Here is a 144,179-nt window from a genome sequence, read left to right as displayed (position 1 = left end):
TTGAAACATTATAGGTCATTTTGTCTAAACCCTAATTTGAAAGTCAACTTCCCAAGACCATAACTTGCTCAATTTTTATGAGATGAAATATTTCCAAGTTGCACAATCAAATTCAAGATGTCTACTTAAACTTTGATGTTTGGAGTGAGAGCTAAATTAACATTTATGAGCATGTGATATGAGGATACATTATAGGTCATTTTTGCCCTATACCATTGAACAAGTGATTTTCCTCAACTTCAAAAATGCATAACTCTATCATTATAAATCCAAATGACATGAAATTGGTGACCATTTTGAAGGTCTTTGAAAGAGATACAACTTTGATGAAGACACGTTTCTCATTTGGAGCTCACCTAAAAAGTTAAGTAATATGGAATATTGAGATATATGACTTAACACTTAGAAAATGTTTCAACATGTTGAAATTTCCAAACTTCCACCTCTAAATTCACCATGATCCAAGTCCCAGATGGAAAAGTGTCCAACATCAAAGTTATTCCCCTTGATCTAAGCTTTTCAAAGAGTCCTGTTTCATGCATTTTGGATGAGGTTTTCTAGGGCTGTGCATGGTCTTAACAGGTCTGCATCAAGTGGAAAAATCAAATGTCCAAAACTCAATTTCACATTGCCTTGCCATTCAAGCATCATTTGAACTTCAGTTCAGTGGAAATTGGATCAAAATGGATTGCTTCATGGGCCAGTGCACGCCCATGCAAGCTTGTTCATCACATTGCCAAATTTAGCAAATTTTTAAGTGTGTAATTATCAATCCCAAATGCTATAAATACAAGGCCTCTGAGCTCATTTCAAACAGACTTTGCACGCCAGCTTTTCCCCCCAATTGAAACCCTCACAATTCATAGGAAAACCTGAGAATTTTCAACTTGAAAATTTATTTTGAATCTCACTATTTGAAGATTCAAAAACTCCAGGATCCAAAGCTTTGTTCCATTGCCAAACCACTTCTGCAAGCTCCTCGAGTGTGACCAAGTCAAGTTTGAAGCAAGCAAGATCCAGTTTTGCACAACATTGAAGGTAATTTTCAGAAAGCTTATTCTCTTTGATTCTCACTCAATTCTCATCAATTCTCTTGGATCTTTGGTTGTCTGAAGTCCTACCAATGTAGGCAAGAAAATTGAGTTGCTTTGAGGTCAAATCGAAGCAACTCAGTTGACACACCTCAAAATTCAACTCCTCATATATTTCTATATATTTGGAGTTAGTTGAAATTGAGGTCAGATTTGTGTTATACGCCATTTTTTTCCAGATCATGTCCTCCTTTTTCATTTTTTTGATGGTGATGACTGAACCAGTCCGGTGAGCCTGCCTGAGAAGGTGACCGGAGTTCAAGCGTCGGTGGTGTGCTGGACAGGTTCTGAGCCAATGATCTCATTTGAAATGTTTTAATCTCACACGTTTGTTCTGATTACCATTGGTGTGGCGCGCTGACTCAAGTGTACCATGGAGCGCGCATTTTCACCCACTTGACCTGTCACCTCAATTAATGAGGGAGATCAAGTGGTCCATATTTTTTCTGATTATTTGAATTTCATTTAATTTGTTTTATTTTCATTAATTCATATTAATTTTAATATTGATCCAAAAAAATGAGAGTTTCACCAAAAAGTTTTAAATAAAATCCTCTTTCATATTTTGAATTAAAATTATTTTTTAGATCATTATTAATATTTTTCATGAATTAATTAATTTTGTGAATATTTTTAATTGTTTAAAAATACTTTTAAGTTTTCAAAAATTCTGAAATTTTTTCTCCAAGGTCCTTTGACCTTGTTTGACCTATGATAAATCTCATGGCCATTTCTTTGGTGTTTTGATGAGATTTTAGGAATTTGACAAACCATATTTAATTTAATGCATTATTTTTAGTATTTTTAAATTGAATAAATGCCAAATAAATGTGTTGAGTCATTTTAATTGTTTGTATAAGTTTGACTTGTGTTGTTGGGTCTTGGTCAAGGTTGATTTGACTTTGCTAGGTTAAGATCATTGGATTTAGGGGACTGATGGAATGTATATTACGTCTCCCAAAATGAATGAATGATCTTAATTTTGTAAAAGTTCTCCTTTGTCCAATTTGAGTTTTGATCTATTCCCCTTCTTTATGCATCCATTTCATTTGGCCTATGATATCTCAAGGTCCTAAGGCTAGTTGATTGAAAAATCAACATAAGTATGGATGAGATTAGGCTACCTCTTTTGCATATTCTTTTTGTGTGTGGTATGTTTCATGAGCATAGTCCATTATACTATGTCTCTAACATGCATTAACACCAAAATTCTATTGCCCGACCTCAAATAGTTGTGACTTCTACATAAGTCCAATTACGATTGCTTAACATAGCGCTAAATTTTTAACACAAAAAGGCATAGCATTCTAGTTAGTGAGATTGTAAGTCTCCCCTCTTTCATGGTATTATGTGGAAACTTGGCCTTTTTTCCTTCCTTTGGAAGATGTCTTGGTTCAAGGATCCATGCTTGTGATAAGTGAGTTGAGTGTTCTCCAAAGAATGACTTAAAAAATAAAAAAGGCAAAAGCAATACTAACTTCTAATTCATTAACAACTAACATTTAATTTCAAGCCATTTACTTTTAATGCCCTTTAATTTTAATCTCTATTCATTTGCCATTTTTCATACCATTCTAATTGTTTATATTGAGACCATTTTCACTTTGTCCACTTGGACCATATTGTGTGATATATCTTGTTTGTGCATATTTTGTTTGCTTGTGTGGTCTTTGACCATTAATGTACATAATAAGAACAAAAACCCTAAAAAACTATCGTGTGGACTGTTGGTTTGATCTTGGACAACTGGACTTAGAATTTAGACAACATCCCTATGCAAAAGGACTTGGCCAATGCCAACTTTCATGTAACCAAGTGCCTGCAATTTGAAACTTCATCTGATACATCATTGAAGATCCATATGAGTTCATCTGCAACATGATCATTGTGATGCTGTTATTTTGAACCTGTGACTTGTGGAATTCATCTGCTACATAGGCCAATTTCAAGAAGATTATGGAGTGGCTAAAGCTTGGATGTGGCTATCTTTATTTGATGCCTTGCTCTTCAAGTTAATATGTTATGCATTGTTTGTTGCTTGATTCTAATGTCCAAGGGAATTTGGGTTTCTATATGGCATTCTTGCCTATTGGATTGCAGCCCATTGGTCAAATCTTTTCAACTCTTAACTTTTAAATTTATGCTTAGGATTAGTCTCTTCATCTCCTCCCCGTCTCTTTAATTTCAAAAATCTCTCCCTCCTTTTAAAATCCTCTTGCTTGTGCTTGTATTTTTTAACTAAGACTCTTTGCAAATTAGAAACTTTGGCCTTATGTCATTGCATTTCAAAACTTCTTTTCTTAAATCAAACTTGTAAATATACTTAACTATAATTGACTTAAAATTTTCAAAATCCAAAAATAATTAACTCATTCAAACCATTTTTAGGCCTTTGTGCCTTTTAAACCTAACTTTTGCTAAAAGCAATGCACCCACTTTGAAATTTATATCATGAACTACGAGGTTTTGATCCCCCATTCTTATGTTGGTACGTAGGCACAAGTCCGAAGGTCTTGTCAAACACAAAAATATAATTAATAAATTCTTTTCTCATCCCCCCATTCTATTTGTTTGTAAACATAACTTTGTACAACATACATATGCACACAAGAAAGGGCTCCCCAGGAGTACCTAGGACACTTTGGGTGCTAACACCTTCCCTCTGTGTAACCAACCCCCTTACCTGTAATCTCTGGCATTTTATTAGTTTTGATTTGAAAACTTCTTATTTTTGGGTTTTGTTCGTACTTTTCCCTTTTCCCTTGGAAATAATAAAAGCGCGGTGGCGACTCTTGTTATTTGATGTCTTGTTTATCCATAGCTTGATGATCATGAATTTACCGCTACAAATCCACACAAGATATCTTTTAGGTTTTTTGTTCTTATTATGTACATTAATGGTCAAAGACCACACAAACAAGCACAATACACACAAACAAAATATATCACAAAATATATCACAAAATATAGTCCAAATGGACAAAGTTAAAATGACATTAACATAAACAATTTGAGTAGTATGAATAATGGAAAATGAATAAAGATTTAAAAATTAAAGTGCATTAAAAGTAAATGACTTGAAATTAAATGTTAGTTGTTAATGAGTTAAAAGTTAGTGTTGGTTTTGCTTTTCTTTTGTTTGAAGTCATTCTTTGGAGAACACTCAACCCGCTTATCATAAGCATGGATCCTTGAACCAAAACATCTTCCAAAGGAAGGAAAAAAGGCCAAGTTTCCATACAATACCATGAAAGAGGGGAGACTTGAAATCTTACTAACTAGAATGTTATGCCTTTTGTGTCAAAATTTAGCGCTATGTTACGCAATCGTAATTGGACTTATGTAGAAGTCATAACTATTTGAGGTCGGGCAATAAAATTTTGATGTTAATGCATGTTAGAGACATAGTATGATGAACTATGCTCATGAAATATACCACACACAAAAATAATATGCAAAGTGGGGGGGGGGGGGGGGGCTAATCTTATCTATACTTATGTTGATTTTGCAATCACCTAGCCTTAGGATATTAAGATATCATAGGTCCATGATATGAATGCATAAAGAAGGGGAATGAGATGAAGAATGAGAGGGAATGAATCAAACACAAATTGGACAAAGGAGAACTTTTACCAAATTAAGATCATTCATTCATTTTGCGAGATGGAATGTACATTCCATCAATCTCCTAAATCTAATGATAACCTAGCAAAGTCAAATCAACCTTGACCAAGGTCTAACAACACAAGTCAAACTCACAAAGTCAATTAAAATGGCTCTACACAATTGATTTTGCAATTAATCAATTAAAAATAATAAAAATAATGCATTAAATTAAATATGGTTGGTCAATTTCCTAAAACCTCATCAAAACACCAAAGAAATGGCCATGAGATCTATCATAGGTCAAACAAGGTCAAAGGACCTTGGAGAAAAAATTTCAGAATTTTTGGAAACTTAAAAGTAATTTTAAACAATTAAAAATATTCACAAAATCAATTAAATCATAAAAAATATTAATAATGATCCAAAAAATAATTTTAATTCAGAAAATGAAAGAGGATTTTATTTAGAATTTTTTGGTCAAACTCTCATTTTTTTGGATCAATATTAAAATTAATATGAATTAATTAAAAACAAAGGAATAAAAATTAAAATCAGATAATCAAAAAAATGTGGACCACTTGATCTCTCTCATTAATTGAGGTGGCAGATCAAGTGGTGAAGAGCGTGCGTTCCATGGTGCGCGCTAGTCAATATTCCACATGCTTGGTAATCACAATGAGCGCTTCAGATTAAAATGTTTTAAATCAAATCAATGGCTATGAACGCTTCCAGCTCATCGCCGGAGCCAAAGGTCGGTCATCTTCTCCGATGACCCTGACCGGACTGGTTCATTCATCACCATATCATAAACGAAAAAGGAAGACATGATTTTAAAGAAAAAATGGCGTAGATCACGAATATCACCTCAATTTAACCTAACTCCAAATATATAGAGAGAGATACATGGAGTTGAATTTTGAGGTGTGTCAACTGAGTTGCTTCGATTTGACCTCAAAGCAACTCAATCTTCTTGCCTACATTGGTAGGACTTCAGACAACCAAGGATCCAAGAGAATTGATGAGAATTTAGAGAGAATTGAAGAGAAGAAAAGTTTGGAAAAATACCTTCAATGTTGTGCAGAAATGGATCTCTCTTGCTTCAATTCTTGCTTGATCTTACTTATGGAGCTCGTGGAAGTGGATTAAGAAGAATGCACAAAGCTTTGGATCCTGGAGTTTTTGCATCTCCAAACAGTGAGATTCAAACTCAAATTTCAATTGAAATTTATCAGGTTTTCCTTTGAATTGAGAGGGTTTGGAGCTAGGGATTCAAAGTTGGCACGCAAGGTCCTTGAAACTGAAGCATTGGACCTCTATTTATAGCAAAAGATGAATGTGATTTGCACACTTGAAAATACTTCCAAAATTGGAAATGCAATGTACATGCTTGCATGGGCGTGTGCAGACCCATGAAGAAACTCTAATAGGTCCACAATCAACTGAAATGAGGTCTGAATGAAGCTTGGATTGCAAGGCAAATACATTTGAATGTTTGAAGCATGATTCTTGCCAACTGATACAACCCTGTTTAAGCCATGCGCAAAACCCTCAAACTTTGTCCAAAATGAATGAATTAGGACTCTTTTGAAAGCTTAGACCAAGAGGAACAACTCTTATGTTGAACACTTTTCCATTTGGAACTTGTATCATGGTGAATTTTGATGTGTAAGTTTGGAAATTTCAACATGTCAAAATAGTTTCTAAGTGTCAAGCCATATGTTCAATTATTCCATCTTGCCTAACTTTTTATGTGAGCTCCAAATGAGACAAGTGTCTTCATGAAAGTTATAGCTCTTTCAAAGACATTCCAAATGTCACCAATCTGACATCATTTGGATTTGGTATGAGTGAGTTATGCATTTTTGAAGTTGAGGAAAATCACTTTTTCAATGGTATTGGTCCAAAATGACCTATAATGTATCCTCATATCACATGCTCATAAAAGTTGAATTATTTCTTACTCCAAATATAAAAGTCGTAGTAGACACCTTGAATTTGATTATGTAACTTATAAATATTTCATCTCATAAAAATCGAGCAAGTTATGGTCGTGGGAAGTTGACTTTCAAATTAGTGTTTAGACAAAATGACATATAATGTTTTAACATAGAAAATAACTTTACAAGCAAACTTAGCTCTATACTTAAACATGAAAGTTATTTGGACTGTCATTTAGAGTAACTTTTCTCTTGGAATAATTTTCATATGACAAAAATTGTAGGAGATAGGGTCTAGGAGGACCCAGTTTTGATCAGATGAATTTATCTGGCTAACCACCATCAACCAACTTGCTAACTTGCAATTCTATTGACTTTTTAGACTCATGGTAGATCATATATGAAAAATATGATGAAATTTGAAGTGCCCCCTGATAAATTTGATCAATTGATGAAGAAGCTTGTTGAAGAAGTTACTCAAGATACCCATATGAACTAGGGTTTCCAAGGTAAACCAACTCCAAACTCTTGAAGAAGTCTTGATCAAAATAACATGTAGAGATCACTGGGACTCATATATGATGCCTAGAACCACTGTGGATCATTCATTGGTTGTGCTCTTGGAAATGAGGGTCTTAAACCCTAGATGTGAACTTGATAGATCAGTAGTGATCATGCCCTACCTACAAAAGAGTTAGGCAAATACAAAGACATATTTTTGGTATTTTGGTTAGTGAGATGATAAAATACAAGTATTATACAATCACATGATGCTTGACGATCTCTCCCAAAACAAGCCCAATGAAAGATGGGTAAGGAATATGCCAAGGTATGATCCCAATACTAATGCATATGATGAGATTGCATGAGGGATCTTAGGGTCAAAATTGGGGTCTTACACCCGACCTCGGATAGTTGTGACTTCTACATAAGTCCAATTACGATTGCTTAACATAGAGCTAAATTTGACCCTCAAGGCATATCATTCTAGTAAGTGAGATTATAAGTCTCCCATTCTTCATGGCATTGTGTGGAGACTTGACCTTTTTTCCTTTCATGAGAGCTAGTGACATACTTTTTGAATTATCCAAGTTGGAGCCCTTCTCATGGAAGATGTCCTGGTTTAAGGATTCATACTTGTGAATGATGGTCGAGTGTTCTCCAAAGAATGACTTAATCAATTAAAAATCATCTCTAACTTTTGACTAACATTTAACTAACTTTTGTTAATATTGCTTTACTTTTAAGTCATTTATTATTATGAAATTTAAATTTCAGTCCTTTATCATTTATTGCCATTTACATTTCAAATAACTTGTTTATGTTTATGTCCTTTTCACTTTGCTCATTTGAGCCATATCTTGTTATTGTATATATTTGTTTGTGTGTTTTGATTTTGTTTGTGGTCCTAGTACCTTAAAATACCTAATAACAACAAAAACCCTAAAAAACATCTGGTGGACTGTTGAACTTGATATGAACTTTTGGACTTAGGTTTAGGTAACATTCCCTGTGCTAAAAGCACTTGGCCAATACTAATATCTTGAGACTGAGTAACTCTTAACTGTGCCTTCATCTGATACAAGACTTGAGAATTTCTTGGGTTCATCTGCTACTCCGTCTTTGTGCTTAATTGTTATTTTGATCTTGTGTCTGATGTTTTGTTCTAAGTTGATCAAGGAATATTTCATCTGATACATGAGAAGACAATGAAGACTGTTAGCTATTGAAATGCTTGCTTGGATGTGACCATCTTTATTTGATGCCTTGGTCTTCATGATGTCTGGATATTGATCATTGCTTGATTAAAGTCCAAAGAAAAATGGGTTTATATATGACATTCTTGTCTAATGGATTGCATCCCATTGGTCAGATCTTTTCAACTCTTAACTTTTAAATTTTTGCTTAGGATAGCCTCTTTATCTCCTCCCACTTCTTTAATTTCAAAGTCTCCCCCCCTTTTTCCAAAAATTCTTTGCTTGTGATTTCAAACTTAGACTTTGTTTCAATAATTAGAAACTATGTACTTATGCCATTGAATTTTCAAACTCTTTCTTAAATCAAATTTGTAAATAAACTTAATCATATTTTCTTAAAATTTCAAAAGATAAAAATAACTAACAACTCCATTCAAACTTTTGGCCCTTTGTGCCTTTTCTTATTAAACTTTTGTTAAAAGCAAGTCACCAACTTATTTGAAATTTTTACCACGAATTACGAGATTTTGATTCCTCATTTTTATGTTGGTACGTAGGCACAAGACCGAAGGTCTTGTCAAACACAAAAATATAATCAATGAATTCTTTTCTCATCCCCGCACTCTATTTTTTTATAAAACATCATTTATACCAAAAAACATATGCATACATAAAAAAGGGCTCCCTAGGAGTACCTAGGACACTTTGGATGCTAACACCTTCCCTCTGTGTAACCAATCCCCTTACTTGTAATCTCTGTCATTTTATTAATTTTTATTTGAAAACTTCCTATCTTTGGGTTTTGTTCATACTTTTCCCTTTTCCTTTGAAACAACCAAAGCGCGGTGGCGACTCTGATTTTATTGACATTAAGCTTGTCCATAGTTTGATGGTCATGAATTTATCGCTACAGATAGAACAGACAAAAATCTTCCAAAAAGGTCTCAGAAATCCTTAGGATCATCCACAAGAGATGCTACCTTTCACAACTCCTTAAGATCAGGACATCTGAAATTGTATTTCTGAGTATTCCTTCTTCCAATATCCATGGTCAAAATATTTGCGATGTTCGCAAAGTGAATCTCTAAGTTCCTTAAAAACTGAGAAAAGTGTTCATGAATGCAATGAATGCATGATGCAACAACCACAAACAAGATCACACAAGGCACACAAGCAAAGTCCAAAGGTTCAGAGTCACGAGCATGGAACCAAGGGTAAGAACCAACCCACAATGTATGTACTAAGGGTATAATCACCTGTAGAACATGGTTCTAAAAATTTCCCAAAGTCATAATTCCATCTTTTGGATATTATCGGCTTAAATGACTACTCGCCAACCAATAATATTCTCAAGAGAAACTCGTCTGAGTGTAGTATCGTGTAACAACTAATTCAAGTCTACACCTGAATAGCTACCACACTACGCCCTAAAAGGCCAAGATGGGTTAAAGGTTCTAAGGTCCTCAGCTTCTTGGGCTCCCAGGTCAGAAAAAGTAATGCAACTACGACTACTCGCATGACATCAGTAATCCTAAAGGTGCCTTCACTGAGTGGGGGATCTCAAGTCAGCTCATTGAGGATTAACTCTACGTAAGCCAAATAAGACTATACCACCCTCCTATTATAAGAGCACTCAAGTCTGAGTATAGGACTTATCTCACCACATAGAGATCACCAAGCATTAGACAGAACAAACAATAGCACAAAACAACAAGCATAATATACATAGATGAATAAAGATAGGATAAACCCACTAGGGACTACTCCCCAGCAGAGTCACCATTTTTCTGTATTGGTAAATTTTTTGAGATTAAGCTATTGATTAACTTAACTCACAAAGTAAGAGGTGCCACCGCGCTTTTATTATTTCCAAAGGAAAGGGAAAAAGTACGAACAGAACTCAAACAAGTTTTAAAATAAAACTAATAAAAAGAGATAAGGGTCTGGGGGTTGGTTATGCAAAGGGAATGTATTAGCATCCTAAACATCTATAGTACTCTATAGGAACCTCTTTAAAAATCTGTGTATTTTGGCTTTAAAAAGTTGTGTTGTTTGTAAAAGATTGGGAAGATGAGAAGAGAAATGTTGTTATAACTTTTGCATTTCCCAAGACTTCCTGAGTCTCATGCCTACGTACCAACAAAGTGTAATGGAGGATCAAAACCTCGTAGTTCATGGTAACAATAACAAATCTGTTTATTTTGATTCATTTTTAATGAAAAGAAATTTTATCATTATAAGGAGAACACTCAACTAGTCACCCACAAGTATGAGAACTTTGCATCATCACAAAGAAGGGCTCCAACTTGGATAAGGATCAACAAGTATGAAACTAACTCTCTTGGGTGGAAAGAATTATAATCAATACTATTGGGATAGGAGAATCACATCTCAACTATGAAAATGACTCAAGTCTAAACATTGAGAAAAAAGTTTTAAAAGGAAAAGTACACAAAGGGCACAAAATGATTTGAATGAGTTATGTATTTTTTTAAGTCTTTTAAAATTTATTTGAATATGCTTAAGATGTGTTAGCATTTATTAAGAAAATATTTGAAAATCACTTGACAAAAGTCAAGATTTATTGAGAAAATGGTTCAAGTTTAAAAATAAGAAGGTTTTTGAAAAAGAGAGAAGATTTTGAAAATTAAAGAAATGTAGGAGAAGAGACTATCCTAGAGCAACAAGTAAAAGCTAGGGAGGAAAAATGTAACCAAAATTTAACAAGCTTTGGGACATAAGTCAAGCAAGAATTCCCTCCTTGGATTTAAGCCTCAAGTAAGCCAAATAAGCAAGGAATAATCCATGTGCCAGATGGAACCAAAATAACCAAGCCGGGTATTCAAAAGAAACCCAAAGTCAAAGGTACCGAATGAATCACAAGGTCTCAAATCATAAATTCCAAAGCAAAGGACAAAGTCCTGATTCTAAGTCCACAACTCCACAACAATGCTAAGGCTAATAACCTCAAGTCCATGAATTAAGAGAACTAGGTTTTCAGGTTTTTTTCCCTTTATTTATGTCTTTAAAAAAAAGAAATCCAAATGAACAAAGGAAAAAGAGCATAAGCATAAACAAAGGTCCAAGTGGACAAAAAACAAATAACATAAGTATAAACAATATGACATGAGATGCTAAAATAAAAGCATATAGTAAATAGCAAGAAATAAATGACAAAAGATAAATAACATTAAAGTAAAAGAGGATATGAAACTTACAATCTCACTTATAAAAATAACTTGCTTTCGAAACAAATTTAACGCTATGTTAAACAATCGTAATTGAACTTATGTAGAAGTCACAACAATCTAAGGTCGGTCAATAATAATATTTGTGTTAATACATGCTAGATAAATGATATGTAAATCATTCTCCTAAAGCCATGTCACACAAAAAAGAAAGGAGGATTGATCAAGCACAAAGGCTAATGGAATGTTCCATTACATCAATCCATACTTCATGATACTTAGGACAAACTTATGCATCAATCCAAAGTACCTTAAAGGATCCATGATCAACTAAGAGGTAATTTTGAAATGATGAAAGTTCATCAGACACCAATCCATACATCATGAACAAGATGAACACAAATCATTCAATTGATCAAAAGAAAAAGGAAGAGAAGGGGATGAAGAAGAAGAGGATAACAGAAACTAAATCCGAATTAGATCAGAAGTTTGATCAAGTCATCATCAACGTCAATCATCCATTTTGGTGGATTAGGGTTTTCACCCCATCAACACCTAAGATCCATTGAGTTTGATGAGACCTATGATCAAAACAACTATGATCCAAGGCCAACAGAAGTCAACAAAGGTCAAACAAATATTAAAATGCAAGGAAATAAAATAAATGTATTAAAAACAAATTTTAAATGAATTTTAAAAGGAAAATAAAAGAGAAAATTTATAAATCCCTTCAAAACACCAAATAAATGGCCAAGAAAATTATGGAAGGTCGGAAATAAAATAAGAAGCATAAAGTAAAATTTTCAGAATTTAAAAATTCATAAAAGTATTTTTAAACCAATTGAAATAAAGGAGGAAAGAGAAAATTCAAGAAAAATAGAAAATCAAGAAAATAAAATATGAAAAAATAAAAGTCAGATAAAGAAAAATAAAATAAAATTTTAGAAATTATTTCGGAATTTTTTGGATGAAAAATGAAATTACTATGAATTTTTACAGAAAAATAATTTATAATGAAAAAAGAAAAAGAAATAAAATCAGAAAAAATACGGAGCATTGGATTAAGTCTCATTAATTGACACGAAAGATCCAATAATCACAAGGCTATGGTGCACGATGAAAATTAACAAAAATGAAACACGAAATCTAATTCAAACTAGACAATCAAAATATTTCAAATGTGCAACGTGTCTCCAAACTCAAATGACATGAGATAAACTTCGGTCATCTTCTCCGATGGTCCCTCATCGGAGTTTCATCGTTTGTAAATTTTGAACACGAGACCACCACCAACGTGATTGTCTCCTTATCACGAATTCAACCTCATGCTCTAAATTCATTTATCGAAACTGAGCATGGGGAATTTCAGAGAAGTTTCAGAAGCAAGCAAGCCACGAAAAATAAAATTAAATGATGAACACGATCAATCAACTCCAGATAAGTTAGGGAAAAACATCAGAGAGTGAATGACTACATTGTGGTAACTTATTTGAGTTCAAATGATGCTCGAAACTACCTTGTCCAAATGGTGATCAAAAGTTAATTAAACTCGATCTGTTCAGGGCACTTCAGAAAGTCCTAGAGCTTGAAAATTGTTACAAAAGCTTCAGAGAAGACCGAATATGCTAATGGAATCAAGAAATTGGATTGAAACAAGCTGGAATTCAAAACACGATAATAATAGTTCATAAAAGTGAAGGCAATAAATCTTAAATGGATCTGCGACATATTAAGTAGGGTTAATTTTCGGGCCAGATGAGTGTGGTGTAGAATAAAATGATGGTGATTCATCTGCAGGGGTTTCTGGGACAGGTTCAGTAAGCAGCATGAGTGTCTTCTTACTTCAATTGTTTTATATGCATCTGTTGTGATTGTTGTTTGTTGTGAATGGAACTGGAGCAGGTGGTTCTTCAGGCTTCTTCTCATCTTTTTGTTGCAACCCTTCGAAAATGGCTTCAAAATTACAGCAATTGTGAGTCCATTTATGAACCTTATAATTTCAAAAATATCAACAGAAACGGTGTGGTCTAATCCATATCCTCCACTTGCCACAACGACGGTGGTCTTTGAGCATGACTTCATAAATTCTGGAGCTTTGAGAATTCCTTTGTTGTAATTGCACATCCTACGAATCTTTTACAATGAAATTCCAAATCCCAAAGAAGATAACAGAACTCATAATGGAAATCAGTTCAATGATGTCAGATTTGGTCTCTCGGATTTCAACTCCTCCGTAACCGTTTGATAGCGGAAACTCCTCCGATCACATATCCTGATCTGAAATACCATCTTTGAATTGTGACACCAAAAGACATAATGGGGGTGACGAAGAGAAAGGGAGCAACAACACTTATTTGAGGTAAAGTGGAATAAATAAGAATTAGAAACAAGTTTTAAAGTTAGCTGTATTGAAATCTAATGAACATTACGTTGACAGTTAGGTTGAAACTCAATGAAGAAGTTTGCCACCTTGTCATTCAAAAATTCAGAAGTGAAACTGAAATCAACGGTCTTGATAGCCATAACTGTTTTTTTCTAAAGAATCGACAAGGAAGAAACTCAGAAAGTATGCAAGCTGCAGCCCAATCATCTAATTTTGGCACATACTGCTTTGTAACACATAGTTCAGGTGCTATATACCACCGCACAAACATCTGATGAAAATATTTCGGTTTCTTATGACAGCTTTTTTCCGAGGGCCATACATTGTGACCGTAAACATTGTGACTTTTAGTTGTCTGGTTTTGCAGTTTTAGTATAAATCTGATCATCATCAAGTGAAATGAATTTCTCCTCTGGTAACTGCAAGCATAATGGAGTTGATTAAACGAGAGATTGAAGTTCACGCAATTGAGAACTACTGGGTGGAGAACAATATTCATTTTCCATTAAGTTGTTGTTCTCTTTGTTCATGTTAAGACCTTCGTTAGTTAAGACCTTCGAGCTGAACCGGGGTATTACACAGGTTGACCACAAACCAAGACTGAGTTTTAAGTTGGCTATCCTCTGAAATGAATTGGAATTTATACTTGGATGATCTCAAACCTACTGAGATTTTAAACCAGCCTGAACTCATAAACCAAATGATATTTTTAACCATGTTGATCTCAAAATGGTAGTGCTTTTAACCAGGGTGAGCTTAAGAATCGTTGTCGAGATTTTCACTGGTTGATCTTCACGAACCAAAAGAGTTCCAATGACGGAGTTTACGGACCAAATAAAGACTTTGGTAAATCCCCAAATACAAATAAGAGGTAATCAATTAGACAGTTGCAAAAAGTCTCATAATCAATTGGCTAGGCCCCAAAAAAAAATTTGGTGATTTAATTTTTTGAAATAAAGAGAGGTTTCTCAATGTTTTTAGTGAGTGTATTATCTATCCATAATGTTTCATGATTTTCCCTTGTGTCTTTACAAGACACTAATCACTCATACGAACACGATCATGTGAGCTTCCACACTTTGTCTCTTTCACACTCTAAAACTTCAAGTCTTGACATCATTAACTTTGACTTTACAACCACACAAGAACCTTGAGTCTTCTTGATAAGGCTTGATATATTTTCATGTTGATTACCATCATCCTGGATCTTATTTTGATGAGGCTTGAGATAAGTTTTCATAATAAACTCCATCATTAGGAAACCTATTTTATCATAGATCTTTGCTGACTTCACTGAATGTCGTTTGACATAAGGTGTTGTCTTAACATATAGGCACGTATAACTTGATCTCCAAGAACTACAATGATACTCAGGCTTTATCTTGATTAAGCACCCCACTTGAGTAACATACCAAGCACCATCATCTGATAAACAATTTGTCAAGTACCATCGCTTGAGCAAACACATCAAACACCATCACTTGAGTAACATACCAAGCACCATCACTTGATAAAAAAATTGTCAAACACCATCAATTGACCAAACACGTCATGCATATCACTTGAGTAACATATCAATCACTGTGACTTAATAAATAACTTGTCAAGCACCATCACTTGAGGAAACACATCAAGCATTATCACTTAAGTAAAATACCCTTAAACAACAATGATGATAAATACTCTTCTTAAGAGCGTTGTAAATACCAAAATCATGTAAACATGTTGTTGCACTCTTCATACCAGCAAGCACATAGATCCATAATAACTACATTGAAATCACTTATTAGGCACCAAGGGTCGGGATTGGCATGTTTAAGATTGGTAAGTTCATTCAATAACTATCTTCGAATCACATGGGAGTAATTTGCATATACAGTTACAATAAAAAAATTTGTTTGATCCATGTTTATAGAAAAACTTTCAAGTTTTTCAGAAAACTCAACACATAGGGATCCATATCTATAACACAAAATTCCCATAGGTTTGAATCATGATTTTATCTAAAAGTTATTTCAAATTTCTCATGTCTTCTTTATTTAAGGCATTCAGCAAGGAAATTGGCATAAGGAATAATTTGTTTTGCAATCAAAACTATGTCAAACTTTTTTTTATCACGAAGACTTTTAATAGACATCCTAATATCAATGTTTCCTACTCCTCTATTATTTAGATAAATGACTTTCATTGCGTGGTGTTGTGTTTACCCAACATGGCCCGGGTGTTCATTTTCATTCCCGTCTGAGTAAGTTTATGCCTTCCCCTACCCTTTTTCTTGACCAACAAATCTTCCTGATGTGGCTCTGGAGGATTATCTTCATCACCTCAAAGTTTATTATCCTTCTACAAATACAAACCATCATAAGTATCTCTCACTGAATAATTACCACTATTTTCTATAACCATAAGATCAGGATCAACTTCACTCTATCATCAATCACCAAATTCTTATTCAAATCTTTAGCAATATCTACCACTATTTCTTCTTCATTCGGAGAGTTTGTTTCTGATAAATGCTCCACATTAGTATTATACTCATTATCTGGATGAATAGCCACATCAAAGGCGTCCTTCTCTATGTCATTATCATGAGTATGATTTCCTAGCTTATTCAATTATAGAGAGTAATCATTCACCATGTCACTCACCATGACATTTACAGATTCATCATTCTCTATGTCCTTCGTACTATGATTAACTGGTACAGCCTCTTTTGACTTTTTACGCGTGTATATTGTATATTTTTAATTAGAGGCTTATAAACATTATTGCATTTCAACTTCCAATATTTATCAATACTCTGACAAACACAGATACAATGATAACCAAAACAAAGGTGAACTCTCATATTCTAATTCAATAAAGAATGAATAACTTTCTCGTTCCACTAACATATGATCATGAAGAGTATCTGACAAGTTAAGGTACATCTATGCACATGTAAAATGCCCCCATGTTCTTTTTATTATAAGCTCAACAATTGATAAAGGAGTGTCAATATCATAAGAAATTGTAAATAAAATAGTTAGTTCTTAATATTCAAAGAGAAAACTATACAACCACAACCACAACCACACTTGAGCATGTGTAATCTTCAAATTTTTAGGTCTAACATTCAAAGTCCATACACTCCAAATTTTGTTGAGATCCTCTCTTGATTGGAATGAAAATTCAAAATAGTCACGTCAAAAAGGAGTTAAATCTCAATTAGAAACTGGACTATATAATTTTATGAGTTTGTCACGTAATTTCGATGCATTCAGTGGCACATTACCTTTACTAGTGATCAATCTCCCATGTAAATTATTCTTTCAACGTTTGATTCCTACTCTATAAACCTTGATCGAGAGACGCTTACCTTTGAGGTAAGACTTGACAAACTTAGAAACAAACATGTCACACACAATTTAAGAGCTTGTGAAAGGGATTTCTTTTATGCTTGGGATTGGGATGGAAAAATAGGAGTCATTTGAGAAAGAAGAGTCAGCCATGGAAGGTCTCCATGTTGGTGAATCACACCAAAGGAGCCCGTGCCAATTAGGTGTTCTTTCAAAGACTAGAAGAGCATCCTAAAAAATTATGGTGTCTTACAAACACGATATATATCTCCTCGGTCTTTTTTTCCAATGATCTGAATAATGAAAGAGCATCAATGTGTCTCACAAAGCTTGTAACAAAAAATCAACTCAATCTAACAGTAAACGAATTGGGAATCGATAACTTACTAAAACTTATTAGAGAAATTTAGGAATCTTTAACCCGCAAGTCGCTCTTTTCTTTCTCTAAAATCCTATTTTTTTATCTCTCCTACCGATTTCACTCATATTTTACTTTAATTTTCTCTCATATTAAAGTAATAAATAAATCCATTTCCCATCTTTTATCTTTCTTTTATTTCTTCTATATTTTATTCATTAATCAAATAAAATATAAATAAGGTAAGAACTAAGTTGTCCCTCCTTTGTTTTCACTAATTAAAAAAGCTTTTTTTTGTAGAGACTAAATTGGATTTTTCAACACACTAAAATCTAAGAACTAAACGATCCCGTTTGAGTTTTTTTTCTTGGAAAATAATATGTAGTGTGGTTTTTTTTCTTTCTATTATTGCTTTATGTCTTTCTTCTTACAAATTTCTCTGTTTCGAAAAAAACACATTTTATTAAATATTTTTGTTTTTTAATTAACAAAGTATCATTAAATCCTTGTAATATATTTTGAAATTGAGGGAAAATATTTTTTTTCTTTGACTAAATACAAAAATATATTTTTTATTGAATGATTGAAAGGAGATGTTGTGACGAATTTGTTTCTTTTATTTTATGTACCATGGGAATAGGTGGCACAAAAATGTAGAAGTAGAGGAAGTTATTGTCTTCATTTGCAAGGTTTGGAGAGCCAAGAAACCCCTGCTGCAACTTGAAATTTTTTCACACGTATTTGAATCCAATCACATTTTCTATAAATAGAGGAAGTTACTGTCTTCATTTGCAAGGTTTGGAGAGCCAAGAAACCCCTGTTGCAACTTGAAATTTTTCCAGAAAATTTAACTATCGTGTTTTGAGTTTTAGCCTGTTTCAATCCATTTTCTTGATTCTATTAGCTCCATCGGCATCCTCTGAAACTTTTGCAACAATTCCCAAGCTCTGAGACCTTTTGAATTACTCCCACCATATCGAACTTCATCAACTTCTGATCACCATTTGGACAAGGTAGTTCTGAGCATCATTTGAACTCAAACAAGTTACCACAATATAGTTCTTCCATCTCTAATACTTTCCCCTAACTTATCTGGTGTTTATTGATCGTGTTCATCATTTTATTTTATTTTTCGTGACTTGCTTGTTTCTGACACTTCTTTGAAATTCCCTTTGCTCAGTTCACATAAATGAAATTGAGGCATAAGGTTGAATTCAGGATGAGAAGAGGATCACAATGGTGGTGGTCTCGTGTCTTGAAGTTACCAAACAATGAAACTCCGGTGAGAGCTCACCGGAGAAGATGACCGGAGTATTTCTCAGGTGGTCTGAGTTTGGACCAGACACGTTGGCATTTTGAAATGTTTTGATTGGTTAAATTCAAACTGGATCATGTGTTCTGATTGTAGCGTGTTCCATCGTGTTTCTTATTATTTGGAGTGTTGGATTTGCCACGTCAATTAATGAGGTGTGATCCAACGCTCCTGATTTTTTCTGATTTTAATTCTTTTTCTTTTATTATTTTAAATTTCTTTTTATTTAAAAATTTGTAGTAATTTCATTTTTTATCCAAAAAATCCCAAAATAATTTCTAAAATTCTCTTTTCTTTTTCTTCATCTGATTTTTATTTTTTCACCATTTATTTCACTGATTTTTTATTTTTCACGAAATTTTCTTTTTTCTACTTTGTTTTAATTGGTTTAAAAATATTTTTCCGCATTTTAAAATTCTGAAAATTTTATTATATGTTTATCATTTTATTTCTAACCTCCCATAATTTTCTTGGCCATTTATTTGGTGTTTTGAAGGACTTTGTGGATTTTCCATTTTATTCCCATTTTAAAAATCATTTAAAAATACCTTTAATGCATTTTTATTTTATTTAATTGCATTTTAAATTTGTTTGACCTTGTGGACTTCTGTTGGCCTTGGATCATGTTGATTTTGACTTCAAGTCTCATCAAACTCAATGGATCTTGGGTATTGATGGAGTGAAAACCCTAATCCACTAAAATGGATGATTGATTTTGATGATGACTTGATCAAATTTGTGATTCAATTTGGTTGTGACCTCTCTTGTCCCCTTTCTTCTTCATTCCCTTCTTTTTCCTTTGATCAATTGGATGAATTTGTATCCATCTTGTTCAAGATGTGTGGATTGGTACTTGATGAACTTTCATCATTTCAAATCTATCTTCTAAGTGATCATGAATCATTTGAATTACTTTGGATGGATGCATGAGCTTTTCCTAAGTATCATGAAATGTGGATTGAAGTAATGGACCATTCCTATAGCCTTTGTGATTGATCTTGCCCTTTCTTTTTCTTTTCTTGTGTGGCATAGATTTAGGAGGATGATTTACATATCATTTCTCTAAAATGTATTAACACAAACATTATTATTGACCGGCCTCAGATAGTTGTGACTTCTACCTAAGTCCAATTATGATTGCTTAACATAACGCTAGATTTGCCCTAAAGGCAGTGACATTTTTATAAATGAGATTGTAAGTCTCCTAATCCTCATGGTATTGTGTGAAAATTTTGCTCCTTTTCCATTTGTGAGATCTAGTGGCATACTTGTTGATTTTATCCAAGTTGGAGCCCTTCTCATAAATGATGTATAGGTTCATATTTTCATGCTTGTGAGTGGATAGTTGAGTGTTCTCTAAAAATGACAAAAAAATCTTTTCTTATTTCACTAACATTTACTAATATCTTATTATATTAACTTTATTTTAGTGTCATTTACTTCATGCTTTTTATTTCTTGTTATTTATTTTATGCTTTTATTTTAGCATCTCATATCATATTTTCTCTTTGTCCATGTGGACCTTTGTTTATGTTTATGCTCTTTTTCCTTTGTCCATTTGGACTTTCATTTTCTTTTAAAATACATTAATAAAGGAAAACCCCTAAAAGGAACTTGGTTATCTTGATTCATGGACTTATGGTTACTATCCTTGGTATCTTTGTGGAGTTATGAACTTGGAATTAGGATCTTGACCTTTAATTTGGGACTTGTGACTTGAGACCTTGGAATCCATCTGATACCTTTGACTTTGGACTTCTTTGTGAAGACTTGACTTGGTTACTTTGGTTTCATATGACACGTAGATTACTATTTGCTTATTTTTCTTGCTTGAGGCTTAATCCAAAGGAGATAAATTCTTTCTTGGCTTATGTCATAAAGCTTGCTGTCTCTTTGTTAGATCTTTCTTCTTTAGCTTTTACTTTATGTTTTACGTTAGTCTCTCCTTCTCCTCCCCTTCTTTAATTTTCAAAATCTCCTCTCTTTTTCAAAACCTTCTTGTTTTCAAACTTGAACCATTTTCTCAATAAACCTTGACTTTTGTCAAGTGATTTTCAAAACCTTTTATTTTAATAAATGTCAATCCATCTTAAGCATAATTAGATCAATTTCAAAGGACTAAAAGAAATGCCTAACTCATCCAAACCATTTTGTGCCTTTTGTGCATTTTCCTTTTTTTAAAACTTTTTCTCAAGGAATTAGACATGAGTCATTTTCATAGTTGAGTTGTAATTCTCCTATCTCCATAGTATTGATGATAATAATTTTCCATCTGTGAGAGCTAGTGGCATACTTGTTAATCCTTATCCAAATTGGAGCCCTTCTCATGATGATGAAAAGTTCTCATACTTGTGGGTGACTAGGTGAGTATTCTCCTTAAAATGACAAAATGTCTTTTTCCATAAAAATGAATCAAAGCAAACTCCTTTTGTTATTTTTACCATGAACTATGAGGTTTTGATCCTCCGTTGCACTTTGTTGGTACGTAGGCATGAGACTTTAAAAATCTTGGCAAACACCAAATCATAATAAAAAAATGCTTCTTTTCACATCCCTCCAATCTTTTAACAAACAACGTCTTTCTCAAGCTAAAATGTGCGTATTTCCAAAGATGTTCTCATGGAGTACCATGGATGTTTAGGGTGCTAATACCTTCCCTTTGGATAACTAACCCCCGGACCCTTGCTCTCTTTTTGTCCATTTTGTTTTAAAACTTTCTTGGATTTTTTTCGTACTTTTTCCCTTTTCCTCTTAAAACAATAAAAGCGCGGTGACGACTCTTGCTTTGTGAGTTAAGTTAATCAATAGCTTAATCTCAAAACATTTATCTCTACAATACTCTTTCACTGTGGGGACCATTTATTAATCAGGTATAAAACTCAAAGTAAGTTCCTTATAAAAGATCATTATTGATACTCTTTTTGTTTAAATTAGGTCCCATTTGTGCACAACTATATAGAATAAATCTTCGAGTTTGAATAGACAGAAAATTTCTCTTCAAAAAATTTAACATTGTTGCATTCTCAAGAATGAATTTGAACCCAAGACATTTGATTAAGCTATAAGAGATCATATCATTTCATTAAATTTCTCTTAGACATCATTGGTGGTGTTCTAAGAACAATTTTTAAAGAAATCATAAAATAAAATATTATAACTAGATTTAGGGTAATTTAGTCTTTTTATATTTTAACACTATTTATATGTTTTCCTTCTCATTCACACATTCTTATTGGAACCCTAATCGCGCAGTTGCACATCATCTTCTTATTGAAACCCTAGTCGTCGTGCATCATCTCTCTTTCCTCTAAACCATTTGTATTTTGAGTTTGATCTTCAAGATGAGTCGTTCCAAAAACAATCTCACATTCGAAGATGCAGTACAGTTTGTAACGAAAGTAAAAGATACATTTAAATATAAGAGGGGAAAATTCACCGAATTCTTAAAGATCCTAAATGATTTCAAAGCCAGAAGAATTGATCTTGAAGATGTCAAAGAAGGAGTGATGGAGCTGTTTAAAGACCACAAAGATTTACTTTTGGGAATTAATGTCTTTTTGCCACCAGGACATGGAATCCCTCTTCCATCGGATGATGAACAGCAAAGTGATGATGAGGAATCAAGAAATTGATATGTTGTTCTATAGAAATATTTATGAATAATAATAAGTTTGATTACAATCATGTATATTGAAAATATTAGGTAGATCTATAAATGACAGGTGTAACACCCCGAATAAAATAAGAGAATTATTTAAATTAAGTTAATAATATAATTATTAATTTAATTAAATAAATTGAATTATTGGATTATTATTATTACTATTATTTGGAATAATAATTATTGGAAAATATATAAGTTGGAATAAGGAAAAAAGGGTTTCATTGTTGGTAAAGAGTTTTCACGTGAAACAGAGAAGCGGCTGAAAAGTGGAAAGTGGAGAAAGGGCAAAGAGGAAGAGCTAGAGAGCAAAGGTTGAAGAACGGAAAAACTTGAAGCTTAGAGATTTGCCGGATTATCTCAGGTAAGGGGGGTTTATCGTCGTTTAATGGGTATTATAGATTAACATGTCATGGGTAGTGATAAACCGTTGAAGTGACCCTAATTGGGATGTTGAATGCTGAAATATTGTGATGAATAAGTTGTATTAAAGCTGTAATTGAGTCCGTAATTGTGTGAGTCGTGTTCCCCCGATCGTATAGCTTTTTACGGAAATTGAATCGGAGGTCCGGAAGTCCTCCAACGGCGGAAAATGCGGAGAACTCTGCATTCTGCCTTGTGTTAGCGCAGGAACTACTGTTTTGTCTGCGTTAACCGGTTAACCCAGGGCGTTAACCGGTTAACACTGTTATATTTTGTGAAAATGTGCTGTTTTGCCTGCGTTAACCGGTTAACCCAGGGCATTAACCGGTTAACACTGTTGCGTTTTGCCAGAAAATGTGTTTTGTCCTGCGTTAACCGGTTAACCCAGGGCGTTAACCGGTTAACACTGTTGGAAAAGTGAAAAATTGATATTTTAATGTTGTGAACATAATTGGTGATTTGCCTAAGTTGGTATGTGACATAGTAGGGATTGAGTTATGTTATGAAGTAATATTGTAGTCAATTTTGATGAGTAAAATTTGTTGGGTTTGTGTTATAAAGTGTCGATGCAAGTATGACTGAGTTGTTAAGTTGTTCCGTGTACGGAAAGTTGTTAAAAATACTGAGTTGTAGGCTTGATGAGCCAAAGTTGATTATAAGTTGATTATGTTGAAAACCTTGTTGTGTTGCTATTATTATTATGTTGTCGGAATTGTAAAGTCGTGTATGCCATGTACATTCATATGCATTAAGTCGGAGCTTTGCTCACACCACGTTGGCCTGGATTGGAAAATTTTAAGTTGAAAGTTGAAGGCTTATGCCTTGATGCCCAATAAAATGGCAATGATTTTAAGTTGGGAGTTTTACTCCGATTGGTACCACATGCATGACGAGTCGAGTCTCATTTGAGTTGCATTTTATGTTGTTATTGAGTTGCATTTTACGTTGTTATTGAGTATGATATTTGAGTTGATGTGCCGTTACTGAATGCATGATATGATTAGGGTGATTAACGTGTAAATTTACTTAGCATTACATGATGATTTATAATGCTTATTATATCGATTGAGGAACTCACCCTTACAACTATTTTTCAGGTAACGAGCAGTGAGTGAGTAGAAGCTAGTGCTTGGAGTCTAGTGTGGTCTCCTTAGTGGGTCATGCTCTGATAGATGTAACATCGGGACGGGATGTTTTAACTTGTTGAATAATTTTATGTGTAATGTATTACATATGTTGAATGATCTCTATCCGCTGCGTATTTTGCAATAAGTGTTTATGTTGAATTAAATAATGAGCATGACTGATTTTATGGTGAAATGTGTGAAGTGTTGTGTGACACCCTTAACTGCAATAATTACTCTGATTTATATATTTGTTGTTGTAAATTAAATATTTGGGGTATTTTAGAAGGGTGTTACAACAGGTATTTTGATCCCTTTGATCTTTTCTTGAACGGTTGTTTCAAACAAAATAAAATAAAATATTTTACATTTCATCACATGTTAGGCTTTCCATATGTTGTTTTAATTTCAGAGTAGATATTTTTTCTAATACTAGAAGTAGAATCACACTAAATGTTTGTTAAAAATGGTTACAGGTTAGGAAATTTCAAGATCCCTACAATCATGGTGGATCTTAATTTCCATAGAAGAAAGTGTGCAAAGTTAACACTATATATACTCCATTTAACATTTTAATTGTCTAGATTATTAGTATATTGTTAATTAATCTTCATTGATGAACAATAATAAGTATGACCACAACTTTACAACCATGTAATGTTCAAGAGTTTTGTTTGGTATTTTTGTTTTAATAGAGTTATTTTATAAAACTAGGTAGAAAGGGTATATTCATGATTTTAAATTGCACTTGCATATGCAATATACAGTTGTAATTGTGGTTGTTGTAAGGCAAAATAATTATAAAATTTCATAAATTATATAAAGTGGAATCATTGTGCCAATATATTATTTATTTATCACAAAAGAGTTTGAGAGTACTCTGTAAATAGAGACAGAGATGGGCTTGAAATAAAGACTGAGATGTGCCTGATATATGTTGTTTAGTGATCTTAAAAATAAAGTTTTCTTTAGTTATAAACAAGATTATAATTTAAGGTTCCAAAATACTAAATTTTTGTGAGAAACATTTGAAGGAACTTTGCTAAAATCATCTGATAGGATTACAATGCGGCCAAACACGTGTAGAGACTAGTGCATCAGTAATATTGCAACTGTAGTCGCAAATTCAGACTACATTTTAAAACTATGGGTGTAGTAGTTCATTAAAGTGTGTGAATTTACTATGTATAAATAATAAACAATGCTTTGCGTATATTTTAAAGTCATCGAACTTGTGTTGTATTGTAGAAAATGTTGCAATAAGGAAAAAATGAATATCATATGATAATGGTTGTATAAATAAATTTGAAAATGTTCCAATAAAGAAAAAAAGGAATATGATATGATAATGGTTGTATAAATAAATTTGAAAATGTTCCAATAAAGAAAAAAAGGAATATGATATGATAATGGTTGTCGAATTCCTTTCAAAATATTTTAGAAATATTAATTGTGAAAATAAGTTCTCGATTATTAATATTTTACTTAATAAAGTTATTTAAATTACTTTGTATAATAAAATTGAAAAATATAATATTTAGATGATTTATCAAGAATTGTTTTCATAAACTTTGTGTGTATGTGTGTGTCTTGGCCTCAAATATCTTTATATCAATAAAAAATACCATTCCATGACCATTTAAATTTACGAATAATATTCAATTGGAGTATAAATTCTCGATAGCCTTTGAGTGTACCTCAGCCTTTGCCACAATAGTATTGGTCGTTGCATCAATCTCATGATAGATATATTATTAACAACTTTTTTTAAGAAAACATTATGCCTCCCCGTATAGAATGTAATTTGGATTTTTTACACCCAATCCAAAGCTTCTTTAAAAAATTATTGTATGTATAGTCATATAAGTTGGAATGGTAGGTAGAGGTAGACAAATTACAATCTCTTAGCTTATAATTTTGACGTCCACCGTAGAATTACCAAAAGGGAAATCCTATGTAGAGATGTTTCGACCATGAAGAGATATTTCGATTGGGTAGAGATGTTTCGACCGGTTATAATTTTAAAGAGACTCAGTCGAAAGTCCTTGGGTAATAAGGGTCAGCGTGCAGTTAGGACTTAGAAATATTTCTTCAAATGGTTGAAGACGGTTTTCGATTGGAGATTCAAAATTCAAATAAAGGAGAGAACTTTGCTCTTATCTGAAACTGCTGAAGGTACACGTGGAGCATTATGGATAGTTGCATCCATGCAAAGTTCCATGTGTCTCGGCGTGATTGAAGGGTCGTTAGAAATGGTTATTTCGATTGAGTATAAATAAAGGGTCTTATTGTTAGGATCAAGTGTGTGTCAAAATGTGTACAGAGTCTGTAAAATTTACCAAGTACCCATGTGAAGAGGAACCGTAAATTAAGAAATGTATGTTTGTTTATACCATTGTTAGTTATTTTGAAGCAATACAATTTACCTTTACTTTTCCAGAAATACATCTTTTTACTTTCAAACAGTCTTAATAGTTATTTGTTTCGAACATTTGCCTTTGCTACTTGGTTACCATCATGTTCTTTTACAATTTTTCTCTTTAATTTATATTAGCTTTTTACTGTCTAAGTTTTAATCATCAGTTCCACAGACATTGTCGAAGTGTTCATCGTTACTAGAATTCATTTTAAAAAGAGTTAGTACATGTCCTAGGATCAATCTGGTCGATCATGTGAGTAACCAAATTTAGAAATTTGGAAGATCCGCGGTTGTTTACCAATTTTTAAGGTAAACAAATTGGCACGCTGAGTGGGACCGTGCTAACGTTTTTGGAATTGTTTTTATTTCTGGTTGTTAATTCATTTTCTCCCTTTTTTCGGAAAGAAATTGTTGTATGTTATTAAGGAGTGGTAAAGTAGCCATAAACAACAAACAACGATCAAGGAGAGAATCCCATACGAGGATGGAGAATTTAAATGCGCCAGATAACCAAAACTCTCAAAACCCATCAACCAATAACATAACGCCCCCTTCTTCTTCGATAGGAGCGAACACGGCCACAGTGTACGTGTCTGAAATAGTTCCATCTATGGCGAGTTCGATGCCAATGCAATTGATCTCCCATACTGGACCGATTTTAACTTACATCGGGTCTAGGGGGCCTCCACATACTCCCCCACCAATTAGAAATATTCCAAACAGGCCTTTGGTACCCCATAGTTTCTCGATACCATTTGGTGGTCGAGAACAACCATATGGAATGCCAACTTCAGTGATGGCCAATTTACACAATGTTGGTTCGACTTTATCAAAACTAGTGGTTAACATAAACTCTCCAGTACAAGGGTCTGGGTTGAAATAATCAATCTTCCGGTTTGAGACACCAGACACAACTACCTAGTCTTACCAATAACTGCACAGCAGTGTGGAGACAACAGATGGACAAAAGTAACCATGAGATGGTCCAAATGTTGACCCAAACATTGACCACCGTATTAAATCCTCTGATTCAAAATACGGCTCAGTCAAATCAACAGATGACAACGCAGGTGGCGCGAATGTCTGAATTCCTGGGTGTACCACAGCCCCAGCGACACCCTCCTAGGGATTAGGTAAGAGAAAACCAGGGGGTCACCTTCAAAGAAGACCTTACTATCAACCAGATCCCACAAAATCAACTGCAACCAGAGATGCTGAATCAGGAAGTAGGAGTTGTACCCCCTAGGATCGAACCACAAATACCCATAGAAAGGGAACCAAGGGTAGTAATGGTAAATAGAAACCAAAACGTTGATGATATTATACAGAAAGTTTGACATGACGATTTGGCAGCAAATAATAATCTAGCAGCCATGGTCGAGAGGATTGTGGTTCAAAATGGGGTAAACTTTGGCCTTCGAAGGCCAAATTGTACATCACCTCTGTCAGAGTATATCTTATAGGCAAAAGCACCCCCTAGAACAAAAATCCTCAAATTCACTAAGTTTTCTAGGGATGCTACTGAATCCACTATCGAACACGTGGCTAGATATTTAATTGAGGTAGGAGACATGTCAAACAATGAGAACCTTAGGATAAAGTTTTTTCCAAGTTCTCTCACAAAGAATGCCTTCACATGGTTCACCCCCTTGCCACAAAGTTCGATCCACACTTGGAATCAACTAGAGAGAATGTTCCATGAGCAATTTTACATGGGACGGACAAAGATAAGTCTGAAGGAACTGGCTAGTATCAAACGAAAGTTTATTGAGCCAATTGATGACTATCTGAATAGGTTTAGATTACTCAAAGCTAAAGTACCTCCTTTAGAACAAAGAAAGAAATGAGGGTTTTGCAAATACCATGGTTTTCTGGGTCATAAAACATCTCAATGTTTTCTTTTCAAGGATCTTGTGCAAAATGTCATCCATGAAGGGAGACTCAAATTTGAAGACAAAACTCGGAGCCAGATGAAGATCGACTTCGATCCTCTGCAAGTAGTTGATGGCCATTATACGGAGCCATAGGAAGTGAACCTAGTCGAAGTCACTGATGATTTCGACATGACTGAAGTCACTGATGATTTCGACATGACTGAAGTCACTGAAGACTTTGTCAATGAACCTGTTATGGCTAAGGTTTCTGAATGCCTTGACCAAGAATCTCTTAATGACTTCATTCAAAAAGATGTGGGAGATTTCACCAACAAAAACGCTGATGTCTCTAACATTGGGGTCGCTAAAGGTTCCAAACTGATGATAATCACCAAGGAAATCATGGATGGTTTCGTGCAGATAAACAAGGCCATTGAGGGCCTTCAATTACAATTCCAAGAGTTGGACATCATTGAAGATGTCAACATGGAGGTTAATATGGTCGAGATATCCCAGGAGATCTCCATGGAAGTTGACGATGAATGCGACGGGAAGAATATAACAAAATCGCCTTCCCCAAAGAGGATGAAACACTATCTGACTTCCTCCGAAGGTGCCAGAAGAAGCAATCAGAAGTCATGTTATGCCCTCGGTGCAGCGCTGTGTTCGACAAGAAGGCGGCCCAAAATCTCGAAGGGGTAAGGAAAGCGAATCATCAAAGGGGTCACAAAGCTTTTCAAAGTCAACCGATTGTTCAGCCCATGAGTGTAACACCCCGATAAAATATGATAATTATTTAATTTAAGTTTAATAGTATATTATGATGATAATATGAATGAGAGGGTATTATTTTTCAAAATAAAAGATAAACCATTCATATATATTATTATTAGTATATTTATTAATTTAATTAAATAATTGGAATATTATTGGATTATTATTATTGGAATAATAAAGTTGGAATTGGAACGATTTTTGGAATCAGTAAAGAGTCCCATTTGGTAAAAAGGTTGTTTACACGTGAAAACAGAGAACACGTAATAATTGGGAGAAAAGAGAAGAAACTGAGAAAGGGAGAAGAAGAGGCTAGGGCTCAAGAGGAGAATTCACGATTGTTGAAGGTCAAAGAATCAATTGCCGGATTAACTCAAGTAAGGGGGGTTTATCGTCGTTTAATGGGTATTATGGGTTAACATGTAATGGGTAGTAATAAGCCATTGATTGACTCTAATTAGGTTTTGAGAAATACCCTTGAATTGTGATGAATAAATTACGTTAAAACTGTGAATGAATCTATAATTGGATGAGTCGTAATTTCCTGGATGTGTAGCTTTTTACGGAATCGAAATCGGAGGTCCGGAAGTCCTCCAACGGCGAAAAATGCGGGTAATTCTGCATTTTGTTCGTGTTAGCGCAGGAACAACTTTCTGTCTTGCGTTAACCGGTTAACCCAGGGTGTTAACCGGTTAACACTGTTATGATAATTAAAAAAATTAATTTCTGTCTTGCGTTAACGGGTTAACCCAGGGCATTAACAGGTTAACACTGTTATGATAATTAAAATAATTAATTTCTGTCTTGCGTTAACCGGTTAACCCAGGGTGTTAACCGGTTAACACTGTTATAATTTGCCAAAAAACGTATTCAGTCTTGCGTTAACGGGTTAACCCAGGGCGTTAACAGGTTAACACTGTTATAATTTGCCAAAAAGCGTATTCTGTCTTGCGTTAACGGGTTAACCCAGGGCGTTAACAGGTTAACACTGTTGAAATACTGTAAAAATTGTATTCTGTCTTGCGTTAACAGGTTAACCAAATGCGTTAACAGGTTAACACTGTTTGAAAAGTGAAAAATTGATATTTAAATATTGTGTACGTTCTGGAATGGAATTATGCGTACATATTTGATGATTGGCCTATATTGGTGAATGATATATTGCATGTATGATATAGTAGGGATCATTTCCCGTTGTTTTGAGCAGTATAGGTATTAGTAGAGTGTGCTAATATTGTGATTTATTATTTGGCATGACATGATATGATTCTGTGATAAATATGCTGACGATGTATGATGGTATGCATAATGCTGTGAATATATCTATTATGTATGCAATTGTGGATGGACTGTTTATGGCTTAGAGTGTGAGCATATGTCCATTGTGGATTGTTGTTGATGGTTGCATGCTAGGTGATTTAGCGTGCATAGCATAGCCTTTATGGTGGTAGCTAATTCCCATGGTGAGGAATTAGTGAGTGAGTCACTAGGTCTCAAATGAGTGAGACTAGTGAGCTTGGTAGCCGTATCTGGGTTTGATCGGTGAGGTTGAACTATGTGTTCACGAATAGTCGGTACCGCATGCATGGAGTCTCATTTCATAATGTATGTATGGCGTATAATATGAATGGATGTATTCCAATATTATGCGTGTGTTTTGTGGTTGTGTTGAGTATGATTATGAGTTGGTATTGCCGTTGCTGAATGTGTGATATGATTAGGGTGATGAATGTGTTAATTTACTTAACATTACATGATATTTTATAATGCTTATTATATCGATTGAGGAACTCACCCTTACAACTATGTTTCAGGTAACGAGTAGTGATTGAGTAGAAGCTAGTGCTTGGAGTCTAGTGTAGTTCCTTAGTGGGTCATGCTCTGGTATATGTAACATCGGGACGGGATGTTTTACCTTGTTTTCATTTTTGGTTGTTGAACAATATTACATGTAATGTGTTACATGGTTTGCATGTTGTTAGATTTCTATCCGCTGCGAATTGTACAATGTTTTATTTTGATTAATAAATGAGCATGACAAGTTATTTTGGTGAATGGTGTGAAGTGTCAAGTGTGACACCCTGAAATTGCATATCTACTCTGATTCATATTTTGTTGTTTTAATTAATTATTGGGGTATTTTAGAAGGGTGTTACATTAGTGGTATCAGAGCATAGTCGGTCGAGTCGAGTCGTAATTATTCTGTTTCCCTGTATGTGATAGGTGTTGTGTAACCCTATCAGTACTTATTGTTTTAGCTTGTTGGGTTTTTCAGAATAAAGATGGCTGGAAGAGGTAGAGACGATGCTGCGATTGCTGAGGCTCTGGGTATGCTAGCTGGAGTACTTGGAGGGAATCCGAATGTTGTGGGATTGGGAGCTGCTCGTCAACTGAGTGAGTTCCAGAAGAACAATCCTCCAATGTTCAAGGGAGCATACGTTCCAGATGGTGCTCAGAAGTGGTTGAAGGAGATCGAGAGGATCTTCCGAGTGACTGAGTGTGCCGATAACCCGAAGGTACGCATATGCTGTCAGAGGAAGCAGATGATTGGTGGGTTGTTGCCCGCACTGAGTTGGAAGCTGCTGGGAGTGCTGAGATCACTTGGGAGGTGTTCAGAGAGAGATTCCTGAGGAAGTACTTTCCAGAGGATGTCAGAGGAAAGAAAGAGATGGAGTTCTTAGAATTGAAGCAGGGCAACCGGTCTGTTACTGAGTATGCTGCTAAGTTCACAGAGCTGTCGAAGTATTACACTCCCTATGATGAGGCTACTGGGGAATTTTCAAAATGTGTGAAGTTTGAGAACGGGTTACGTCCCGAGATCAAGCAGGCTATTGGGTATCAGCGGATTAGAGTGTTTTCTGACTTGGTTGACTGTTGCAGGATTTTTGAACAGGATACCAAGGCCAGAGCGGAGAGCTATCAGCAGAGGGTTGATAGGAAAGGCAAGAATCAGAATGATCGTGGGAAGCCGTATGCAGCTGGAAAAGGTTTCCAGAGACAGAGTGGGATGAAGAGACCTAGTGGGGGAGACTCTAGTGCCCCTGCTAAGTGTTACAGATGTGGTCAGGCTGGACATCGTATCCATGAGTGTACCAGTACTGAGAAGAAGTGTTTCAAGTGTGGCAAAGGTGGTCACTTGGCTGCAGAGTGCCGGTTGAAGACTATGACTTGTTTCAACTGTGGAGAGGTGGGTCATATTAGCCCACAGTGTCCTAAGCCGAAGAAAGAGAACCAGTCGGGAGGCAAGGTCTTTGCTTTATCGGGTTCTGAGACTTCTGCAGATGATCGTTTGATCCGAGGTACGTGTTATATTAATGGCTTTCCTCTTGTAGCTATTATTGACACAGGTGCGACTCATTCCTTTATATCTTTGGATTGTGCTGTGAAACTTAAATTAGAGATATCTGAGATGCATGGGAGTATGGTGATTGATACTCCTGCGAAGGGTTCAGTGACTACTACTTCAGTTTGTTTAAATTTCCCTTTGAGTATTTTTGGTAGAGACTTTGGGATGGACCTCGTGTGTCTTCCCCTAGTGCAGATTGATGTTATCCTGGGTATGAACTGGTTGGTGTTTAACCGAGTTTATATCAACTGTTTTGATAAGACTGTGATCTTTCCTGAGATTAAGGAAGGAAAGAGTTTGTTTCTATCAGCAAGGCAGGTGAATGAGGCAGTAGCAGATGGGGCAGAGTTGTTTATGCTGTTAGCGACTTTGGAGGCTAAAGATAAACTGGTAATTTGCGATCTAGTCGTGGTGTGTGATTTTCCTGATGTGTTTCCTGAAGAAGTGAATGAATTACCGCCAGAGCGTGAAGTTGAGTTCTCGATTGATTTGGTACCTGGTACTAGGCCGACGTCGATGGCTCCGTACCGTATGTCTGCTGTTGAGTTAACTGAATTGAAGAGTCAGCTGGAAGATCTGTTGGATAAGAAATTTATTCGTCCGAGTGTGTCACCATGGGGCGCACCAGTGTTATTGGTTAAGAAGAAAGAAGGTACTATGAGGTTGTGTGTGTGGACTACAGGCAACTGAATAAAGTGACGATCAAGAATCGGTATCCTTTGCCGAGGATTGATGATTTGATGGATCAGTTGGTTGGTGCGAGTGTGTTCAGCAAAATAGATTTGAGATCGGGGTATCATCAGATACGTGTGAAAACTGAGGATATTCAGAAGACTGCTTTCAGAACAAGGTATGGACATTATGAGTATTCTGTAATGCCTTTTGGTGTGACTAATGCGCCTGGGGTATTTATGGAGTATATGAATAGGATTTTCCATCCGTACCTAGACAAGTTTGTTGTGGTGTTTATTGACGATATTTTGGTGTATTCGAAATCTGAAGAAGAGCATGTTGAACATTTGAGAGTGGTTTTAGGAGTTCTACGAGAAAAGAAGTTATTTGCTAAACTGTCCAAGTGTGAATTTTGGTTAGAAGAGGTTAGTTTTCTTGGTCATGTGGTTTCAAGAGGTGGTGTTGCTGTTGATCCTTCTAAGGTAGAAGCGGTATCTAAGTGGGAAGCTCCGAAGTCAGTTTCTGAGATAAGGAGTTTTCTTGGACTTGCAGGTTATTATAGGAAATTCATTGAGGGATTTTCTAAGTTGGCGTTACCGTTGACGATGTTGACTAGAAAGGGGCAAGCGTTTGTTTGGGACTCAAAATGTGAAGAAGGTTTCCAAGAGTTAAAGAGAAGGTTAACTACTGCTCCTATTCTGATATTACCAAGTCCGTCGGAACCATTTGAGGTTTACTGTGATGCTTCATTGTTGGGTTTGGGTGGTGTTTTGATGCAGAATAAGCAGGTTGTAGCTTATGCTTCGAGACAACTGAAGGTTCATGAGAGGAACTATCCGACACACGATTTAGAGTTGGCAGCTGTGGTATTTGTTCTGAAGTTATGGAGGCATTACTTGTACGGGTCAAGATTTGAGGTTTTCAGTGATCATAAAAGTTTAAAGTATTTGTTTAATCAGAAAGAGCTGAATATGAGACAGAGGAGATGGTTAGAGTTTCTGAAGGATTATGACTTTGGTTTGAATTACCATCCGGGTAAAGCAAACGTAGTGGCTGATGCATTGAGTCGGAAATCATTGCATATGTCTATGTTAATGGTTAAGGAATTGGATTTAATTGAGCAGTTTAGAGACTTGAGTTTGGTGTGTGAGAGTACTCACAATAGTGTTAAATTGGGAATGTTGAAGTTAACGAGTGGTATTCTGGATGAGATTAGAGAGGGTCAGAAATCCGATGTGCTTTTGGTTGATAAGTTGACTCTAGTGAATCAAGGTCAAGGTGGTGAATTCAGAGTTGATGAGAATGGTGTTTTGAAATTTGGTAATCGGGTGTGTATTCCGGATGTTACCGAACTTAAGAAGAGTATTCTTGAGGAAGGACATCGTAGTGGCCTGAGTATTCATCCTGGGGCTACGAAGATGTATCATGATTTGAAAAAGTTATTTTGGTGGCCGGGAATGAAAAGAGAAATTGCGAGTTTTGTTTATTCTTGTTTGACTTGTCAGAATTCAAAGATTGAGCATCAGAAGCCATCTGGGCTAATGCAACCGTTGGCTATTCCAGAGTGGAAGTGGGATAGTATCAGTATGGATTTTGTTTCTGGTTTACCGAGGACAATTAAGAATTTTGAAGCTATTTGGGTGATTGTTGACAGATTGACAAAATCGGCTCATTTCATTCCGATCAGAATGGATTATCCGTTAGAGAGATTAGCTGAGTTGTATATTGAGAAAATTGTAAGTTTGCATGGTATTCCGTCGAGTATTGTTTCGGACAGAGATCCTAGATTTACATCGAAGTTCTGGGAAGGTTTGCAGAGGGCTTTGGGAACTAAGCTGAGATTGAGTTCTGCATATCATCCGCAGACTGATGGTCAGACTGAGAGGACGATTCAGTCACTGGAGGATCTTTTGAGGGCTTGTGTTTTGGAAAAGGAGGTGCTTGGGATTGTTATTTACCTTTGATTGAGTTTACCTACAACAATAGTTTTCATTCGAGCATTGGTATGGCACCGTTTGAAGCTTTGTATGGTAGGAGATGTCGGACACCTTTATGTTGGTATGAGTCCGGTGAGAGTGTTGTGGTTGGACCGGAGATTGTTCAACAAACTACGGAAAAGATTAAGATGATTCAGGAGAAGATGAGGATTGCTCAGAGTCGTCAGAAGAGTTATCACGACAAGAGGAGGAAGTCACTTGAGTTTCAAGAGGGAGATCATGTGTTTCTTCGTGTTACTCCGATAACTGGGGTTGGTCGAGCTTTGAAGTCGAAGAAGTTGACACCTCAATTTATTGGTCCTTATCAGATTTTGGAGAGGATAGGGGAGGTAGCCTATCGTATCGCTTTACCGCCGTCACTTGCGAATTTGCATGAGGTTTTTCATGTGTCTCAGTTGAGGAGGTACATTCCTGATTCGTCGCATGTGGTCCAAGTAGATGATGTACAGGTGAGAGATAACCTGACTGTTGAAACATCACCTATGAGGATCGAGGATCGAGAGTTGAAGCAGTTGCGGGGTAAAGAGATTGCTTTGGTAAAGGTAGCTTGGGGAGGACCGGCAGGTGGCAATGTGACTTGGGAACTTGAGAGTCAGATGAAGGAGTCTTATCCAGAGTTATTCGCTTGAGGTATGTTTTCGAGGGCGAAAACTCTTTTAGTGGGGGAGAGTTGTAACACCCCGATAAAATATGATAATTATTTAATTTAAGTTTAATAGTATATTATGATGATAATATGAATGAGAGGGTATTATTTTTCAAATAAAAGATAAACCATTCATATATATTATTATTAGTATATTTATTAATTTAATTTAATAATTGGAATATTATTGGATTATTATTATTGGAATAATAAAGTTGGAATTGGAACGATTTTTGGAATCAGTAAAGAGTCCCATTTGGTAAAAAGGTTGTTTACACGTGAAAACAGAGAACACGTAATAATTGGGAGAAAGAGAAGAAACTGAGAAAGGGAGAAGAAGAGGCTAGGGCTCAAGAGGAGAATTCACGATTGTTGAAGGTCAAAGAATCAATTGCCGGATTAACTCAGGTAAGGGGGGTTTATCGTCGTTTAATGGGTATTATGGGTTAACATGTAATGGGTAGTAATAAGCCATTGATTGACTCTAATTAGGTTTTGAGAAATACCCTTGAATTGTGATGAATAAATTACGTTAAAACTGTGAATGAATCTATAATTGGATGAGTCGTAATTTCCTGAACGTGTAGCTTTTTACGGAATCGAAATCGGAGGTCCGGAAGTCCTCCAACGGGGAAAATGCGGGTAATTCTGCATTCTGTTCGTGTTAGCGCAGGAACAGCTTTCTGTCTTGCGTTAACCGGTTAACCCAGGGTGTTAACCGGTTAACACTGTTATGATAATTAAAAAAATTAATTTCTGTCTTGCGTTAACGGGTTAACCCAGGGCGTTAACAGGTTAACACTGTTATGATAATTAAAATAATTAATTTCTGTCTTGCGTTAACCGGTTAACCCAGGGTGTTAACCGGTTAACACTGTTATAATTTGCCAAAAAGCGTATTCAGTCTTGCGTTAACGGGTTAACCCAGGGCGTTAACAGGTTAACACTGTTATAATTGCCAAAAAGCGTATTCTGTCTTGCGTTAACGGGTTAACCCAGGGCGTTAACAGGTTAACACTGTTGAAATACTGTAAAAATTGTATTCTGTCTTGCGTTAACAGGTTAACCAAATGCGTTAACAGGTTAACACTGTTTGAAAAGTGAAAATTTGATATTTAAATATTGTGTACATTCTGGAATGGAATTATGCGTACATATTTGATGATTGGCCTATATTGGTGAATGATATATTGCATGTATGATATAGTAGGGATCATTTCCCGTTGTTTTGAGCAGTATAGGTATTAGTAGAGTGTGCTAATACTGTGATTTATTATTTGGCATGGCATGATATGATTCTGTGATAAATATGCTGACGATGTATGATGGTATGCATAATGCTGTGAATATATCTATTATGTATGCAATTGTGGATGGACTGTTTATGGCTTAGAGTGTGAGCATATGTCCATTGTGGATTGTTGTTGATGGTTGCATGCTAGGTGATTTAGCGTGCATAGCATAGCCTTTATGGTGGTAGCTAATTCCCATGGTGAGGAATTAGTGAGTGAGTCACTAGGTCTCAAATGAGTGAGACTAGTGAGCTTGGTAGCCGTATCTGGGTTTGATCGGTGAGGTTGAACTATGTGTTCACGAATAGTCGGTACCGCATGCATGGAGTCTCATTTCATAATGTATGTATGGCGTATAATATGAATGGATGTATTCCAATATTATGCGTGTGTTTTGTGGTTGTGTTGAGTATGATTATGAGTTGGTATTGCCGTTGCTGAATGTGTGATATGATTAGGGTGATGAATGTGTTAATTTACTTAACATTACATGATATTTTATAATGCTTATTATATCGATTGAGGAACTCACCCTTACAACTATGTTTCAGGTAACGAGTAGTGATTGAGTAGAAGCTAGTGCTTGGAGTCTAGTGTAGTTCCTTAGTGGGTCATGCTCTGGTATATGTAACATCGGGACGGGATGTTTTACCTTGTTTTCATTTTTGGTTGTTGAACAATATTACATGTAATGTGTTACATGGTTTGCATGTTGTTAGATTTCTATCCGCTGCGAATTGTACAATGTTTTATTTTGATTAATAAATGAGCATGACAAGTTATTTTGGTGAATGGTGTGAAGTGTCAAGTGTGACACCCTGAAATTGCATATCTACTCTGATTCATATTTTGTTGTTTTAATTAATTATTGGGGTATTTTAGAAGGGTGTTACATTAGTGGTATCAGAGTGTCGCATCGCGCGAAAAACTGGCGGGAAAAGAAAGAACAACAGAGCCGCCACCGTGCGTTATTTATCCCAAAAGAGGGAAAGGAAACGCTCAGAGTAAACCTAGGAAAGAACATGGTCTCGCGACCAAAGAGAATGGGTTCGGGAGTCGGTTATGCGAAGGGAAGGTATTAGCACCCCTACGCATCCGTAGTACTCTACGGGATCCACGCGCAAAAGGAAGGAATATTGGTTGCTAAACACTGCTCAAATACTCACACACACTGGCTGAAAGAAACGCAAGAGACTGACTGAAACTGACTCGGCAGGATATCGTATCCTGGGCCTACTTAGTCTATCAGGCATAGACATCAGAGTCGAAGTAGTTCGGACTGGGGAAACGACACATGCTCGCTAGGATGTCGCATCCTATGCATACGTATCTTCTCGGACGAGAGAAGAATCAGAGCATTCGTAGCTCGGCTGATACGCACACAAACAGACACAGGCAAAGGCAAACATGGAGCCTGAATGCCAATCACTGGACTTACATCAGCATCCGAACCAAAACACACAAGAAGGCAAACATGGAGCCCAAATGCCAATCACTGGACTTACATTGACATCCGAACCTAAACACACGCACACTGGAACCCAAATGCCACTCGATGGACTTACATCAGCTTCCAAGCACACAACAACACAACAAGTTAATAGGGAGTCGGGGACTCGAGCCTATAACTGTCAGGCACACACTCCAACAAACAGACAAATAAATTGCTAAGGAGTCAGGCACTCGAGCCTAGCAACTGTCAAACAACACACACAAAAAAGAAAAAGGGCGCCCGGAGAGATCAGCTCAATCTCCTGCCTACATACTTCATCTGGTATGAAGATCAGGGCGATGTAGTTCCCCTACGCAGGGATAAGGGATTAGCCTAACCAGATAACAGAGGGAGACACAACTAGGGAGACTACGACTCGAGCCTAGATGTTATCATGCAAATTCGTCCCTAAGTTAAGGTTTCTAGCTAAATGGCACAAGGGCCGACCTATCCTAAGCATGGCTCACACAGGAAGCAAGCCACACACACTTAAATTGCACAGGAAGCAAGCCAAGTAAAACCTAACTTGCACAGGAAGCAAGTCTAAACTAATCCTAACTTGCACAGGAAGCAAGTCAAACAATCCTATCTTGCACAGGAAGCAAGTCAAACTATCCTAACTTGCACAGGAAGCAAGTCAAACAATCCTACAAGCACAGATAGCACACGCTATACACAAACAAGTGGCTCAAACAAGGGTTAGGTTTTAGTCAAGGGGTCATATCAACCTCGACAAACAAACCTCTGGAATGGGGTGAGGGTGCTCTTAACCTTGCCATTGAGGGGCTAAGGTGAAGCAGATGAAAGGTGAGTGAAGGTAAGACTTCACAGCTCTTATCCCTGGCCTGGGAGAGCTCAAGACAAGAATGTGTGGGTTCAGAAAGTAGGAACCCTTCTACACATTAAGACTGACTCAACTGTACAATTGTACAAGATCTTGGGTTTTTATCTGTAATGCATCAACACAGTGGTGTGAGCAAAGCAGATGACACACTGAATAGTGGGGGATAGATTGCATATCCCTACCTTCCACCAATTGCCTCTTCACTTAGGAGGTCTTTGACTCTATGCAAGGACAAAAGTAAACAGTCACAAACATTGCCTCTTAAGGAGGACTTCAGACAGTTGCCTGGCCAAGTAACAGGCCAGGTCTTCCAGACTACACGAAGTAAAAGAGACATACCTCAATGCAAATTGCTTATACAAGCAAAGCAAAGCAAAAAGTTCACAAGGAACTAAGCAACTAAAGCACCTGAAACAGTCAAGCAGATGTTAGTATGCAACTTCAAACAAAACAAACAGAAACAGACACCAATAGTTAATTGGAGGCACATGTATGTGCAAGGCACAAGGCTTAAGGCATGTGAGCCAAGCCACCTACAAAACAAATAGGTTAGACAATGATATTTAAGCAAGCTCAGTCAAATGAATTGGTCTTAATGGCCATTTGATGGTCAACCTGAAAACACAAGTTCAAAGGTGAGTACCAGGACCACTAGGGCAAGCCTAGGGTCAAAAGAGGATGAAAAAGTCAAAACAGCAAAGGATGAGTGTCCAAAATCATGTTCAAACCATTAAGAAACACAACCAATTGGATTCACATTCATATCAATCATCATCATCATTTTATGAACAAAAGAAGTCAAAACATGGCATTTAGAAGCTCATAGAAGTCAACAGCAAGACTTGAATCAAAAGCAATCCTAAACATTTCCAAAAATCATCAAATAAATCATGATCAATCACAATCCACAGAATGGTAAGCATGTCAAATTTCATCTCATTTGGACAAGTGGAAGGCAGTCAATGAAAATCAGAAAGTCAAAGCCATTTTGAACATGCTCAAAGAAGTCAACCAAACATACATCAACTTAGAAAAATCATAAGTCAAGAATGGTGTATGATAAATGAATGGGATCAAAACCATGGCAAAGATGAGGATGTCTAGTTATCACATGTAAAATTTCATGTCCATCCAATAAAGTATGAGAATTTCACAAATGAAATGGGAACATGTGTCACACAAAATCAACATATGACCAACCAGGGGAGAAAATCTCAAACAATTAGGAAATGCCTCAAATAATTCCAAGAAAATTCACATGTAAACTAGACATACAAGAGTAGGTGCATGCAAAAAATCAGATCAATTGGAGGTCAAGAAGCATGGTAATGAAAATCATCAAGTTGGTCATCAATGGTGTGACACAAATTGTCACACCCTAATTCAAAAAATCATAACTCTCAAACCACAAATGATAAATTCACAAACTCTACACCAAAATCACCATGAATGTGTCTAGTTTAAGCACAAAAATTTGGGAGCCATTGGATACATTCTCATCATTTCACAATTGATTTGGCAAAGTGTACAAAATTTGGTCACATGTCACAAACCCTAGCACCATTTGAAAACCACTCATCCAAAAATTCTGGAAAAATAATGATAAAAAAGTAGAGATCATGATGAACACAACACAAAAAATCCCATTGAATTTGGATCAAAAATGAGCAAGTTATGAATTTTGGAAGATTGGTAATCAAAGTGAAGAAATTAATGGGATTAATATTGAGAAAATGGCATTTTGGTAATATTTTGGCCCACTAAACTAAACACGGTCGTTTTGGCCTTACAAATGAAATGTTCCTATTGGTTAGAGGGAGAAAAGGGGCAGAACCTGGGCATCCAAACAAAATTAGGGTTTGTGAACAGTGCTTCACCCCTCCCAAAATCGAATTTCCCAATTTTCTCCCAAAAATGTCAATTGATTACACCATTGTAAACATCAAACAACACACAACAACATCCTAACATTGGTTTTCATTAATTTGAGCTATCCCTCAAGTTACATGCAAAATAAGTTTGGATCCTCAATGTTCATTTCAAAATAACTCAAACATCACTTGACCATTTGTAAAACTAAGACCATCCATGAAATCAGCATCAAAAGACCTACATTAAGCATGCACTAATTTCACAAAATAGAGAGATTGAAAATTTACCAATTTGGATGGACAGTAGAGTTTCAGCTATTGTTTGGTGTTGTTGAAGTGAAACAGTTGAAGCACAGCTATGCCTTGATGTATGATGAAGATGCCTTGGCTTGTGGATGCTTGGTTTTGATTGAAATTCCATCTGCCATGGTTGTATGCTTCTTTTAGAACAGTGCTGGCAAATGAACTTGTAGATGGAGGAAAGTGGTTGGCATGGACTTAAGATGTTGTTTGATAGATGAATTAGCCAAAACAAGGTCAGGGCATTTGGAGTTTTTGGACTGAGTTTAGAAAATGCAAGAAGAGGTTTGAGAGCATAAGGTTTTTAGGCTGTGTTGGATGATGCTAGCATGGTTCCAAAGTGTGAAATGGTGGTGAAAATGGTCAGGTCTAGGTTCTTGGTGCCTTTTGGAGTTTTTGACAGGTTTCTTTGATAAATGCTAAAGTGAGATTTTTGTTGGAGAGTAATTTTCTGTTTCAAAGTGTTTGATTGTGACTGCAGCTGGTTTCATGACAGGAAAATGATGGAAATGTTGCCAAGCCAGGCTCAGGTTCTCTTTAAGCTCTTTGACAGAAATGCCAAGATATGTTTTTGAGCGTGAATGAAGGTGGTGTTTTTTGGTCTGCTATTGGTTCAAAAAGGATGCTTGGATTGTGTTCAGTTAATAGTTCAGCATGATGAACAAAAGGTGAAAAGCAACCAAGGCCTAAGCTCTTTGAGTTTTTTGGGACAGACTTTGAAATGCACACCAAATGAAGCTTGAAAAAAAGTGTGAAGTTGATTGTGGTAGGGCTACAGGAAATGCAGTTTTGGGATGAGTTTTCTTATGTTGGTTGGTGTTTGTTGGTTATGTTATGTCATGTTGGTTGCAAGGCAAAGTTGGTTTACTGATGACAGATTTTCAAATGCCAAGAGGTGGTCTTTAGCACCAAGTATTTTCTGTTGTGGATGGTGGTTAGCTGGTCATGCTAAATGACAGAAAATGTGATGAAGAGGACCTGCTGTTTGGTGGTCCTTCTACTGTTGGCTGTTAGCAGTTTTTCCTCATGACAGGGAGAATGGTGTTTTTTCAATTTGCTGCCCTATGTTGCCTTTGGTTTGGCAAGGTTTTTGCTCTTTTGTGTTTGGACAGGAAATTTAGAAAATACACAAGCAAGGTGAGCTAGGCTTTGGTTATGCAGCTAAGGGTTTGTTCATGACAGAAAAGTTTGAATGCAAACAGCAGAATGAATTTTGAGAATATGATAGCATCCATCCATGAAGTCCTGTTGGTCTGGCCTTTGACAGGTTTTGGAGAAAAGAAAGCCTGCTATTGAGAACTTCCTTGGATGCTGCAGGGTTTGGTTTTTAAGGTGTCCTTGACAGAAAATTTGAGATGCAAAACAAAGGGTGGGTGCAGTTAGGATCCTTTTGGCTTTTTGCTTTTTTTGCTGATTTTGTTATGTTGGCTAGTTGATGCTGCAGGATTTGACAGTGTGGTTCCTTTTTACTGCTTGGGCCCAATGGTTTGTGGTTTGTTGGTTAGGTTGCAGGGTTGTAACTCTTTGGTATTTTTTGACAGAGAAACAGAAATGCATAGCAAGGGTGAGGTTTTAGAGGGTGTGACCAATGGCCTTTGGCTGCTGTGTTATGTTGGTTTGTGACAGGATTTCAGAATGATGAAATGGTAAAGGGAGACTTGGGAGAAAAAATGAGAGGACAGGTGTTTGGTCTTTAGGGTATTTTGTTAACTGTTTTAGAAATGCCAAGCAAACTGAAAATGCAAAAAGCAAACTGAATGCAGCTCTTGGATTTGTGAGTTTTGCAAGGCAGGTTTTTTCTTCTTGAGTTTTGACAGGTTTTTTTAAAATGCCAAAGCCAAAATCAAAATTGAGTGAGGATAGTTTTCTTGCTGGTTTGGAGGTTGGCTGCTAGTAGCTGCCACTGTCCTATGTTGACAGAAAATCCATCCTAAAACCTGCTGTGGAGTGCTGCTTCTGGTGGCAAGGCAATGTCCTTCAACTGTGGCAGTTTGACAGTTCCCTCCAACAGTGCCAAGGTGTGATTTTTTGCAGCATCCAATTTTCGTGGTATTGTGTAGCCTTGTGCATCCCAAAATGACAGAAAAACATGTTGCACAATGCTGCTAGGTCTGCTATGTGTAAATACAAGGTATGGTTCATGAATTGAATTTGTTGCAAACATGTCCTTTCTCCCCTAATTCCAAGCAAGTAAATATGGCCATATGTACTATTGGAGTATGGCTGCACAATAAGGCTTCAAAAGTGACAGAAGAATGATCAAGAATGCTGCTAGAAGTACCAAGCATGGCAAGGTCCATGGGAGTATGGTAGTAGCATAGTGAAATTTGTACTTTTCTTACAATTCAAGCAACCAAGTATGATTCACATGTGCTGCATATTTTGACTTTGCAAACACCTTCTAAATGACATTTCTGAGCTTTCCCAATTGGCCAAATGTTAAAAAAAATGTTTATATCAAAAAGTCAAACATTGGTCAAACTTGCATTTAAATGAGAAAAGTCAAAATATGCCATTTTGATTGGTGAAGTTTTGGCTCATGAAATTTATATTTTTGGAAAGAGGGGATCAAATGTGACTTGTAGGAAAAAACCCCACCAAAATTGGCCAAACGGTTTGAGAGATATGGCCCTTTGAAGTTCAAGATTTTCTGAAATCGATTCGATCATAACTTGCCAACCACACATGGGAATTGAGAGTTCTAGGACTTTTTGGAAATGGGAGAACAAGATCTTCAACTTTCATGTTGGGCAAAAATTCATTTGAGGCTTGTATCATGATGTAAGTTTGAGGATCAAAACTTTCCATTTTTGGTAAGTTTCAGTTACAGGCCCAGTTTCCATTTTGGGAAATTCACGATCTGGCTTCAAATTCCTCCATGATGGTGTTTGGCATGATATATGATGACTATTTGGACATGAATGAACTCTCACAACCCAATTCCAATCATCCAATCACTGATTAAATGGACAGTTGACCAACAGTTGACTTTTAGGGTTTCTGATTGATTGTGCATTGACTGATGACTTCAAAACCCTAATTCCTTGAGAACTTGACTTCAAATGATGTCCCAAGTTGTATGAACTCTTGATTATTGATCATGGTGCCCAAATTCCACAAGAATGACCACCATCCACTGCTTTGACTGACAGTTGACTTTTTAGGGTTTTTGACTGTCTGTGTATGAACTGCTGACCTCTGAGTCCTCAACCCTTGACCAAAATACTTCAAATAGACCTCCAAGCCATGTGAACTTGTTGGACAAACCCCAAGGCCTTGGTTCAATGAGAAATTCCTTTGCTTGCTTGGTTGACTGATCAGGAGATTAGTTTGACCTAATTCTTGATTGCTTGCTCTTGAGGCAACCGAGGGACAATGCAAATGCTATGCAATGGATCATGATATGCTATGACCTAATATGAAAATGTATGCATAATGATAGGTGCAAATTTGAGGTGCTACAGCTGCCCCTATTCAATCAGCTGGGAACCCGAATAGATGAGAGCAACGGCTGTCAGACTTTCAGGGTAAACAGGGATTGAATACCAAGAACCGTAGAATTTGCACAGTGCCGGGATCCACCAATGGAAACGTCCACTGGGATTTGATATTTATTACTGGGTATTTTGTTTTGTTTTTTGGTTTTCAGAGGGTATGGCCACATCCAGACATCACAACGATGACGAATGGGAATAGAAATCACAACTAGATGCCAACGGACAACTAGGAAAAACTCGACGTTTACCAAGACCAACGGAGAGGTAACCAGACATTAATGAATGATTGGGAGGGATACAACCACACGTCAACGGATGAAATGGGAAAAACTCAACGTTTACCAAGACCAACGGAGAGGTAACCAAATATTAATGAATGACTGGAAGGGATACAACCATACGTCAACGGATAACCGGGAAAAACTCGACGTTTATCGACACCAACGGAGAGGAGGAAACTCTACTGGGGAGAGTGAACACAACCAAATCATCAACGGATGATTGGGAAAAACTCGACGTTTATCGACACCAACGGAGAGGAGGAAACTCTACTGGGGAGAGTGAACACAACCAAATCATCAACGGATGATCGGGAAAAACTCGACGTTTATCGACACCAACGGAGAGGAGAATACTTCACTTGGGAAGGAGGACACAACCAAATCATCAACGGATGATCGGGAAAAACTCGACGTTTATCGACACCAACGGAGAGGAGGAAACTCTACTGGGGAGAGTGAACACAACCAAATCATCAACGGATGATTGGGAAAAACTCGACGTTTATCGACACCAACGGAGAGGAGAATACTTCACTTGGGAAGGAGGACACAACCAAATCATCAACGGATGATCGGGAAAAACTCGACGTTTATCGACACCAACGGAGAGGAGAATACTTCTTCGGTCTGAATACCGGAAAATTGGCCTTGTGCCATGAGTACATCGACCTGATCGTCGGAAACTCCTTCGGTCTGAATACCGGAAAATTGGCCTTGTGCCATGAGTGCATCGACCTGATCGTCGGAAACTCCTTCGGTCTGAATACCAGAAAATTGGCCTTGTGCCATGAGTACATCGACCTGATCGTCGGAAACTCCTTCGGTCTGAATACCGGAAAATTGGCCTTGTGCCATGAGTACATCGACCTGATCGTCGGAAACTCCTTTGGTCTGAATACCGGGAAAACATAAGACATATTATCTATAGCCGTCAAAACGTAGATAATACACTCGCATGGAAGATTATCCATAGCCGGGTTGTAGGTTGTTAAATGAATAATTGACCGAAAAGAGAGGCATCTAGGTACCAGACTAGGTATGCAAAAGATGACCAATCAAAAGAGGATAAAGTTGCTAGCTCGGAGCAAGTATCCAAAAAGAAAGTGAAGACCCAATGGGGACAATACTGCTTGATCGAGGCAAGTATCCAGAGGGGAAAGAATATCAATATCACAAACCGGATACTGATAACTGCAAAGAGGGGATTACATCTACCGGTTTGTAGGCAGAAAACCACGGAAAAGTAACTAGTCATCGATAGGATGAGCACAAAGGGTTAATTCCAACAAGGGGAGGAAAGTGGGATTTTACAACTACCAGCTAGTGGGTAGAAAACCACAAAGATAGGACTTACAACTACCAGTTTGTAGGTAGAGGCCACAAATTCCGCTGAGGATGAAATGAATGAGTGCCGGTTAGTGAACGACTATTCATTTATGCCCCAGGGAAGTACAGGAGACAGCCAACAGGAAGCCAATTTAGGATCGATCCAAAAAGGCAGACTGAAACAAGACTCATCCTAATGAGGAAAGAACTCAATAGGGAAAACCCATCCCAATGTGTGTTGGAAGGGAACGGAAGCAATCGTCATCCACGAGGACGTATCTCAGTGGGGAAATGGCAGGAAAAGATTGACACTTTCTGCTTAAGGGGTAGACTCTACATGGAGAGATCAGACACACCCATATCTGCTTAAGGAAAAAGACCCAAGCTGGCAAGACACTAACAATTGGGAGTAACACTGATGGGGATACCCACTCGACCGAGGAATCACTTGTTCGGAAAACACCAACCTCTCGACCATGTTGGCGACCCAATTCTGAAGCCGATCCAATGGCGCGATGCTAAACTCTTTCCAACAACCCAATCTCGGATGGTCGCCACGGCCTAGGGCTAATGGATATGCTTGCTATGTTGATGCATGAGTTTTTCCTTGTTTTACACAATGCCCCATGATCATGGAAATGCTATGCACTAATGATGCAATATGCTATGCTTATCTAGATGATGAATGCATAAACACACGTCTTTTTTAGAGACAACACCGGGGAACTCCAGGAACTGTGCTGGGGATCCTATAACCATGTCAACTTCCATTCTGCTGGGGAGAGACAAACCTTGCTGGGAAAAAACCATCAACACAACCTCTGCTGGGAAGACAACAGACTTGGAAAACAATCACAACTCCGCTGGGGATGCCGATATCAGTCTACTACAGAAACCCGTCCAATCCACTGGTAGGATGAACTCTGCTGGAGAAATAAATGCTACTCCATTAGGGACGACCCAACCAATCCATATGTAGGAGAATCACTGCTGGAGATGTATTTCATGAGACCCGCTCCACTCGGGGAACTTGCTGAGGAAAAACCACACCATTCTGCTGAGGAGAACGATCCTAGTGGAGAGAACAACAATAGTGGCGAGAGTAACAAATCTGTCGAGGATGATAGCACGTCATATCATACTGGAGATGAATTCTCACAAACCTGCTTGGGATAAGCACTCACGGCCACACCGGAGATGATAGCGTCACAAAACCAATTGTTGGGGAACACACCAACGGTCTACAGATAAACTCCACTAGGGGACTCCCGGGGAAAATAGCTGCCAGGCGCTCAGCGGGGATTCTCAACTGGGGAAATTTGCAAGCATAAGCCTGCTGGGGAGAAGCAATCCTTAGATCTGCTGGGGAAAGAAGGTACTGTCTACAGGCATCTCTGCAGGGGAAACAACTCTGATAGCTTCAATACTGACTTGGGCTGGGGACGTGATAACCTTCAGGCTTGCTGAGGAGACAACGATCTTGAATCTGCCAGGGAGATCACACTTTCAATCCTCTGGGGAGATACAGCCTGCTGGACAGGGATGTCGGTCGACTCGTCGAACACTAGTATCCATCATCCACCCATAGTGCTGACTTTCCACTTTTAAGAACTCCCAGACTCTTCTGGACTTTTCTGCTCCATCATCTTGTATTCCCAACTCGTTCGTACTTCACGGAGGTTGAACTCTTGGGATTTATACATACTTTCCAATCATCAGACTTTGAAGAGTCTTCTTGATTAATTTTCCAGGACCGTGGTCAACTATCCGTTGCCCCTAATCAGGCTCTGCACAAGAGATCGTCAGATAAAAGAACGTGCCCCAGGTATGCCCCATGATAAGGCTCAAACAGCACTCTACTGGGGATGCCCCACAATAGAGCTAATAGGGACTTGGAGGGAGAAATGTTGCACTACTGGGGACATGAAGATGAACATCTTCAAACAACACTGCGTCGGGCAACTTCACTGAGGAAAGACCATACGAGGTTCTGCAGGACAAAGATACAGTCATGCTCGAGATACGAACAATTGTCTTATCCGTTGGTAATCATACCACCCTTGGGAGAGCACTGTGGGTCTCCTAAGTATCCTTCCATCATTGTGAACGTTCGCTTTGTTTAAGAACAGTTTTTGTGAAAAATTTGTTTATTTTGAAAACAATGATACTTTATCAATTAAAACATGCAAAACGTTTGTTGAGTTGAAACAAATAAGAGTGCAAATAATTGGATAAAAGCTCAAATTGATGTGATGGGATGGTAGTCTGCAAAGGGCGAGACTCCATAGATCTGTACAAGTTTGAAATCGGTGATATATATTGGAGAGGGCTACATTGAGCATAATGACCTTTCCTCTACCATTCTGAATTTTCGATGTATTCAGAGCTTTAGTCGACGACGAATCGAGAATTCCTGACGGATGACATATATAGAGCACAGTCTTGTCAAGGTGCAGTTACTTGCCAAATCCCTAATTTTTGCCTAGATTGCCCCAGTGTGAGGTGTTCAATCTAGCGGGATGCAAATTCCTTTTTCAATGTCTCTAACTTTTGCCTGGATCGCCCTTTCGGGTTTTCAATCCACCGAGACGCTCCTTTTTGCCTAAGTCGCCCTTTGGGGTGTTCGACTTAGCGAGCTTTTACTTTTTTTTTTGTTTTTTTTTGTTTTAGGCGAAGTATTTCTTGACTGCATCTGGAATTCACAGGACGAGTGAACTTCTCCGTTGTTGTAAGTGTCAAAACATTGCCTGAAGAGGCTCTCTTGAAAACGTATGGACGTTCTTAGCTTGGAGTCCACTTGCCCCTGGAATCGGGCACGAAAGACAAGACTTTCTTGAGCACAAGGTCCCTCGGAACACACGAGCCTTGACCTTCTTGTCGAATGCTTTTTCACTCTCTGCTGATATGACTGACCATGACACATGGCAGTTGATCTCTTCTTTTTGATCGAATTCAGCATCAGCCAACTTGGGACTTTGAGGGTGCTATTTTCTTTTATTTCTTTCCTTTCTTTTTCTTTCTTTTGATTTGGATTTCTTTTGATTTGGTTTTGCACCCTCCTCTTTCTTTCTTTTTTTCTTTTTTTTTTTGTTTTTGATAATGCCCCAGTTGGCTGTTCTGCCGATTCTCGAGATGCAGCTGAGTGATCTTCTTCTCTTGCTCAAGAAGTCGGGAAATCTCGTCAGGAATCCCTTCAACATCATCTTCGTCCGCTTCGAATACAGGGAATTCAAAATTGGGAGATGACGTCCGATCACTATGTTCAATGGGTTTGAGAAACAACCTGCATAGTGATTTGATATGAAAAGCTCTTTGAAAATCAAACAAGACAATCGTTATGCAGATGAAAAGATTGCTTTTATTTTTGTTTTTTAGGGTTTTTTGTGATCACCAATTTCATGCAAAAAGCGAAAAGGGAAAACAAATGGAAAAACAAATGCTTAACATGAATTTATTTGAATGAAAATATCATTGCACAAAATGTTGCCAACAATGTCATCACTTCTCCTTTTGGCATGGGAGAAGGGTTTTTAAACAAAGTGATTATTACTCTGACTTATGAACAACTGTAGGAAAGCCCACAGTGACCCGATTGTGATAGATCCCTCCAGGGATGACAACTGTCAGTATCCTTTGCATCAGTGTCATGAACCGGGCCATGTTTGCCCTCATTTCGGCCAATTCTGCTTGAACCTGATCCACACTCCTCTGATGATTGAGTTTGGTTGAGTAGCGGTGCGGACGATGATCAACAATCCTCTCTCAGTCAAAACCCAAAGTGAGAAGTCTCTCCCAAGCATGTCTGCAATGCAAGGATGATATGTGCATGATATGCATATGATGCGAATGCTATTTTATCATGAATGATCCTGAAAAGGATATGAGTATGCGAATTAACTTTCTCTTTTTTATGCATTACTATTTTTTTTGAAAATAAACATGCTATAATGCAAATGATGCAACATGACTGGTCAGGCTGTGCGTCTCAAGGCACAGGGTCGAAGCTTCAGCTTGAACTCGGAGTCACAATCCGTCTGAAACCCAAAGTCATCTGAGGAACTGTCATCTGAACCCATTCTTAGAAACCAAATCATCATCTGAACGAGTACCCTCAAATTCAGCCCAGGGATCCGAAATAAACGGAACCCTCTGATCAATACCAGGGTCAAACCTCCGGCGTCCAGAAACATATGTCCAGAATTCATAGTCACCATCAGTACCGGGAGTCACCAACTGTACCTGTTAAAATGAACAAACCCTTCCCCACTCACGGGTGTCATCTAGGCCAGGGTAAGGTCGAGAGAAACGCAGCATAAATAACCTTTCGTGGAATATCATCCTGTGCACACCCGATGTATGCACCGATAATATCCCACCAGGGTCTGAACTGCTCGTGATATCAATGTTCCGCCAAGTGGCGCCATACCACCCGCTTCCCATGAATCACTCTATTCCTAGGTTTCCTAGATTTCACTCATAGCCTGGGTATTGGGCCTTTTACCTCGAGTAACTCCCACCCCAAACAGAGAAACACAGCACAACCAGCAGATGAATATGAATAAATGCAAACATTAATGCAAACAATAAATGCAAACAGTAAATGCAAATATATACAAATGAATGCAATAAATAAACACAGCACAAAGCAACCAAACCCTAACCTAGAGAGCGCTAGGAGAGACTCGCTCAGGGAAGATGGACCAGCACAGGTCAACTTCTCGGAAATGTCCCCAGCAGAGTCGCCAGCTGTCGCATCGCGCGAAAAACCGGCGGGAAAAGAAAGAACAACAGAGCCGCCACCGTGCGTTATTTATCCCAAAAGAGGGAAAGGAAACGCTCAGAGTAAACCTAGGAAAAGACATGGTCTCGCGACCAAAGAGAATGGGTTCGGGAGTCGGTTATGCGAAGGGAAGGTATTAGCACCCCTACGCATCCGTAGTACTCTACGGGATCCACGCGCAAAAGGAAGGAATATTGGTTGCTAAACACTGCTCAAATACTCACACACACTGGCTGAAAGAAACGCAAGAGACTGACTGAAACTGACTCGGCAGGATATCGTATCCTGGGCCTACTTAGTCTATCAGGCATAGACATCAGAGTCGAAGTAGTTCGGACTGGGGAAACGACACATGCTCGCTAGGATGTCGCATCCTATGCATACGTATCTTCTCGGACGAGAGAAGAATCAGAGCATTCGTAGCTCGGCTGATACGCACACAAACAGACACAGGCAAAGGCAAACATGGAGCCTGAATGCCAATCACTGGACTTACATCAGCATCCGAACCAAAACACACAAGAAGGCAAACATGGAGCCCAAATGCCAATCACTGGACTTACATTGACATCCGAACCTAAACACACGCACACTGGAACCCAAATGCCACTCGATGGACTTACATCAGCTTCCAAGCACACAACAACACAACAAGTTAATAGGGAGTCGGGGACTCGAGCCTATAACTGTCAGGCACACACTCCAACAAACAGACAAATAAATTGCTAAGGAGTCAGGCACTCGAGCCTAGCAACTGTCAAACAACACACACAAAAAAGAAAAAGGGCGCCCGGAGAGATCAGCTCAATCTCCTGCCTACATACTTCATCTGGTATGAAGATCAGGGCGATGTAGTTCCCCTACGCAGGGATAAGGGATTAGCCTAACCAGATAACAGAGGGAGACACAACTAGGGAGACTACGACTCGAGCCTAGATGTTATCATGCAAATTCGTCCCTAAGTTAAGGTTTCTAGCTAAATGGCACAAGGGCCGACCTATCCTAAGCATGGCTCACACAGGAAGCAAGCCACACACACTTAAATTGCACAGGAAGCAAGCCAAGTAAAACCTAACTTGCACAGGAAGCAAGTCTAAACTAATCCTAACTTGCACAGGAAGCAAGTCAAACAATCCTATCTTGCACAGGAAGCAAGTCAAACTATCCTAACTTGCACAGGAAGCAAGTCAAACAATCCTACAAGCACAGATAGCACACGCTATACACAAACAAGTGGCTCAAACAAGGGTTAGGTTTTAGTCAAGGGGTCATATCAACCTCGACAAACAAACCTCTGGAATGGGGTGAGGGTGCTCTTAACCTTGCCATTGAGGGGCTAAGGTGAAGCAGATGAAAGGTGAGTGAAGGTAAGACTTCACAGCTCTTATCCCTGGCCTGGGAGAGCTCAAGACAAGAATGTGTGGGTTCAGAAAGTAGGAACCCTTCTACACATTAAGACTGACTCAACTGTACAATTGTACAAGATCTTGGGTTTTTATCTGTAATGCATCAACACAGTGGTGTGAGCAAAGCAGATGACACACTGAATAGTGGGGGATAGATTGCATATCCCTACCTTCCACCAATTGCCTCTTCACTTAGGAGGTCTTTGACTCTATGCAAGGACAAAAGTAAACAGTCACAAACATTGCCTCTTAAGGAGGACTTCAGACAGTTGCCTGGCCAAGTAACAGGCCAGGTCTTCCAGACTACACGAAGTAAAAGAGACATACCTCAATGCAAATTGCTTATACAAGCAAAGCAAAGCAAAAAGTTCACAAGGAACTAAGCAACTAAAGCACCTGAAACAGTCAAGCAGATGTTAGTATGCAACTTCAAACAAAACAAACAGAAACAGACACCAATAGTTAATTGGAGGCACATGTATGTGCAAGGCACAAGGCTTAAGGCATGTGAGCCAAGCCACCTACAAAACAAATAGGTTAGACAATGATATTTAAGCAAGCTCAGTCAAATGAATTGGTCTTAATGGCCATTTGATGGTCAACCTGAAAACACAAGCTCAAAGGTGAGTACCAGGACCACTAGGGCAAGCCTAGGGTCAAAAGAGGATGAAAAAGTCAAAACAGCAAAGGATGAGTGTCCAAAATCATGTTCAAACCATTAAGAAACACAACCAATTGGATTCACATTCATATCAATCATCATCATCATTTTATGAACAAAAGAAGTCAAAACATGGCATTTAGAAGCTCATAGAAGTCAACAGCAAGACTTGAATCAAAAGCAATCCTAAACATTTCCAAAAATCATCAAATAAATCATGATCAATCACAATCCACAGAATGGTAAGCATGTCAAATTTCATCTCATTTGGACAAGTGGAAGGCAGTCAATGAAAATCAGAAAGTCAAAGCCATTTTGAACATGCTCAAAGAAGTCAACCAAACATACATCAACTTAGAAAAATCATAAGTCAAGAATGGTGTATGATAAATGAATGGGATCAAAACCATGGCAAAGATGAGGATGTCTAGTTATCACATGTAAAATTTCATGTCCATCCAATAAAGTATGAGAATTTCACAAATGAAATGGGAACATGTGTCACACAAAATCAACATATGACCAACCAGGGGAGAAAATCTCAAACAATTAGGAAATGCCTCAAATAATTCCAAGAAAATTCACATGTAAACTAGACATACAAGAGTAGGTGCATGCAAAAAATCAGATCAATTGGAGGTCAAGAAGCATGGTAATGAAAATCATCAAGTTGGTCATCAATGGTGTGACACAAATTGTCACACCCTAATTCAAAAAATCATAACTCTCAAACCACAAATGATAAATTCACAAACTCTACACCAAAATCACCATGAATGTGTCTAGTTTAAGCACAAAAAATTTGGGAGCCATTGGATACATTCTCATCATTTCACAATTGATTTGGCAAAGTGTACAAAATTTGGTCACATGTCACAAACCCTAGCACCATTTAAAAACCACTCATCCAAAAATTCTGGAAAAATAATGATAAAAAAGTAGAGATCATGATGAACACAACACAAAAAATCCCATTGAATTTGGATCAAAAATGAGCAAGTTATGAATTTTGGAAGATTGGTAATCAAAGTGAAGAAATTAATGGGATTAATATTGAGAAAATGGCATTTTGGTAATATTTTGGCCCACTAAACTAAACACGGTCGTTTTGGCCTTACAAATGAAATGTTCCTATTGGTTAGAGGGAGAAAAGGGGCAGAACCTGGGCATCCAAACAAAATTAGGGTTTGTGAACAGTGCTTCACCCCTCCCAAAATCGAATTTCCCAATTTTCTCCCAAAAATGTCAATTGATTACACCATTGTAAACATCAAACAACACACAACAACATCCTAACATTGGTTTTCATTAATTTGAGCTATCCCTCAAGTTACATGCAAAATAAGTTTGGATCCTCAATGTTCATTTCAAAATAACTCAAACATCACTTGACCATTTGTAAAACTAAGACCATCCATGAAATCAGCATCAAAAGACCTACATTAAGCATGCACTAATTTCACAAAATAGAGAGATTGAAAATTTACCAATTTGGATGGACAGTAGAGTTTCAGCTATTGTTTGGTGTTGTTGAAGTGAAACAGTTGAAGCACAGCTATGCCTTGATGTATGATGAAGATGCCTTGGCTTGTGGATGCTTGGTTTTGATTGAAATTCCATCTGCCATGGTTGTATGCTTCTTTTAGAACAGTGCTGGCAAATGAACTTGTAGATGGAGGAAAGTGGTTGGCATGGACTTAAGATGTTGTTTGATAGATGAATTAGCCAAAACAAGGTCAGGGCATTTGGAGTTTTTGGACTGAGTTTAGAAAATGCAAGAAGAGGTTTGAGAGCATAAGGTTTTTAGGCTGTGTTGGATGATGCTAGCATGGTTCCAAAGTGTGAAATGGTGGTGAAAATGGTCAGGTCTAGGTTCTTGGTGCCTTTTGGAGTTTTTGACAGGTTTCTTTGATAAATGCTAAAGTGAGATTTTTGTTGGAGAGTAATTTTCTGTTTCAAAGTGTTTGATTGTGACTGCAGCTGGTTTCATGACAGGAAAATGATGGAAATGTTGCCAAGCCAGGCTCAGGTTCTCTTTAAGCTCTTTGACAGAAATGCCAAGATATGTTTTTGAGCGTGAATGAAGGTGGTGTTTTTTGGTCTGCTATTGGTTCAAAAAGGATGCTTGGATTGTGTTCAGTTAATAGTTCAGCATGATGAACAAAAGGTGAAAAGCAACCAAGGCCTAAGCTCTTTGAGTTTTTTGGGACAGACTTTGAAATGCACACCAAATGAAGCTTGAAAAAAAGTGTGAAGTTGATTGTGGTAGGGCTACAGGAAATGCAGTTTTGGGATGAGTTTTCTTATGTTGGTTGGTGTTTGTTGGTTATGTTATGTCATGTTGGTTGCAAGGCAAAGTTGGTTTACTGATGACAGATTTTCAAATGCCAAGAGGTGGTCTTTAGCACCAAGTATTTTCTGCTGTGGATGGTGGTTAGCTGGTCATGCTAAATGACAGAAAATGTGATGAAGAGGACCTGCTGTTTGGTGGTCCTTCTACTGTTGGCTGTTAGCAGTTTTTCCTCATGACAGGGAGAATGGTGTTTTTTCAATTTGCTGCCCTATGTTGCCTTTGGTTTGGCAAGGTTTTTGCTCTTTTGTGTTTGGACAGGAAATTTAGAAAATACACAAGCAAGGTGAGCTAGGCTTTGGTTATGCAGCTAAGGGTTTGTTCATGACAGAAAAGTTTGAATGCAAACAGCAGAATGAATTTTGAGAATATGATAGCATCCATCCATGAAGTCCTGTTGGTCTGGCCTTTGACAGGTTTTGGAGAAAAGAAAGCCTGCTATTGAGAACTTCCTTGGATGCTGCAGGGTTTGGTTTTTAAGGTGTCCTTGACAGAAAATTTGAGATGCAAAACAAAGGGTGGGTGCAGTTAGGATCCTTTTGGCTTTTTGCTTTTTTTGCTGATTTTGTTATGTTGGCTAGTTGATGCTGCAGGATTTGACAGTGTGGTTCCTTTTTACTGCTTGGGCCCAATGGTTTGTGGTTTGTTGGTTAGGTTGCAGGGTTGTAACTCTTTGGTATTTTTTGACAGAGAAACAGAAATGCATAGCAAGGGTGAGGTTTTAGAGGGTGTGACCAATGGCCTTTGGCTGCTGTGTTATGTTGGTTTGTGACAGGATTTCAGAATGATGAAATGGTAAAGGGAGACTTGGGAGAAAAAATGAGAGGACAGGTGTTTGGTCTTTAGGGTATTTTGTTAACTGTTTTAGAAATGCCAAGCAAACTGAAAATGCAAAAAGCAAACTGAATGCAGCTCTTGGATTTGTGAGTTTTGCAAGGCAGGTTTTTTCTTCTTGAGTTTTGACAGGTTTTTTTAAAATGCCAAAGCCAAAATCAAAATTGAGTGAGGATAGTTTTCTTGCTGGTTTGGAGGTTGGCTGCTAGTAGCTGCCACTGTCCTATGTTGACAGAAAATCCATCCTAAAACCTGCTGTGGAGTGCTGCTTCTGGTGGCAAGGCAATGTCCTTCAACTGTGGCAGTTTGACAGTTCCCTCCAACAGTGCCAAGGTGTGATTTTTTGCAGCATCCAATTTTCGTGGTATTGTGTAGCCTTGTGCATCCCAAAATGACAGAAAAACATGTTGCACAATGCTGCTAGGTCTGCTATGTGTAAATACAAGGTATGGTTCATGAATTGAATTTGTTGCAAACATGTCCTTTCTCCCCTAATTCCAAGCAAGTAAATATGGCCATATGTACTATTGGAGTATGGCTGCACAATAAGGCTTCAAAAGTGACAGAAGAATGATCAAGAATGCTGCTAGAAGTACCAAGCATGGCAAGGTCCATGGGAGTATGGTAGTAGCATAGTGAAATTTGTACTTTTCTTACAATTCAAGCAACCAAGTATGATTCACATGTGCTGCATATTTTGACTTTGCAAACACCTTCTAAATGACATTTCTGAGCTTTCCCAATTGGCCAAATGTTAAAAAAAATGTTTATATCAAAAAGTCAAACATTGGTCAAACTTGCATTTAAATGAGAAAAGTCAAAATATGCCATTTTGATTGGTGAAGTTTTGGCTCATGAAATTTATATTTTTGGAAAGAGGGGATCAAATGTGACTTGTAGGAAAAAACCCCACCAAAATTGGCCAAACGGTTTGAGAGATATGGCCCTTTGAAGTTCAAGATTTTCTGAAATCGATTCGATCATAACTTGCCAACCACACATGGGAATTGAGAGTTCTAGGACTTTTTGGAAATGGGAGAACAAGATCTTCAACTTTCATGTTGGGCAAAAATTCATTTGAGGCTTGTATCATGATGTAAGTTTGAGGATCAAAACTTTCCATTTTTGGTAAGTTTCAGTTACAGGCCCAGTTTCCATTTTGGGAAATTCACGATCTGGCTTCAAATTCCTCCATGATGGTGTTTGGCATGATATATGATGACTATTTGGACATGAATGAACTCTCACAACCCAATTCCAATCATCCAATCACTGATTAAATGGACAGTTGACCAACAGTTGACTTTTAGGGTTTCTGATTGATTGTGCATTGACTGATGACTTCAAAACCCTAATTCCTTGAGAACTTGACTTCAAATGATGTCCCAAGTTGTATGAACTCTTGATTATTGATCATGGTGCCCAAATTCCACAAGAATGACCACCATCCACTGCTTTGACTGACAGTTGACTTTTTAGGGTTTTTGACTGTCTGTGTATGAACTGCTGACCTCTGAGTCCTCAACCCTTGACCAAAATACTTCAAATAGACCTCCAAGCCATGTGAACTTGTTGGATAAACCCCAAGGCCTTGGTTCAATGAGAAATTCCTTTGCTTGCTTGGTTGACTGATCAGGAGATTAGTTTGACCTAATTCTTGATTGCTTGCTCTTGAGGCAACCGAGGGACAATGCAAATGCTATGCAATGGATCATGATATGCTATGACCTAATATGAAAATGTATGCATAATGATAGGTGCAAATTTGAGGTGCTACACAGAGCATAGTCGGTCGAGTCGAGTCGTAATTATTCTGTTTCCCTGTATGTGATAGGTGTTGTGTAACCCTATCAGTACTTATTGTTTTAGCTTGTTGGGTTTTTCAGAATAAAGATGGCTGGAAGAGGTAGAGACGATGCTGCGATTGCTGAGGCTCTGGGTATGCTAGCTGGAGTACTTGGAGGGAATCCGAATGTTGTGGGATTGGGAGCTGCTCGTCAACTGAGTGAGTTCCAGAAGAACAATCCTCCAATGTTCAAGGGAGCATACGATCCAGATGGTGCTCAGAAGTGGTTGAAGGAGATCGAGAGGATCTTCCGAGTGACTGAGTGTGCCGATAACCCGAAGGTACGCATATGCTGTCAAAGGAAGCAGATGATTGGTGGGTTGTTGCCCGCACTGAGTTGGAAGCTGCTGGGAGTGCTGAGATCACTTGGGAGGTGTTCAGAGAGAGATTCCTGAGGAAGTACTTTCCAGAGGATGTCAGAGGAAAGAAAGAGATGGAGTTCTTAGAATTGAAGCAGGGCAACCGGTCTGTTACTGAGTATGCTGCTAAGTTCACAGAGCTGTCGAAGTATTACACTCCCTATGATGAGGCTACTGGGGAATTTTCAAAATGTGTGAAGTTTGAGAACGGGTTACGTCCCGAGATCAAGCAGGCTATTGGGTATCAGCGGATTAGAGTGTTTTCTGACTTGGTTGACTGTTGCAGGATTTTTGAACAGGATACCAAGGCCAGAGCGGAGAGCTATCAGCAGAGGGTTGATAGGAAAGGCAAGAATCAGAATGATCGTGGGAAGCCGTATGCAGCTGGAAAAGGTTTCCAGAGACAGAGTGGGATGAAGAGACCTAGTGGGGGAGACTCTAGTGCCCCTGCTAAGTGTTACAGATGTGGTCAGGCTGGACATCGTATCCATGAGTGTACCAGTACTGAGAAGAAGTGTTTCAAGTGTGGCAAAGGTGGTCACTTGGCTGCAGAGTGCCGGTTGAAGACTATGACTTGTTTCAACTGTGGAGAGGTGGGTCATATTAGCCCACAGTGTCCTAAGCCGAAGAAAGAGAACCAGTCGGGAGGCAAGGTCTTTGCTTTATCGGGTTCTGAGACTTCTGCAGATGATCGTTTGATCCGAGGTACGTGTTATATTAATGGCTTTCCTCTTGTAGCTATTATTGACACAGGTGCGACTCATTCCTTTATATCTTTGGATTGTGCTGTGAAACTTAAATTAGAGATATCTGAGATGCATGGGAGTATGGTGATTGATACTCCTGCGAAGGGTTCAGTGACTACTACTTCAGTTTGTTTAAATTTCCCTTTGAGTATTTTTGGTAGAGACTTTGGGATGGACCTCGTGTGTCTTCCCCTAGTGCAGATTGATGTTATCCTGGGTATGAACTGGTTGGTGTTTAACCGAGTTTATATCAACTGTTTTGATAAGACTGTGATCTTTCCTGAGATTAAGGAAGGAAAGAGTTTGTTTCTATCAGCAAGGCAGGTGAATGAGGCAGTAGCAGATGGGGCAGAGTTGTTTATGCTGTTAGCGACTTTGGAGGCTAAAGATAAACTGGTAATTTGCGATCTAGTCGTGGTGTGTGATTTTCCTGATGTGTTTCCTGAAGAAGTGAATGAATTACCGCCAGAGCGTGAAGTTGAGTTCTCGATTGATTTGGTACCTGGTACTAGGCCGACGTCGATGGCTCCGTACCGTATGTCTGCTGTTGAGTTAACTGAATTGAAGAGTCAGCTGGAAGATCTGTTGGATAAGAAATTTATTCGTCCGAGTGTGTCACCATGGGGCGCACCAGTGTTATTGGTTAAGAAGAAAGAAGGTACTATGAGGTTGTGTGTGTGGACTACAGGCAACTGAATAAAGTGACGATCAAGAATCGGTATCCTTTGCCGAGGATTGATGATTTGATGGATCAGTTGGTTAGTGCGAGTGTGTTCAGCAAAATAGATTTGAGATCGGGGTATCATCAGATACGTGTGAAAACTGAGGATATTCAGAAGACTGCTTTCAGAACAAGGTATGGACATTATGAGTATTCTGTAATGCCTTTTGGTGTGACTAATGCGCCTGGGGTATTTATGGAGTATATGAATAGGATTTTCCATCCGTACCTAGACAAGTTTGTTGTGGTGTTTATTGACGATATTTTGGTGTATTCGAAATCTGAAGAAGAGCATGTTGAACATTTGAGAGTGGTTTTAGGAGTTCTACGAGAAAAGAAGTTATTTGCTAAACTGTCCAAGTGTGAATTTTGGTTAGAAGAGGTTAGTTTTCTTGGTCATGTGGTTTCAAGAGGTGGTGTTGCTGTTGATCCTTCTAAGGTAGAAGCGGTATCTAAGTGGGAAGCTCCGAAGTCAGTTTCTGAGATAAGGAGTTTTCTTGGACTTGCAGGTTATTATAGGAAATTCATTGAGGGATTTTCTAAGTTGGCGTTACCGTTGACGATGTTGACTAGAAAGGGGCAAGCGTTTGTTTGGGACTCAAAATGTGAAGAAGGTTTCCAAGAGTTAAAGAGAAGGTTAACTACTGCTCCTATTCTGATATTACCAAGTCCGTCGGAACCATTTGAGGTTTACTGTGATGCTTCATTGTTGGGTTTGGGTGGTGTTTTGATGCAGAATAAGCAGGTTGTAGCTTATGCTTCGAGACAACTGAAGGTTCATGAGAGGAACTATCCGACACACGATTTAGAGTTGGCAGCTGTGGTATTTGTTCTGAAGTTATGGAGGCATTACTTGTACGGGTCAAGATTTGAGGTTTTCAGTGATCATAAAAGTTTAAAGTATTTGTTTAATCAGAAAGAGCTGAATATGAGACAGAGGAGATGGTTAGAGTTTCTGAAGGATTATGACTTTGGTTTGAATTACCATCCGGGTAAAGCAAACGTAGTGGCTGATGCATTGAGTCGGAAATCATTGCATATGTCTATGTTAATGGTTAAGGAATTGGATTTAATTGAGCAGTTTAGAGACTTGAGTTTGGTGTGTGAGAGTACTCACAATAGTGTTAAATTGGGAATGTTGAAGTTAACGAGTGGTATTCTGGATGAGATTAGAGAGGGTCAGAAATCCGATGTGCTTTTGGTTGATAAGTTGACTCTAGTGAATCAAGGTCAAGGTGGTGAATTCAGAGTTGATGAGAATGGTGTTTTGAAATTTGGTAATCGGGTGTGTATTCCGGATGTTACCGAACTTAAGAAGAGTATTCTTGAGGAAGGACATCGTAGTGGCCTGAGTATTCATCCTGGGGCTACGAAGATGTATCATGATTTGAAAAAGTTATTTTGGTGGCCGGGAATGAAAAGAGAAATTGCGAGTTTTGTTTATTCTTGTTTGACTTGTCAGAATTCAAAGATTGAGCATCAGAAGCCATCTGGGCTAATGCAACCGTTGGCTATTCCAGAGTGGAAGTGGGATAGTATCAGTATGGATTTTGTTTCTGGTTTACCGAGGACAATTAAGAATTTTGAAGCTATTTGGGTGATTGTTGACAGATTGACAAAATCGGCTCATTTCATTCCGATCAGAATGGATTATCCGTTAGAGAGATTAGCTGAGTTGTATATTGAGAAAATTGTAAGTTTGCATGGTATTCCGTCGAGTATTGTTTCGGACAGAGATCCTAGATTTACATCGAAGTTCTGGGAAGGTTTGCAGAGGGCTTTGGGAACTAAGCTGAGATTGAGTTCTGCATATCATCCGCAGACTGATGGTCAGACTGAGAGGACGATTCAGTCACTGGAGGATCTTTTGAGGGCTTGTGTTTTGGAAAAGGGAGGTGCTTGGGATTGTTATTTACCTTTGATTGAGTTTACCTACAACAATAGTTTTCATTCGAGCATTGGTATGGCACCGTTTGAAGCTTTGTATGGTAGGAGATGTCGGACACCTTTATGTTGGTATGAGTCCGGTGAGAGTGTTGTGGTTGGACCGGAGATTGTTCAACAAACTACGGAAAAGATTAAGATGATTCAGGAGAAGATGAGGATTGCTCAGAGTCGTCAGAAGAGTTATCACGACAAGAGGAGGAAGTCACTTGAGTTTCAAGAGGGAGATCATGTGTTTCTTCGTGTTACTCCGATAACTGGGGTTGGTCGAGCTTTGAAGTCGAAGAAGTTGACACCTCAATTTATTGGTCCTTATCAGATTTTGGAGAGGATAGGGGAGGTAGCCTATCGTATCGCTTTACCGCCGTCACTTGCGAATTTGCATGAGGTTTTTCATGTGTCTCAGTTGAGGAGGTACATTCCTGATTCGTCGCATGTGGTCCAAGTAGATGATGTACAGGTGAGAGATAACCTGACTGTTGAAACATCACCTATGAGGATCGAGGATCGAGAGTTGAAGCAGTTGCGGGGTAAAGAGATTGCTTTGGTAAAGGTAGCTTGGGGAGGACCGGCAGGTGGCAATGTGACTTGGGAACTTGAGAGTCAGATGAAGGAGTCTTATCCAGAGTTATTCGCTTGAGGTATGTTTTCGAGGGCGAAAACTCTTTTAGTGGGGGAGAGTTGTAACACCCCGATAAAATATGATAATTATTTAATTTAAGTTTAATAGTATATTATGATGATAATATGAATGAGAGGGTATTATTTTTCAAAATAAAAGATAAACCATTCATATATATTATTATTAGTATATTTATTAATTTAATTTAATAATTGGAATATTATTGGATTATTATTATTGGAATAATAAAGTTGGAATTGGAACGATTTTTGGAATCAGTAAAGAGTCCCATTTGGTAAAAAGGTTGTTTACACGTGAAAACAGAGAACACGTAATAATTGGGAGAAAAGAGAAGAAACTGAGAAAGGGAGAAGAAGAGGCTAGGGCTCAAGAGGAGAATTCACGATTGTTGAAGGTCAAAGAATCAATTGCCGGATTAACTCAGGTAAGGGGGGTTTATCGTCGTTTAATGGGTATTATGGGTTAACATGTAATGGGTAGTAATAAGCCATTGATTGACTCTAATTAGGTTTTGAGAAATACCCTTGAATTGTGATGAATAAATTACGTTAAAACTGTGAATGAATCTATAATTGGATGAGTCGTAATTTCCTGAACGTGTAGCTTTTTACGGAATCGAAATCGGAGGTCCGGAAGTCCTCCAACGGGGAAAAATGCGGGTAATTCTGCATTCTGTTCGTGTTAGCGCAGGAACAGCTTTCTGTCTTGCGTTAACCGGTTAACCCAGGGTGTTAACCGGTTAACACTGTTATGATAATTAAAAAAATTAATTTCTGTCTTGCGTTAACGGGTTAACCCAGGGCGTTAACAGGTTAACACTGTTATGATAATTAAAATAATTAATTTCTGTCTTGCGTTAACCGGTTAACCCAGGGTGTTAACCGGTTAACACTGTTATAATTTGCCAAAAAGCGTATTCAGTCTTGCGTTAACGGGTTAACCCAGGGCGTTAACAGGTTAACACTGTTATAATTTGCCAAAAAGCGTATTCTGTCTTGCGTTAACGGGTTAACCCAGGGCGTTAACAGGTTAACACTGTTGAAATACTGTAAAAATTGTATTCTGTCTTGCGTTAACAGGTTAACCAAATGCGTTAACAGGTTAACACTGTTTGAAAAGTGAAAATTTGATATTTAAATATTGTGTACATTCTGGAATGGAATTATGCGTACATATTTGATGATTGGCCTATATTGGTGAATGATATATTGCATGTATGATATAGTAGGGATCATTTCCCGTTGTTTTGAGCAGTATAGGTATTAGTAGAGTGTGCTAATACTGTGATTTATTATTTGGCATGACATGATATGATTCTGTGATAAATATGCTGACGATGTATGATGGTATGCATAATGCTGTGAATATATCTATTATGTATGCAATTGTGGATGGACTGTTTATGGCTTAGAGTGTGAGCATATGTCCATTGTGGATTGTTGTTGATGGTTGCATGCTAGGTGATTTAGCGTGCATAGCATAGCCTTTATGGTGGTAGCTAATTCCCATGGTGAGGAATTAGTGAGTGAGTCACTAGGTCTCAAATGAGTGGGACTAGTGAGCTTGGTAGCCGTATCTGGGTTTGATCGGTGAGGTTGAACTATGTGTTCACGAATAGTCGGTACCGCATGCATGGAGTCTCATTTCATAATGTATGTATGGCGTATAATATGAATGGATGTATTCCAATATTGTGCGTGTGTTTTGTGGTTGTGTTGAGTATGATTATGAGTTGGTATTGCCGTTGCTGAATGTGTGATATGATTAGGGTGATGAATGTGTTAATTTACTTAACATTACATGATATTTTATAATGCTTATTATATCGATTGAGGAACTCACCCTTACAACTATGTTTCAGGTAACGAGCAGTGATTGAGTAGAAGCTAGTGCTTGGAGTCTAGTGTAGTTCCTTAGTGGGTCATGCTCTGGTATATGTAACATCGGGACGGGATGTTTTACCTTGTTTTCATTTTCGGTTGTTGAACAATATTACATGTAATGTGTTACATGGTTTGCATGTTGTTAGATTTCTATCCGCTGCGAATTGTGCAATGTTTTATTTTGATTAATAAATGAGCATGACAAGTTATTTTGGTGAATGGTGTGAAGTGTCAAGTGTGACACCCTGAAATTGCATATCTACTCTGATTCATATTTTGTTGTTTTAATTAATTATTGGGGTATTTTAGAAGGGTGTCACAATGAGGGCTTTCGACCCAAGGAGATACCATGATCAAACACGGCCGATGGTGATACTTGGTGAAGCAAAAGCGAAAAGGTCCTGCTACTAAACCCATTTCTTTCAAACCTAGTGCGGAAGTGTCAAATGGGAAGTGGGTAAATCCAGTAAATGGCAGGAAACGGGGTCAAGGGCAATGGCAAAGCTTCAAGGTCGAAAGAGGTTCATCGCTAGCTTACCGTAGGGAATTTCAAGCCGACAAAAGAACCTCTCATGTCTTTGAGAATTATAAAGGAAAAAACCCTATGACAAGGTCTCAATGGAGATGGGAGCAGAGGTGAAGGAAAGCCCAGAGGGATGCTTGTGAAAAAGACAAAGTTGAGTCTAGCACTAACTTACCTACGAAACAAAGGGAAAACTCAAGCTTCGACAAAAGGAAATTTAACAATCGAGCAGAAGCGGCCAGAGGAAGGTATAATCAAACAACTATTGAAGATTAGATGTTGACTGATAATTTCAACTCAGGATCTGAGGCTTCCCTAGATATCTTAGTCGGTTTGGTGTATGTGATGCCCAGGGAGTTCGACCAGATCACTGAGGTCGAGGATACTGACAACATTACGGAAAGAGAGATGGCTGCTCATAAGCCAGTATGCTACTATGTGATGAATAATGGTTGCGTCGAAGAGCAACATGCCTTCTTCGAGAGACCCAACGAGGTTATAAAGAGTCACCTTAAGCCTCTCTTCATTACTGGGAGGGTCGAAGATGTCCCCATTAAGAAAATCTTAGTGGACTATGGCGCAACCGTGAATTTGATTCCTCATCACATGCTGAGGAAAATTGGCAAGTATGACACTGATGCCAAACCTCATAATATGGTGCTTACCAACTACGAAGGTAAAGTGGACTCCACCCTTGGTGTCATCCAAGTCGAGTTAACCATAGGAACGGTCACAAGATCCACAATGTTTATGATTATGGAAACGAAGGCCAACTATAATTTGTTACTTGGAAGGGAATGGATACATGGGGTAGGAGTTGTCCCATCCTCAATGCACTAGAGGATAATTATTTGGCGTCCAAATGGTATCGTGGAAAATATAGAGGCATATCAAGGGTATTTCAAAACCCCTATTAATCATACCGACAGGCGCTAGTTCGACAAGCATTTAGCCAATATCGCTCCTTGTGATTCGGCCGATTTTACATTCACTCCTGATGACAACGCTTATTGTCCCCTTTCATTGCACCCTTACAATGGCTTTCGTTGGGACAAAGAAGTAGTAGGAAAAGATGACTTTGGATACTTAGGAGCGTATGGAATTGAACCCACAGGTTGGGGAAGCGAATTAAGTGCTGATGACTGAGTTTGCAACATTAAAAAGGATTTCGGCTTACATAGCCGAAAACAAGCAACAATCGGCCTTAGAGGTCGAGGTAAAAAACATGGTTGTCGAAGCCAGTGAAGTTTTTCATCAAATAGGTTCTGGTAAGGACTTTGACCAATGCCACCTGACAAGGGTCAAAACGAAGAGCAAGGCCAGAGGCTCGACACTATCTACGACGATGAGCCTTTGGGTTTCGAGAAGGATCCGCTAGCAACAAAATGCTAAAATGTTGGCTCAGGATCCACTATAGGAAATAGACTTGGGAGAGGGATTAATAAAGAGGCCAACTTACATTAGAGCCGATATCCACCCTTAACTAAAAGTCGAAGTGGTCTAATTACTGAAAGAGTTCAAAGATTGTTTCGCACGGGACTATGATGAGATGTCTAGTTCGAGCAGAGATTTGGTTGAGTTGAAGCTGCCAATCAAGCTTGTAAAGAAGCCTATTAAGCAGAACCCAAGGTGATTTGCACCAGCAATACTCTCGAAGATCAAAGAAGAGGTCGAAAGACTCATTCACTGTAATTTCATTCGCATAGCCAGGTATGTCGAATGGTTAGCTAATATTGTGCCTGTTATAAAAAAGAATGGTACTTTGAGGGTTTGCATAGATTGTAGAGATTTAAATATTGCAACCCCAAAGGATGAATATTCGATGCTAGTGGCAGAAATGCTAGTTGATTATGTTGCAGGCTATGAATATTTAAGCATGCTCGATGGATATTCTGGGTATAACCAAATATTTATTATAGAAGAGGATGTCCCAAAAACAATATTTCGATGCCCTGAAGCCTTAAGCACCTATGAATGGGTGGTGATGCCTTTTGGTTTGAAAAATGCTGGGACAACCTACCAAAGAGCAATGAATTCGATCTTCCATGATTTTATAGAGACTTTTATACAAATCTACATAGATGATATCATCATTAAGTCTGTTTCAGGGAAGAGTCATATAGCCCATCTTCGAATATCCTTCGAAAAGATGAGAAAGTATGGTCTGAAAATGAATCCTCTCAAATGCGCTTTTTGTGTGAAGGTTGGGGATTTCTTAGGCTTTGTGGTCCACAACAAGGGAATTGAAATAAACCAGAATAAGACCAAGGCCATAATGGAAGCGAAAGCGCCATCAACGAAGAAAGAATTGCAGTCACTACTAGGCAAGATCAATTTCCTGAGGAGATTCATCTCAAACCTTAGTAGGAAGACACAAGCTTTTTCACCATTGCTTCGACTCAACAAGGAAGAGTTCGAATGAGGGCAGGCTCAATAAGAAGCATTCGATAAGATTAAAGCATACTTGAGTCAACCACCAATCCTGACGCCACCTTGTAGAAATAAGAGTATGAGATTATACATATCTGCGTCTAACAAGACTTTAGGCATCATGTTGGCTCAAGAGGATGATAATGGTGTCGAAAGAGCCATCTATTACCTCAGTAGGGTCTTCAATAATGCAGAAACTAGGTATAGCATAGTTGAAAAATTGTGTTTATGCTTGTATTTCTCTTGTACAAAGTTGAAGCATTATATAAAACCTGTTGATGTTTATGTTTCATCTCATTTTGACGTTATTAAACATATGTTATCCAAACCGATTTTGCATAGTCGAATTGAGAAGTGGGCATTAGCATTAACCGAATTTTCTTTAATGTACATGCCATTAAAGGTTGTTAAAGGACAAGTGGTAGCAGATTTTGTAGTTGACCACTCCATAGATGCAAATGCACTACACTATCTTGAATTAGAACCTTGGAAGTTGTACTTCGATGGGTCTAGTCAGAAGGATGGAACAGGAATATGAGTGCTAATTATTTATCCTAATAAAATTCCAACAAGACTCAAGTACAGAGTAGAGGGTCTCTGTTCGAACAATGAGGCTGAATATGAAGCTCTCATAGCCGGAATTGAAATATTGTTGGAATTGGGGGAAACTCGGGTCAAAATAATGGGTGACTCAGAGTTAGTCATAAAACAGATCACAAAGGAATACATATGTATTAAGGAGAATTTAATTATGTACTTCATAATAGCCAGTCGATGGCTAAAAAGATTCGAGATGGCTAATATTCGACATATACCTCGATCGGAAAATCAAGTGGATAACGATTTGGCTCAGATTGCATCTGGGTATAAAATTTCAAAAGAAAAATTGAAAAAAGTCATCAAAGTCAGAGGAAAGGTTGTGTCAACAAGATTAACCCCTTCAGACTTATAAAAGACAAAGCTAGGATACAATTATGATGGAAACTTCAAAATATTGGCAATAGACAATCTGACAGATGAAGATTGGAGGAAACCAATAGCGGAATATCTACAAAATCCAACAGCGTCTGCTGATCAAAAAACCAGGTATCGAGCGTTAAGTTATGTTCTTTTGGGATTGGAGTTGTTTAAGAAGTCTCCTGAGGGAGTTTTGTTTAAGTGCCTCAGTGAGTCAGAGACATATTTAGCCCTTTCGACTATACACAGTGGGGTGTGTGGGGCACACCAAGTTGGTCATAAGATGAAATGGCTTTTATTTCGCAAAGGGATGTATCGGCCTACTATGTTGAAGGATTGCATTGAATTTGCAATGGGATACCAAGAATGTCAGATACATGCAGGCATACAACATGTTCTCGTAAGCGAATTGCACTCTATCATAAAGCCTTGGCCATTCTGAGTTTGGGCTTTAGATTTAATTGGGGAAATTCGACCACCATCTAAGAGTCAAAGATATATCCTGGTGGGCATTGATTATTTTACGAAATGGATCGAAGATATACCCTTACCAACCGTGAATTAGGAAGATGTGATTGATTTTATCCATAAGCATATTATTTATAGATTTGGAATCTTAGATATTGTCACAACAGATCAAGGGTCAACATTCACTGGTCGAAAGATGCAAGGATTTTCTAAACAAATGGATTTCAAACTGTTAACTCCGATGCCATATTATGCTCGGGCTAATGAACAAGTCGAAGTTGCTAATAAAGGGATCATTGGTTTGATTAAAAAGCATGTGGTGAAGAAGCCTAGAAATTGGCATAAAACTCTAGATCAGATTTTGTCGGGATGTCGTACCTATCCCAAAGAAGCCACTAAGTTGACCCCTTTTTAGATGACTTTTGGTCATGATGTTGTTTTACTAGTAGAGATTCACCTACAATCCATATTGGAGCATGATGCTGGATGAATTAGTTGATCTAGATGAAGAAAGGTTAAATGCATTGGAGTTATTAAAACAACAGAAGAAGAGAGTAGAGAACTCTTATAACAAAAAGGTGAAAATCAAAACTTTTTTGCCTGAAGACTTGGTTTGGAAAGTGATCCTTCCAATGGATCGAAAGGATAGGACCTTAGGGAAGTGGTCTCCAAAATGGGAAGGCCCTTTTTAGATTTTGCAAGTATTTTCTAATGGTGCCTATGAAATTGAAGAGCTTAATGAAGACAAGAAGATTTTGAGAGAAAATGGGAAATATTTAAAAAAGTATAGACTAGTACTCCAAGGGATAAAAATAAGGGACTGATAGTTATATATAAGTTAATCAGAGCAAATATGGTAAAAGTGCCAAAATAGTTTACATTTGATTCGAAGTCCCAAAGGGATAATATTCATTACAATTAAAACTTATGTCTTATTACATCAAAAATAAGAAAAATGGAAAGGAGACTAAAAAATTAGAAAGGAAGGTTGGCCTTGATCTGAAGGTACTTTGCTTTAAGAAGTTCCGGACACTTCTCACATAAAGATCTCTTCGACTGAAGAAGTTTGATGTCAGACTCAAGTTTTCGAGCATGTTCAACGAACTCAATGCTGAATTCTAGCTCTTTAGCCATTAAGACATCTTAAAGTCTAAGAGTTTGCTTTTGCTTCTTTCTGCCTCAGAGATCTTTGCCTGAAGTTCTTCCATTTTCTTCCTCCAAGAAGCAATATCACGATCATGGACTTCGATCTTTTCTTTGTTCTTTTGTTTAGTTTTCTCCAATTCCATCGCCTTGTTGGTTGACTCGATGGCAGCATCCCAGGCATCTGCCTCAGAACCAGATTTCTTCTCGATTTCCCCTGTTAGCTGAGGTAGCAGCTTATGATCTGCGACAGCTTAGTCGATCATAGTACCTATATCCAATATAACATTGGCAACCTCAATGGAAGTTTCTAGCAGGTCGACTTGATTCATAAAAGCCTTTAAGGTTAAGGAGGTAGAAGGATCAACCAACAGCAGCAGGAACAAGTCACCTTTAAAGATCTTGTCTTTAATCTTGGAAAGCACCTCATCTGCAGGTGTGCTCGAAGGTTGATCTTCAAACATCGAAGCAGTGCTAAGGCTTTTTTCAGAGGAACTTTCCCTATAGATTAACATAACCTTCAAATATTCAAGGGGTTGGCTTCATTTCAGAATAGCCAGTCTTTTTGCAGAAAGGCCCTCAGTACTACTTGTCGAAACTTTGCTCGTCGGAATAACTACAATAGTTGGAGTGATAATAGTTTGGTTCTGAGCCTGCCCTTCTCCTGTATCATCCTCCCTCTCTTTAGAGCCTTCATCATAGTCACCATACAGTTGGAGAAACTAAAAAGCTTTGCAACATTGGAACACTTGGCACAATGTTAAAGTTGTTTGAGGCGTCGAAGCGTGTTCTAAAAAAAATGTCTTTTTCTCTCATATGTCGAAAATAACATTTTTTGGGGGCAATTTGTTAGCTCATAATTTCGACGCCCACTGTAGAATTACCATAAGGGAAATCCTATGTAGAGATGTTTCAACCATGAAGAGATGTTTCGACCGGGTAGAGATGTTTCGACCAGATATGATATTAAAGAGACCCAATAAAAAGTCCCTGGGTAATAAGGGTCAGCGTGCAGTTAGGACTTAGAAATATTTCTTCAAATGGTTGAAGACGGTTTTCGATTGGAGATTCAGAATTCAAATAAAGGAGGGAACTTTGCTCTTATCTAAAATTGCTAAAGGTACACTTGGGGCATAATGGATAGTTGCATCCATGCAAAGTGCCATGTGTCTCGACGTGATTGAAGGGCCGTTAGAAATATTTATTTTGATTGAGTATAAATAAAGGGTCTTAGTGTTAGGATCAAGTGCATGTCAAAGTGTGTACAAAATCTGTAAAATTTACCAGGTACCCGTGTGAAGAGGAACCATAAATTAAGAAATGTACGTTTGTTTACACCATTGTTAGTTATTTTGAAGCAATACAATTTACCTTTACTTTTATAGAAATACATCTTTTTACTTTGTTATTTCAAACAGTCTTAATACTTATTTGTTTCGAACATTTGCCTTTGCTACTAGGTTATCATTGTGTTCTTTTATAGTTTTTCTCTTTAATTCATATTAGCTTTTAACTGTCTAAGTTTTAATCATCAGTTCCACAGACACTGTCGAAGTGTTCATAGTTACTAGAATTCACTTTAAAAATAGTTAGCACATGTCCTAGGATTAATCTGATCGATCCTGTGAGTAACCAAATTTAGAAATTTGGAAGATCAACGGTTGTTTACCAATTTTCAAGGTAAACATAATCACTGTCCAAAATTGAAAATAACTTATCTAAAATTAAGTTATTAAAAGGTGAATTCACGGGTTTAGCTTCAAATCCAAACAAACAAACCTTAAATGGAGGAAATGTTCAACCAAGGTAAAAACAAACTCCCTTGGTGAACTTATAAGTCTACCCTTCCAGAATTAAAACTTCCTCACTTGCAAAATGACTTTCTCAAAAACCCTACGGATAACTTTAGTGAGAGAAAGTAAACAAAATAATTTTTTAGAGAGAGAGTGAGAAGTGAGAAATGAAAACATGTTTCTGGATATGAATATATGTGGGAATGGGCCTCTAGTTAAAGGCCAGAGGTTGGCACAAAAAAGGAAAAAATTTATTTGCAATAATGACGTGTCAATCATTAAGGCATTGCCCTAATAAATTAGAGTTCATTTTTGAACTTCTCCAATCGATTTCCACAAGGTTCCAATCAATTGGAAAGAGAAAAAACTTGTCCATATATTTTATGATAGTTCCTAACTTGTCTATAACGACTTTAAGGAATAATTAGGAATGTCTTCTTAAGAAAAATAAGTTTGAAAAATTGTTTTTGTGTATGTGTGTGTGTGTGTGTGTGTGTGTGTTTAGCTATATTACTTTATGATAACGCCCTTATGCTTTTATAATATATTCACTCAGACGTATCGAGGTAGGCTTGCATACATTTCACAACTTGTCATCTACTTTATCCTTGTAGAGACTTGCTAGAGCTTGAGATGAGGTTTGAGTTATATTCTATTTGGTTTCCATCATCAGAGAGTCGAGTTCATCAAAACCTAATGTTCTGGTTTCATCTTTAACCACTCTTTGGTTATCATCAAAGAGTTGTTGTCATTATGAAGTGCATGTTTATGTTTAATATTTGTAATCATAAAAAGCACGTTCTATAACCTTCAAAATAAGGGTCCATATAGAATTCTGACCATATTCTTGAAGAAGATGGTCAATGACTTGAGCATTTTTCCTGCTAGCTTTGCAGAATATCATAAGGTTATATGCAGAAAAGATTGGCTAGTAATGGTTGTATTTCCAACTGATATGCATATCAACTTAGCCTAATAAATTAAAATAGATAACTTCTTACTAAGTTCCTGTTCAACAATGCAGAAGAGTAAGAGAGATAGAGGATATCATTTCCTCACTCCTCTAGAGCAAAAAAAAATCTTACAACTTTCCCATTTATCGTAGTTAACAGTTGGGTTAAATAGAGAATGGTAAGAGTCCAATTATAAAGCTTTTGCTCAAATCCAAATTGAACAAGAAATTTAATAAGATATTGACAATCTAATATATCAAAGGATTATCTAATTTTTATCTTTAAAGCCATACTACCTCCAAAGGATTTCTTGTCCAACAAATTAATGGCTTTTGAAGTAATCCTACATTGTTCAAATTAATGGCTTTTAATATTTCATGTTGGTTAGGTATCAAAGTCATATTGACTGAAACGAGATTAGGAAGCATCCAACATTGTTCAAAGAATTGATTCACTAAACTGATCAAATTTTCCCTAATATATCCTAATAGGCTTGGAAAAAAAATCCACCAAAGCCATTAGGGCATAGAACAGAATTATCATCCATATTATGCATTGCATTCTCAAATTCCTATGGCTAAGGCAATCTAGTGAGATATTTATTATCCCTGTGAGTTATAATTATGAGATAGTTCTCTCCACCAGATCACTATAACTACAATTATTTTCTTAATTAAATAAATTTGTGTAGAAGTTGATAACATCATTATCTAATTCAATGCCCTCCTCCAAAAAAAAATGTTGTCATGCCTTTGTCTAGTGATTTTTTAACTAGCATATCTAAATTTGACTTTGTTATGAAAAAACTTGGTATTCTTATCTCCATCCTTAAACTACTTATTCCTTACCTTGTTACTTCAAAATTGGTCCTGCATGCCTTATTTAATAGATGTTGGGCATCTTTTCCTCCAATCAAAGGTCATCATTGTAATATGAATCATTTATCAAACTTTGTTTCATGTTAACTTCATTTGTAACTTTAGTGAATTTTAGATGAATAATTCCAAATGTCTCTTTATTCCATTTTTTAAGAATAGGTTTAAGAGATCTCAAGTTAGTAGATAAAAAAACATAGGACAACCAACAATTATTTGAATTATCAACAATCAGTTGTTTGAAGCTATCATCAGAGTCCAAACCTTTAAAAATTTGAATAGCCTTTGCGAATCAAACCTACCTTTGTGGCAATGGAAAAAACTAGAGAAATGGTTTGAGTAATTCTTGATCAAAGTGGATCAATTTACTGTGTTACAATTATATAGGAAATTCTAATTACAAATGGCTATGTCAAGTCTAACAGAAGAGTAAGCGCCACCTTTCCTCCCATTGGTACAAGTATACTAGCTACCATTAGTGCCAAGATACATAAGATAATTTTGATTTTCCCATATAAGAAATTCATCAGTGGAAGTTTTGTCTGGAGGGCATTTACCAAATTTCTCATGACAACCAATAATTATTGGACATGCAACTTTATACACAAGAGGTGGGATGAATTGAAAAGGTTTAAAATTGTTGATTAAAACAAATCATTTGATAAATCAGAGTTTAAAACTATTTTATAAAAATATGTGAAAATGCATCAAAAATTCAAAGCAAATAATGGGAAAATAAAGATATAAGAGAAGAGAAATAACACCAGAGAATTATACAGGTTTGGCTAAGAAGACCTAATCGTATCCCCAAGAATTGATCTTGAGAGTATCAAATATGCTTGAGAGATTTTAGAAAGTTATGTCCACGAACCCCCTTATATAAGGAAATGAAGTTTCATGATTACTTTTAACCAAACAACGAACGGGCTTGAAGCGGTTAATCTTCACACCAAACCAATTGGGATTTATACTTGGATGATCTCAAACCTACTGAGTTTTTAAACCGGGATGAACTCATAAACCAATTGATATTTTTAACCATGTTGATCTCAAAATGGTAGTGCTTTTAACCAGGGTGAGCTCTAGAATCGTTGTCGAGATTTTCACTGGTTGATCTTCACGAACCAAAAGAATTCCAATGGCGGAGTTTCCAAACCAAATAAAGACTTTGGTAAATCCCCAAATACAAATAAGAGGTAATCGATTAGACAGTTGAAAAAAGTCTCCTAATCAATTGACATTTTCCTAACCAATTGGCTAGGCCCCCAAAAAAAATTTGGTGATTTAATTTTTTAAAATAAAGAGAGGTTTCTCAATGTTTTTAGTGAGTGTGTTATTTATCCATAATGTTTCATGAATTTCCCTTGTGTCTTTAAAAGACACTGATCACTCAGACGAACACAATCATGTGAGCTTCTACACTTTGTCTCTTTCACACTCTGAAGCTTCAAGTCTTGGCATCATTAACTTTGACTTTACAACCACACAAGAACCTCGAGTCTTCTTGATGAGGCTTGATATATTTTCATGTTGATTACCATCATCCTGAATCTTATTTTGATGAGGCTTGAGATAAGTTTTCATAATAAACTCCATCATTAGGAAACCTATTTTATCATATATCTTTGCTGACTTCACCGAATGTCATTTGACATAAGGTGTTGTCTTAAGATATAGGCACATATAACTTGATCTCCAAGAACTACAATGATACTCAGGCTTTATCTTGATTAATCAACCCACTTGAGTAAAATACCAAGCACCATCACCTGATAAACAGCTTGTCAAGTACCATCGCTTGAGCAAACACGTCAAACACCACCACTTGAGTAACATACCAAGCACCATCACTTGATAAAAAAATTGTCAAACACCATCAATTGACCAAACACGTCATGCACATCACTTGAGTAACATACCAATCACTGTGACCTAATAAATAAGTTGTCAAGCACTATCACTTGAGGAAACACATCAAGCATTATCACTTAAGTAAAATACCCTTAAACAACAAGGATTATAAATACTCTTCTTAAGAGCGTTGTAAATACCAAAATCATGTAAACATGTTGTTGCACTCTTCATACCAGCAAGCACATAGATCCATAATAACTACAATGAAATCACTTATTACGCATTAAGGGTCGGGACTGGCATGTTGAAGATTGGTAAGTTCATTCAATAACTGTCTTAGAATCACATGGGAGTCATTTGCATATACAGTTGCAATAAAAAAATTGTTTGATCCATGTTTATAGAAAAACTTTCAAGTTTTTCAGAAAAACTCAACACATAGGGATCCATATCTATAACACAAAATTCCCATAGGTTTGAATCATGATTTTATCTAAAAGTTATTTCAAATTTCTTATGTCTTCTTTATTTAAGGCATTCAGCAGGGAAGTTGGCATAAGGAATAACTTGTTTTGCAATCAAAACCATGTCAAACTTTTTTTATCACAAAGACTTTTAATAGACATCCTAGTATTAATGTTTCCTACTCCTCTATTATTTATATAAATGGCTTTCATTGCATGGTGTTGGGTTTACCCAACACGGCCAGGGTGGTAATTTCCATTCTTAGCTGAGTAAGTTTACGCCTTCCCCGACTCTTTTTCTTGACCAACAAATTCTTCCTGATGTGGCTCTGAGGATTACCTTTATCACCTCAAAGTTTATTATTCTTCTACAAATAAAAACCATCATAAGTATCTCTCACTGACTAATTACCACTATTTTCTATAACCATAAGATTAGGATCAACTCCACTCTATCATCAATCACCAAAATCTTATTCAAAACTTTAGCAATATCTACCACTATTTCTTCTTCATTCGGAGAGTTTGTTTCTGATAAATGCTCCACATTAGCATTATACTCATTATCCGGATGAATAGCCACATCAAAGGCGTCCTTCTCTATGTCATTATCATGAGTATGATTTCCTAGCTTACTCAATTCTAGAGAGTAATCATTCACCATGTCACTCACCATGACATTTACAGATTCATCATTCTCTATGTCCTTCGCACTATGATTAACTGGTATAGCCTATTTGAACTTTTTAGGTGTGTATATTGTATATTTTTGAATTAGAGGCTTATAAACATTCTTGCATTTCAACTTCCAATATTTGTCAATACTCTAATAAACACGGATACAATGATAACCAAAACAAATATTAACTCTCGCATTCTAATTCAACAAAGAATGAATAACTTTCTCGTTCCACCAAGATATGATCATGAAGAGTATCTGACAAGTTAAGGTACATCTATGCACATGTAAAATGCCCTCATGTTCTTTTTATTATAAACTCAACAATTGATAAAGGAGTGTCAATATCATAAGCAATTGTAAATAAAGTAGTTAGCTCTTAATATCCAAAGAGAAAACCATACAACCACAACCACACTTGAGCATGTGTAATCTTCAAATTTTTAGGTCTAAAATTCGGCGTCCACACAGACAAATGCGTGAGTGGGGGCTTAACATTTAAAGTCCATACACTCCAAATTTTGTTGAGAGCCTCTCTTGATTGGAATGACAATTCAAAATAGTCACGTCAAAAAGGAGTTAAATCTCAATTAGAAACTGGACTATATAATTTCTTGAGTTTCTCATGTAATTTTGATGCATTCAGTGGCACGTTACCTTTACTAGTGATCAATCTCCCATATTATTCTTTCAGTGTTTGATTCCTACTCTATAAACCTTGTTCGAGAGACGCTTACCTTTGAGGCAAGACTTGACAAATTTAGAAACCAACATGTCACACACAATTTTAAGAGCTTGTGCAAGGGATTTCTTTTATGCTTGGGATTGGGGTGGAAATATAGGAGTCATTCGAGAAAGAAGAGTCGATCATGGAAAGTCCCCATGTTGGTGAATGACACCAAAGGAGCCCATGCCAATTAGGTTTTCTTTCAAAGACTAGAAGAGCATCCTAAAAAATTATGGTGTCTTACAAACACGATATATCTCTCATCGGTCTTTTTTTTCAACGATCTGAATAATGAAAGAGCATCATTGTGTCTCACAAAGCTCATAACAAAAAATCAACTCAATCTAACAAGAATTTGGAATCGATAACTTCCTAAAACTTATTAGAGAATTTAGGAATCTTTAACCCACAAGTCTCTCTTTTCTTTCTCTAAAATCCTATTTTTTATTTCTCCTACTGCTTTCACTCATATTTTACTTTAACTTTATCTCATATTAAAGTAATAAATAAATTCATTTTCTCTTCTTTTATTTTCTTTTATTTCTTCTACACTTTATTTATTAATCAAATAAAATATAAATAAGGTAAGAACTAAGTTGTCCCGCCTTTGTTTTCACTAATTAAAAAAGTTCTTTTTGTAGAGACTAAATTGGATTTTGCAACACACAAAAATCTAAGAACTAAATGGCCCCGTTTGAGTTTTTTTTATTGGAAAATAATATGCAGTACGCTTTCTTTTTTGTGTTTCTATTATTGCTTTATATCTTTCTTCTTACAAATTTCTCTGTTTCGAAATAAATACATTTTATTAAATATTTTTGTATTTTAATTAAAAATTATCATTAACTCCTTGTAATATATTTTGAAATTGAGGGAAAATGTTTTTTTCTTTGACTCAATAAAAAAAATATTTTTTATTGAATAATTGAAAGGAGATGTTGTGAAGAATTGGTTTCTTTTATTTTATGTACCATGGGAATAGGTAACACACAAATGTAGAAGTAGTTTAAATAATTTATGATATCATTATTAATGTTTGATTTTCTTATGTGCTATTTTATATCATCATTAATGTAAATACTTTTGCATAAGGTAGAAAAAACCAATCGTTAGTTGGTCTAGTGGTAATTGGCGTTGGACTTGGCAGGGAGGACCGTGTTTCGATTTTCTGCAACTGCAATCGGGAGGGGTTAAAACCACTTGATATTGGAACTGACCCCTGAACCAGATTAGTCGTTCGAGTGGACCAGATACTGGTTGTGAAAACAAACAAAAAAGTGTATAAGTTCATCAGTATACTTGTCATACCCTAATTTTTAATCCTAAGATCTCACATCTCATTTTCATCTTTTACATACAAACAAGGTCACATCTTGGCCCTTCCCCTTATCTATCTTTGGGTTTGCTTGCAGGGATCACCAAGCACCTCTTTGTTAGGGTTTTACCTTTGTGTTTATATGTTCATTATTACACTAACCACTAATCAAATACCAAAAATATATCATGTTTCTCTAGTCTATTGTGCAAGTTAAGGCTCCTCAAATCAAGAGCATCTCAAAATTTGGTGGCCTTCTTCCTAAGAAAAGTCAAAGGTTCATGTGTTTATTTCCATGCCTTCTTCAATAAGTAACTTCAAGCTTTGAGCAATTTAATCAAGAGGAAATTAAGGACACCTTATCTTGAGTTCATATGATCACCCATGTGCTTTGAAATGCAAGGAAAGTCCAAGTACACAAGCTTGTTCCAAGTGGTTTGACCTAAAAGTCAACAATTTAAAGTTAAAGTTGCAAGGATCACAACTCCTTCAATTCTCAATATTTTTGAATTCCCCTTTTTGAATATGGCTTTTATCATCATCCTCTACAACTTATCTTTACATGAAAAGAGTCAATTATGCTTGGAAGATCATCTAAAGTTTGAAGACATTATAAGTCATTTGTGGACTTAGTGAAATTTGACCTATTTTCAAGTGACTTTTTGCCAACTTTCAAGGATCATAAATTCTTCAATTTTCAACATATGAAGCTGATTCAGTTTACACAATGCCATTGGTGATACCCTCTACAAGTTTTCTTAAAGGATCAAAGTCAAATTATACTTTGAAGGCCATGGAATTCATTGGGACATTATAGGTCATTTTCAGCCATGAAGCAGTCAAATTTTTCTAAGTTATGGAACTCGTATTTTATGCCAACTTCAACACACCATAACTTTGTGCTCAAACATCCAAATGAAAACTTTCTTGGCTCATTGAAATCTTGGCCATGATGTTAACACATTGCAAAAAGAATGGGATCAAAACGCCTTTGGAGTAGGATACCCCATTGAGTTGAACATGGTGACTTGGAACTGAAGAAATCACCATTGCCCGAAATTTGCACATCAATAAACTCAATTCCAAGCCAAATTAGCAAGTGTTTTGATCCTAAACATGTTTAACCAAGTCTCCAGAAGTTAATTGACCCTTAAAACACATTATTTGGCTGAGTTTTTAGGAGTTTCAAGTCACACTTTTCACACACTTGGATCAAATTCGTTTTGCATGAATTCTTCATCATTCCACAAGTATTTGGATCCAATCACATTTCCTATAAATAGAGGAAGTTATTGCCTTCACTTGCATGGTTTGGAGAGCCAAGAAACCCCTATTGCAACTTGAAATTTTTCCAAAAAATTTAACTATTCTGTTTTGAGTTTCAGCCTATTTCAATCCATTTTCTTGATTCTATTAGCTCCATCAGCATCCTCTAAAACTTTTGCAACAATTCCCAAGCTCTGAGACCTTCTGAATTGCTCCCACCATATCGAGCTTCATCAACTTCTGATCACTATTTGGACAAGGTAGTTCTGAGCATCATTTGAACTCAAACAAGTTACCACAATGTAGTCCTTCCCTCTCTAATGCTTTGCCCTAACTTATCTGGTGTTTATTGATCGTGTTCATCATTTTATTTTATTTTTCGTGGCTTGCTTGTTTCTGAAACTTCTTTGAAATTCTCTTTGCTCAGTTCACATAAATAAATTTGAGGCATAAGGTTGAATTCAGGATGAGAAGAGGATCACAATGGTGGTGGTCTCGTGTCATGGAGTTACCAAACAATGAAACTGCGGTGAGAGCTCACCGAAGAAGATGACTGGAGTATTTCTCAGGAGGTCTGAGTTTGAACCAGACACGTTGGCATTTTGAAATATTTTGATTGGTTAAATTCAAACTGGATCATGTGTTTTGATTGCAGCATGTTCCATCGTGTTTCTTATCATTTGGAGTGTTGGATTTGCAACGTCAATTAATAAGGTGTGATCCAACGCTCCTGGTTTTTCCTGATTTTAATTATTTTTCTTTTATTATTTTAAATTGCTTTTTCTTTAAAAAATCGTAGTAATTTCATTTTTTATCCAAAAAATCCCAAAATAATTTCTAAAATTCTCTTTTATTTTTCTTCATCTAATTTTTTTCTCCATATTTTATTTCACTGATTTTCTATTTTTCATGAATTATCTTTTTTCTCCTTTGTCTTAATTGGTTTAAAAATACTTTTTCACATTTTAAAATTCTGAAAATTTTATTATATGTTTATCATTTTATTTCCAACCTTCCATGATTTTACTGACCATTTATTTGGTGTTTTGAAGGACTTTACAGACTTTCCATTTTATTCCCATTTTAAAAATCATTTAAAAATACCTTTAATGCATTTTTATTTTATTTTATTGCATTTTAAATTTGTTTGACCTTGTGGACTTCTGTTGGCCACACACAAAAATCTCATCAAACTCAATGGATCTTGGGTATTGATGGAGTGAAAACCCTAATCCACCAAAATGGATGATTGATTTTGATGATGGCTTGATCAAATTTGTGATTCAATTTGGTTGTGACCTCTCTTATCCCCTTTCTTCTTAATCCCCGTCTTTTTCCTTTGATCAATTGGATGGATTTGTATCCATCTTGTTCAAGATGTGTGGATTGGTGCTTGATGAACTTTCATCAGTTCAAATCTACCTTCTAAGTGATCAAGAATCATTTAAGGTACTTTGGATTGGTGCATGAGTTTGTCCTAAGTATCATGAAATGTGGATTAGAGTAATGGACCATCCCTATATCCTTTGTGCTTTATCTTCCCCTTTCTTTTTCTTTTCTTTTGTGGCATAGCTTTAGGAGGAGGATTTACATATCATTTATCTAGCATGTATTAACACAAACATTATTATTGACCGGCCTCAGATAGTTGTGACTTCTACCTAATTCCAATTACGATTGTTTAACATAACGCTAAATTTTCCCCAAAGGCAAGGACATTTTTATAAGTGAGATCGTAAGTCTCCTATTCCACATGGTATTGTGTGAAAATTTTGCTCATTTTCCATTTGTGAGTGCTAGTGGCATACTTGTAAATTTTATCCAAGTTGGAGCCCTTCTCATAAATGATGTATAAGTTCATATTTTCATGCTTGTGAGTGGATAGTTGAGTGTTCTCTAAAAAATGACAAAAAACTATTTTCTTATTTCACTATCATTTACTAACATCTTATTATATTAACTTTATTTTAGTGTCATTTACTTCATGCTTTTTATTTCTTGTTATTTACTTTATGCTTTTATTTTAGCATCTCATATCATATTTTCTCTTTGTCCATGTGAACCTTTTTTATGTTTATGCTTTTTTTCCTTTGTCCATTTGGACTTTCATTTTCTTTTAAAATACATTAATAAAGGAAAAACCCCTAAAAGGAACTTGGTTATCTTGATTCATGGACTTGCGGTTACTATCCTTGGCATCTTTGTGGAGTTATGAACTTAGAATTAGGATCTTAACCTTTGCTTTAGGACTTGTGACTTGAGACCTTGGAATCCATTTGATACCTTTGACTTTGGACTTCTTTGTGAAGACTTGATTGGGTTACTTATGTTTCATCAGACACATGGATTACTATTTGCTTATTTTTCTTACTTGAGGCATAATCCAAAGGAGATAAATTCTTGCTTGACTTATGTCATAAAGCTTGCTATCTCTTGGTTAGATCTTTCTTCTTTAGCTTTTACTTTATGTTTTACGTTAGTTTCTCCTTCTCCTCCCCTTCTTTAATTTTTTAAATCTCCTCTCTTTTTCAAAACCTTCTTATTTTCAAACTTGAACCATTTTCTCAAAAAACCTTGACTTTTGTCAAGTGATTTTCAAAACCTTTTTCTTAATAAATGTCAATCCATCTTAATCATACTTAGACCAATTTCAAAGCACTAAAAACAAATGCCTAACTCATCCAAACCATTTTGTGCATTTTGTGCATTTTCCTTTTTTAAAAACTTTTTCTCAAGGTATTAGTCATGATTCATTTCCATAGTTGAGTTGTAATTCTCCTATATCCATAGTATTGATGATAATAATTTTCCGTCTGTGAGAGCTAGTGGCATACTTGTTGATCCTTATCCAAATTGGAGCCTTTCTCATGATGATGCAAAATTCTCATACTTGTGGGTGACTAGGTGAGTATTCTCCTTAAAATGACAAAATGTATTTTTCCATAAAAATGAATCAAAGCAAATTCCTTTTGTTATTTTTACCACGAACTATGAGGTTTTGATCCTCTATTGCACTTTTTTGGTACGTAGGCATGAGACTTCAAAAATATTGGCAAACACCAAATCATAAAAAAAAATGCTTCTTTTCACATCCCTCCAATCTTTTAACAAACAACGCCTTTGTCAAGCTAAAATGTGCATATTTTAAAAGAGGTTCCCATGGAGTACCATGGATGTTTAGGGTGCTAATACCTTACCTTTGCATAACTAACCCCCGAACATTTGTTCTCTTTTTGTCCATTTTGTTTTAAAACTTTCTTGGGTTATGTTCGTACTTTTTCTCTTTTCCTCTTGAAATAATAAAAGCGCGATGAAGACTCTTGCTTTGTGAGTTAAGTTTATCAATAACTTAATCTCAAAAAATTTACCTCTATAACACTCTTTCATTGTGGGGAGCATTTATTAATCGGGTACAAAACTCAAAGTAAGTTTCTTATAAAAGATCATTATTGATACTCTTTTTGTTTAAATTAGGTCTCATTTGTGCACAACTATATAGAATAAATCTTCGAGTTTGAATAGTGTAAGACCCCAATTTTGACCCTAAGATCCCTCATGCAATTTCATCATATGCATTAGCATTGGGATCATACCTTGGCATCCTCCTTGCCCCTCTTTCATTGGGTTTATTTTGAGAGAGATCACCAAGCACTTTGTGATTGTATCATACTTTTATATTATCATTTTATTAACAAAAATACCAAAAATATATCTTTGCATTTGCCTAACTCTTTTGTAGGTAGGGCATGATCTCCATTGATTCATCAAGTTCATATCTAGAGTTTGAGACCCTCATGACAAAGAGCACAACCATGAATTGATCCAAGAATGGTTATGAGCATCATATATGAGTTCCACTGATTCCTACATGTTATATTGATCAAGTTTTCTTCAAGAGTTTGAGGGTGATTTGCCTTGGAAACCCTAGTTTGACTAGGTATCTTGAGTAACTTCTCCAACAAGCTATCTCACCAATTGATAAAATTTCTCAAGGGACACTTCAAAATTCATCATCTTATGCATATATGATCTACCATGAGCCAAAAAAGTCCATATAATTTAAGGATAGCAAGTTGGTTGATGGTGGTTGGCCATATGAATTCATCTGATCAAAACTGGGTCTCCCTAGACCCTATCTCCTGCAATTTTCACCATATGAAAATGATTCTAAGATCAACATTACTCTAAATGACAGTCCAAATAACTTTCATGTTGAGACCTAGATCTAGTTTTGCTTGGAAAATCATTTTCTATGTTGAAACATCATAGGTCATTTTGTCTAAACCCTAATTTGAAAGTCAACTTCCCAAGGCCATAACTGGCTCAATTGTTATGAGATGAAAGATTTCCAAGTTGCACAATAAAATTCAATATGTTTACTTCAACTTTTATGTTTGGATTGAAAGCAAATTCAACTTTTAGGAGCATGTGATATGACGTTACATTATACGTCATTTTTGACCTATACCATTGACCAAGTGATTTTTCCAAACTTCAAAAATGCATAACTCTATCATTGTAAATCCAAATTACATGAACTAGGTTACTATTTTGAAGGTATTTGAAATAGCTACAACTTTGATGAGGACACTTTTCTCATTTGAAGCTCACATAAAACGTTAAGCAAAGTGGAATATTGAGATACATGGCTTGACACTTAGAAAAAATTTCAACATGTTGAAATTTCCAAACTTCCACCTCAAAATTCTTCATGTTCCAAGCTCCAAATGAAAAAGTGTTGAACATAAAAGTTGTTGCTCTTGATATAACCTTTCCAAAAAAGTCCAATTTCATCCATTTTGGACAAGATTTATTAGGGATGCGCATGGCTGGAACATTGCATCATCAATTGGCAAAGATCAAACTTCAAGTTTCATGTACAATTTCCTAGCACTCCAATTTGGTTTCAGACTTACTCACACTCAATTATGGATCAAAAGGAATGATCTCATGAGCCTGTACACGCCCATTCACACATGCATCACTCATTGCCAATTTTGGAAACTCATTTGGAAGGTGCAAATATCACATGATTCAGCTATAAATAGAGCTCCATATGCTCAGACTTTGGAACCCCTTCGCGCCAGCTTTGATCCCAAACACCAAACACTTCCATTTGAGAGGATAATCCTGATAATTTCCTTTGGAAATTGAGTTTGAATCTCACTGTTTTGAATGATGTGGTCACCTGAGAAGACGACCGGCGCTTTGCTTCGAAAATGATGTGGTACGGTCCAGAGCCATTAGATGGATTCAAAATGTTTTAATCATGAGCATACATATTGATTACCAAACGTGTGGATATTTGACTCAGGCGCATCATGGAACGCGCGCGCTCAACCACTTGATTTGCCACCTTAATTAATGAGGCATATCAAGTGGTCCACGTTTTTTTGATTTTTTTATTTTAATTTTTATTCCTTTGATTTTCATTAATTCATATTAATTTTAATATTGATCCAAAAAATATGTTTTGCATTATTCTGAATTAAAATTATTTTTTGGATCATTATTAATATTTTTCGTGATTTAATTGATTTTGCATTTTTTTTAATTGTTTAAAAATACTTTTAAGTCTTTAAAAATTCTGAAATTTTTTCTCCAAGGTCCTTTGACCTGGTTTGACCTATGATAAATCTCATGGCCATTTATTTGGTGTTTTGATGAGGTTTTAGGAATTTGACAAACCATATTTAATTTAAATGCCTTATTTTAGTATTTTAAATTTGAATGAATGTCAAATAATTTTGTTGACCATTTGTGATGACATGTTTGTGTTTGACTCTTGTTGTTGGGCCTTGGTCAAGGTTGATGATATTAATTATTTGTTGACCATTTGTGATGACATGTTTGTGTTTGACTCTTGTTGTTGGGCCTTGGTCAAGGTTGTTGACCATATGTCAAATAATCCTCCTTTGATCAATTTGAGTTTTAATCCATTCCCCTCCCTCTTCATCTCATTCCCCTTCTTTATGCATTCATCCCATTTGGCATATGATATCTCAAAGTCCTAAAGCTAGTTGATTGAAAAATTAACATGAGTATGGATGAGATTAGGCCACCTCTTTTGCATATTGTTTTTGTGTGTGGTATGTTTCATGAGCATAGTCCATTATGCTATGTCTCTAACATGCATTAACACCAAAATTCTATTGTCGGGCCTCAAATAGTTGTGACTTCTACATAAGTCCAATTACGATTGCTTAACATAGAGCTAAATTTGTGACACAAAAGGCATAGCATTCTAGTTAGTGAGATTGTAAGTCTCCCCTCTTTCATGGTATTGTGTGGAAACTTGACCTTTTTTCCTTTCTTTGGAAGATGTCTTGGCTCAAGGATCCATGCTTGTGATAAGTGGGTTGAGTGTTCTCTAAAGAATGTCTTAAAATGAAAAGCAAAAGAAAAACAATACTAACTTCTAACTCACTAACAACTAATTTTTAATTTCAAGCCTTTACTTTAATGTCATTTAATTCTAGCCTTTATCCATTTGCCACTGTTTATATCATTCTAATTGTTTATGTTAATGCAATTTTCCTTTGTCCACTAGGACCATATTGTGTGATATTTCTTGTTTGTATATACTTTGCTTGTTTGTGTGGTCTTTGACCATTAATGTACATAATAACAACAAAAAAACCCAAAAAAAAACTTTTGTGTGGACTGTTGGCTTGATCTTGGACAAATGGACTTAAAACTTAGGCAACATTCATATGCTAAAGGACTTGGCCAATGCCAACTTATTGAGAAACCCAGTGCTTGCAATTTGAAACTTCATCTGATACATCATTCGAGATCCCTCTGAGTTCATCTGCAACATGATCATTGTGAAGCTGTTATTTTAAACCTGTGACTTGTGGAATTCATCTGCTACATGGGCTACTATGAAGAAGATAATGTAGTAGTTAAAGCTTGGATGTGGCTATATTTATTTGATGCCTTTTGCTCTTCAAGATAATATAATTGTGTATTTGTGTGTTGCTTGACTCTAAATGTCCAAGGGAATTATGGGTTTCTATTGACATTCTTGTCTATTGGATTGCTACCCATTTGGTCAGATCTTTTCAACTATTAACTTTTAATTTTGTGCATAGGATTAGCCTTTTCATCTTCTCCCCATTTCTTTAATTTTAAAATCTCTCATTCCCTTTTCAAAATCTTCTTTGATTGAACTTGTTTTGTTCTAAACTTTGACCACTTTGCAAAAAGATAGAAACTTTGGCCTTATGCCATTGCATTTTCAAACTTCTTTTCTTAAATCAAACTTGTAAATAAACTTAACTATACTTGACTTAAACTTTCAAAAATCCAAAAAGAACTAACTCATTCAAACCATTTTTAGGCATTTGTACCTTTCAAACTCAATTTTGTTAAAATCAATGCATCCACTTTGAATTTTGTATCACAAACTACGAGGTTTTGATCCCTCATTTTTATGTTGGTACGTAGGCACAAGTCCGATGGTCTTGTCAAACATTCTTTTCTCATCCCCTCATTCTATGTTGGTACATATGCACACAAAAAGGGCTCGCTAGGAGTACCTAGGACACTTTGGGTGCTAACACCTTCCCTCTGTGTAACCAACCCCCTTACCTGTAATCTCTAACATTTTATTAGTTTTAATTTGAAAACTTCTTACGTTTGGGTTTTGTTCGTACTTTTCTCCCTTTTCCCTTGGAAACAATAAAAGTGCGGTGGTGACTCTTGTTATTCGATGTCTAGCTTATCCATAGCTTGATGATCATGAATTTCCCACTACATAAATTAAGTGGCGACTCTGCTGGGGAGTAGTCTCTAGTGGGTATAGCCTACTTTTTGTGTGTATATATTTGTATATATGTGATATTTGTATATATGTATGTGTGATATAATTTGCTTGTTGTGCTTGGTGATCTCTGAGTGGTGTCGCAACTGGGAGAAAAAACAACCGACGAGGAAAAAAGAAAACAGAAGAGTCGCCACCGTTCGTTATTTATCCCAAGGGAGGGAAACGAAACGATCGAAGAAAACCTGAAGAGAAGGAAAAGACAAGGTCTCGCAACCAAATCTAGGGTACGAGAGTCGATTATGCGAAGGAAAGGTATTAGCACCCCTACGCATCCGTAGTACTCTACGGGATCCACTCTTGTTGTTCTAGTCTAAAGGGTGTGTGTATACCTAAGGTACTATTTACTAAAAGAAAGTCAAAAGAAAATGACAATGACTCGCAAGGATGTCGCATCCACTGCCTACGTATCTCACCTGAGTATGAGAATCAGTGTCTTCGTAGCTCGGCTACCTATGGGTTAAAGAGAAGTGTGCTCGATAAGACATCACGTCTTATGCCTACGTATCTCATCTGGAATGAGAATCAGAGAAAAACGTAGTTCAGCTAACTACGGGAACAAGGGGTCTCGATTGCAACTAGGGCAAGAGAAAGGGAAGGTCTCGATCGCAACGAGGGCGAGAGAAAAGAATCGCAGCAAGGGCGAAAGCAAACAAGGATTAATTGTTAGTCGTCAGTCAAAAACTCAGCAAGACATCGCGTCTCATGCCTACGTATCTCATTTGAACATGAGAATCAGAGTTGTCATAGTTCGACTAACTAGGGGTTAAGGACTGCCATCTGAACATGGACTTACAAAAGAGGACACCAGCTGTGTCAAAGGAAAGTGGGCAATATGTTCAAAGTCCTAGCAGTAGGTGTCGCAGCTCGCTGAATCGAGTCTTAGGCAGTTACCTCTTTGCAATAGAACGGACTAACATGCCATAAGATCGGAGACGCACGGTGTCGCGCCGCGAAAAATACCCAAGCGTAAGGAACGCTCGAAATATAAAAGAAACAGAGTCGCCACTGAACTTTATTTATTCCCAAAGAGGAAAAGGGGAAATATCGATAAAACCCACAAACGAACAAAAAGAAATGGTCGTCGCAACCAAATCGGGTTCGGGAGTCGGTTATGCAAGGGGAAGGTATTAGCACCCTTCACATCCATCGTACTCGATGGGACCCATTTAGTTAGTTTCGTATTAGAGTGTTAGCGTGATATCGTTTGTGAACTTCTACTTATCGAGTGAGAAAAGAGAAATAAAGAAAGGAAAGACTTAAGGTTTTTTAATATTAATGTGCCTGACAAGATTTCGCAATCCTGCTCCTACGTATCTCCAGGTGCTATGAAGAACTCAAGGCATATGTAGTTCTACCCAAAGAGAACTACTGGATGGATTTCTTTTAAAGAGAGTGATGCTTGGATCATATTTGAGCGATTAAACTTTTACTTGTTGCTCGCTCTTGGAGGCTGAAGTCTTTATTTGTTTCGCATCAAAGTGGATGTTGCATACTCTTTTTTGAAAATGTTTTAGGAGTCGCACAAGGGCGGAAAATAAGTTTGATGAGTTTGAGTTGATTTTAAGCGGAGACAGGCATCCAAGCAGGGAGCTCTACTGCAGTACTCGAATGCCCGAAAAGGAAGAGGCCTAAGCCCAATCACTCTCTTTTCGTCCAAAAGTTTATTATGAAAATGAATGGCAAATTAGGCCAAAGTTCATTAACGGAAGACGATTAGTCAGACAGAGAGCTCTACAGCAGTGTCCAAATAATCGGGAAAGAGAAGGTCGATACCTAATCAATCTTTTTCTTCTATAAGAGAAATTACCTAATTCTGGTAATTACTATACGTTAATATGGAAGACGAATGTTTGAACATTGAGCTCTACAGCAGTATCTTAACATTCGAAACAGAGAAAGTCTAAACTTAATCAGTTTCTTCCATTTTTATTGTGAAAAGATTTTAAAAACAGGGGGACGACTTGACGTTGGATCAAGTGTCAGAAGTTAACTTATGAAAATAATTTGGATGTGGCGGGGGTAATAAAATTATTTACATGTGTGATATGACATGGATTAACTAGTTACTATAAATACATTAAAATCAATTAAACAAATAATCAAATCAAATCCATTTAGCAATCAATCAAATAATTAATTAAATTACAATCATCTTAATCAAATAATAAAGATTAATCAATTACTAATAAAATAATAAAACTAATCAAAATAAAAATAAAATATTAATTATAAGAGAAGGTACATCATAACATGGGGTATAAGTCAATATAAGAAAAGAGGATCCAAAAACCAATGTACCCTATCTATATAACCTTTACAATTCATAAATTAAAAATAAATGAATAAATAAATAAATAATAATTTTGAACATGATAAAGAAACAATGTTAACACCCATGATATATATATACGTATATATGAAACTCTAAAAGTATATATATGTATGTAACTGCAAAGTAAATATATATATATATATGAAACTTTACTGATAGTATAAAATTAACAATAGCATCTATATACACATATTTAAAACGTTCACTAAAAATGAATCATATATATTATCTACATATAAAACATAAAAGTATATATATATATATATATATATATATATATATATATATATATATATATATATATATATATATATATATATATATATATATATATATATATATATATATATATATATATATATATATATATATATATATATATAAAATAAAAACTCAACGGAACATATAAAGAGGAAAACACATATAAAAACTCCAACCGAAACATGCATGTATATATACAATAACTTAGACTGAAAAATAAAAAAATTTGCATATGTAAAATGTCAAACTGAAATAATGTGTATCCATATATATAAAATTCAAAGGAAACATTATATATATGTGCATAACAATCTCAACTGAAACATTAAATATATATATATATATATATATAAACTCAAACCAAACAAACTTATTAATATATATATATATATATATATATATATATATATATATATATATATATATATATATATATATATTAATTCAACAGAACAAACTTTTAAAATGAACATACAACAACACAACTTAAAAAGAAAACAAGGTGAAGAAGTTACCGACGGTGGTAATGACGACGAGTAGCCACGCGGTTGTGTAAGGTTTCATAGCGGCAGTCGACGGTAGAAGTTTTGTTGTTGATGTTTAACGTTTGATGTTCGATGGAGTTTGTTGAGAGAAGGTGAGTTACCGATTACAAACGGCGAAGAACATGGTGGCACGAGGGTGGTGGTCGTGCGGAGGATGGTGAGGATGGTGTCACGCAGATGAAACTCAGTGGCTTCTTTCTTTCATTTCCAACATGGCGCTGATGTGTGTTGTTTTTCTCTTTAGAAAGTGAAAATGACAATGAATAAAGTGGAAAAAATAGATCCTGAAACAAGCTTTTTTTAAAACCTTTTAATTCTTCCTTTCTTACCATGAGAGATGGAGATATTTATGGTATGAGAAGGGGAAACGTGGCCTTATGTGGACGACGGAAAATAGGGAGCCACATGGTAACAATTGAGTGGGGGATCAAAAGATATTCTTTTGATTTTTTTCTTAAATTAATTTTTCTTTAAAAACTAAAAAAAACTAAAATATTAATAATTTAAAATAAAAATCCAAAATGCAAAATAAAATAAAAATAAAAATTTAGAAAAATCTAATTAATTCCAACGACATTTTGGTTAAGAATAAAAAATAATCGGATAAAAAATAAAAAAATTGGGCGAAAAAATGCCCCAAAAAATAAATTGAATTCATCAAACTTATCAATGTGAAATAAACTTCTCAGAAACATACAGGTTTCGATCAAATTTTGAAATAACAATCGACCGGTTAAAAGGCTCAGACTGATTAAAATGCCACTGAAAAAGTAGTCAAAAAATTAAAATGAGCATGCCAAATTAAAATACACGAATCGTAGATTAATAAAATTGACGTCTGCAAGCTTAATTTTGAAATTTTCCACCCGATAATTCGACGTACAGTTGAGAAACAATTTGACCGGTCTGTCTGTAGATCCGAAAAATTAATTTGAGCGACATTTTAAGTGTTATACGAAACAAAATGCATGTTGTGACATGTATAAAATGCAAACAAACTTTTAAATGCATTGAATTAATGACTGAATAACCATGGATGAACAATGAGATGCAAATGAATCTCTCTTGGGCCATTTACTTCTGATTCTCAAATACGAGCAAAACTCTACAAAGATCCAGATGACGACAATACTCTTGATTGTCACCCTCTGAATCTCTAAAACAAGATGCAACTAAATGAATGATGCACTGAGATTTGAGAACTCAAATCTTTTGACCTCTCAATCAACAGATGAATGAATGAATATCATCAAGATTAGATAAAACGCTAGAACTCCTGACTTTTCACCTAAATCCTGATGAATGCTTTTAACTGATGAAATACACGATAAAATGGATTAATTTATGCTATGCTAATGTGAGTGACAAACTCAGGGTAAAATTTAGGGTATGACAGCTGCCCTTATTTAAACATCTTTAACTTGAGGATATGAAGAACTCTTGTCTTCAAATCGTCATGGTGAAAGATAGTTTAAATACCAAATAGACCCAAATTTTGCCATTCTATGCAAAAGAATGATATGTTGTGATTACGAATGAATGCACACAGGTTAAGAAATAATCTCATTTTCTTAATCAGCAGATGATAACACAAATGAATGTAACGATATTTAGGAAATACTCTTGATTTCCTAATCGTCGGCCGAGAGGGATGCAATGAAGGTTAAAAAGTACTCTTGACTCCTTAAAAAATGAATGCAATTGAATTAAGGAAAACTCTTTATTTCTCAATTATATGAATGAAAAATGATATAGATGTTAAGAAGTACTCTTGACTCTTTACAAATGAATGAATTAAGAAATACTCTTGATCTCTTAATCATATGGCTGAATGAAAATGCAGATGAATTGAGAAATACTCTTGATTTCTTAATCATCAGATGATAAATGATATGAGAAATGCTCTTGATTTCTCAGATGCTATACAGGTTAAGAAGTACTCTTGACTTCTTAAATATGAAATGGTATGAGTTAAGAAATACTCTTGATTTCTTAATCATGAATGTAAATGAATTGAGAAATGCTCTTGATTTCTCAAAAGATATGAAAGTAAATTAAGAAATACTCTTGATTCCTTAATCATGAACGTAAATGAATTGAGAAATACTCTTGATTTTCTCAGATGACATGCAGATGAGTTAAGAAATACTCTTGATTTCTTAATCATGAATGTAAATGAAATATGTATGAGTTAAGAAATACTCTTGATTTCTTAATCATGAATGTAAATGAATTGAGAAATGCTCTTGATTTCTCAGATGAAATGCAAATGAATTAAGAAATACTCTTGATTCCTTAATCATGAATGTGAATGAAATGAGAAATGCTCTTGATTTCTCAGATGACATGCAGATGAGTTAAGAAATACTCTTGATTTTCTCAGATGACATGCAGATGAGTTAAGAAATACTCTTGATTTCTTAATCATGAATGTAAATGAGATATGTATGAGTTAAGAAATACTATTGATTTCTTAATCATGAATGTAAATGAATTGAGAAATGCTCTTAATTTTCTCAGATGAAATGCAAATGAATTAAGAAATACTCTTGATTTCTTAGATGATATGCAAATGACTGGGGATGAGAGAAACATGTTCAGTTGCTCTTGACTGACGGTAGATCTCCATGGATGAATCTGTTACAAAGTAACATGCTCGACTGGTCTTCAGACGTTCTTCGTTGAAGGCAAACACTCCTGGGGGCATAAATGATCATATTCTGCTGCTTTTGGCTAAAGATGTCATATTCAGCAACTCTTGGCTGAAACTGATGCATTCAACGACTCTTGGTTGAAGCAAAAGCTGTAAAATAAAATAGTGTTTAGTTGTTCTTGGCTGAAACTACTGCATAAAATAAAATGGTGTCCAACTGCTCTTGGCTGAAACTAATGCATTCAACTGCTCTTGGTTGAAGTAAACTGCTGGAAAATAAAATAGTATTCAACTGCTCTTGGCTGAAAATAATGCATTCAACTGCTCTTGGTTGATGCAAATTGCTGGGAAATAAATAAAATACTTCCTTTGGGGAATAACCGCGTGTTCACCTGCTCTTGGCTGACAGAAGACTCTTTTGGGGAATGAGAAGATCTTAGAGACTTGTTGGGGAGTTCATGAAATTTTGCTTACCGGGGAAGAAACTCGTCTTAAGAATCATTACCAACAATGATTGTATTTTGAAAGTACTATAGTACTGGAAAAGATAACTGCTCTACTCTTGAGAACACCTCTTGCATCTTGGTCTGCTGAGGATTACACTGAACTTTCTTGAGAGGTTGTTGAATTCGGCTGAGGTTTATGCATGATCTGTTTTTGTACATGATATGCAAAATGAATGTGAAAGCATGAATATATTAGTTTATGCATTTTGTGGGTATCAAGCTCGGATTCCCCAACGCCTTGTCTTGGATAGTTTTGTCACCATGAAGATAATTTTTTTTGTTGCAAAAAAATTCTGATTTCTGCTTTTCCACTAAACGGGCTTAAATGAGGACTTCTTGCTTCTGGAAGAAAATCCATTTCGAACTTGCTTTAGATTACAATGATCTAGGAAATGTCCCACGTCTTGTGAACCAGATGCATTATTGTAAACCAACAAAAAATCCTTTTACACTTTCAAAATCAAAACAGATTAAAGTTTTCAAAAGCTTTGTTGTTTCCATTATTTTAATGTTTTTATCTTATCAAAAATAAAAAGCGACATTAAGCAGAAAAACAAAAATAATTGGTAAAGCAATGTTCAACTGAACAATTTTATTTGATGAGAAGAATAACTCATACATGGGGTTCATGAAGATGTAAACCCCTCTAAGAGGAGATTACAGAGAAAGAAAACAAGTAAATGGCAACAAAAATTTAACTGATTTTCCAACGAAATACAACTTTGCTATTTTCCCCTATGTCCACTAGTCTTCATTACTTTGCTTCTGGAGATGGTAATTGGACTGTTTTCTTCCATCTGAGCTTTGTTACAGTGTTGACTTGTGTCGTTGTAGTATTATGCCTTTGGATATTCCTTAACTTTTGCGCGAACTGCTCCTTAAGAGTTTCAGTTCACCGGGAGATTTTACCCTTTTTTGCTTAAGCCGCCCTTTCGGGTTTTCGACTTACCGGGCTTAATTTTTGTTTATCCCTAATTTTTTCCTGAGCCTCCCTTTCGGGTTTTCAACTCACCGGGATGCTCATTTTTTGCCTAAGTTGCCCTTTCGGGTTCTCAACTTAGCGAACTTTTATTATCCATCTCTTTTTCTTAGGCATAATACTTTTTGACTGCATCAGAATTGACGGGGTGTGTCAACTCTTCTCCGTCCATGTTCGTGAGAACTAAAGCTCCACCAGAGAAAGCTTTCTTCACCACAAATGGTCCTTCATAGTTTGGAATCTACTTGCCACGTGAATCCTTCTGGAGGGAGATTATCTTTTTCAAAACTAGTTCACCTACATTAAACTCTTGAGATCGGACCTTCTTGTCAAATGCCCGCTTGAGTATCCTCTGATATAACTGACCATGACACAACATTGTCATCCTCTTTTCTTCGATTAGATTGAGCTAGTCAAATCTGGTTCGAATCCATTCTGCTTCTTCTAATTTTGTCTCCATCAAGACTCTCAAAGAGGGGATCTCAACTTCTATCGGTAGCACAACCTCCACGCCATAGACTAGTGAGAAAGGGGTTGCCCCTGTTGAAGTGCGAACAACTATTCGATATCCGTGCAAAGCAAAGGGTAGCATCTCGTGCCAATCTTTATAAGTTTTCACCATCTTCTGAATGATCTTCTTGATATTCTTGTTAGCTGCCTCTACAGCTCCGTTCATCTTTGGCCTATAAGGTGACGAGTTATGATGTTCAATCTTGAAATTCTCGCATAACTCCTTCATCATCTTATTATTCAGGTTTGATCCATTATCAGTGATAATCTTGCTAGGAGTTCCGTAGCGACAAATTATCTCTTTCTTGATAAACCGAGTGACGACTTGCTTTGCCACATTGGCATAAGAAGCTGCTTCTACCCACTTAGTGAAGTAGTCAATGGCAACCAGAATGAACCGATGTCCATTTGCAGCTTTAGGCTCAATCATACCAATCATGTCTATGCCCCACATTGAGAATGGCCATGGAGCTGATAAATCATTCAGAGGAGTAGGTGGCACGTGCACCTTGTCAGCATAAATTTGGCACTTGTGGCATTTCCTGGCATAGTGGTAACAATCTGTTTCCATTGTCAACCAATAGTAACCAGCTCTAAGGATTTTCTTCGCCATTGCATGTCCGTTTGCATGAATTCCGAAAGAACCTTCGTGGATTTCTTTGATGAGTAGGTCAACTTCGTGTCTATCCACGCATCTGAGCAGAACTAAATCAAAGTTTCTTTTGTATAGAACACCACCACTTAGGAAGAAATTGGCTGATAACTTTCTTAAGGTCTTTTTGTCTGTGATGGATACATCATTTGGATACTCGTGCTTCTCAAGATATCGTTTGATGTCATAAAACCAAGGCTTGCCATCTGTTTCTGCTTCAACTGCCAAGCAATGTGCTGGCTCGTCTAGACGTTGAATTGTAATAACAGGTGATTCGTTAGCCCACTTGACCTTGAACATAGATGACAGAGTAGCCAAGGCATCGGCTAGCTGATTCTCCTCCCTAGGAATATGATGGAAATTAATCTCATCAAAGTAGGGGATTAGCTTCATGACATGCTCTCGGTATGGGATCAAATTGGGATGGCGGGTCTCCCAATCTCCTTTGATTTGATAGATGACAAGTGTTGAGTCCCCATATACTTTAAGAATCTTGACTCGTAGGTCAATAGCTGCCTCAATTCCCAAGATACATGCTTCATACTCCGCCATGTTATTTGTGCATTTGAAACATAACCTTGCTATGAAGGGAAGATGAAAATCCTTTGGAGAAGTTATAATAACCCCAATTCCATTACCCAATGCATTTGAGGCACCATCGAACACGAGCGTCCACCGCGATCCTGGTTCGGGTCCTTCTTCCAGGCCTGGAATCTCATAGTCTCTTATGTACATGACATCTTCATCTGGGAATTCGAGTCTCATTGATTGATAGTCCTCCACTGGCTGGTGCGCAAGGTACTCTGATAACACACTACCCTTAATGGCCTTCTGAGTTACATACTGAATGTCATATTCTGATAACAACATTTGCCAACGAGTGATTCTGCCAGTTAATCCAGGTTTCTCGAATATGTACTTGATGGGATCCATCTTGGATATTAACATTGTTGTATGGCAGATCATGTACTGTATTAGGCGACGAGAAGCCCATGCTAATGCACAACAAGTCTTTTCTAGCATGGAGTACCTGATTTCACATTCTGTAAACTTCTTGCCCAGGTAGTAGATAACATGCTCTTTTCTACCCGTCTCATCATGTTGCCCCAGTACACATCCCATGGATTCATCGAGTACTGTCAAATACATAATGAGAGGCCTTCCTGGAACTGGTGGCACTAAGATTGGTGGTTCTTGCAGATACTGTTTGATTTTATCAAATGCACTCTGGCAATCATCGTTCCATCTAACGGCTTGATCCTTTCTTAATAACTTGAATATTGGCTCGCAAGTGGCTGTCAGATGCGAGATGAATATGGAAATATAGTTCAATCTGCCCAAGAAACCACGGACTTGCTTCTCTGTCCGAGGTGCTGGCATCTCTTGAATAGCTTTGACTTTGTCAGGATCAACTTCTATGCCTCTCTGGCTCACAATGAATCCTAGAAGCTTTCCAGATCTGACTCCAAAAGTGCATTTAGTAGGGTTTAAGCGCAATCTATATTTCCTCAATCTTACAAACAACTTCTTCAGATGAATAACATGCTCCTCTTCTGTCTAAGACTTGGCAATCATGTCATCCACATAGACTTCAATCTCCTTATGTATCATATCATGGAAAAGAGTCACCATGGCCCTTTTATAGGTTGCCCCAGCATTTTTCAGGCTGAAAGGCATTACCTTATAACAGAAAGTGCCCCATGGTGTAATGAAAGTTGTTTTCTCCATATCTTCAAGAGACATTTTGATCTGATTATATCTTGAGAATCCGTCCATGAAGGAGAATACAGAGAACTGAGCTGTGTTATCTACCAATACATCAATGTGAGGTAAAGGAAAAACATTTTTGGGACTAGCTCTATTCAGGTCTCTGTAGTCTACACACATTAGAACTTTTCCATCTTTCTTCGGAACTGGCACAATATTAGCAATCCACTGCGGATAAGTTGCAACAGCTAGAAAACCTGCATCAAACTGCTTCTTGACCTCTTCTCTGATCTTGACAGCCATGTCTGGTCGAGTTCTTCTCAACTTCTGCTTGATGGGCGGGCATTCCGGCTTCAATGGCAGCTTGTGCACAACTATGTCGGTGTCGAGTCCTGGCATATCCTGATATGACCAAGCAAACACATCCACATATTCATGTAGTAGCTTGACTAGTTCCTCCTTCACATTTTTTTCAAAGCAGTTCCGACCTTGACTTCCTTTCTACCCTCCTCAGTCCCCAGATTGATCACATCCACTGGTTCCTGATGAGGCTGGATCATCTTTTCCTCTTGTTTCAAAAGTCTGGTAAACTCTTCTGGAAGTTCGCAGTCTTCCTTACCATCCTCTTCAGCTTGGTTAATCGGGAGGTCGAAGTCATAGGGAATTATAGCATTGTCGTGTTCAATGGATCCAGTTATTAATGATCTGCATGGAAATGATTTTTCTTTTTAGAGGAAGATTTTGAAAAATGAAAGTGATGTGAAATAAAAATTGCCATTTTTTGTTGTTGTTTATTTGTTTGTAAAAAAAATAAATAAATTAAAAAGATGAAAGACAGGGATCTCAAAAAATGTGCTTTGTATTGATATAAGGCTTAAATATTAACACAAAATGGGCCCTACAAAGCTATCCATATGCCTTGGGCATGACATTGGATGTTTTTAGAAAACAGTAAATTACTTTGAACAAGAAACTATATCCGGAACATTTGTTGCCTTCCAGTTAGTGAGAGCGGCATCCGGAGGTCCACAAAACACAATCTTGGACAAATCTGGATCTTCATCTTCAAGAGCATTCACTTGATCATCACTTCGGAAACCAGCTTTGGAGAATATTTCCTGGATGCTAGGAACCTTCCCTTGATGTATCTTCTGATCTTTAAAATGTTCAATAGACGGCTGATATCCTAATCCACACTTGTCTTTCTTCTCTGGTAGTTCAATCACGGTGCCCCAACTTCCAGGGAAACCTGCTTCAATTGCAGCTTTCACACTCTTCCACGAGGTCATGACCCCCTTGGGTTCTTCAACAAGTTTCGGCTTAGTCTGGACCACATTGACCACTTCAAGGGCTTGGAGAGGAGTTTCAACAATGTCTTCACCTACTTCAATGTATCTGAAAGAAGTCAAATGGCTGACGAAAATATCTTCCTCTCCGGATACTGATACCAGCTTACCAGAAGTAACAAACTTCAGCTTCTGGTGAAGTGTCGAGGTGACAGCTCCAGCAGCATGGATCCAAGGTCTACCTAACAGACAGCTATAGGCAGGCCTAATATCCATTACCTGGAAGGTAATACGGAAAGTTTGAGGGCCAATCAAGATTGGGAGGTCAATCTCCCCAATAACTGTTCGCTTAGACCCATCAAAAGCTTTCACTATCAAAGCACTAGGTCTCATCTGCACCCCTTCAATATTCAATTGTGCCAGGGTAGTCTTAGGTAACACGTTCAAGGATGAACTTGTATCTACCAATACTCGAGCCAAAGTAACATCTATACACTTAATGGAGATATGAAGCTCCATATTATGTTCTCGCCCATTAGGGGGTAAATCATCATCAGTGAACATCAAACAACTACTAGCATTGAGATTAGCAACCACATTATCAAACTGAATAACACTGATTTCTTCTACCACATAAGCTTCATTCAAGAACTTCAATAGAGCAGTCCTATGAGCCTCAGAACTCATAAGTAGAGAAAGAATGGAGATTTTTGAAGGAGTTTGGTTGAGCTGATCTACGACCTTGTAATCACTCTTCTTGATGATCTTCAAGAATTCTCTATCCTCTTCAGCAGTCACTGCTTTCTTAGATGAGCCTTCTCCTGCTTCTAGAGGATTCACCTCTTTCCCATTTGTTGGTTCAACTGTTGGTGCACTTTCTTTGTTTGGGATCACTTCAGGAGCGAAAACCCTTCCACTTCGAGTCACACCACTAGCTCTAGCGATGTTAGTCACGTCTGGGTCTTTCAAGATTACTGGTTTGTTACCCACATAAACTACAGGCTCATAGTTCCAAGGCACTGCTTTGGTACTGTCAAATGAGAATGGAGCGGGAACATAAATAACCATGGGCTCAATCTTCTTCACTGGCTCTAGGTCAACATTTCTCTGATAAGGGACCACAAAAGGCTTGGGAAGCCTCTCTTGATCAAACACAGGCACAATCACATCAACGTCCTCATCAATCTTTTCTCTAGTGAACTGAATAACCCGCTGATCCATCAAACGTTGAAGACAAATTTTGAATTCACCACACTGATCAGGGTTGGATGAACACACCACACAATTATCATGTACTCCATTCATCAATTCTGCTTCCATCAATCTAGCATGGACCACTGTTAAAAGAGTCTTCAACTTGAACACATCCTTTATCAATCCATCATTAGTTGAACTTTCTATAGCATTGACACCTGAACCATCATGTTTAGGCAAAGGATTGTTCCCCGCATTTGAAACATCAGCAAAAGACAATATTTTCTGATCTATCAACTCTTGGACCCGGAGCTTGAACACTTTGCAATTCTCTGTTGTATGACCCTCTGAATTAGCATGAAAGGCACATCTAGCATTCTCATCAGACAAAGGCTTATGCGGCTTCGGCATTGGAGGTAATGCCCTTGGCATGACAGTCCCATTCTGAATCAGATACGGTAGCAATTGAGTGTAAGTCATTAGGATAGGAGTGGTATTCACATTATTGTACGATTGATATGGCCTCTGTTGATTTGGTCGTTGCTGCTGAACTGGACGTGGTTGATTATTCTGTTGATTTCTCTATTGATGTTGAGGTGGAGGAGCCTGGAATTGAGGTTGTGGAGCTTGATATTGAGGAACTGGAACTTGATAGTGAGGTACCGGACCTGGAATAGGAACCGGAGCAATTGGACGGTAAGGCATGGTTGGATATTGAGCAGCCGCTACGTAAGGGTACTGATAATAAGGCACAGAAGCAGGAGCTTTGTATGGTGGTCTCCCCCTCTGAGAAGAAATGGCACTAGTCTCACCCTCCTTCCTCTTGAATCCGTTGAAAGGCTTCTTCAAGATTGGTTGACTGCTGGAACCTCCCTGGATTTTACCACTCTTCAGTCCTTCTTCTACTCTTTCTCCCACGATCACCATGTCAGAAAATCCTGTGGACACACTACTGATCAATCTTTCATAATATTGGCCCTGCAAGGTTCCCATGAAAATGTCAATCAATTCACGATCAACCAGCGGCGGGTGCACCCTTGCAGCCAATTCTCTCCAGCGTTGTACGTATTCTTTAAAAGATTCATTGTCTTTCTGGGCCATACTCTGAAGCTGAGTACGGTTTGGTGCCATGTCAGTATTATATTTGTATTGCTTTGCGAATGCTTCAGCCAACTCATCCCAAGTGTGGATGTTGCTACATTCCAACTGCATGTACCAGTCCAAAGATCCCCCAGTTAGACTATCCTGAAAGCAATGGATCATGAGCTTATCATCTCTGGCATAGGCAGCCATTTTTCTGCAATACATTTTCAAATGTATTGCAGGACATGTGAGTCCTTTTTATTTTTCAAATTCAGGCGCTTTGAATTTTGGAGGAATCACCACGTCTGGGACTAGACACATCTCCAAGGCGCTTAAACGGGTTGAGTTATGTCCTTCCAAGATTCTTAGCTTTTCGGCCAGAGCACGACACATCAAGATAGCCTCAGAATCTTGGGCAACAGTAGGGATGACCACTGGAGTAGCTCCATTGTAATTCTGCATTTCAAACTCGTCCTGGAGCTCTTCATCAGTGCGGGGCATGACTACTTGATTGACTATCGGAGGTCCTTGCACAGCGACTCCATCAGCTACTCAAGAAGTATGCGTAAGTGGAGGCACATGATTTCTTTCAGGCGGTGGAACAAAGCCTGGAGGAAGACCGTAGATAACGGGATTTGGAATAGGAACTGAAGGTCCTGACTGAAGAGCAACCCCTTGAACTAGAGCATCGTTCCTTGCAGCAGCGGCAACACGAGCCTCTTCTTCCCTTCTATCCAGAGCTTGTATAGCCTCAAAGATCTGCTCGATCTTGCTTTTGACAGAGTCCATCTCCTCTCTGAAGGCAGCTTGCTCTTCTCTAACTACATCCATGATTCTTCTGGTGTTGGAGCGAGTAGCGTATGCACGTTGAGGAATCAACTTGAACTATTGGACACGAGGAAAAATGGAATGAGTTTTTGTTTTGAGAAATGAAATGCATGATGCATATGTTAATGCACGTGGATTTAAAAATGTCTTTTATGCTTATGTTCAATTTTATTTTCAGGGAACCGTGTTAGATTCCTTGTAACTTAGCAAGCATTCAAAGAGATCACGGGGAATAAAACAAGAATGGAACCAAACTTTTTTGTACAAAATAAACTCAAAATCCTTCATTCATTCAATTCAAAATAGAGTACAAGGATTGAGTACAAAATATTCTTTCAAACATAAAGGAAAGTACAACATAAGAAAAAAGGTCAAACTGCAGGCTTCTGTTTGTTGAGATCTTCCAACTCTCCTTTGAACCTTTTCATCATGTCTTCACAAAGATAAATAAATTCAGTCACTGAATGAGGGATGTTGTCATTGTTTATGTCTTCCAAAGCACATCTTAGCATCAAAGGCACATTCGTAGACATGCCATTACAGAAGTCTATCAAACTGACAAACTTGTCTCGATACTCATTTCTTTGTTCATGTAAAAACTGGATGGTTTCCTCGCAGGCTGCCAAACTAGCATTCACATTTTCCATTGCGTTCATCCAATCTTCACCTTCTTGTAGCAAAGAGTCATGTCGGCCTCTCCAGTATCGTTCCCACTCATTAGCATTTTCAGCCTCCTGGCACTTTCCTTTCCACATTTCAGGTGTAACCTGAGTAGCAGCCATAACACTCTCTTTACTGCGGCGTTCTCGTTCTTCCCTTTCTTTTAATTCAAAGAGTGAAACACTGAGGTTGGCTATCTCATCCTCAAGCGTCTCTCTTATCTCCTTCTTTTGTTTTGTGGCGAGCTTCCACCATTTCTCTTTCTCAGGACAATCCCTCTCAGCCTCTTTCAGTTGGCTTTTGACGGTATTCAAGCAGCTGTCAGCCTGATCTAACCCCTGTTTGACTCTTTTTCTCTTATATTCCTCCTTATCAGTCCTTTCCACATTTGCTTGAAGTTGTGTTTTCTTCCGCCCAAGCTCCCACTTATGATTATCCCTTTCTTCAGTAATTCGGAGAAGGTTCAACCGTAGCTCTTCATTCTCTTTTTCCAAACTTTGGATGACAACTTTGAGCTCTTTAGCTTCCTCCATAGTGACGTGAGTAGGTTCTGGAGGATTTGTATGCATTGGAGGCTCATAAGGGTATGGTAGTTTGTCTTGAGAAGCTCTGGCTTGGACCCAACTTGTATATGGCCCTCTAGCTATACAATTCTTCTTTCCACGCTCCCTTTTCCTTCTCTACGAACTTTAGTCCAGGCACGACCTATCCTCTTCACCAGATCAAAGTCCTTCACTCCTTCTCCCAGCAAGAAACCTTCTAACAACTTATCTTCTACTTTGTCATTCATAGGAAACCCAAGTTGCCGCATAGCAAGCTCAGGATTGTAATTGATGCAACCTCGAGTTCCTATGAGTGGCACATTATGGAAGTTACCACATTTGACGATTATGTCCATATCATCATAAACACGAGAGTGCCAGGTGATGTCATTGGTAGTGAGAGACATGATTTTTTTAGACCACTTGAGGTTATCCTTGTTTTGAACAAAAGGCCATTCGCTTGGTAAGTGAGATAAGAACCATTTATACAGTAAAGGAGCACAAAACTGGATCATCCCCCCTTCTTCTCATTTCTCCAATGGATAGAGTGATAAACATCTACAAGTGTTAATTGTAAATTTACGTGTCGGGTTTTTGTTATCGTATCCACAGTGATTGTAAGATATCACCGCCGTTCGATGGTTGTATTAATTCTAACTCAATGTAACAATAGGGTTTTGGTTGGTTGTCACGTTATCTTGCGTAAAAAGGTAATAAATTGCGGTAAAAGTTTTGGTTTGAATAAATGAGAAATATTGCCAAAGTTAGGGTTCGATGATCACTTTGCATGTATTTGTTCGGTCAACAATCATATAAACTCCTTTAGATGATAAATCATTTCACAAAGTCCTCCCAATATGTTTCTCTCGAACACACATTGTGAGTTTTCCCATTTTGATCCATTGTTTCTCTCGAACACAATCTATCAAAATGACAACTTTTTGGTTCAACCTTATGGTGAACAAAATCATTCATTACTATCTCTAGCTAATAAACAAGATTGGATGAAAACCTAGGTCAAGAGTTGGTAAACATCTCTCGATCATAAACCAACACAAAGAGTTTTAAATAGAAACAAAGTTTTCATCATATATTCACCATTAAAGAGTTTACACATGAAGATCCTTACATTTACACACAAAGCTAGTAATCACCTACATCTAACCTTGACAAATAGATGACTTAGCTACTCATTTTCATGGTAGCTTGGTCGGCAAGTTTCGGAAGAAGGTTGATCAACATCCAAGTCGGATAATCGAGATTGGATGGGAATCCACCTTCTTTTTGTAGAAGATGGTTACTAGATGAAGAGAAATGAAATCTAGGGCATAAAAGATCCTAAGAACAATGCTGGAAAATATCTCTAAGAAAGTACAAAAGTGGAAAAATTAGGTAAAACTAAGGTAAGGCTCTCAAAAGTGGCACTTGCTACTTATAGAGCTGTACTGGGCTGTCATGCTCGCTAGGCGAGCAGAATGGCTCGCCTAGCGAGGGTCAAATTGAGGCACAAGAGGCACCTGCGCCCAGAGACACAGTCTATCTCAGACTGTCATGTTCGCCTAGCGAAGGGCACGCTTCAACCCTCGCTCCAGCGAGGTTGAGAGGTTTGGCTACTGGAATGCTCGCTTGGAACTCGCTAGAGCCTCGCCTAGCGAGTGAGTGCTGGCTGCGCTTTTCACCAAAACTGAACGAACTCGCTACCACCTTCGCTAGCAGCTCGCCTAGCGAATTTATTGATATTTTACTGGAGCTTTTCGCTGGGCGCTCGCCTAGCGAGTGCTTCGCCACAACCTTCGCCTAGCGAGCAGGCTGATGAATGCTTGATTTCTTTGGTTCCTTTGCCAACTTTCTTGTGTCTTCATTTTCAATTATTTCATGCCTTCTTCCTGCACAATAACACACAAATCAAAGGTACCAAGATCGTTTATCAATGTAATGCATTTCATCTAAAACAAAGGTGGTTTTGACAATTTAGCAAGGAAATAGAGTGAAAGATGCCCACATATGATAGCTCAAATAAGCACTTTTGGGCATCTAACAACAAGCAAGGTGGAAATGGGATTCTTGAGCAAGAAAATGCGTATAGCAGTCATGTCCACGAAGTCATCAATGTTCGGGAACAAGACAATCCCATAAAGTATCAAGGCTAACACAACATTGAAAGCGACCCAATCTTCTTTACTTTTGAAATCTGAAGCTTTTCTCACTAAGAACTTCAAAGTGAAGCCCAAAGTGTCTCCTTTTGGTCCAAGATTAGCTTTCACTTCCGCTTTATCTAGATGTATAGATGAACCTATTTGTTGATGTGTAGGAAATTCCCCTAGACCGGTGTAAGGGACTTCATCCTTGATACTAATGTTTGCTATATGTGAGAACTCTTCCAGTGTTGGTTCCAACTGGAAGTCCTGGAATGTGAAACACCGCAAGGGAGGATCATAGAATTGTGCCAAAGTGAAAATGGCCCAAGCATCCACCTCGGTGTTCATGATAGTCAACAGGTTACCATACTCAACACAAAAGTTGTTCCTTCTGATTTTTTTCACATCTGAGATCAACCCCTTAATCAATCCTAGCTTTGGATTCCTGAACTTGAATGAATAAGTACTTTTTTGATTGCTACCCATGTCTTCTGAATGCCTGCAATCAAACGAGTCTTTAGGTCCCTTAAAAATATGCACATGTCATATGTGTTATGATTAAGAAATGTTTTATGTTTATGTATGTACAGTTGGGTAGGTGATCATTGGAACATTCTGATTAATTACTTCATGGAGGAAAGGTTCCAGGAATAGGAAAACCAAATAGGTAGGCTCTAGGGTTTAAAAGGTTCCTAGAGTCATGGACCCAATTCAAGAATATTATCGTCAGAACGACTAATCGTAAGACAATAATATCTTAAAAAGGATCTATTCTAGGTTAGGTCTTTGTATTAACCCAACGAGTCCTAAGTCTCGTAGGTCAATACTACACAACCATCGACTCCACGGTTCTAGACACGGTTCCCAGAGTCATGGATCACACCTGACAATATTATCGTCAGAACGACTACTCGTAAGACAACAATATCCTCAAAAATGATCTATTCTGAGTGAGGTCTTCGCATTAACCCAACGAGTCCTAATTCTCATAGGTTAACACTACACAACCATCGGTCCTAAAAGCCATAGGTTCAGGGTTCTACAAAAGGTCCTCAGAATCATAGATCGAGGTTGAAAGTATCACCGCCAAAACGACTAATCGTAAGACAGTAATACTTTCAAGGGATCTCATCTGAGTGGGGTTCTCGCATCAACCTAACGTGTCCGATGTCTCGCAGGTCAATACTACACAACCACCATCCTAACTTAAGTTTTTTCTCATAGCTCGGGTATAAAGCTTTTCCTTACACAAATGCCAATAGTCCAGAAAGTTCCAATGATACCATATATCAATAATACAGTAATTGGAAATACAGATAATAAAGGCATATATAGATAAAATAAATAAGAAGCAAACAAACAGATAAAAGCAAAAGCTCAAACACAAAACAAACTAAATTAGGGTTGACTCGCTTAGGAGAAGATATTTCCCCAGCAGAGTCGCCAGCTGTCGCGGCGCGAAAAATACCCAAGCGTAAGGAACACTCGAAATATAAACAAAACAGAGTCGCCACCGAACTTTATTTATTCCCAAAGAGGTAAAGGGGAAATATCGATAAAACCCACAAACGAACAAAAAGAAATGGTCGTCGCAACCAAATCGGGTTCGGGAGTCGGTTATGCAAGGGAAAGGTATTAGCACCCCTCACATTCATCGTACTCGATGGGACCCATTTAGTTAGTTTTGTGTTAGAGTGTTAGCGTGATATCGTTTGTGAAATTCTACTTATCGAGTGAGAAAAGAGAAATAAAGAAAGGAAAAACTTAAGGTTTTTTAATATTAATGTGCCTGACAAGATTTCGCAATCCTGCTCCTACGTATCTCCAGGTGCTATGAAGAACTCAAGGCATACGTAGTTCTACCCAAAGAGAACTACTGGATGGATTTCTTTTAAAGAGAGTGATGCTTGGATCATATTTGAGCGATTAAACCTTTACTTGTTGCTCGCTCTTGGAGGCTGAAGTCTTTGTTTGTTTCGCATCAAAGTGGATGTTGCATACTCTTTTTTGAAAATGTTTTAGGAGTCGCACAAGGGCGGAAAATAAGTTTGATGAGTTTGAGTTGATTTTAAGCGGAGACAGGCATCCAAGCAGGGAGCTCTACTGCAGTACTCGAATGCCCGAAAAGGAAGAGGCCTAAGCCTAATCACTCTTTTTTCATCCAAAAGTTTATTATGAAAATGTATGGCAAATTAGGCCAAAGTTCATTAACGAAAGACGATTAGTCAGACAGAGAGCTCTACAGCAGTGTCCAAATAATCGGGAAAGAGAAGGTCGATACCCAATCAATCTTTTTCTTCTATAAGAGAAATGACCCAATTCTGGTAATTACTATACGTTAATATGGAAGACGAATGTTTGAACATTGAGCTCTACAGCAGTATCCTAACATTCGAAATAGAGAACGTCTAAACTTAATCAGTTTCTTCCATTTTTATTGTGAAAAGATTTTAAAAACACGGGGACGACTTGACGTTGGATCAAGTGTCAGAAGTTAACTTATGAAAATAATTTGGATGTGGCGGGGGTAATAAAATTATTTACATGTGTGATATGACATGGATTAACTAGTTACTATAAATACATTAAAATCAATTAAACAAATAATCAAATCAAATCCATTTAGCAATCAAGCAAATAATTAATTAAATTACAATCATCTTAATCAAATAATAAAGATTAATCAATTACTAATAAAATAATAAAACTAATCAAAATAAAAATAAAATATTAATCATAAGAGAAGGTACATCATAACATGGGGTATAAGTCAATATAAGAAAAGAGGATCCAAAAACCAATGTACCCTATCTATATAACCTTTACAATGCATAAAATTAAAAATAAATGAATAAACAAATAAATAATAATTTTGAGCATCATAAAGAAACAATGTTAACACCCATGATATATATACGTATATATGAAACTCTAAAAGTATATATATGTATGTAACTGCAAAGTAAATATATATATATATATGAAACTTTACTGATAGTATAAAATTAACAATAGCATCTATATACACATATTTAAAACGTTCACTAAAAATGAATCATATATATTATCTACATATAAAACATGAAAGTATATATATATATATATATATATATATATATATATATATATATATATATATATATATATATATATATATATATTATATATATATATATATATATATATATATATATATATATATATATATATATATATATATATATATATATATATATATATATATATATATATAATAAAAACTCAACTGAACATATAAAGAGGAACACACATATAAAAACTCCAACCGAAACATGCATGTATATATACTATAACTTAGACTGAAAAATAAAAAATTCTGCACATGTAAAATGTCAAACTGAAATAATGCATATCCATATATATAAAATTCAAAGGAAACATTATATATCTGTGCATAACAATCTCAACTGAAACATTATATATATATATATATATATATATATATATATATATATATATATATATATATATATATATAACTCAAACCAAACAAACTTATTAATATATATATATATATATATATATATATATATATATATATATATATATATATATATATATATATATATATATATATATATATATATTAATTCAACAGAACAAACTTTTAAAATGAACATACAACAACACAACTTAAAAAGAAAACAAGGTGAAGAAGTTACCGACGGTGGTAATGACGACGAGTAGCCACGCGGTTGTGTAAGGTTTCGTAGCGGCAGTCGACGGTAGAAATTTTGTTGTTGATGTTTAACGTTTGATGTTCGATGGAGTTTGTTGAGAGAAGGTGAGTTACCGATTACCAACGGCGAAGAACATGGTGGCACGAGGGTGGTGGTCGTGCGGAGGATGGTGAGGATGGTGTCACGCAGATGAAACTCAGTGGCTCCTTTCTTTCATTTCCAACATGGCGCTGATGTGTGTTGTTTTTCTCTTTAGAAAGTGAAAATGACAATGAATAAAGTGGAAAAAATAGATCCTGAAACAAGCTTTTTTTAAAACCTTTTAATTCTTCCTTTCTTACCATGAGAGATAGAGATATTTATGGTATGAGAAGGGGAAACGTGGCCTTATGTGGACGACGGAAAAAAGGGAGCCACATAGTAACAATTGAGTGGGGGATCAAAAGATATTTTTTTGATTTTTTTCTTAAATTAATTTTTCTTTAAAAACTAAAAGAAACTAAAATATTAATAATTTAAAATAAAAATCCAAAATGCAAAATAAAATAAAAATAAAAATTTGGAAAAATCTAATTAATTCCAACGACATTTTGGTTAAGAATAAAAAATAATAGGATAAAAAAAAATCGGGCGAAAAAATGCCCCAAAAAATAAATTGAATTCATCAAACTTATCAATGTGAAATAAACTTCTCAGAAACATACAGGTTTCGATCAAATTTTGAAATAAAAATCAACCGGTTAAAAGGCTCAGACTGATTAAAATGCGACTGAAAAAGTAGTCAAAAAATTAAAATGAGCATGCCAAATTAAAATACACAAATCGTAGATTAATAAAATTGACGTCTGCAAGCTCAATTTTGAAATTTTCCGCCCGATAATTCGACGTACAGTTGAGAAACGATTTGACCGGTCTGTCTGTAGATCCGAAAAATTAATTCGAGCGACATTTTAAGTGTTATACGAAACAAAATGCATGTTGTGACAAGTATAAAATGCAAACAAACTTTTAAATGCATTGAATTAATGACTGAATAACCATGGATGAACAATTAGATGCAAATGAATCTCTCTTGGACCATTTACTTCTGATTCTCAAATACGAACAAAACTCTACAAAGATCCAGATGACGACAATACTCTTGATTGTCACCCTCTGAACCTCTAAAACAAGATGCAACTAAATGAATGATGCACTGAGATTTGATAACTCAAATCTTTTGACCTCTCAATCAACAGATGAATGAATGAATATCATCAAGATTAGATAAAACGCCAGAACTCCTGACTTTTCACCTATATCCTGATGAATGCTTTTAACTGATGAAATACACGATAAAATGGATTGATTTATGCTATGCTAATGTGAGTGAAAAACTCAGGGTAAAATTTAGGGTATGACACACGGAAGGTCTAAAAGTGGGGAAGCTCTGCCCTAATGTTGTCATGCAATGTGGACCTATGTGTTAGGATTTACAAAGGGGAACATCTACCTAATGTTAGCATGCAAAGAATAAGGGAATTCTACATATGTCATCATACAAAGGGTTCTACCTAATGGGTGCTACCTAAACGGAACACGAGTTGACGGATGGAACACGAAGAGGAGCCACGGATAAAGGTAGATGGCGATGCCTGAGGCAATCGACTTACAGGTAGATGGTGATGCCTGAAGCAATCGACTTACAAGAGAAATGACGATGCATGCAGCAATCGAATTACAAAAGGATGGATGAATGCGTGCTGGTTTTGTTAAGTTTTAAAAATGATTACTCGACGTTGGATCAAGCTTTTGATCTTATTTTGAAATGATTATCGGATGTTCGTTTTAATTCTTGTATTAACAGATGAATAAAGAATGAAAGAATAAATATTATACACTTCATGGGAGAGGGGTACCTTTGTTATGAATGGGGATGGTTCATGGCAATTAAACAATAAGAATATATGCCTCATACATCATACAAGTAGGCAACAGTTATCACTCAAATCAGATAAGTAAACAAGTATATAATCGAATCAAAGAATCAAAGAATAAAGTAATGGAGCATTGAACAATGCATGGGATGTATGAACATGTTAAACAATCAAACAATATTAAGCATGAATGAAAGAAACAAGTGTAAAAGATGATAGATGAATCAGACAGATGAAAAGAAATGCACAAAAGGGTTCACTGAATAATTTAATCAGGAAATGAGGTGAGGATCAAATAAAATCAAATGAAAGGCCTCTAATACATGGCATGTGAGATGAACAAGGGAGGATCAAAAGATCTCTTCAATTGCCATAAACAATCCCTAAGTCAAACATCGATCATAAGAAAGTCAACTGAAAATTCAAGTCAACTTAAAAAATATCAAATAAATAGCAAATTAATCAAGAAAATTATGAAAAATTAAACTAAGAAAGGTGGGGTCAGGACATCATCATCCCCCAAAAATATTTTTAAAAATAATAAAAATTGGTGCATAAATTAGTTAAAATAAAACAGAAGTCAAAACAAAAGTCAACCAACCAAACTGGGTCAAAAAGTAAATCCAAAAATAAATTGAAAATGGGAAATAAATTCCAAGAAAAGGTCAGGTTGACCATGGGATATTGGTCAGCCTTCATCCCAAAAATCAAAATCTAAAAATAGTTTTAAGACATAAAAATAAAATCAAGAAACAAATGTGTGTTAAAATGGACCACTTGGAACAAATAATTAAAATAAAATATTAACATTAAATAAATACGAAAATAAAAATTAAATAAAATTAAATAAGACATTAAGAAATGTGAAAAATATTTTTGGGGATTTTTATGAATAACGAAAATATTTTAAAATAATTAAAATCTAAACAGAAAAATAGATGTGAATTAAAAAGAAAATAAAAATGGACATTTGTTGGTGTTGATGGGCCAGGAAAGGGAGGGTGTGAAGAGCAGATGTGCAAGCACGCGGTCCAAAACACTAATAAGTCAGGTGTGACAAGGTGAAATAACATTTTATTAAAATAAATCATGTAAACCTCATGTCAATTGGTCACACTGAACTTAAGTCACTACAGGACAAAACAACACGAATGGCCAGGATTAAAAGATGAGCAAGGGATCTAACGGTTCAGGAGGCGCCACATCATCATCTTCCTCACAAACCAAGCCCTAATGCCATATTCATGAAAAAAAACGTGAAAACCAAGTGGATTTCTTCAGTCTTCCATTCAAGAATGCAAGAGCTATAGTGCACCAAATGCCACGAAATAAAAACCAAAATTCAAGTACAAAATGTGTAGATCATCATGGTGACTTGTTTTAGTAAAAATGATGGCTTAATCATGGAGAAAAGTTAACCACAAGATGTCAATATGGGCATGGCATAATGGAAAATCACAACACAAATCCATAACATCAAGAACACTAGCATAAGATTGGCCTTGTAAACAATCATGAAACAAATATGAACACATGATTAGCATGATAATAATCATGAGCATGAACAATAATGATCATAGATATATCAACACATGGCCATGGAATATGAGTGATAGAGTTACCTAGTGGATACTTGGTCCACTGCCCCTTTGATAGAAGAAGATGATGGAAGAATGTGATGCCTCCTTTATGTTTCAAGAGCTTGTTGAGAGAGAATGGAAGCTGCTATGTGATGGAACTTTCTTGCTTGCCATGAAATCCCAATGCCCTCTCTTAGGTTTAGGGTTTGCATCTTTTAAATATGTAGGTCAACATGTTTAATGGGCTTTGAGATGATTGTTATCCATGAGAAAAAATATTGCCAAAGTGAGGTGTATTAGGGCATGTGAAATGTTGTTATTTGGAAAAGTTTTAAGTGAATGAACACATGATGCATGGCCCAAATGATGTAAAAAACGTGGGCTGGATTCATGCAGCATGCTTGGTTGGTTTGGCAAGCAAGAAAACATTCCAAGGTAGTGACTTTATAGCCATGTAACTTAATGAGCAAGCTACCAAATGATGAGATAATGCAAACAGTAGAAAGATCTCATGGAGTATGTCATCTTTCATGTTGATCACAAGTTGAAATGATGAATAGAAGAAGGTGAAAAGTGGCCTTCAAGTTCAGGTCTCACCATGCAAAACTGATTGGGCCAGTTTGGCCTAAAATCTGCCTAGAAAACCAAGTCAGGATACCAACTTTAGATGAATGCATCTCTCAAATCATGGATCCAAATGAGATGATTCCAAAAGGATGTGAAAGAGGACATGGCAAGTTATAATTGTTATGAAGAAATTATTTTCAAATGATGTCTTGAAGTGCAAGAAAACTGGCCAAGAAGTCTTGACAAACTTTGAAGATTTTTGGACTTAGAAATTTTTTTAAGTGTCCTAAAAATATGTCTCACTTTTACTAAGCATAACTTTCTCAATTTTAATCCAAATGGAGAAAACTTTATATCCCTAGAAAGCTTGGAACACAGGGAACAACTTTCATGTTGGAGAAATTTTCAAATAGAGCTCTTATCTTGATGGAAAATGGGCTTAAAGTGAGTGCAACAACCATGAAAACTTGCCCTAAATGGAAAGTCAACCATTTCCAAATTAAGTAACTTTTCCAATTCCTGATTAAATGATCCAACCTTGATCAAATTTCACATGTATGCTTCCTTAGGCATGAATTTTGAGATTCCACTTTCAAAAAGTCAGGAGTTGACTTTTCTGGCCCCACAGTTGACTTTTCCCAAACTGTCTGATTCCCGATTCCAGTGATCAATTGAAGCACTTATGGCTCAAATAAAAAGCTGATTTTTTTGTATGTAGACCCTTGTGGACATATGGAGGGCCATGGAAAAGAGTTTCACCCAAGGAATCAGAAATAAACTGATTTTATACCAAACCCTAGTTTAGGGCAAAATTGATCAGGAATTGGTTGCACTGATTCCCAATGGATCTTTCTGAGATAATCGTGAATCTTCCTAGGCCAAGATGCCTCTCTAATCATGACATGGATAATCTCCTATACTTCCAACCAATCATTGCCTTTTGCAAGTAGCCATGAAACCCTAATTTCCTGATTAAATCCAGATGAACACTCTGATAGCTCTGAATCTTTCACTGGTGAACTGAGGACCATAATAAGACACCTGGATCCCCCTGAGAACCTTGAGACTTGTATATTTAGAAAATTAAGTCCAATTCTCAATCTTGCTTTGTGTGGGCTCCTTCTGTTAAGGAGTGATCAATCAAAACCTGATTTCCCAGTCACTAATGCAGTATGCAATGAGTATGACCTAGTATGATGCTAATGAAGTGTGAAACATAATCCCATGCTTCCAAGAAAAATGAAGGGTAAATTTTGGGGTATTACAAGTGGTGAGATAAGTTCTAACCCAAAATTGAGTGCAATTAAGATAGGAGGATGGTATAGTCATGTTCGACTTATGTGGAGTAGTCCTTAACAAGTTGGCTGATCTGCTCAGTGGAGACTCTTTTGGATGTGGAAATGTCACACAAGTATTTATGGTTAGGCATTACTATCTCTAATTTGGGTCTGAGAAGCTGAGGACCGTAGAACATTTACCCCCTCTTGTCCTATTTAGGAGGTAGTGCGGAAACTGTTCAAGTGTAGACTTGATAACAGTTGTTACGCGATACTACACTCAAACGAGTTTCTCTTGAGAATATTATGGGTCAATGAGTCAATCATCTTAACCTGTAATATCCGATAGATGGAATTAAGACTCTGGGAACTTTTTAGAACATGGTCTATAGGTTTTATCCATAGTTCACTCCTTTGGGATGGTTCTTACCCAGACTCCATGCTCGTGACTTACAACAAACCCTTGATTCTTGGTTGATCCAATCAAGTCTTGTCAATATCAATGGAACTTGGGTGTTGATAAGGTGTAAACCATAATCCACCAAAATGGATGATTGATCTTGACAATGACTTGATTCATCCCTTGACCTTTGTTTGCCTTGTGTGTGATCCCTTATTTGTGATTGTGGCATTCATGCATTCATGCGCATCATAACATTCATCACACAAAAATTTCAAGGAACTAAGGTATCATTTGCAAATATTTTCAGACCATGGATTGTGGACGAAGGAACACTAAGAAGCACAGTTTCAGATGTCCCGACTTGAAAGAGTTAAGGAAGCTAGCATCTTTTGTATTAGATCTCTTGGACTTCAAACAACGTCATGGGAAGCTTTTGTCTATCTTATCTACTGATGTGGTTGAAGGACTTTTGAGTGTGCTAGTGCAATTCTATGATTCTCTCTACTGTTGTTTCACTTTCCCAGATTATCAGCTTATGCCTACATTTGAGGAGTATTCTCATCTCTTGGGGATACCTGTTTCTAGTAGAGTGCCTTTTAATGGATTGGAAGAGATTCCCAGATCTCATCTTATTGCTAAAACTCATCACTTGAAGAAGTCTGAGATAAAGGCTCATTGGGTGAAGAAAGGAGGATTGTTTGGGTTGCCATCTGATTTCCTCATCAAGGAAGCTACTGCCTTTGCTCAAGCCGGTAGTGTGGATGCTTTTGAAGCTATCTTTGTGTTGCTCATCTATGGGTTGGCTTTGTTCCCTAACATTGATGGTTTTGTTGATGTGAACGCCATTAGACTTTTCTTGATTGGGAATCCTGTGCCTACTTTGTTGTGTGATATGTATTTATCTTTGCATCTAAGGAATTCTAAGGGTGGTGAAACCATTGTATGCTGTATTCCTCTTATGTACAAGTGGTTTATTTCGCACTTGCCTCAGACACCTGCTTTTGTGGATAACAAACAATGTCTAAGGTGGTCTCAGAGGCTTATGTCTCTCACTAATGATGATATAGTTTGGTATGATCCATCTTTGAGCAGTTTGGGGATTATTGATAGTTGTGGTGAATTCTCTAATGTGCCTCTCATTGGTACGCAAGGAGGAATTAACTACAACCCTGCTTTGGCTTGTCATCAACTTGGGTTCCCCTTGAGAGATAATCCTAATAACACTTTGTTAGAAGGTCTTTTCTATCAAGAGGGTAAAGATCCCCAACTTTTGAAGAAGAATATTGTGCATGCTTGGCATAATGTGCATAACAAAGGAAGATCTGAGCTTGGTCCGTGCAATGGTGTAACTTTGGAAGCTTACACTCTTTGGGTGAAGAAGAGAGCTTTGGAGTTGAAGATGCCTTATCCTTATGAAAGACCTATGTCTATGGTTGTGGCTGAGCCATTAACTCTCCCTAACCAAGATGTAGAGGAGTTGGAATATGTGCTCGCCAAGATGAAGCAAGAGAAAGACATGTGGGAAGAGCGTTTTCGTGCTTTGAGCAAAAAGCATCAAGAGTTGCAGTTGGAGTCTAAGGACAAAGATGCACTTATTGAGCTACTTGAAGACCGAGTGACGAAGACACAGAGAGAGCCAGAGGTTTCATCTTCTAGCATGCCTCAACCTTCCGTTGCTTGGAAGAAGATTGTTGATCAACTTGTCCTCGAGAAGATTCAGATGAAGGCTTCTTTTAAGACCGAGATTCGACGCATTCGAAGGAAGTATGCGCCTTCAACCAGGGCTTCTGACATTGTTGTTAGGGATCCTTAGGATGACTAGTCTCCTTTTCTCTTGTATTTTTCATTTGGTTTCTGAAATTGTATTCAGTGTAATCCTTCCAATTATATAAATGAAAAAAGAGGTTTTTGGTCATATGAAAGTTATTGCAATTCTTGATATATATATATATATATATATATATATATATATATATATATATATATATATATAATATATATATATATATATATATATATATATATATATATATATATATATGTCTGCAAATGATATAGTAAGTTCCTTGAAAGCAAAAATAAATAATGAAGCATTGTATTTCATGCATCATTTTCATAAGCAGGTTTCTCTTTCGCCAAATATCTCATTGGTGTTTCTTCTGTGCTTTAGCCAAGCTGACTCACCGGTACAACACTCGCGCCAATCATCTTAGAATTATGGAGCATCTAGAGCAAGAGAACAGAGAGCTGAAGGACGAGATCTCCCGCCTGACTGCCATGACGGAGTTAGTTCTTGCTGCTCATAGTTAATCTTCTCCAACGCCTGCAGCTCCTCCTGCGAGGACAATTATTTCAGAGGTGGCTACCTCTACCATGCCTGCTGCTACCGCTCATTCTGCACGCACTATGCCTGCCAGATTCCCGTGGGGAATGCCGTCCAACTTTATGCCTGAAGGCTTTGCGCCTACATTTGCTTCCATGCCGGCATTTATCCCGGTCATGTCCGTGCCACCTCCCGTTGTGCACACCTTACCTCGTGTAGAGGACACCATTTATCACTCTGAGTTGTCTGAGGGTCCGGATGTCTATGAGAAAATGGATGAAATGAATGATCAATTTCTTGAGCTGCGCAAGGAATTGAAGATATTGAGGGGTAAGGATTTGTTTAGAAAGAGTGCTGCTGAGTTGTGTTTAGTGCCCAACGTCAAGATCCTAGTGAAGTTCAAAGTGCCTGACTTTGAAAATATAAAGGGAATACTTGTCCTCTCACTCATCTAGTGATGTATGCTCGTAAGATGTCTACTCAGACCGATAATGATTAACTGTTGATCCATTATTTCCAGGACAGTTTGACCGGTGTTGCGCTCTGTTGGTATATGGGGTTGGATAGTGCAAGCATTCACACTTACAATGACTTGGGAAAGGCTTTTGTCAAGCAATATAAGTACAATATGGACATGGCTCCCGATAGAGACCAGCTGAGGTCTATGTCTCAGAAAGATAAAGAGACATTTAAAGAGTATATGCAGAGATGAAGGGAATTGGCTGCCCAGATCACTCCTCCTTTGGAGGAAAAAGAGATGAAAAAAATCTTTCTGAAAACTCTGAGTTCATTTGATTATGAACGAATGATTGCTAGTGCCCCCAGTGACTTTACCGAGATGGTAAAAATGGGGATGAGGCTTGAGGAAGGAGTCTGAGAGGGACGTTTGTCGAAAGATGAGGCATCGACGAGCAAGAGGTACGACGACAGTTTGAGCAAGAAAAAGGACAATGAAGCGAATGCAATAAGCAGTGGGAGGCAGAGGAGGCCTCAGATTAGAAGGAATCTAACATCCTGTCAACATCACCATCATGTATCTTCCGTTATCCCAGTTTTTTCTAATCAGCAATCAACACCAGTTCAACAACCACAACGTCAACAACAACAACCGCAACAACGAGAAAAAAGCTACAACAACAACAATACCAACAACAATCATCATCAACAAAACTTTGAGAGGAAGAATGTCTCTTTCGACCCGATTCCTATGTCTTATGCAGAATTGTATCCATCCTTGGTTCTCAAGAACCTGATCCAACCGAGAAACCCGCCGCAGATTCCAGAACCACTTCCATGATGGTATAAGCATGAGCTCCGTTGTGCTTTTCATCAAGGGGCACCAGGACATGATATCGAGAACTGCTACCCACTCAAGTATGAGGTTCAAAAGCTGATGAAAAGTGGAATGGTGTCTTTCGAAGACCGTGCGCCGAATGTGAAAGAAAATTCGTTGCCCGCCAATGGGAACTCTTCTATGAATATGGTGGATGGTTGTCCTGGTGAGTTTAAAGTTTTTGATGTGCGTTTTATCAGGAGGTCCTTGGTGCAGATGCATAAGGATGTTTGTTTGGTAAGTGATTGTGAGCATGACCATGATGGTTGTGCTGTTTGTAGTGTTAACGCAAGGGGTTGTGAAGTTGTGAAAAGGGACATCCAACGACTGATGGATGAAGGCATGATTCAAATTGTTCAATCCCTTCATGTAGATTACTATGTCAATGTCATATTGCCCATTTTCAAGCAGCCAGGGAGATTGGTAATCCAGTACGACAACAGCAACAGTAACAATGTCAGCAATAGATCAGTATCGTCGTTGGTAATACGGTTAGCGGGTCCCGTCCCGTATTCATCTGATAAAGTTGTACCGTATCAGTATAATGCTACAATGATATAAGGTGGTCAAGAGGTCTCGTTGCCTACGACTAGTTCAGTGGTGAGCATTGTTGATGTTACCAAGGTGACCCGTAGTGGTCGTGTGTTTGGGTCGGTGTTCCCAAAGGATAAGGAAGAATCAGTTGTGAGTAAGAAGGTGGAAGTGCCTACTGTAGATCCAGATGGTGTTTCAAAGGATAAGTCTGGTGAATCCAACAACTTGAAAGCTAACGATGATGATGAGGTACTTCGGTTAATCAAGAGGAGTGAGTTCAATGTGGTGGAGCAGCTGCTCCAAACCCCCTCAAAAATCTCAGTGTTGTCTTTGCTCATGAATTCTGAAGCGCACAGAGAAACACTACAGAGAGTTCTAGAACAAGCTTTTGTAGAACATGATGTTACAGTGGACCAATTCGATCATATTGTGGCTAACATCACTTCTTGCAATAATCTTAGCTTCTGTGATGAAGAACTCCCTAAGGAGGGAAGGAACCATAATCTAGCTTTGCAAATTTCTATGAATTGCAAAGAGGATGCTTTGTCAAATGTGCTTGTTGACATTGGGTCGTCACTGAATGTGCTTCCAAAGTCAACTCTGTCAAAGCTCTCATACCAAGGAGTGCCTATGAGGTATAGCGGTGTAATCGTCAAGGCATTTGATGGTTCACGCAAAACAGTTATTGGTGAAGTGGACCTTCCAGTTAAGATAGGTCCGAGTGATTTTCAAATTACTTTCCAAGTAATAGATATCCACCCCGCCTACAGTTGCTTGTTGGGAAGGCCATAGATCCATGAGGCAGGAGTTGTTACCTCCATTTTGCACCAGAAACTCAAATTCATGAAGAATGGCAAGCTTGTGATTGTTGGAGGAGAAAAGGCGTTGTTGGTTAGCCATTTGTCATCTTTCTCTTACGTTGAAGCTGAGGATGAGGTTGGAACTCCATTCCAAGCCTTATCTATTACTGTTGGAAAGAGAATTGGGGCACCTATGTCCTCATTGAAAGATGCTAAGAAGATTGTGGAAGAAGGTAATGTTGATCAGTGGGGGCGTATGGTAGAGGTCTCCGACAACAAAGGCAGAACCGGTTTGGGGTTCCAGAAAGGTTCATCAATTGCAAGGACTGAAGATATGCAACTTAGCTTCCGTAGCGGAGGGTGCATTCATGGCAATGAACAACACTTAGTTGTTGTGCTAGAGGATGACGAAGAGGGATACTGCACCAATTTTGTGACGCATGGAAAGGCTTGCGACAATTGGACTGCTGTTTGATATTCCTGTTATTTTGCATCGATCTAAGTAATTGCTTTTATATGTTTTTAAAATCCTTCTCCTATGCCTAAGGGAGAAGTGAATATTGTTTGGGCATTTTTAAATTGATCATTAATAAAATTAATTCTATTTATCCACATCTATGATGTTTGTTTTTACTTTTTGCGTTATTCTGAAAATGGTAATCACAAAAAACATAAATAAACAATATAATTGTCCATCTGCATAATATTTGGTCACAAATTCACTTCTCTAAAATCAAAATATCAAATCATTATGCAGGTTGGTTCCTAACCCCATTGAACACAATGATCCTTTTCCTTCTCAAAATTTTGAATTCCCTGTGTTTGAAGCCGAGGAGGAAAGTGATGTATAAGTGAGTGATGAATTATCTCGTCTTCTTGAACAAGATGGGAAGACCATTCAGTCGTTCAAAGAACAGATTAAGCTAGTTGAAATTCTGGTATCAGATATGAGATGTCGAAGGTAATGTCACGACACTAATATATGAACAATACAAACAGGATAAAAGATAAAGAACAGAAATGTAAGAGACACAAGCAATTGTTAACCCAGTTCGGTGCAAACTCGCCTACGTCTGGGGGCTACCAAGCCAGGAAGGAAATCCACTAAACAGAATCAGTTCAAAGACTCTCAGTAAACAACTTCAAATTACAGTCTTTTCACCTAATCTCTACCCGTGTGACTTCTGTAACACCAACCTAAAATACCCCAGATATTTAATTAAAATTAATAAACATATAACAATCAGAGTAATTATGCCCTTCAAGGGTGTCACACACAATATTCCACAATATTCAACAATATGACGGTCATGCTCTTTTATTTATTCAAAACATAAACATTTGCATAAAACGCAGCGGATAGAGATCTCCTCAATCATGTAAAACATGTAACATTCACATGTAAATTATTCAACAACATAAAACATCCCATCCCGATGTTACATCTATCAGAGCACGACCCACTAAGGAGACTACACTAGACTCCAAGCATTCGCTTCTACTCAACTCATTTCTCGTTACCTGAAAAATAGTTGTAAGGGTGAGTTCCTCAATCAATATAATAAGCATTATAGAATATAATGTCATGTTAAGTAATTTAACACATTAATCACCCTAATCGCAACATACAATCAGTAACAGCATCATACTCAACACCAATATAAAGCACAAGTATAATCTCAAATCATACTCCATAACAACACAAACACACGTATAATATTGGAATACATCCATTCATATTATACGCCATACATACATTATGCAATGAGACTCCACACATGCGGTACCGACTATTCTTGAACATATAGTTCAAGCTCACCGATCCCTCCAGATACGGCTACTAAGCTCACTAGTCCCACTCATTTGAGACCTAGTGACTCACTCACTAATTCCTCACCATGGGAATTAGCTACAGCCCCAAAGGCTAGACTATGCACACTAATCATCTAGCATGCAAACATCAACAACAAATCCACAATGATTCACTCACTAATTCCTCACCATGGGAATTAGCTACAGCCCCGAAGGCTATGCTATGCACGCTAATCATCTAGCAATGCAGCATCAACAACAATTCACAATGGACATATGTTCACACTCTAAGCCATACAACAGTCCATTTACCAATACATGCATAATATATACATTCATAGCATTATGCATATCATCATACATCATCAACACATGTATCAACACATCATTATCATGTAAATCAATTAAACACAGCATTAGCACACTCCACTAATACCTATACTGCTCAAAACAGCGGGAATAATCCCTATTTCATCATACGCCAACATAGGCCAACTCTCAATCATGTACACAACATTGAAAAGCCAATTTTTCCACTCTGCAACAGTGTTAACCGGTTAACGCCCTGGGTTAACCGGTTAACGCAGGCAAAACACGCTTACTGCCCAAAACTTAACAGTGTTAACCGGTTAACGCCCTGGGTTAACCGGTTAACGCAGGCAAAACAACACCAATTTCACAATTCGCAACAGTGTTAACCGGTTAACACCCTGGGTTAACCGGTTAACGCAGACAAAACAGCAGTTCCTGCGCTAACACAAGGCAGAATGCAGAATTCTTCGCATTTTCCGCCGTTGGAGGACTTCCGGACCTCCGATTCCGATTCCGTAAAAAGCTATACGTTCGGAATTTCACAACTAACCCAAACACAGAATCAATTACAGTCTAAATACAATTTATCCAACATAATTCTTCAGCATCAATAATCCCAATTAGGGTCAAATTAACGGCTTATCACTACCCATCACATATTATCCCATAATACCCATTAATCGACGATAAACCCCCCCTTACCTGATTAATCCGGCAAATCTTTGAGCTCCAAGCTTTTCTCTCTTCAACCTTCAGCCCTTGCTCTGTCTCTTTGCCCTTTTCCTCTTTTACGATCGTTTCTCTGTTTTCACGTGAAACTTTCTTTTTACCAAATGGGATTCTTTCTCTTATTTCCAACATATATATATTTTCCAAATAATAATAATAATCCAAAATAATAATAATAAAATTTCCAATTATTTAATTAAATTAATAAGTAAATTATTAACTCAATTTAATTAATTATTTTATTATTATCGGGGTGTTACAACTCTCCCCCACTAAAAAGAGTTTTCGTCCTCGAAAACATACCTCAAGCGAACAACTCTGGGTAAGACTCCTTCATCTTACTCTCCAGTTCCCAAGTCACGTTGCCACCTGCTGGTCCTCCCCAAGCTACCTTCACCAAGGCAATCTCTTTACCCCGCAACTGCTTCAACTCTCGATCCTCAATCCTCATAGGTGATGTTTCAACAGTCAGGTTATCTCTCACCTGTACATCATCTACTTGGACTACATGCGACGGATCATGAATGTACCTCCTCAACTGAGACACATGAAAAACCTCATGCAAATTCGCAAGCGACGGCGGTAAAGCGACACGATAGGCTACTTCCCCTATCCTCTCCAAAATCTGATAAGGACCAATAAATCGAGGTGTCAACTTTTTCGACTTCAAAGCTCGACCAACACCAGTTATCGGAGTAACACGAAGAAACACATGATCTCCCTCTTGGAACTCAAGTGACTTCCTCCTCTTATCATGATAACTCTTCTGACGACTCTGAGCAATTCTCATCTTCTCCTGAATCATCTTAATCTTTTCTGTAGTCTGTTGAACAATCTCCGGTCCAACCACAACACTCTCACCGGACTCATACCAACATAAAGGTGTCCGACATCTCCTACCATACAAAGCTTCAAACGGTGCCATACCAATGCTCGAATGAAAACTATTGTTGTAGGTAAACTCAATCAAAGGTAAATAACAATCCCAAGTACCTCCTTTTTCCAAAACACAAGCTCTCAAAAGATCCTCTAATGACTGAATCGTCCTCTCAGTCTGACCATCAGTCTGCGGATGATATGCAGAACTCAATCTCAGCTTAGTTCCCAAAGCCCTCTGCAAACCTTCCCAGAACTTCGATGTAAATCTAGGATCTCTGTCCGAAACAATACTAGACGGAATACCATGCAAACTTACAATCTTCTCAATATACAACTCGGCTAATCTCTCTAACGGATAATCCATTCTGATCGGAATGAAATGAGCCGACTTTGTCAATCTGTCAACAATCACCCAAATAGCTTCAAAATTCTTATTTGTCCTCGGCAAACCAGAAACAAAATCCATACTGATACTATCCCACTTCCACTCCGGAATAGCCAACGGTTGCATTAGCCTGTAGCACCTCAAATTTGCACCTATCATTATACATACCATTCTCATATTAGGTCATAGCATATCATGATACATTGCATAGCATTGCATTGTCCCCATTTGCCTCAAGAATTAGCAAGTCAAGAATTAGGTCAAACTGATCAGGAGATCAGTCAACCAAGCAAGCAAGGGTGTTTCTCAAGGAGCCAAAGCCCTAGGGTTTGTCCAACAAGTTCACATGACTTGGAGGTCCATTTGAAGTGTTCAAGTCAAGGGTTGAAGGCTCAGAGGTCATCAGTTCATGTACAGACAGTCAAAAACCCTAGAAAACCCTAGACAGTCAACAATCAGTCAAAGCAGTGGATGGTGGCCATTCTTGTGGAATTTGGGCACCATGGTCAATAATCAAGAGTCCATACAACTTGGGACATCATTTGAAATCAAGGTCTCAAGGAATTAGGGTTTGGAATTCATCAGAAGTGCACAGTCAGTCCAAAACCCTAGAAAAGTCAAAGTTGGTCAACTGTGGATTGATTCTATGGTTTTGATGGATGGAAATGGTTTGAGAGAGCTTATTCATGTCCTAATAGGCCTCATATATCATGGCAATCAACCTCATAGAAGAATTTGAAGCCAATCAGAAAATTTCCCAAAATAGAAACTGGACCTGTAATTTTAACTGCCAAAAATGGAAACTTCTTGATCCTCAACTTGCATCATGATACAAGCTTCAAATGAATTTTTGCCCAACATGAAAGTTGAATATCTTGTTCTCCCATTTTCAAAAAGTCCAAGAACTCCAAAATCCCATGAATGGTTTGCAAGATATGGTCAAATCATTTTCACATTTTTATGAACTTCAAATGGCCATATCTCATGATTCCTTTGGCCAAATTTGGTGGGGTTTTTTCCTACAAACCACATTTTTCCTCCTCTTTCCAAAAATGTAAACATCATGTACCTAAACCTTGCCAGTCAAAATGGCATTTTTTGACCTTTTGCATTTAAAATTCAAGTTTGACTCAAGTTTGACTTTTTGATTTAAACACTTTTGACACAATTGGCCAATTGGGATTCATTTTAAATGGTATTTGCAACATGTTCCAAGCTTAAAATCATGCTCATGCTTTCATCATATCACCATTTTGTGCATAGGTGCAAAATTGGCAAATGATGCATTTTGATTCATGTGAGTGAAACAAGTTAACCTTTCCTTGAACAAACTTAAAACAGATGGATTAAAGGACATTTGCTGCCTGTACCAAGCCCAATTCGTGACAGACTACACCTCCTTTTTCACTTGTGCAAAATTAGCAATTTTGGCAATTGGTCTTCATTAAACAAAACTAGCTTAGCACATGGATTAGCAAGGATAAACAGTCACATAAAAACTCATTTGCTGCCAGATTCTAACCCTAGCTGCAGAGACACACGACCAAATTCTCTTTTCTCTCTAAAATTGTATTTTTTACCAAGAGTGAATTTCTGCACAAAAACTTCAAAAGACCTCGAGTTTTCTTCATAGCTCCATCATCTGGACGATATTAGTGAGCTCATTCAAGCAACAAAATCCAGCTGGAACTCCAGCTTTTGTTCTGTTTTTCAAAGCACATCTCCCATGGCAGCTTGGAGTTAGGGGCGAATCAAGCAAGTTTGAGCTCAATCCCTTCTGGGATACATCATTTGGGACCATCATCTTCATCTGTTTCAGGCTATATCCTCAAAATAACCACTGCACATCAGTTTTCTTCAAAAATAAGTAAGTATTCGACCTCTTCCATTTGCCAAACTATGGGTTGCTTTAGATAGGTCTTTAACTGCTGAATCCACTGCAATTTGTTTCGTGTGATATGGTTTTGCATTGAGTGAGAAATCTGCTTTGTAAGTTTTGTGTTCATGCTTGTTTTTGCTCGATCTGCTTTATTCATGATGAATTGGTGAAATGGATAGCACACTCACGTTATATGTTGCATGATGATTCTATTGGTGCACTTGATTGGGTGTTCTGGGCATTTCGAAATTTTGAACTTGTTGAAGGTGATGAAGATCATGTTGCTGCTTAAACTCTCATATTTTCCAGAGAATCCATATGAACTGTGTTGTATGTTGTTGTCTGGTTGATGTATGAACATTACTAAATGCTATGCTGTTGTGTGATAGTGTTTGATTTTGCTTTGATGTTGATGAATTTGATGAATGCCATGCTAAAACCCTAAGGGTTTATATTGAACCCAGAAACGTGAAAGCTGGTTGGCTGTTCTACTGTTCCATTGGCCATCGGCCAATGAGAACATTCCATTTTCCCTGCCCAAAACGCACAGCTTCGATTAGTGAGGCGGTTAATTACAAATTTGCCACGCTGACTTCATGTTGACTCATTACATCATGTCATTTTGTTCATGTTGCTTCAATTATTCATCCAACTTGCAAAATTAATTTCTCTTTCAATTTAATTCCAAAAATCCTGAAATTTTTTGCATGATGTTCACATGGATGTCTAGTATTTGATTATGATTTTTAATTAATTTTTCATTGGCTGGATTTTAATTGGTAATTGGTTTTCTAACATGTATGCACATTTGACACCCTTTGCCATTTCAATTGTGAAATACTCATGATGTATCCATTGCCCCTGAAACTTTTTGTGGTGAAACTAGACTCCTTTACCTTTGTTTCCATGTAGAGTTTATACATTTCTCATATGTGGTTTGTGAGTTACAAATTTTTGAAGTAAGGTGTTGCATTTGGTGCTACATGAATGATATGCATTTTCCCAATTTTTGTTCACATGCTTCCTTACATCCAAATGACCCCAAATTTTGCATGATCCCTCCCTTACATGTCTAGTTCAGGTGTGATTTTTCTTGGAATTGATTGTGCTGTTTTCCATTTATTTGAGAATTTTCTTCCCTGCTGAGTCAAATGTTGACTTTTTGTGCTACACATTGCCATATCCTTTGGGAAATTCTCATACCATATTGTATGATCATGAAATTTCATATGTGATAACTAGACATCTTGAGCTTTGCATTGGTGTTAATCTCATTCATTTCTCATCTGTTTTCAATTTGATTTGATTTTTTGAAGTTGACCCATGTTTGTTGACCTTCATTGTGCATGCTTAAATTATGTTGACTTCATGATTTTCATTGACTGACTTCCTCTCATCCAAATGCCATGAAATTTGACATGCTTACCATGTTAGATGTTAGGATTGAGTGTGATTTATTTGATGATTTTTGAGATTGTTTGAGTTGACTTTTGAATGAGGTCTTGCTGTTGACCTTTTGTATGCTTCCTTTGCCATGCTTTGCTTTCTCTTGCTTATAAAATGATCATAATGCATGATTTGATTGTGGGCCCAATTGTGATAGCTTCTCAAATGTTTGACCTTGATTTTGGTTGACTTTTCTTTGCTGCCTTGACTTTTTTCTTTCATCTTTGACCCTAGGCTAGTCCTAGTGGTCTTCTGTGCTTACTATTGAGTTCCTGTTTCAGGTTAAGCACCATTGCCATTGAGATCATACAAATGTAATTGGATTTGTTTACATATGAACTAACCTTTGTTTTGCAGATGGTTTGACTCATGTGTTTGAGTCTTGCTTTGCACAGTTGATCATTTGTTTTGTCTGTTTATCCATTCCTTTTGATTTAAACCTTTGAACTGTTTGCTAATTGGTTTGACCTTTTCAGGTACTTTAGTTGCTTAAGTTCTTTGAACTTGCTTGCTTTGCTATTTAGCAATTGCTTTTGAGGTATAATTACTTCTTCTTCATGTAGTCTGGAGTCCCGGTCTGTTATTTGACCGGGCAAACTGTCTGAAGCCCTCCTTAAGAGGCAATGTTTGTGTATGTTTAAATCTTGTCCTTGTACAGAGTCAAAGCCCTCCTAAGTGAAGAGGCAATTGGCAGAAACAAGGGATAAGCAACCTATCCCCTGCTATTCAGTGTGTCTTCTGTTTTGCTCACACCATTGTGTTGATGCATTGCAGATAAAAACCCAAGATCTTGTGCAATTGCACAGTTTGAGTCAGTATCTAATGTGTAGAAGGGTTCCCACTTTCTGAACCCACACATTCTTGTCAAATGCTCTCCCAGGCCAGGGATAGAAGCAATGAGGCACACCCCTCATCTCCTTTCATCTGCTTCACCTTAGCCCCTCAATGGCAAGGTTAAGAGCAACACTCACCCCATTCCAGAGGTTTGTTTGTTGAGGTTGATATGACCCCTCGACTAAAACCTAACCCTTGTGTGAGCCCCTTGTGTGTATATAGTGTGTGCTACCTGTGCTTGTGTTAGCTTAGACTTGCTTCCTGTGCAAGTTAGGTTTAGTTTAGACTAATCCTTGTTTGCTTTCGCCCTCGTTGCGATCCTTTCTCTCGCCCTCGTTGCGATCGAGACTTATCCTTTCTCTCGCCCTCGTTGCGATCGAGCCTTTTCCTTTCTCTCGCCCTCGTTGCGATCGAGCCTTTTCCTTTCTCTCGCCCTCGTTGCGATTGAGATCTTCCCTTTCTCTTGCCCTAGTTGCAATCGAGATCCTTTGTCCCTACCTGCCGAACTACGGCAACTCTGATTCTCATGTCCAGATGAGATACGTAGGCACGAGATGCGATGTCTTGTCGAGTTTGACTAACAACTAATCCGTGCTTGTTTTCGCCCTCGTTGCGATCCTTTCTCTCGCCCTCGTTGCGATCGAGACTTTCCCTTTCTCTTGCCCTAGTTGCAATCGAGCCCTTTTGCCCCCCGTAGCCGAACTACGGCAACTCTGATTCTCATGTTCAGATGAGATACGTAGGCACGAGATGCGATGTCTTGTCGAGTTTGACTAACAACTAATCCGTGCTTGTTTTCGCCCTCGTTGCGATCCTTTCTCTCGCCCTCGTTGCGATCGAGACTTTCCCTTTCTCTTGCCCTAGTTGCAATTGAGGCCTTTGTCCCTCCGTGGCCGAACTACGGCAACTCTGATTCTCATGTTCAGGTGAGATACGTAGGCACGAGACGCGATGTCTTGCCGAGTTTGACTAACCACTAACACTGATTTCCTTTCTCTCACCCCTGTTGTGATTGAGATATCCCTCTTCTCTTGCCCTAGTTGCAATCGAGATCCTTGCTTCCTGTGCAAGCCTTGTCTAGGATAGGTTGGCCCTTGTGCCGTTTAGCTAGAAACCTTAACTTAGAGTTGACTTTGCATGACAACATCTAGGCTCGAGTCGTAGTCTCCCTAGAGTTGTGTCTCCCTCTGTTATCTGGTTAGGCTAGATCCTTGTCCCTGCGTAGGGGAACTACATCGCCCTGATCTTCACACCAGATGAAGTATGTAGGCAGGAGATTGAGCTGATCTCTCCGGGCGCCTTTTCTTTTCTTGTGTGTGTTGTTTGACAGTTATAGGCTCGAGTCCCCGACTCCCTATTAACTTGTTGTGTTGTTGTGCGCTTGGAAGTCGATGTAAGTCCATCGAGTGGCATTTGGGTTCCAGTGTGGGTGTGTTTAGGTTCGGATGCTGACATAAGTCCAGCGATTGGCAGTCGGGCTCCACGTTTGCCTGTGTTTTGTTTTGTTTGCGTGCGTGTCAGCCGAGCTACGAATGCTCTGATTCTTCTCTCGTCCGAGAAGATACGTATGCATAGGATGCGGTATCCTAGCGAGCATGTTTCGTCTCCCCATTCCGAACTACTTCGACTCTGATGTCTATGCCTGATAGACTAAGTAGGCCCAGGATGCGACATCCTGCCGAGTCGGTTTCAGTCAGTCTCTTTCGTCTCTTTCAGCCAGTGTGTGTGTGTTTGAGCAGTGTTATAGCAACCAATATTTCCTTCCTAGTGTGCGTGGATCCCGTAGAGTACTACGGATGCGTAGGGTGCCTAACACCTTCCCTTCGCATAACCGACTCCCGAACCCATTCTTTTTGGTCGCAAGACCATGTTCTTTCCTAGGTTTACTTCGAGCGTTTCCTTTCCCTCTTTTGGGATAAATAACGCACGGTGGCGGCTCTGTTGTTCTTTCTTTTCCCGCCGGTTTTTCGCGCGATGCGACAGCTGGCGACTCTGCTGGGGACTATAGAGAAGTTGACCTATGCTGGTCCATCTTCCCTGAGCGAGTCTCTCCTAGCGCTCTCTAGGTTAGGGTTTTGGTTGCTTTGTGCTGCTTTATTTATTGCATTCATTTGTATATATTTGCATTTACTGTTTGCATTTATTGTTCGCATTAATGTTTGCATTCATTCATATTCATTTCCTGGCTGTGCTGTGTTTCTCTGTTTGGGGTGGGAGTTACTCGAGGTAAAAGGCCCAATACCCAGGCTATGAGTGAAATCTAGGAAACCTAGGAATAGAGTGATTCATGGGAAGCGGGTGGTGTACGCCACTTAGCGGAACATTGATATCACGAGCAGTTCAGACCCTGGTGGGATATTATCGGTGCATACATCGGGTGTGCACAGGATGATATTCTGCGAAAGGTTATTTATGCTGCGTTTCTCTCGACCTTACCCTGGCCTAGACGACACCCGTGAGTGGGGAAGGGTTTGATCATTTTAACAGGTACAGTTGGTGACTCCTGGTACTGATAGTGACTACGAGTTATATTTCTGGACGCCGGAGGTTTGACCCTGGTATTGATCAGAGGGTTCCGTTTATTTCGGATCCTTGGGCTGAATTTGAGGGTACTCTCTCGGATGGTGACTCAGTTCTCCAGACTTGGGTTCAGATGCCAGCTCCTCAGATGACTTTGGGGTTTCAGATGGTTCCTCAGATGCACAGACTGCCAGTCTTGGCTCCATCATTTGCATCATAGCATGTTTATTTTCCAAAAAATAGTAATGCATGAAAATGAAAAAAAAAAAGTTAACTCGCATACGCATATCCTTTTCAGGATCATTCATGATAAAATAGCATTCGCATCATACGCATATCATGTACATATCATCCTTGCATTACAGACATGTTTGGGGGCGTGACCTCTCACTTTGGGTTTTGACTGAGACAGGAGTTGATCAGAGATAACACCGGTATTCAACCAGAATCAATCAACAAAGAAGCATGGATCAGGTTCAGACTGAGCTAGCTGAGATGAGGGCGAACATGGCCCAGTTCATGAACATGATGCAAGGAGTTGTTCAGGGGCAAGAGGAGCTGCGTGCCTTAGCCCAGAGACTGGAAGTCATGATTCCACCAGTCCACCGTGCTCCACCAGTGGATGTACCCGTTCATGAGAATGCTGTTGTCGCTATTCTCGTCAATGATTATGCCGTGGGTGATGAGTTGAGGGGGATCAGAATCAGTGAACAGCCTCTTGCTGCAGAAACCGTTAATGTCAGAGCAACCCGCACTCCGGTTCGCCATCCTGGCTCTTCAAGTTCTTCCGGTTCTAATAAGACATCCTCTGGGGCACCCAAAAGGGGAGAAAGTGAAACAAATGCTGTGCACCGTCGGAGGAGTGCAAACAGAGGACAGTATCGGCAAGTTGCTGCTGTGACTATTCCAGCAACTCAAACTCAACAACAGCCGAGAAGACCAACTCAGCAATATCAGACTCCACAATGTCATCCTCAGCAGCAGGCTTATCAGCCTCCCATTGACAATCAAGCTGGTACAAGTAATGAGAGGAAGAAGATCATTTTTGATCCAATCCCCATGTCCTACGCCGAACTGTATCCCACTCTGATAGAGCGAAACTTGATTACTCCCAGAGACCCGCCGCCCGTACCCGTCAACCCTCGGTGGTGGTATAGGCCTGAACAGCATTGTGTGTATCACTCGGGTGCTCCTGATCATGATGTGGACAGTTGTTTCCAGCTGAAGATGAAGGTTCAAGACCTTGTGAAGTCGGGTATTCTGATTTTGGAAGACTTAGGTCCCAATGCTAATCGAGCTTGAAGATAACAAGTCCCGGGCTGGCGCCGACTTTTTCTTCAGAAAGGTTGTTCAGAAAACAGAAGCTGCTGATGCAAGAGATATTGATAGTTGTCATCCCTGGTGGGATCTATCACAATTGGGTCACTGTGGGCGTTCCTACAGCTGTTCATAAGTCTTTGTAACAATCACTTTGTTTAAAAACCCTTCTCCCATGCCAAAAGGAGAAGTGATGACATTGTTGGCAGCATTTTGTGCAATGATATTTTCATTCAAATAAGTTCATGTTAAAACATTTGTTTTTCCATTTGTTTTCCCTTTTCGCTTTTTGCATGAAATTGGTGATCACAATAAACCTCTAAAAAACAAGAATAAAAGCAATCTTTTCATCTGCATAACGATTGTCTTGTTTGATTTTCAAAAACTTTTCATATCAAAATCATTATGCAGGTTGTTTCTCAAACCCATTGAACATAATGATCGGACGTCATCTCCCAATTTTGAATTCCCTGTATTCGAAGCGGAAGAAGATGATGTTGAAGGGATTCCTGACGGTATTTCCCGACTTCTTGAGCAAGAAAAGAAGATCACTCAACTGCATCTCGAGAATCAGCATAACAGCCAACTGGGGCATTATCAAAAAAAAAAAAAAAAAAAAAAAAAAAAAAAAAAAAAAGAAAAAAAAAGAAAGAGAGGGTGCAAAATCAAAAGAAATCCAAATCAAAAGAAAGAAAAAGAAAGAAAGAAACAAAAAAAGATAGCACCCTCAAAGTCCCAAGTTGACTGATGCTGAATTCAAGCAAAAACAAAAGATCAACTGCCATGTTTTATGGTCAGAAAGCATTTGACAAGAAGATCAAGCCTCGTGTGTTCCGAGGGACCTTGTGCTCAAGAAAGTCTTGTCTTTCGTGCCCGAGTCCAGGGGCAAGTGGACTACAAGCTATGAAAGTCCATGTGTTGTCAAGAGAGCCTCTTCAGGCAGTGTTCTGACACTTACTACAATGGATGAAAAAGTTCACTCGTCCTGTGAATTCCGATGCAGTCAAGAAATACTTCGCCTAAAAGAAAAAAGCAGAAAAGCTCGATAAGTCGAACACCCCAAAGGGCGACTTAGGCAAAAAGGAGCGTCTCGGTGGATTGAAAACCCGAAAGGGCGATCCAGGCAAAAGTTAGAGACATTGAAAAAAAAAAAAAGAATTCGCATCCCGCTAGATTGAGCACCTCACACTGGGGCAATCTAGGCAAAAATTAGGGATTTGGCAAGTAACTGCATCTTGACAAGACTGTGCTGTACATCTGTCATCCGTCAGGGATTCTCGATCCGTCGTCGACTGAAGTTTTGAATACATCGAAAATTCAGAATGGTAGAGGAAAGGTCATTATGTTCAATGTAGCCCTCTCCAATATATATCACCGATTTCAAACTTGTACAGATCTATGGAGTCTCGCCCTTTGCAGACTACCATTCCATTACATCGATTTGAGCTTTTATCTCATTATTTGCACTCTTATTTGTTTTAACTCAACAAATGTTTTGCATGTTTGTTAAATGATAAAGTATCATTGTTTTCAAAATAAACAAATTTTTCAAAAAGTTGTTCTTAAACAAAGTGAACATTCACGATGATGGAAGGACACTTAGGAGATCCACAGTGCTCTCCCGAGGGTGGTATGATTACCAACAGGTAAGACAATTGTTCGTATCTCGAGCATGACTGTATCTTTGTCCTACAGAACCTCGTATGGTCTCTCCTTAGTGAATTTTCCCGATGCAATGTTGTTTGAAGTTGTTCATCTTCATGTTCCCGGCAGTACAGATTCTTCCTCCAAGTCCCTATTAGCACCTATGGTGGGGCATCCCCAGTAGAGTGCTGTTTGAGCCCTACCGTGGGGCATTCCCAACAAGGTTGCTGTTGAAGTACTTTTGTGGGGCAGCTCCCCTAGCAGAGCGTTTACTGAAGACTTCAATTTTCGCCTCTCCAGCAGAGCAGTCTTCATCTCCCCCAGCATGGGTGCTTTTCTCGGAAGATTCAGTATTTGGAGGATCGACATCCCCATACTCCAGCATGTCCTCAGATAGATCCCTCAGCGGAGTTGTTTGCACAAGGAGCTTTGTCATTGCCTTTGTATTTCTCATCAGAAATTTGGTTGCTTCTTGGTATCTCTGATTTTCATCACGAGTTGTTGTGGCGCATGCACCTGTATGTTGAACTCTGTTCTCCGGTTGTGACTGACGATCCCTCCGGAAGCCTCTTATGGCTCTTCCTCCCCTGCAGGATGATGACTTTGGTTTTCTCTCCGGACGGTTGATTCCCGGACCTGCGTGTTGAACATGTTTGTTTGTCAGCATTCATAATGCATACATGCATAATCATAGCATTCGGGTACTCATGTTGCAGCTGTTGCCGGATATCTGTTGATTGTTACCTCCTGCTATTTGGTGATATAAATCTCTCTAGTAGATTTTCCTCAAGCAAATGTGGGTGTGTCTGATCTCTCCATGTAGAGCCAACCCCTTAAGCAGAAAGTGTCTATCCTTTCCTGCCATTTCCCCACTGAGATACATCCTCGTGGATGACGGTTGCTTCCGTTCCCTCCCTACACGGGATGGGTTTTCCCTATTGAGTTCTTTCCTCATTAGGATGAGTCTTGTTCAGTCTGCCTTTCTGGATCAATCCTAAATTGGCTTTCTGTTGTCTCCTGTGCTTCCCTGGGGCATAAATGAATAGTTGCTCACTAGCCGGCACTCATTCATCTTATCCTCAGCGGAATTTGTTGGCCTCTACCTACAAACCGGTAGTTGTAAGTCCTATCTTTGTGGTTTTCTACCCACTAGCTGGTAGTTGTAAAATCCCACTTTCATCCCCTTGGTAGAGTTAACCCTTTGTGCTCATCCCGATGATGACTGGTTACTTTTCCATTGGCCTCTACCTACGAACCGGTAGCTGTAAGTCCTATCTTTGTGGTTTTCTACCCACTAGCTGGTAGTTGTAAAATCCCACACTCCTCCCCTTGTTGGAGTTAACCCTTTATGCTCATCCCGATGATGACTGGTTACTTTTCCGTGGTTTTCTGCCTACAAACCGGTAGATGTAATCCCCTCTTTGTGGTATTAATGGTCTTGTCCCCTTTGGATACTTGCCTTGATCAAGCAGTATTGTCCCCATTGGGTCTTCACCTTCCTTTTGGATACTTGCTCCGAGTAAGCAACTTTATCCTCTTTTGATTGGTCATCTTTGCGTACCTAGTCCTGGTACTGATGCCTTTCTTTTCGGTCGATTTATTCATTTAACAACCTACAACCCGGTTATGGATAATCTTCCATGCGAGTGTATTATCTACGTTTTGACGGCTATAGATAATATGTCTCATGTTTTTCCGGTTTTCAGACCGAAGAAGTTTCCGACGATCAGGTCGATGTACTTATGGCATTCAAACCAATTCACGCTTTGGTCGGTCACCCGTTTCATACCTACAACCCGGTATCCATGGTGTTCCTTCCTGTTTGCTCGCTGTCGTGACCTTGATCCCCGAGTGGAGCGGGTTTCATGAAATATTTCTCCAGCAGAGTTCATCCCACCAGTGGATTGGACAGGTTTCAGTAGCAGGTCGATACCTGCATCCCCAGTTGAGTTGATTCTACTCGTGAATATTGTGGGTCGTCCCCGCGGAGTAACAGTTATTCCCCAAAGCAGGGACTATTTTATCTGAGGTTTGTACGGGTCTTATCCCCAGAGATTTGCCTGGTTTAGCTTCCCCAGCGGAGCTTTTATTTCTCCAAACGGAATTTTTGTGGATTGAGTGGGCTATTCTCAGCAGGTTACCTTTGTTTTCCCCTAGCAGAATTGCTTTATTACTCCCCAGCGAGTTGCCTTGTCTTCCCCTAGTGGATTGGTATTGTTGGTTCCCCAGCAGTTGATTTGTTTCCCCCAGTGGATTCATCTTGAAGATTCCTCAGCACAGTCGTCCTGTGTATCTCTCCCCGCAGAGTTCTTATCATATTGCATTGCATATAATAATCATTGCATCCTCAAAAATTGCGTAGCATTTCCATCCCATATGGAGCATTACGCCATAGAAAAATTCAAACATATGCATTCATGTGTTCAAAACCACATCAGACCGTATCCCCCGGCGAAGGCAGGTTATTTTGTTCAACATCAGCACAACAAGCCTGCTACAGTTGCTTCAACAGTATTCAGAATTGACTATCCCCACGGAGGTTTATTTCCTCATCCGATGGTGACAGAGGTTTATTTCCTCACCCGATGGTGACGGAGGTTTATTTCCTCATCCGATGGTGACAGAGGTTTATTTCCTCACCCGATGGTGACAGAAAGATTGTTTCTCCCCAGTGAGACCCCTAGCAAGTGATCAGTCTTGCCTTAACATATCCCAGTTTTGATCTTGTGATACCAGTAAGTGTCATGTCAGCACCCGCGTGTGTTTTATTTTTTGGTGTCGGTAAACGCCATTGTTTCGGTGTCGGTAAACATCGAGTCCCACCCAGTCATCGGTAAATGTCTGGTCATACTTTTTGGTGTCGGTAAACGCCATTGCTTCGGTGTCGGTAAACATCGAGTTCCACCCAGTCATCGGTAAATGTCTGGTCATTTTTGATGTCGGTAAACATCATCTTTCGATGTCGGTAAACATCGAGTTCCACCCAGTCATCGGTAAATGTCTGGTCATTCTTTTTGGTGTCGGTAAACGCCATTGCTTCGGTGTCGGTAAACATCGAGTTCCACCCAGTCATCGGTAAATGTCTGGTCATTTTTGATGTCGGTAAACATCATCTTTCGATGTCGGTAAACATCGAGTTCCACCCAGTCATCGGTAAATGTCTGGTCATTTTTGATGTCGGTAAACATCATCTTTCGATGTCGGTAAACATCGAGTTCCACCCAGTCATCGGTAAATGTCTGGTCATTCTTTTTGGTGTCGGTAAACGCCATTGTTTCGGTGTCGGTAAACATCGAGTCCCACCCAGTCATCGGTAAATGTCTGGTCATTCTTTTTGGTGTCGGTAAACGCCATTGCTTCGGTGTCGGTAAACATCGAGTCTTTCTTTCAGTCATCGGTAAATGTCTGATAGATCCCCAGCTAGAAATCCCCAGTAGAGTCATCTGTAAATGTCCTACCCGGTTTTCAGTCGCAAATATTTGTTTGTCTCTCACCAATAAATTTCTCATCCCAGTCATCGGTAAATGTCTGGTCATTCTTTTTGATGTCGGTAAACATCATCTTTCGATGTCGGTAAACATCGAGTCTCATCCCAGTCATCGGTAAATGTCTGGTCATTCTTTGTTCTCTTGTTAATAAAATCAAAATCCCCAGAAGTCGTCGGTAAACGTCTTGTCTGGTATCACCACGAAGGTTTTGTTCCTCCCCAAGCGGAGATGCCATCGGTAAATGGCCCAGTCTTCTTCGATATCGGTAAATATCGAGTTCTCAGTTGCAGCAGCCATCGGTAAATGGCCTTGATATCGGTAAATATCAGGTTTGCTTTGAAGCCACCATCGGTAAATGGTCTTGCTTCCTTTCTACATCAATTTGTTTCCCAGCAGCCATCGGTAAATGGTCTGGCTGAAGTTGATATCGGTAAATATCAAGTTTTAACCATCGGTAAATGGTTTTCGCTTTTCAGAAGTAGTTTCCCCAGCCGCCATCGGTAAATGGTCGGGCTGAAGTTGATATCGGTAACTATCAAGGTCCCAGTTTTAACCATCGGTAAATGGTTTGGTTTTTCAGAAATTTGTTTTCCCCAGCCGCCATCGGTAAATGGTCGTGCTGAAGTTGATATCGGTAAATATCAAGTCTCCAGTTTCTAACCATCGGTAAATGGTTTTGCTTTTATGAAGTTGTCATGCAGTTGTCATCGGTAAATGACGTGGTTCTCTTTGTATTATATCCAGTCGGTGCAAATTTCTACGGTTCTTAGTATTCAATCCCTGTTTACCCTGAAAGTCTGACAGCCATTGCTATCATCCGTTCGGGTTCCCAAATAGCTTCAAAATTCTTATTTGTCCTCGGCAAACCAGAAACAAAATCCATACTGATACTATCCCACTTCCACTCCGGAATAGCCAACGGTTGCATTAGCCTGTAGCACCTCAAATTTGCACCTATCATTATACATACCATTCTCATATTAGGTCATATCATATCATGATACATTGCATAGCATTGCATTGTCCCCATTTGCCTCAAGAATTAGCAAGTCAAGAATTAGGTCAAACTGATCAGGAGATCAGTCAACCAAGCAAGCAAGGGTGTTTCTCAAGGAGCCAAAGCCCTAGGGTTTGTCCAACAAGTTCACATGACTTGGAGGTCCATTTGAAGTGTTCAAGTCAAGGGTTGAAGGCTCAGAGGTCATCAGTTCATGTACAGACAGTCAAAAACCCTAGAAAACCCTAGACAGTCAACAATCAGTCAAAGCAGTGGATGGTGGCCATTCTTGTGGAATTTGGGCACCATGGTCAATAATCAAGAGTCCATACAACTTGGGACATCATTTGAAATCAAGGTCTCAAGGAATTAGGGTTTGGAATTCATCAGAAGTGCACAGTCAGTCCAAAACCCTAGAAAAGTCAAAGTTGGTCAACTGTGGATTGATTCTATGGTTTTGATGGATGGAAATGGTTTGAGAGAGCTTATTCATGTCCTAATAGGCCTCATATATCATGGCAATCAACCTCATAGAAGAATTTGAAGCCAATCAGAAAATTTCCCAAAATAGAAACTGGACCTGTAATTTTAACTGCCAAAAATGGAAACTTCTTGATCCTCAACTTGCATCATGATACAAGCTTCAAATGAATTTTTGCCCAACATGAAAGTTGAATATCTTGTTCTCCCATTTTCAAAAAGTCCAAGAACTCCAAAATCCCATGAATGGTTTGCAAGATATGGTCAAATCATTTTCACATTTTTATGAACTTCAAATGGCCATATCTCATGATTCCTTTGGCCAAATTTGGTGGGGTTTTTTCCTACAAACCACATTTTTCCTCCTCTTTCCAAAAATGTAAACATCATGTACCTAAACCTTGCCAGTCAAAATGGCATTTTTTGACCTTTTGCATTTAAAATTCAAGTTTGACTCAAGTTTGACTTTTTGATTTAAACACTTTTGACACAATTGGCCAATTGGGATTCATTTTAAATGGTATTTGCAACATGTTCCAAGCTTAAAATCATGCTCATGCTTTCATCATATCACCATTTTGTGCATAGGTGCAAAATTGGCAAATGATGCATTTTGATTCATGTGAGTGAAACAAGTTAACCTTTCCTTGAACAAACTTAAAACAGATGGATTAAAGGACATTTGCTGCCTGTACCAAGCCCAATTCGTGACAGACTACACCTCCTTTTTCACTTGTGCAAAATTAGCAATTTTGGCAATTGGTCTTCATTAAACAAAACTAGCTTAGCACATGGATTAGCAAGGATAAACAGTCACATAAAAACTCATTTGCTGCCAGATTCTAACCCTAGCTGCAGAGACACACGACCAAATTCTCTTTTCTCTCTAAAATTGTATTTTTTACCAAGAGTGAATTTCTGCACAAAAACTTCAAAAGACCTCGAGTTTTCTTCATAGCTCCATCATCTGGACGATATTAGTGAGCTCATTCAAGCAACAAAATCCAGCTGGAACTCCAGCTTTTGTTCTGTTTTTCAAAGCACATCTCCCATGGCAGCTTGGAGTTAGGGGCGAATCAAGCAAGTTTGAGCTCAATCCCTTCTGGGATACATCATTTGGGACCATCATCTTCATCTGTTTCAGGCTATATCCTCAAAATAACCACTGCACATCAGTTTTCTTCAAAAATAAGTAAGTATTCGACCTCTTCCATTTGCCAAACTATGGGTTGCTTTAGATAGGTCTTTAACTGCTGAATCCACTGCAATTTGTTTCGTGTGATATGGTTTTGCATTGAGTGAGAAATCTGCTTTGTAAGTTTTGTGTTCATGCTTGTTTTTGCTCGATCTGCTTTATTCATGATGAATTGGTGAAATGGATAGCACACTCACGTTATATGTTGCATGATGATTCTATTGGTGCACTTGATTGGGTGTTCTGGGCATTTCGAAATTTTGAACTTGTTGAAGGTGATGAAGATCATGTTGCTGCTTAAACTCTCATATTTTCCAGAGAATCCATATGAACTGTGTTGTATGTTGTTGTCTGGTTGATGTATGAACATTACTAAATGCTATGCTGTTGTGTGATAGTGTTTGATTTTGCTTTGATGTTGATGAATTTGATGAATGCCATGCTAAAACCCTAAGGGTTTATATTGAACCCAGAAACGTGAAAGCTGGTTGGCTGTTCTACTGTTCCATTGGCCATCGACCAATGAGAACATTCCATTTTCCCTGCCCAAAACGCACAGCTTCGATTAGTGAGGCGGTTAATTACAAATTTGCCACGCTGACTTCATGTTGACTCATTACATCATGTCATTTTGTTCATGTTGCTTCAATTATTCATCCAACTTGCAAAATTAATTTCTCTTTCAATTTAATTCCAAAAATCCTGAAATTTTTTGCATGATGTTCACATGGATGTCTAGTATTTGATTATGATTTTTAATTAATTTTTCATTGGCTGGATTTTAATTGGTAATTGGTTTTCTAACATGTATGCACATTTGACACCCTTTGCCATTTCAATTGTGAAATACTCATGATGTATCCATTGCCCCTGAAACTTTTTGTGGTGAAACTAGACTCCTTTACCTTTGTTTCCATGTAGAGTTTATACATTTCTCATATGTGGTTTGTGAGTTACAAATTTTTGAAGTAAGGTGTTGCATTTGGTGCTACATGAATGATATGCATTTTCCCAATTTTTGTTCACATGCTTCCTTACATCCAAATGACCCCAAATTTTGCATGATCCCTCCCTTACATGTCTAGTTCAGGTGTGATTTTTCTTGGAATTGATTGTGCTGTTTTCCATTTATTTGAGAATTTTCTTCCCTGCTGAGTCAAATGTTGACTTTTTGTGCTACACATTGCCATATCCTTTGGGAAATTCTCATACCATATTGTATGATCATGAAATTTCATATGTGATAACTAGACATCTTGAGCTTTGCATTGGTGTTAATCTCATTCATTTCTCATCTGTTTTCAATTTGATTTGATTTTTTGAAGTTGACCCATGTTTGTTGACCTTCATTGTGCATGCTTAAATTATGTTGACTTCATGATTTTCATTGACTGCCTTCCTCTCATCCAAATGCCATGAAATTTGACATGCTTACCATGTTAGATGTTAGGATTGAGTGTGATTTATTTGATGATTTTTGAGATTGTTTGAGTTGACTTTTGAATGAGGTCTTGCTGTTGACCTTTTGTATGCTTCCTTTGCCATGCTTTGCTTTCTCTTGCTTATAAAATGATCATAATGCATGATTTGATTGTGGGCCCAATTGTGATAGCTTCTCAAATGTTTGACCTTGATTTTGGTTGACTTTTCTTTGCTGCCTTGACTTTTTCTTTCATCTTTGACCCTAGGCTAGTCCTAGTGGTCTTCTGTGCTTACTATTGAGTTCCTGTTTCAGGTTAAGCACCATTGCCATTGAGATCATACAAATGTAATTGGATTTGTTTACATATGAACTAACCTTTGTTTTGCAGATGGTTTGACTCATGTGTTTGAGTCTTGCTTTGCACAGTTGATCATTTGTTTTGTCTGTTTATCCATTCCTTTTGATTTAAACCTTTGAACTGTTTGCTAATTGGTTTGACCTTTTCAGGTACTTTAGTTGCTTAAGTTCTTTGAACTTGCTTGCTTTGCTATTTAGCAATTGCTTTTGAGGTATAATTACTTCTTCTTCATGTAGTCTGGAGTCCCGGTCTGTTATTTGACCGGGCAAACTGTCTGAAGCCCTCCTTAAGAGGCAATGTTTGTGTATGTTTAAATCTTGTCCTTGTACAGAGTCAAAGCCCTCCTAAGTGAAGAGGCAATTGGCAGAAACAAGGGATAAGCAACCTATCCCCTGCTATTCAGTGTGTCTTCTGTTTTGCTCACACCATTGTGTTGATGCATTGCAGATAAAAACCCAAGATCTTGTGCAATTGCACAGTTTGAGTCAGTATCTAATGTGTAGAAGGGTTCCCACTTTCTGAACCCACACATTCTTGTCAAATGCTCTCCCAGGCCAGGGATAGAAGCAATGAGGCACACCCCTCATCTCCTTTCATCTGCTTCACCTTAGCCCCTCAATGGCAAGGTTAAGAGCAACACTCACCCCATTCCAGAGGTTTGTTTGTTGAGGTTGATATGACCCCTCGACTAAAACCTAACCCTTGTGTGAGCCCCTTGTGTGTATATAGTGTGTGCTACCTGTGCTTGTGTTAGCTTAGACTTGCTTCCTGTGCAAGTTAGGTTTAGTTTAGACTAATCCTTGTTTGCTTTCGCCCTCGTTGCGATCCTTTCTCTCGCCCTCGTTGCGATCGAGACTTATCCTTTCTCTCGCCCTCGTTGCGATCGAGCCTTTTCCTTTCTCTCGCCCTCGTTGCGATCGAGCCTTTTCCTTTCTCTCGCCCTCGTTGCGATTGAGATCTTCCCTTTCTCTTGCCCTAGTTGCAATCGAGATCCTTTGTCCCTACCTGCCGAACTACGGCAACTCTGATTCTCATGTCCAGATGAGATACGTAGGCACGAGATGCGATGTCTTGTCGAGTTTGACTAACAACTAATCCGTGCTTGTTTTCGCCCTCGTTGCGATCCTTTCTCTCGCCCTCGTTGCGATCGAGACTTTCCCTTTCTCTTGCCCTAGTTGCAATCGAGCCCTTTTGCCCCCCGTAGCCGAACTACGGCAACTCTGATTCTCATGTTCAGATGAGATACGTAGGCACGAGATGCGATGTCTTGTCGAGTTTGACTAACAACTAATCCGTGCTTGTTTTCGCCCTCGTTGCGATCCTTTCTCTCGCCCTCGTTGCGATCGAGACTTTCCCTTTCTCTTGCCCTAGTTGCAATTGAGGCCTTTGTCCCTCCGTGGCCGAACTACGGCAACTCTGATTCTCATGTTCAGGTGAGATACGTAGGCACGAGACGCGATGTCTTGCCGAGTTTGACTAACCACTAACACTGATTTCCTTTCTCTCACCCCTATTGTGATTGAGATATCCCTCTTCTCTTGCCCTAGTTGCAATCGAGATCCTTGCTTCCTGTGCAAGCCTTGTCTAGGATAGGTTGGCCCTTGTGCCGTTTAGCTAGAAACCTTAACTTAGGGTTGACTTTGCATGACAACATCTAGGCTCGAGTCGTAGTCTCCCTAGAGTTGTGTCTCCCTCTGTTATCTGGTTAGGCTAGATCCTTGTCCCTGCGTAGGGGAACTACATCGCCCTGATCTTCACACCAGATGAAGTATGTAGGCAGGAGATTGAGCTGATCTCTCCGGGCGCCTTTTCTTTTCTTGTGTGTGTTGTTTGACAGTTATAGGCTCGAGTCCCCGACTCCCTATTAACTTGTTGTGTTGTTGTGCGCTTGGAAGTCGATGTAAGTCCATCGAGTGGCATTTGGGTTCCAGTGTGGGTGTGTTTAGGTTCGATGCT

This window comes from Lathyrus oleraceus, chromosome 6 (genome assembly GCF_024323335.1).
Source record: "Lathyrus oleraceus cultivar Zhongwan6 chromosome 6, CAAS_Psat_ZW6_1.0, whole genome shotgun sequence".
Classification (NCBI taxonomy): domain Eukaryota; kingdom Viridiplantae; phylum Streptophyta; class Magnoliopsida; order Fabales; family Fabaceae; genus Lathyrus; species Lathyrus oleraceus.
This window is presented reverse-complemented; position numbering follows the sequence as displayed.